The sequence below is a fragment of the Ahaetulla prasina genome, chromosome 7 (assembly GCF_028640845.1).
Source record: "Ahaetulla prasina isolate Xishuangbanna chromosome 7, ASM2864084v1, whole genome shotgun sequence".
Taxonomy (NCBI): domain Eukaryota; kingdom Metazoa; phylum Chordata; class Lepidosauria; order Squamata; family Colubridae; genus Ahaetulla; species Ahaetulla prasina.
The window spans coordinates 101,784,254-101,926,177 of record NC_080545.1 but is presented as its reverse complement, the minus strand read 5'-3'; the positions used below and the strand labels follow the sequence as shown (position 1 = coordinate 101,926,177).

The 141,924-nt window shown below is 46.0% G+C and overlaps 9 protein-coding genes across 13 annotated transcripts; 5 read left to right on the top strand and 4 right to left on the bottom strand.

Annotated features, from left to right (window-relative positions):
• Positions 1-331: 331 nt before the first annotated feature.
• Positions 332-1,267, bottom strand: LOC131202616 (olfactory receptor 5V1-like). The gene has a single exon (XM_058191720.1). It carries the CDS (start codon positions 1,265-1,267, stop codon positions 332-334), a length of 936 nt encoding a protein of 311 aa, XP_058047703.1.
• A 5,511-nt stretch (positions 1,268-6,778) lies between these two features.
• LOC131202615 (olfactory receptor 1G1-like) lies at positions 6,779-7,720 on the bottom strand. Its single transcript, XM_058191719.1, has one exon. The coding sequence runs from the start codon at positions 7,718-7,720 to the stop codon at positions 6,779-6,781; it is 942 nt and encodes a 313-aa protein (XP_058047702.1).
• A 5,799-nt stretch (positions 7,721-13,519) lies between these two features.
• Positions 13,520-14,479, bottom strand: LOC131202614 (olfactory receptor 5V1-like). Its single transcript, XM_058191717.1, has one exon. It carries the CDS (start codon positions 14,474-14,476, stop codon positions 13,520-13,522), a length of 957 nt encoding a protein of 318 aa, XP_058047700.1. The 5' UTR covers positions 14,477-14,479.
• Positions 14,480-29,744: 15,265 nt separating this feature from the next.
• Positions 29,745-30,680, top strand: LOC131202613 (olfactory receptor 5V1-like). Its single transcript, XM_058191716.1, has one exon. It carries the CDS (start codon positions 29,745-29,747, stop codon positions 30,678-30,680), a length of 936 nt encoding a protein of 311 aa, XP_058047699.1.
• Positions 30,681-41,792: 11,112 nt separating this feature from the next.
• On the top strand, positions 41,793-42,728 carry LOC131202612 (olfactory receptor 5V1-like). Its single transcript, XM_058191715.1, has one exon. The coding sequence runs from the start codon at positions 41,793-41,795 to the stop codon at positions 42,726-42,728; it is 936 nt and encodes a 311-aa protein (XP_058047698.1).
• Positions 42,729-51,013: 8,285 nt separating this feature from the next.
• LOC131202381 (olfactory receptor 5V1-like) lies at positions 51,014-52,066 on the top strand. Its single transcript, XM_058191314.1, has one exon. The coding sequence runs from the start codon at positions 51,014-51,016 to the stop codon at positions 51,971-51,973; it is 960 nt and encodes a 319-aa protein (XP_058047297.1). The 3' UTR covers positions 51,974-52,066.
• Positions 52,067-60,029: 7,963 nt separating this feature from the next.
• Positions 60,030-61,225, top strand: LOC131202610 (olfactory receptor 5V1-like). Its single transcript, XM_058191714.1, has one exon. The coding sequence runs from the start codon at positions 60,290-60,292 to the stop codon at positions 61,223-61,225; it is 936 nt and encodes a 311-aa protein (XP_058047697.1). The 5' UTR covers positions 60,030-60,289.
• Positions 61,226-62,077: 852 nt separating this feature from the next.
• On the top strand, positions 62,078-69,895 carry LOC131202380 (olfactory receptor 5V1-like). The gene has a single exon (XM_058191313.1). The coding sequence runs from the start codon at positions 68,005-68,007 to the stop codon at positions 69,007-69,009; it is 1,005 nt and encodes a 334-aa protein (XP_058047296.1). The 5' UTR covers positions 62,078-68,004; the 3' UTR covers positions 69,010-69,895.
• Positions 69,896-70,084: 189 nt separating this feature from the next.
• GOLGB1 (golgin B1) lies at positions 70,085-137,763 on the bottom strand. 5 transcript variants are annotated; one of them, XM_058191309.1, is made up of 34 exons: positions 137,657-137,763; positions 133,469-133,747; positions 130,268-130,420; positions 128,736-128,891; positions 127,368-127,508; positions 126,474-126,596; positions 125,247-125,360; positions 123,943-124,345; positions 121,945-122,030; positions 116,616-121,474; positions 111,476-113,414; positions 108,972-109,153; positions 108,701-108,779; positions 105,132-105,269; positions 103,734-103,892; positions 103,291-103,376; positions 102,233-102,367; positions 101,610-101,715; positions 90,701-90,784; positions 88,571-88,644; positions 86,418-86,547; positions 86,128-86,238; positions 85,235-85,289; positions 84,524-84,634; positions 84,329-84,439; positions 83,049-83,159; positions 82,854-82,964; positions 81,472-81,527; positions 79,676-79,745; positions 79,207-79,346; positions 77,564-77,662; positions 76,697-77,024; positions 75,119-75,190; positions 70,085-71,894 (listed from the first exon to the last, which is right to left on the bottom strand). In XM_058191309.1, exons 2-34 carry the CDS (start codon positions 133,556-133,558, stop codon positions 71,758-71,760), a joined length of 10,749 nt encoding a protein of 3,582 aa, XP_058047292.1. In that variant the 5' UTR covers positions 133,559-133,747; positions 137,657-137,763; the 3' UTR covers positions 70,085-71,757. The 5 variants fall into 5 exon arrangements, with proteins under 5 accessions (XP_058047292.1, XP_058047290.1, XP_058047293.1 ...); XM_058191307.1 differs by having other exon boundaries at positions 137,446-137,705; XM_058191310.1 differs by lacking the exon at positions 84,524-84,634 and having other exon boundaries at positions 137,446-137,705.
• Positions 137,764-141,924: the final 4,161 nt, after the last annotated feature.

Here is a 141,924-nt window from a genome sequence, read left to right as displayed (position 1 = left end):
GGTAACAGTCCCTGGCTGTGGAGCTAGATGGTGTTGCATTCCATAGTATGGCCTTGGAACGGCCGGTGGGTCTCATGGGATACTATGAAGAGTAGTTTTGAACCGCTTATCCCAGCCACCCCTTTACCACCCTGTAGCTCCCGCCCACCCCCCAAATTGGATAGGGCAGACTGGCATTTGGCGAAGCAGAGCTAATGTGGCAGAATGACAGTCCTGACAGTGTCTTTCATGTATCTTTTCTGCTCTGGGTATAGTCAAGAAAAACAAGACTTGGCCTCTTGATGCTCCAGGAAGGGCTTCACAGTTGTCTTTAGAACTTCCGAGAAGAATCCTACATTCTCCTGTGTCTTTCCAGGACCTTCCTCAGGGCCCCCTTCACCTCCTTGTTGCGTAGGCTGTAGATCAGGGGGTTCACCATGGGGGTGACAATGCAATACATGGTAGAAATTAGGGTGTCGGTCTCCAGGGAGTAGCCAGCACTGGGCTGGTTGTAATTAATGGAACCATTCCCAAAATAAAGAAGGACCACCATCACATGAGAAATACAAGTGGAAAAAGCTTTGTGCCTCCCTGCGTTGGAACGGATACGCAGGATGGATGCAAGGATGTAGACATAGGAGATGACCACAAAAAGGAAGGGACCCAATCCCACAAACACGGTGGCTACGTGGATTGTTATCTCACTGACAAATTTGTCACCACAGGCGATTTTCAACAGAGGGGGTAGATCGCAGAAGATGTGGTAGATCTGATTATGTCCACAGAAATGGAAGTTGGAAGCCAAAGCTGTGTGAACTGCTGCATCCAGAAAGCCCCAGATCCAGGCAATAATGGCTGCCATCAGGCAAACACGTGGACTCAAGAGGTATGAGTAGCGCAAAGGTTGACAGATGGCAGCATAGCGGTCGTAAGCCATGATGGCCAGCAACCAGCATTCTGAGCCTGTGAAGCCTATCAAGAAGAACATCTGAGCAAAGCAAAGGTTGTAGGATATGGTGTGTCTTTGGAGAAGGAGATTTGAAAGGATCCTGGGGACGGTGACCGTTGAGTAGCAGACATCCAAGCAGGATAAGTGGCTGAGGAAGAAATACATGGGACTGTGAAGGTGGGAATCCACCAAGATGAGAGTGATGATCATGAAGTTACCCAGAATGGTGACCAAATAGATGGTGAGGAACAGCAAGATGAGATGGACCCGGCCGTATGTGATGTTGGAGAAACCCAGAAAAACAAACTCACTAACAAGAGTGTGGTTGCTGAAATCCATGGGAATTTAAAGATCCTGGGTAGTGAAGATGCTGAAGGAGAGCAAAAAAATAACTCAATGAGTGGTGTTTTTTTTTAACCTCCAATTTTACAAAGAAAATATTTTTGACTTGTCTGCTGAGATTTTATAATGGATTAAACTGTCTACAAAATATAAATCATGCACTTAATCGAAGTTGACAGAGATGCTAAGTTATTATTTTTTGCCCCTATCGATTGAAATCTTTCAAAGAAACTATTGTTTCCCTGGCTCAGAATGGACATTTGTTTTAAGTTCCAACTTTTCACAATTTTGGACTGGACTTATCCTTCTGAATAATAAAAAAAAAAAGTCACAACAATGAAAAGTGAAAGTACTATCCTCAAATAGGAAGGAAGGAAGGAAACACAACCACATTAATGTCAGTGTTTAGGAAAGCATCTCACAAGCCTTCAGGAAAGATCAAACCCTACCCATCTTTGCTGCTGGATTATCCATTGTCAACTCTACAAGGGCCATCAAACACTTAACAGAATAACAGAATTGGAAGAGGCCTTGGAGTCCAACCCCCTCCTCAAGCAGGAGACTCTATACCATTCTGGAGAACAGGCTTCTCCAATCTCTCCGTAAAACCTCCAGTATTGGAGCACCCACAACCTCTGGAGGCAAGCCATTCTCCCAACCCTTTAAATCTCAAAGACTTTTCTTGGGTGTAGAGAACGTCTGATAATTCCACATTCAAGACTTGGTTGATGAAGAGTAAACGAAGCACCTTTCAGGTCTCCCATAATGACGACTAGTCATAACTATGGAACTGAAGAGGCTACAAACATGGCTTTCCAAGCAGGAGGACTCAGGAATCTGCTTCAGTTGTCTTGCAGTGTCACTTGAAGAGGTTCCCTACTCTAGAGCTGAGCCTGAACCCTTAATGCATCATGTTCGCATTACTCTAGTTTACGGGATTGCTTACATTTCAGGGTGTCATGTTGTACTTCCAACGATTTTTTTGTTCATCTTAGGGGCTTCTTTTCAACATGTTCATTCAAAGTCTTCAGTGGAGGTTTTTGTCTTCCTGAAAGCACCATCTTCATCCAGGAGATAAAGGAGAACCTCTTTCTGATAAGGAGAAAAATGAAGACTCTTAGCCATGGTTTCTATCTGCAGTCGGGGACTGGCTGACTTGACTCTTAAGAGGGTAAATTTCAAATGACCTTGGACAATTTCAGCATGTATGGCTAGATTAGCATGGAGCAACCTTGGAAATTCCAAAGAAAGTCAAGGAAGATCTCAGCAGAAGGCTAAGGCAGAACAATATACCAGAGAACTCTTGGTAGAGAGATTGATCTGGGAAACAAGTTCCATGTTAGGACATTTTAGATCAAGACTTGAGAACACCTTCCTCAAAATTTCTTCCCCTCCTAACACCCACAGACTGTCCTAGAACTATGGAAGGTGAATATGAAACCACCAAGCAACTGGGCACAACCACGCAACTGTCAAGACCAATCATGGCCCATAGGGAAATTGTTAAGTAGACTGTACACCAGGTAGGAAGATCAAAGGACAATCTAATAAAAGGGGGATTCTATGACCTACTTTACACCTATTTTATCTGCTCAGGGCTGAATGTTAGGTCCAGAATTTGTAGGTGCTTCTGATGCAAATAAAGAAAAGGGCATTGTGGGAAGAAGAGTAAAGCTATGGATGCTAATGTCTTTCTAGAAAGCTATGATAGATCCATGCTCAGAATGACATGCTGGTCTCCACATTTAAAACATGGTGTCTCAGAACTGGAAAAAGAACATAAAGAGGGCAAGTAAAATTATAAATGAACTCAAATCCCAGCTTTGGAAAGAGATTTAGATGACACCAAATGTCTATGGAGATTCTCAGTCCTCCAGGCCACGGTTCGATTGACAAGCTCAGCATCCTAGCCACTGAGCCACCATGTCCCGTCTAACCATGCAATCCTTTCCTACAAATCAGGGTGAGGAAATGGAACTTGGATACCTTGGGAAGAGGGTTGCATGAACTCACAACGGACACATGATTCCTGGGCTGCCCAGACCAGATGCAGCTGGCTGAAGAAATGTTTGTCTTTTACCTGGAAGTAAACATAAAGGAATAATTAGTGGTCTGCCTTTTCTGCTTGGAAGCGTAGTAAGGGCCTCCCTTTAAAGCTTGGGAGGTAAAATACTACCTGAAGGAGGGTGAGGGGACATGCCTAACGTGAATGTTGGGGGGGAGGCATTCTGTGAAGCTACTGACCTGGGGGTGGGTGGGCTTGCTCCAGATGTGGTGATGAAGCTCACCTCTGCATTGCTCTCGGTCCACTTTTTTTTGTGAGGAGGGTTTAAGTATTGGCTTCATTTGGGTCTTCTCAGCATCCCTTGCACACAAGACCAATGAAGGGAAGGTGTTTGGTCTCCAATGTCTTTAAGGCATCACCCAACCTCCTTGGCCCAAGAGTGGAATTCTTTATGGAAAGAGCCAGACTGCGGGGGGAGAAGATTGCGGTTGTGCATGAGGGAGACAAAAGTAACTGGGGACAATTAGTCCAGAGGGAACGTGCAATCCTTAAACCCACAAGCATAAAGTAATGATGTTGTGTTCAGATACCGTGTTCTATCCCACTAAGGAGACCATGCGAAGACCCAAGTTGACAGATGGAGCCTAATTTGCTTTCCATGGTAGCCTGGTCCACAATATGCCCAATTTAGCCAAGGTTGGCATGTCCCCCAAACCCACTCCTGTTTCTCCTCTTCTCAGTTGACCTCAACAAGGAGCCTCAAAGACCACAAAACTGGTTCCTGGCCAATGTCACAACAAGGGCCGGTTTAGCGCAGGCTGGTAAAGCCTGTTATTAAGCCTGTTATTAAGAACACAAAGCCTGCAATTACTGCAGGTTCGAGCCCGGCCCAAGGTTGACTCAGCCTTCCATCCTTTATAAGGTAGGTAAAATGAGGACCCAGATTGTTGGGGGGGCAATAAGTTGACTTTGTAAAAATATATACAAATAGAATGAGACTATTGCCCTATACACTGTAAGCCGCCCTGAGTCTTCGGAGAAGGGCGGGGTATAAATGTAAACAAAAAAAAAAAAAAAAAGAAGCCAGAGGGGCCTCAGTCAGAAGGACTCGCTCTGGGATTTTACAAAGAATGCAGAGAAGAGCAACCAAGATGATTAGGGAACTGGAGGCTAAAACATATGAAGAACCATTGCAGGAAGTGGGTATGTCTAAAACAAGGACTAAGAGGTGACATGATAGCATCTTCGATATCTCAGGGGTTGCCACAAAGAAGAGGAGGTCAAGCTATTCTCCAAAGCACCTGAAGGCAGAATAAGAAGTAATTGATGGCAACTAATCAAAGAGAGAAGCAACCTAGAACTAAGGAGAAATATGCTAACAGAAAACAATTAATCTATGGAATGACTTGCCTTCAGAAGTTTTTTGAAGATAGATAGATAGATAGATAGATAGATAGATAGATAGATAGATAGATAGATAGATAGATAGATAGATAGACAGATAGATGAAAGAAAGAAAGAAAGAAAGAAAGAAAGATGATAGATAGATAGATAGATAGATAGATAGATAGATAGATAGATTGATAAAATGATAGATGATAGATAGATTGATAGATGATAGAAAGATAGATAGATAGATAGATAGATTGATAGAATGATTGATGATAGATAGATAGACACAGATACATAGATAAATGATAGACAGACAGATAAATAGATGAATAAATCTGCTTTGACCCTTTTCATCAAGGTTGTCTGGTTTATGGAGTTCTGGAATGTGTTCTAGATTGCAAAGCCAACACTGCAGAGATCAAGAAAAAACTAAGTAGATTTCACCCCTCATCAGACGTGGCTGAATGCTTAAAAACAACAAGACGCAAGCAGCTTTTCAGTCCAATGGTTTGTATCTCAGTGAGACTAGAAAACGTTCAACAACTTCAAGGGACGATCGGTCTTTGTGCCCCCATAGGGACTCCAGATCAATTCCATGTTTGACTCCTTCCACCGCCTTGGCCAGTCTCTCTCCTGCAGCTATGACACTTCCTTAAGATGACATTTAATGATGGCCAGCTGGACTTTGTGATAATAAGACTCCATGGCTACTTACGCAGCACCCAAGTATGAGGCTAGTTTTGTGAAATGCATCACTTGGGAAAAATATTCTTCTACCCTGCCTGAGGGTAGAGAACTTGTGAAGGTGCCTGGAAGGAATTTGGAGTGAACAGAGATTGTGAAGGGAATACAGGAAAAAGTCACACAGGGATTTTAACTTCCAGAAGACTTACTGGTACATTGTTTGTGGTCTTTATTTTTTATTTATTCATTTGAAACATGCATATAGCCACCCATCTTCTAACCAACTCTGGAAGGCCCTCAGTTAAACTTAAAATAATGTGTGAAACCATATGAAAACTAGAAAACTGAACTCATTAAAACATTGACAACAGCAAAGACCTGGCGCCAAGTCAACTGATTTACGTTCAATTATCCAACTTTATCTCAGCACTTGGGGGAAAAGGTCTTCAAAGCTTTAGGGATGGTTAAGGGGGTAGAAACCTGCTGAGAGTCAGAGGAAAGAGGGTTCTGTAGGGCGTGAAAAACATACACTTCCTTCCTTCCAGTAGATGACAATATTTGGGAGAAGGGACTAGGACCATGCTCACCCTAATTTGTAGGACAGGTTGATGACCTTAGGAAAAGGGGATTGTGTGACAACTTGGTCCAAGTAGGGTCTTAGTAGAGCTAAGACCAGCATCTTGAACTGCACCCAGAAGAAACTAAAAGTTGGTGCAAGAAGCTCAGGCAACCAACGAGTGACATGGACAACCCAGGGGCAGATATTGCTGTCCATGCTGCTGCATTCTGGAGCTCTTCAAGGGCAGCACCGGGTAGAATGTATTGCAGTCATCCAAACAGGAAAGGGACCAATATGTCAGAGCAAGGATCATTATGTAACATGCAGAGAACCAATAGGAAAGAGACAAAGAAGGCATTAAAGGCTGGAAATTAGACAAACAGAAGCATCTAATTCAATCCAAAATATACTTTTGTCATTCATAATTAAGTTTTCCATTATTTTTTTAAGATTGCAGTCATCCTGGGCTTCTACCACGTCCGTAATTTGTTTCCTACACCAGGGCTTCTCCCCTGAATATTCAGCTGTCGTTCCCACTCCGCATTTGAATCCTGAATCTTACTATGAGCTGCGTCTTTGCTTTGGGGCGGTGGAGTCTAGGATAGGAGAAAAATGCTGGACTTGCTTGCAGGTTCCTTAACAAACTAAATTGGCCAGGTGGAACACCAAATGCTGGAACCATTGAGTTTTCATTAGGGTTCAAGGTCCAGTTTCTCATGTCCTCAAAACAACTGTGTGAGGGTTTTTTCTCATGGAAATAACTTAATAGGTGCCTTGAGAAAGTACTTCTACCCCAGTTCACTTTTGTCCTGGTTAAAGGCTCAAACACATGAAGTTCAGCATCCCCACCCACCCCCACCCAAAAAAATCAATACCATGCTGTCTTCCGGCAGCTGAGAACCTTCCTCAGGGCCCCCTTCACCTCCTTGTTGCGGAGGCTGTAGATCAAGGGGTTCAGCATGGGGGTGACGATGCAAAACGATGTGGAGATTAGTGTGTCGGTCTCTATGGAGTAGCCAGCACTGGGCTGGTTGTAGTTCAAGTATCCATTTCCAACGCAGAGAGTTACCACAGCAATGTGTGATGCACAAGTAGAGAAGGCTTTGCGCCTGCCGGTGTTAGAACGAATCTTCAAAATAGAGCTCAAAATTAAAAAATAGGACAGGATGATGAAGAGGAAGGGACCAAGGCCCACAAAGAAGCTGGTGATGTGATTGGTCAATTCATTGACCCAGGTATCACTGCAGGCAATTTTCATTAATGGGGGAACATCACAAAAGATGTGAGGAATCTGGTGGTTTTCACAAAACTTCAACCTGGAGGCCAGAGCAACATGGATAGCTGAGTCCAGGAAGCCCCAGAGCCAAATGGCCACGGACATCTGGATGCAGAACTCGCCCCTCATCAGGTGGGCATAGTGCAAAGGCTGGCAGATGGCAGCATAGCGGTCATACGCCATGACGGCCAGCAGTGCCGGCTCACATCCGGCAAAGCTCATCAGGAAGAAGGCTTGTGCCAGACACTGGTTGTAGGAGATGGTGTGATGCTGGCGTAGGAGGTTCACCAGGATCTTTGGAACCACCACAGAAGAAAGACAGATATCCAAGCAGGAGAGCTGGCTGAGGAAGAAGTACATGGGGGTGTGGAGACGGGAATCCAAGAGAATTAAGATTATGATCATGAAGTTGCCCAGCAGGGTGACCAAATAGGCAGCCAGGAACACCGAGAAAAGTTCGATCTCTTGGCTCAGAAGCTTGAAGAATGGCAGGAAGATAAATTCTGTCTTCTGTGTTTGGTTGAATGAATCCATGAGGATCCTTATCTAACAAAATAAAAATCAGTGGTGAAAAAAGCCAGATTCTAAATTTTTTGCAAGAAAAACAAATGCAGAGGTATAGTATATATGGTACCTTGCTCAATGGTAGTAACTGTGAGAGGGATCTTGGAGTCCTAGTGGACAACCATTTAGATATGAGCCAATACCTAGGAATCTGGCTAACGGCAAGAGGCTCCTCAATTAAAGAAGATAATTATGACAAAAGTAAAACAGATTACAAAAGACTTGGATAATTGGACAAATTTACAGATATCATTATTGGATAGGATTGCCACCATTAAAATGAATATTTTGCCAAAGTTGCTATTCTTATTTCAGGCTATACCAATAAAATTGGGGAAAAATTCTTTGAAACACTAAACAAAATAACAGCCAAATTTATTTGGCAGGGAAAACAAGCAAGAATAAGACTTAAATTCTTACAGGACACAAAGGACACATTTTTATTAGTATATTCACGAGAACATATCCCAAAGAAATAAAATATCTGATTCTACACTTTATAACAGCTGCACGAACAACATACCCACAAAATTGGAAACAGGAAAGGACACCAACAGAGGAAGAAGTGATAGGAAAAGTTCTGAGATGGACAAGTTAACAAAAAAATTAAAGAAAAAGAAGAGACAGATTATTCTATAATTTGGAACAGATGATATGAATGGCTTGAGACTAGAAATAAAGAACAAAATATAAAGGGGAGAAATGATAAATGTAAAATATGTATATAATAAATATATAGAATTGTATAAAAGTAAAGCTATTCGTGGTAGAAAATACAAGGTAAATAAAGAAAAAGGGACAATGAAGAAAATAAAACAGTAAATGAGATACGGGGGGAAAGGTATAAAAAGGAAAGAAGACCACTAAGAAACGTTGTTTAAAAAAATAGGATATATTTACATGTTGTATGTTATGTGTTTGTCAGATTGTGTGTTATAATAAAATAATAAAAATTTAAAATAAATAAATAAATATGAGCCAGCCATGTGCAGCAGCTGCCAAAAAAGCCAACACAGTTCTAGGCTGCATAAACAGAGGGAAAGTATCAAGATTCAGTGAAGTGTTAATACCACTTTATAATCCCTTAGTAAGACCACACTTGGAATACTGCATCCTATTCTGGTGACTACATTATAGAAAAGATGCTGAGACTCTGGAAAGAGTGCAGAGAAGAGCAACCAAGAGGATTATAGGACTGGAGGCTAAAACATATGAAGAACGGTTGCAGGAATTGGGTACGTCTAGTCTAGTGAAAAGGAGGACTGGGGGTGATGTGATATTTGAGGGTCTGCACGAAAAAGGGGAGGTCAGTCTGTTCTCCAAAGCACCTGAAGGCAGGACAAGAAGCGATGGATGGAAACTCATCAAGCAGAGAAGCAACCTGGGAGCAGGGAGAAACTTCCTAGCAGTGAGGACAATCAACCAGTGGAACAACTTGCCTTCAGAAGTTGTGGGTGCACCAACACTGGAGGTTTTTAAGAAGAGACTGGACAGCCACTTTCTGGAATGGTATAAGGTCTCCTGCTTGAATATGGAAGTTGGACTCCCTTCCAACTTCCTCTTATTCTATCCTTGCCCTTTGCCCTTCAGTAAGGACCTTCAATTCTCTCACTAATTCAGGGTTCAACGCAACCCAAATTATGCCTTTGAATATCCTCTGAATCTTCTCCTGCAAAATGCTTGTATTACTCTTAGCTTCAATGCAGAAGAAGGCTGCCATCTCTTGTTCTTGACAGACCTAAAGGTATTGGGAGAACACTTACCTACCTCCTCTAAATGAAGGTCTATTTAAATTCTGAACCATGGCAAGAGATGATATTTGCAGAGATTATCAAAGGAATTGATCTCGCTAGGAACAGATTTAGTAATAGAACACTTTTCACTTGTCTTGCTGGACTCCAGAAAACGATTAATATGTGGGAAATGGACCAAGAGCCTTCGAAATCAGAAAGACACTGTGGGGCTTTGTTTTGTAGAAGTGCTTCAGGAGATGATGCTTTCCATGTAGATGGAAAGCATTTTGGGGTAAAGGCTCCCCTTTGAAGACACCGCTTCCAACCTCAAAAGCAACCCCTTCCTCTTCAGGTTGCATTGATATACATTACCTCTGAACTTTGAGGTTCCACCTTGCTACGATGACTAATAATTAGGTGACTTAGATTGCATGCAGGTGGTGTGAATTGATTATCTTGAACCTGGAACCCCCCAGTTTCCTTGTCTGCCCATAACAAAAGAAGATGGAATGCCTACCTGTACGTGTCCAGCTCCTAACTTTCAACCAAGGAGCTGTTTGGTCAAATCAAAGTCCCTGTTTGGAGCAGCAGATAAAGCTAAGAAGGAGGGCAGATGCTGGACTGGTGTTGATTACAACTTGCGGTCTATTGTGAGTCTCAAGCAGAAGGGCTTGGCCACCTCTGAGATTCCCTAAATGGAGATTGCTGGGTTGAATCTTCCTGATCCCTCCTTCCTAAAACCCAAAATCTCCTCATAAAACCACCTCGACATGAATGGAAGGAGAATCCTTGATGAACCACAAAGCAGCTCACCTTTGCTGGTTATCCCACCTGCAGAAGACCAGCTGTGGATGAAGCAGAACCATCTTCTCTTCTGCAGTTGGACTCCAATTCAATGAAGGGAGAGCCAACACTCTGCCAAGAGAGCAGGAAGGGAGGTGTTTGGACGTTCATCCTTAGAACAGAACATGTCTCGTAGTTGCTTGTATTATCCATGGCAGGTGGTACTCATGGGGGAAATTATGCCTTGGCATGAGGGCCTGGCAGTATTCCTGCCTGGGGTCCTCCAGGGAGTAGAGCTGGGAGGGGAGACAGCAGAGATCCTTGCGGGCAAAGTTGACTTCTCTTAGCAGGCCCAGGAGACCTTTCTTGCATCACGTTCAGGGGATGGGGAGAAATGGAGAAGGGCAAAGCAGAAGAATCATTTCCAGATCTGAATCTGAAATCAGTTGTCTCATTTCCTTTTAGCTGGTGATCTAGAAATAAATCCAAGAGCCATGGTGGCGCAGTGGTTAGAATGCAGCATTGCAGGCTGACTCTGCCCACAGCCAGGAGTTCGATCCTGACCGGCTCAAGGTTGAGTCAGCCTTCCATCCTGCTGAGGTCAGTCAGATGAGGACCCAGATTGTTAGGGGCAAGGGGCTGACTCTGTAAATTGCTTAGAGAGGGCTGGAAAGCGGTATAGAAGTCTAAGGGCTATTGCTGCTTACTGTCTCCCTCCCTCGTCTGGGAGGTTAACTTCCTGTTAAAATGATGAGTTCAGTGACCCTTTGAAATGATGATGGTGTTGGGATTTACAACCAGTTCCTGAAGTCGCAGCCATGGTAGTTGCCCCACAGTCCACAGGGCCATAATTCAGGCCTTTGGCCAAGTGAATGTGATGGCTACACTGGATAACCAATGTTTGGAAAGAAAACAGACCAAGCTTCCAATTCTTAATTTATTATATTCCGAAAAGAATAAATCCCATAGACAAAAAAATATATAAAAGCTGCAATTTAAATGACAAAATTACAAACAAAACATTGGGAGGGGAATGGATATAGGAAAATCCCCCAAAGTGTTCCAGATAAATTTGCTAAATAACCTAGCAATGTGAGGAAAATACATATAGCAAATGAATATTTCCTTCAGAGTTCTAGCCATCATACATGGGAAAAAAAGAGGTTGCACACCATTACCCAACTTCTCCATGACAATATTTTGTTAAACCACCAGCACTCCAGGCTCACCTAATATAAGGACATCAATCAACCAACCAATCCATCCATCCAACAGATAGCGTCTGTCAGCCATCCCAACCTGGTCAATTAGGAAAGAAAGACTCTTGAATCCATTATTAACAAAAGTACAATTTAGTAAAGCCAAGCGATTGCAAAGCCAGATCTGAATTTTCATGTTGAAAGCATCCAGTTAATTTTTCTCCTTTCCCCGCTTCCCCCTTGGTTATCTTTTATTGTCCAGTGGCATTTGGATAAATTATTGTGGTAACAGACCCTGGCTGTGGAGCTAGATGGTGTTGCATCCATAGTATGGCCTTGGAACGGCCGGTGGGTCTCATGGGATACTATGAAGAGTAGTTTTGAACCGCTTATCCCAACCACCCCTTTACCACCCTGTAGCTCCCGCTCACCCCCCAAATTGGATAGGGCAGACTGGCATTTGGCGAAGCAGAGATGATGTGGCAGAATGACAGTCCCGACAGCGTCTTTCATGTATCTTTCCTGCCCTGAGTATAGTCAGGAAAAACAAGACTTGGTCTCTTGATGTTCCAGGAAGGGCTTCACAGTTGTCTTTAGAACTTCCGAGAAGAATCCTACATTCTCCTGTGTCTTTCCAGGACCTTCCTCAGGGCCCCCTTCACCTCCTTGTTGCGTAGGCTGTAGATCAGGGGGTTCACCATGGGGGTGACAATGCAATACATGGTAGAAATTAGGGTGTCGGTCTCCAGGGAGTAGCCAGCACTGGGCTGGTTGTAATTTATTAATCCATTCCCAAAATAAAGGACGACCACCAGCAAGTGAGAAGAGCAAGTGGAAAATGCTTTCTGTCTACCTGAGTTAGAACGGATACGCAGGATGGATGCAAGGATGTAGAAGTAGGAGATGACCACCAAAAGGAAAGGAGTCATTCCTGCAAATATGGTGGCTATGTGTAAGGTCATCTGGCTTTTGTGTACATCACCGCAGGCAATCTTCTTTAAGATTTGTGGACTTCAACTCCCAGAGTTCCTCAGCCAGCTTTGCTCTGGGAGTTGAAGTCCACAAGTCTTAAAGGGACCAAGGTTGGAGACCCCTGCTCCAGACTACATTCCAGCACAACTAGTTTTTTTTTACCAGGCTCAGCTCTGAACATTTTTTCTCTGAGCTTCTTTCTGAACATAAATTCCTAAACTCAACATCTAGGAGATTCTCAATCATCCAGTGTCATGGTTGTCCCAAAAGTGGCTTTCCAAAAGACAAGTGGACTTTCTTGGCTTTCTTGAAAACTTTTCTCTTCTCATTCCGTTCTAAACTGTTTCATACTCCTACTCTCATAAACTGTTGAAACATAAACTGTTTCAACTCCTACCCTCAAAACGACGCTATAGAGCACTGCACACCAGAACAACTAGACACAAGAACAGTTTTTCCCCAAATGCCATCATCTGCTAAACAAATAATTCCCTCAACACTGTCAAACTATTTACTGAATCTGCACTACTATTAATCGTCTCATAGTTCCCATCACCAATCTCTTTCCACTTATGACTGTATGACTATAACTTGTTGCTGGCAATCCTTATGATTTATATTGATATATTGACCATCAATTGTGTTGTAAATGTTGTACCTTGATGAACATATCTTTTCTTTTATGTACACTGAGAGCATATGCACAAGACAAATTCCTTGTGTCTCCAATCACACTTGGCCAATAAAAATTCTATTCTATTCTATTCTATTCTATTCTATTCTATTCTATTCTATTCTATTCTAAAGAACTGCAGTGTAGAAATCTCTTGGATGAGATGAGAAAGGAAACATTTTCAAGGAAAAACCCCAGAAAGTCAAGTTGTCTTTTGGAAAGACCACCTCTGAGAATTCATGAACTCATTTGTCAAAAGATGGAACACAAGTTGGCCTCTCTTGATGTTGTTGGAGAACCAGTTGGGAAAGCTCCAACTGAGTAGATTTTCTGGAAGTTCCTCTGGGCTTCGGCATTTTCCACTTGGCAAGGACAGGAGTCAGAGAAGCTGCCCTATCAAATTCACTAGTCATTTTGAAGGGTTAGAGGTGTAATCGGTCTTCAGGCCACTCAGAAGCTTCTGCAGGGCTTCCTTAACCTCCTTGTTACGGAGGCTGTAGATTAAGGGGTTCAACATAGGGGTGAGGATACAATAGAGGGTGGAGATTAAGGTATCCACCCCTAAGGAGTAGCCCACACTGGGACGATTGTAGTTCACATTGGCCATGCCAAAGTAGATAGTGACCACAACCAAGTGGGCAGTGCAGGTGGAGAAGGCTTTGCTCCTGCCGGTATTAGAATGGATTTTCAGGATGGCAGAGATGATATACATGTAAGAAAAGAGAATAAAGAGGAAAGGGCTCAAGCCCATGAAGATGCTGGCCAAGTGGAGACTGAGCTCATTGATGTAGGTGTCGCTGCAGGCGATTTTCAGGAGGGGTGGAACGTCACAGAAGATGTGGTCGATGTGGTTGGCCCCACAGAAGTCCAAATTGGTGGCCAGGGTTGTGTGGAGGGATGAATCAAGGAAGCCCCAGATCCAACAAGCAACAGCCAGAGGAACACGCACCTGGCTGCTCATCAGTGTATTGTAATGCAACGGCTGACAAATGGCAGCGTAGCGGTCAAAAGCCATAATGGCCAAAAGGGCGCATTCGGATCCTGCGAATGTCATCAAGAAGAACATTTGAGCCATGCACTGGTTGTACGAAATGGTGTTTCTCTGGTGTGAGAAATTGATCAGGATCTTAGGGACCGTGACAGATAAGTAACAAACATCTAAGCAGGACAAATGGCTGAGGAAAAAGTACATGGGGCTGTGAAGACGTGGGTCCACCTGGATCAGGGTAAAGATGGTGGCATTGCCAATTAGGGTCACCAGGTAAATGGCTAGGAACACCACGAAGAGGTAGATCTGGCCACGTGGAACACCTGAGAAACCAAGAAAGATGAATTCGGCCACCTGGGTATGATTGCTGGCCTCCATGGGAACCACAGTGTTGATCTGCACAGGGAAGAACAAAAGGTAAGGGTGTTTAAGAACTTTGCAAGTTGGAGAGGGTGAGGTCCTTGTGCTCTCTGAACATGGTGGTTTTCTTGGAAATGTTTCATGACCCAACTAGGTAACATTATCAATACTATCAATTGCTACCAACGTGCCTTCCATTGAGGACCTGTATACTGCACGAATCAAGAAGAGGGCCATGAAAAAATTTACAGACCCCTTGCATCCTGGACATAAACTGTTTCAACTCCTACCCTCAAAACGACGCTATAGAGCACTGCACACCAGAACAACTAGACACAAGAACAGTTTTTTCCCGAAGGCCATCACTCTGCTAAACAAATAATTCCATCAACACTGTCAGACTATTTACTGAATCTGCACTACTATTAATCTTCTCATCGTTCCCATCACCCATCTCTTTCCATTTATGACTGTATGACTATAACTTGTTGCTGGCAATCCTTATGATTTATATTGATATATTGACCATCAATTGTGTTGTAAATGTTGTATCTTGATGAAGGTATCTTTTCTTTTATGTACACTGAGAGCCTATGCACCAAGACAAATTCCTTGTGTGTCCAATCACACTTGGCCAATAAAAATTCTATTCTATTCTATTCTATTCTATTCTATTCTATTCTATTCTATTCTATTCTATTCTATTCTATTCTATTCTACTAGAAGAGAATGAGGTTTGCTCTCTGTTTATATACAAGTAGCTTGCCCTGTATACTTCCATATGGGCTTACCTAGGTGGGTAATGAAAGCAACCATATTCTGAGAGCACCAAGAGCCTTACGTTCTCCTCCTCCTTCTCCACTCTGCAGAACCCACTCCCTTCTAGCGCTGATGCTGTTAGCTAGCTGGGTCACAGGACGTCTGCAGGAAAACAAGCAAGCTCAGAGAGCACCAAGGATTCCACAGTGCTCCTCCTCCTCCTCTCTGTAAACCCCACTCCCTTTTAGCACTGATGATGTTCCTACTTGAGTCATGAAACGTCTGCAAGACAACAACCAAGCTCAGAGAGCACCAAGGACCCCACAGTCGTTGGCCTCCTCCTCCTTCTCTCTGTGAACATTAAATATAACCTTAACTAACTAGTTTATCTGGCTTGCATTGTCCATCTTGGAATAGAATAGAATAGAATAGAATAGAATAGAATAGAATAGAATAGAATAGAATAGAATAGAATAGAATAGAATAGAATAGAATAACAAGAGCTGGAAGTGACTTTGGAGGTCTTCTACTCCAAGCCCCTGGTCTGGCAGGAGACCCTATATACCATTTCAGGCAAATGATTGTCCAATCTTAGCTTCAGATTGCAAACATCTAGCCCAGTAGTTGGTCTTTTTTTTAATGAAAACCCTGATGGAAGGAAGCTTGAGCCATTTAGCTGTTCCTCATAACCAATAAAGGAGAATATTTGCAGCTCAGAATTAAAATTAGGAGATCCTTGGTGCTCTCTGAGCTTGGTTGTTTTCTTGCAGATGTTTCATTACCCAAACTAGGTATCATGAGCAGTGATAGCCTTACTAAAGCTGTTAAAGATCTGGATTTTAGGACATCGATCTGGGTTGTCTGAATGCTGCATGGTGGGCATAAGGCTGGTTACACCTCACAAGAACTGGTCAAATATATATTTGGTTCCCTGGTTCGGCAGTTGCGCCCCTTTCTTGATCGGGATGCCTTGTGCACAGTCACTCATGCGCTCGTTAGCTCTCGCTTGTATTATTGTAATGCTCTCTACATGGGGCTCCCCTTGAGGTGCACTTGGAGGCTTCAGTTAGTCCAGAATGCAGCTGCGCAGGTGATAGACGGAGCTTCGCGTAACTCCCACGTAACACCGCTCCTGCGCAGACTGCACTGGCTACCTGTGGCCTTTCGAGTGCACTTTAAAGTGTTGGTTATGACCTTTAAAGCGCTCCATGGCTTAGGGCCTGAGTACTTATGGGACTGCCTGCTGTTACCACATGCCTCCCACCGACCCGTACGCTCTCACAGGGAGGGACTTCTCAGGGTGCCGTCCGCCAAACAATGTCGGCTGGCGGCCCCCAGGGGAAGGGCCTTCTCTGTGGGGGCTCCCACACTCTGGAACGAGCTTCCCCCGGGTTTACGCCAAATACCTGACCTTCGGACTTTCCGTCGCAAACTGAAGACACATCTTTTCATTCACGCGGGGCTGGCTTGAATTGAATTTTATTAATTTTAAATTTTAAATTTTTATTAATTAATTTTAAATGGGGTTTTTTAGTCTAGTATATTTTAACCTATCAGGCTAATTTTAAAATAAGTTTTTTAATCTGCTTTTTAAATTGTATATTGTATTATCTGTTTTATTTTTGCCTGTACACCGCCCTGAGTCCTTCGGGAGAAGGGCGGTATAAAAATCAAATACATAATAATAATAATAAGTGTGGGGTGATTAGGATTGCTTTAAATTCTTACAAAAATCTGAAGTAAGACTTGAGTACAGTGGGAAGAAATGGGAGTATTTATTTATTTATTTATTTATTTATTTATATGCCACCTGTCTCACTAGCCGACATAGATGCTTCAATGAGAACCATCCAACTACTCCACAAATGATCAGGAAGAACATGGACTCATAAAGTCCATGGCTCTCATTGTCCACATGCAACTCAACTTGAGCTCTCAGCCTGTGAGCAGGTAGAACCTGTTGCGATCATTCCCATGTTTTACTATCTCAGCTCAAGGATGGGTTTTTTCCAAAGAAATGAGAACAATCGGAAGAGGGGGGGGGGTCTCCCTGTATGCACTGTATATATTCAGTGAGTGACTTTGAGGTAGCATAGACCAGAGATCTCCAACCGTGGCAAGTTTAAGACCTGTGGACTTTAACTCCAGGGGACTCAAGAATAAAACATGATGAACGGTTGCAGGAACTGGATATACCTAGTTTAATGAAAAGAAGGACCAGGGGAGACATGATAGCAGTGTTCCAATATCTCAGGGGCTGCCACAAAGAAGAGGGAGTCAAGCTATTCTCCAAAGCACCTGAGGGTAGAACAAGAAGCAATGGGTGGACACTCATCAAGGAGAGAAGCAACTTAGAACTAAGGAGAAATTTCCTGACAGTGAGAACAATTAACCAGTGGAAGAACTTGCCTCCAGAAGTTGTGAATGCTCCAACACTGAAGGTTTTTAAGAAGCTATTCAATAACCATTTGTCTGGTAGGGTTTCCTGCCTAAGCAGGGGGTTGGACTAGAAGACTTCTAAGGTCCCTTCCAACTCTGTTATTCTAAATTCTACTTCTGGCTGAGGAACACTGGGAGTTGAAGTTCACAAGTCTTAAAGTTGGCAAGGTTGGAGACTCCTGGCATAGAGAGCATTTGGTTAAAATAGACAAAGAAATATGGCAGTGATGGTAATGATAGAATATAGAACATAGAATCATAGAGTTGGAAGGGACCTTGGAGGTCTTCTAATCACCCCCTGCTCAAGCAGGAGATCGTATATCACCCCAGACAAATGGTTGTCCAATGTCTTTTTGAAGACCTCCAGAGATGGAGCCCCCACAACTTCTGGAGGGAAGCCATTCCACTGATTAATTGTCCTCACCATCAGGAAATTTCTCCTTAGTTCTAGCTTGAATTTCTCTTTAATGACCTTCCACCTATTATTTCTTGTCCTGCCTTCAGATGCTTTAGAGAATAGGTTGGCTCCCCTCTTCTTTGTGTCAGTACTCAACCTCTACTACCACACAACCAAAAAAATGTTTTAAAGAGGCATGAAACTGCAGCAATGGAGGACATCTGTCCATAATCTGTCAGGAGACAAACTCACCCAAGCAGCATGCCTTAAAGAAAACCTCTAGCTGGTCTTCCTGGTACTTCTCTGACCATTGCAGACAAATAGAGCCAGGAAGTCTGAAATAATCAGAGGTTGGCAAAGAAAGCTACAGGAAGAATAACAAAAAGAGAGAGAGAGAGAGAGAGAGAGAGGATTTCTTGTGACATTTTTGAAATAGAAGGAAATAAAAAGAATATTGTATCAGTTTCCTGATTAATCTTCTCATCGTTTTCATCACCCATCTCTTTCCACTTAAGACTGTATGACTGTAACTTTTTGTTGCTATCATTAAGGGCTAAATTGCAATCTATGACCATCATTTGTGTTGTAAATGTTGTACCTTGGATGAAGGTATTTTTTTTCTTTTTCTTTTATGTACACTGAGAGCATATGCACCAAAGCAAATTCCTTGTGTGTCCAATCACACTTGGCCAATAAAATTCTATTCTATTCTATTCTATTCTGATCAAAATGACCCAGGACTGACAGAAAAGAAAGAAGAGGGTTTGTTATACAGCTTATTTCCTGTGTCCCCCAAAGTCCCACTTCCTGCACTGGGAAGGGAAGGTGATGGAGCCAGCCCTTCAAGCCCCCTTAACTACCACCACAGTCATGGCAGTTTTAATGAAGATGTGCAAGTTACATTTCAGCTTCCACACTGCACCATCAAAGGAACGAAGTATGTAGAACATAGAACATCATCAGGGAGGTCTTCTAGTCCATTCCCTTGCTCAATTTACCATTCCAGACAAATGGCTGCCCAGTCTCTTTCTAAAAACCTCCAGGAATGGAGCACCCACAACTTCTGGAGACAAGCTGTTCCACTGACTAATTGTTCTCACTGCCAGGAAATTCTTCCTTAGTTCTAAGTTGCTTCTCTCCTTGATGAGTTTCCATCCATTTGTTCTTGTTTTGCCTTCAGGTGCTTTGCAAAATAGCTTGACTCCCCTCATCTTTGTAGGAGCCCCTCAAATATTGGAAGGCTGCTATAATAAACAAAAATTTAAAAAAATTAAAATTAAAAAAAATACTGTCACCCCCTGGTCCTTCTTTTCATTAAACTCGACCTACCCAATTCCAGCAACCATTCTTCATATGTTTTAGCCTCCAGTCTCCTCATCATCTCTGTGGCTCTTTCTAGGACTGAACATCTTTCTTGAAACAAAAACTGGATACAGAAATGGATCATATGGGAGGACGATAAATTAAATCTCAATACAGTCAAGAAGAGAAACTTCCCATCCAGAAACAAAGACGGAGATTCTGTTCATGATCTAGGAGGCAGCTTTGAATCTGGATAGTCAGATGGAGAAGGATGAGGACCAGGGCAGGCATACCTGGTTGTTTCCAGCCAGATTTCTCTTCTCTTTGCAACTACAGAGTTTCCCCTGGTTGCACAGAGAGCTCAAGATCTTTGGCATGGACCAGCCAACAGGTCTTGGGCAACTATCACTCATTGTAGCCTCTCGCTTCACAAAAGAAGGCCACAAGGCCATGTTTTTCCAGCCCTTTGAACACCAAACCCTCCCACTAATGAATGTCGACTCTCCTCCTTTGTTGACCCAGTCTTACCTGCGGAGTACCTGGCTCTTGCACCCCCAACATAATGAACACTGCGAACACTGTGAGAGAAGACATTTAACGCTCAACTTGCCTGGCCCTGAGGGACTCATTGCTAACAAGGAGGGAGAAACCTCAGCATGAGAGGAAGAGGTTTTCTAGAAAATTCCTTCTTTTCATTTGAAAAGTGAGGTTTTACACTTGGGTAAGAAAAACCAAATGCCCAGGTAGGGAATAGGTGGTACCTGGTTCAATAGCAGTAATTATGAGAGGGATTTTAGAGTCCTAGTGGACGATCCCTTAAATAGGAGCCAGCTGTGTGCAGCAGCAGCCAAAAAAGCCAACACAATCCTAGGCTGCATTAACAGAGGGAAGGGTTAATACCACTTTATAAGGCCTTGGTAAGGCCACACTTGGAATATTTCCATCCAGTTTTGTTTGCCATGATATAAAGCAGGGGTCTCCAACCTTGGTCCCTTTAAGATTTGTGGACTTCAACTCCCAGAGTTCCTCAGCCAGCTTTGCTTTGCTGGCTGAGGGACTCTGGGAGCTGAAGTCCACAAGTCTTAAAGGGACCAAGGTTGGAGACCCCTGATATGAAGTGAAGTGTTAGTACCACTTTATACACATAATCTTCAACTTACAACCATTTGTTTAGTGACCATGTGAAGTTACAACAGCACTGAAAAAGTGACTTTTGACCGTTTTTCACACTAACGACCATCGCAGCATGTCCTTGGATACGCGATCAAAATTTCGAAGCTTGGAAACTGGCATGTACTTATGACGGTTGCAGTGTCCCGGGGTCACATGATCCCCTTTTGCGACCTTCTGACCTTCTGAAAGTCAATGGGGGAAGCCAGATTCACTTAACAACCGGGTGACTAACTTAACAACTGTAATGATTCAATTATCAACTGTGGAAAGTAAAGTTCTAAAATGGGATAAAATTCACTTAATAACTGTCCTGCTTAACAACAGAAATGTTGGGCTCAATTGTGGTCGTAGGTCAAGGATTATCTGTAATGCATTGCTAAGGCCACACTTGAAATCCTGCATCCAGTTTTGGCCACCACAATATAAAAAAGAGGTCGAGACTCTGGAAAGGATGCAGGGAAGAGCAACAAAGATGATTAAAGGCTTGGAGGCTAAACTACATAAAGAACGGTTGCAGGAATTGGGTATGTCTAAAAGAAGGACTAGGGGGCACATGATAGCAGTCTTCCAATATTTGAAGGGCTGCCACAAAGAAGACTGGGGGGGTGTCAACCAGTTCTCCAAAGCACCTGAAGGCTGGAGAAGAAGCAACAGATGAGAACCAATCAAGGAGAGAAGCAACCGAGTCCTCTCCTAATGGTCTCTTTCAGTGACCATTCCACGTTATGACTGCTGAAAAAGTACCTTTATGACTGGTCCTCAAACTGACAGCCATTACAGCATCCTATGGTCATGTGATCATCATTTGCAACTTTTACAGCAAGTGTCTGACGAGCAAAGACCCTGGGGAAGCCAACAGGAAATAGCAAGTCTTTGTCATTTGATGTTGCACTTAATGACCCTGGGGATTCACATAATGACCCCAATAATAACACCATAAGTCTGGCATGGTTAAGTTATTGGCTTAGCGATGGAGTTGTTGGACTCTACTGCAGTCAGTAAATGAGGACTAAAGAAAAGCTTTTCTCCTGTCCAGTTGTATCCAGCTTTAAGGGGCAGTGCTCATCTCCAATTCACAGCCAAAGAGTAAGTATTGTGTGAAGAAATTTCATGGTCATCTGGCCAGCATGACTATTAGCCAAGACATGTCAAATGCTGTTACCTTCCCACCGAAGTGGTACCTATTTATCTACTCGCATTTACATGGTTTCAAACTGCTAGGTGGCCAGGAGCTGGAGCAAGGAACAGGAGCTCACCCTGCCATGAGGTGCCTGGGTCTCAAACTGTCAACTTTTCATTTGACAAGACTAGCATCTTAACCACTCAGCCACTGTGTCCCTTCTAAAGTGAGGACTGCCTGTTTATAAATACAAAATCCATTAAAAAACTATTAGAATGGACCTCTCAACTGACCCCAATACATGGGGAAAGAGCCAGGTCTTAACAGCTTAACAAAGATAAGCCATTCTGGCCCCTGTTAGGGATTATCTATCTATCTATCTATCATCTATCTATCTATCTATCTATCATCTATCTATATCTATCTATCTATCTATCTATCTATCTATCTATCTATCTATCTATCTATCTCATCATCTAGCTATCTATCTAGATGGATGGATCGATGGGTGAATGGATGATTAGATAGATAGATAATCTATCTCATCATCTATCCACCCACCCACCCACCCACCCATCCATCCATCCATCCATCTATTTGGGAAATTTATTAGCTGCCCATTTTACTACACAGTAACACTGGGCAACTTACAAGATTACAACCTATTCGCCAAAGCTCCTGAAGGCAGGACAAGAAGCAATGGATGGAATCTAACCAAAGAGAGACTCAACCTATGGTAGAACAAAGGGAAGAATTAACCTGTGGAACAACTTGCCTCCAGAAGTTGTGGATGCTCCCTCACTGGAGATTTTTAAGAAGAGATTGGAAAACCATTTGCCTGAAATGGTATAGGGTTTCCTGCTTGAGCAGGGGGTTGGACTAGAGGACCTCCAAGGTCCCTTTCAACACTGATATGCTGTTATTCACTTTGCAACAGAGTGCAACTTTCAACTCTGAAAACAGAGTCAAAAGTTTTACTGCTCTGGGGCTCAGCTCTGTGCCTGAGAGTGGAGGCTGATCTCCCTGGACCAGCTCACAGGAGAAAGTGCTGCTGGTGGGAATAACCAGCATTGATGAGAGAGAGTTAGTTACCGTAATTGGTCCGTCTTTCTGGAATGATGAAAATGAGAGTTAAGGGACCTCATTACAAGTTTGTGTTCCCAAACAAGCACACCACGGAGGGTGCAATCCAATTTTTTGTCATCGCAATCCATTTATAACAAACACAAGAAATTTCATCATCTTTGCTTTGCAATGAAACAGCAGTCAATTAATGACCCTCAAGACTCCAGAATACCCCGAGGGATTCGTTACGTTGAATTCACTTTCCCACCTGCACAGGTGGAAATTTTCTTCCTTGATACATTTTCTCTTAAACATCCGCTTTGAAAAATGTATTTTCAACCTTATTTAAGTATTGAGGTCAGCGCCTTTCGGGCTAACCCAGACAAGAAGCACAAACTGTGGGTAATATTGGCCTCCCCAGGTAAACCAGACAGGAAACACGACTAGATGACCTAAATCCACTTTATAGGAAGGCAGCATTAATGGAATCTTCCAAGTACAAACTTCCTCCCCTCCTTTGTAACTGACTGAACGGTTAGACCGAGGCCTTTCTAAGCTTCTTCCTCTAACCCAGGGGTCTCAACCTTGGTCCCTTTAAGACTTGTGGACTTCAACTCAGAGCAAAGCTGGCTGAGGAACTCTGGGAGTTGAAGTCCACAAGTCTTAAAAGGACCAAGGTTGGAGACCCCTGCTCTAACCACTATGCAACGAAGGGCTTATCTGATGGTTTCCTAGTCAGCATCTCCCCTCTCCTTTCCACAAGGTGACCCATCCTTTCCATTACATCTCCTCCTGCTATTTCTGAATCCAAGAGTCAAGGATGGGGCTGTTCCTGCACTTGGAGATGTAGAATTACAACCATGGTGGGGGGAACCCTTCATTCGTGTCTCCCCAACCATCAGATTCTGGTCCTTCATCACTGCTTCCTCTCGTCAGCCTCTGCCCAGAGATTTATTAGCCATCTTTACCCCCCTCCTTGGGGGTTTCCTTGTAGAGATGGTAGAGGGGAGCTCCTTTCCGTAGGACACAGAACAGGTCATCTGTGACTAGGTGAGTTAGAGGCTAGTAGTGCCTCCTTAGACTCCTGGAGCTTCAAGGGGGGACATGTATTAGGATCCTCTTCCATTCCCCACATCAGGCCTTCCAGTTTGGGTGTGAGTGGGACTAAGGTCAACTTTAGGCTGAATAGCTCAGTCTAGGGCGCCAAAGCTTGGGGGAAACCAACATCGCCCCTCCTCCAAATCATTCTAAACATACTGATATTTACCTCATTGGTGGAAGGTGGCACCATCCGTCAAGGGCCTAAGGGTGCCATATATACCGAGTTGAGCTGGTTTGGGCTGGGGCTCAGTTGACTAGCCCAACATATTCAAGAGAAACAGGAAATTGGCACCAATTCTATGTTTCAGATTCTAGGAAAAGAAGGGAGCCTTGTGGAGTTCAGGGAAAGTTGCATAAGCCACTCTTGCCACCACATTCCGGACCAAAAATGACCCTGAACCAATGGATAACCTTACCCAATGGGTTCAGGTAGACCAGGAGTGTCCAACCTTGGATACTTTAAGACCTATTTAAGAATTCTGAGTAACTATGGAGCATATTATCATCTCTGGTGGACCTGCCCAGTGGCAAAACAATTCTGGGCCAAAATCAAAAAGTGGTTAGAAGAGATAATACAGGAATCAATACAGGGAGAGCCAGAACAATTCTTATTAGGGATTCCAACAGAAAACTATACAAATGATACACAATACTTAATACTACACATATTAACAGCAGCACGTATAGCTTACGCACAAAACTGGAAGAAGAACCCACCAACAGAAGAGGATTTAATTAAGAAAATCCTAGAATGTCCGGGGATGGATAAACTCACAAAAGAAATCAAAGAAAAAGAGGATACAGAATATTATACGGTCTGGTGTAGATGGTATGAATGGTTAGAAAATAGGAAAGATAATGAAAATTGAACAACAGGGTAAAATATGTATGTAGATGAAATAAAGAAAATGTAGATGAATGTAGATGAAATGTAGATGAAATAAAGGAAGATAGATAATATAAAAGTAGAATAAGATAGAATTAAAATATGTATAAATAGTTAAGAAAGGACCACTTTGAACAACTGATAAGAAACAGTGATATGTATATAAATGTTGTATGTTTGTCTTGTGATTTAATGTGTTCAAAATAAAAAACTTTTTATTAAAAAAAAAAGATTGGGAGTTGAGGTCCACAGGTCCTAAAGTGGCCAAGATTGGACACCCCTGATGTTGACTTTCAAGCAAGCTCAATGCCAATCATCCACTACCAATAACTAGAACCAATCATGGAAAAATAAGGAAAACCATGCAACATATGCTGTCCCCATTTCTAGTTTTCATCAGAAATTCAGAAGGATACCATGAGCTACTGATAGATCCAAGAGGACCAGGATGGTTGAACTACCTTCATCCTGGCCCCACCAGAGATAACCAACAAACATTGTCTCTACATGAAACCCAACTGAAGTGGGTCTAGCTAATCTGTTGGCTTCAGAACCCTTTGAAGTCATAGCCTTCACCTTATCAAAAATCTCCAGAAGATCCAGGATGCAGTGAAATGGATCCTTAGTGGTCATCCATAGCACTGCCATATTATGCCTCTCTTCTCACTGGTGGCTGATAGGTTTTGGAGTGCAATTCAAGGTGCTGGTAACCCTAATAAAGCCCGATGGTCAGGCCCAAAACCAAGAATGACAGCGATGAATCTTTCAAACTGAGTTCTTTATTGTTTCATGCTTATAGACAGAATCTTGCCAGACTGAGAACTCCATTCCCACATCTACCATCTGTTTCTTTTGTGGGTTTTTAAAATTGTTTGATTTTTTTTAAAAAAAGAACTGTTTTCATTGTTTTATAATTTTTTAGAATTGTAAACCACCCAGAGTCACTTGGTTGAATTGGGTGGCTACAAAAATCAAATGAGTGAGTGAGTGACTGAGTGAATGAATGAATGAATGAATGAATGAATGAATGAATGAATGAATGAATGCCTAAAGTTTAGCTAGATCTGGTTGGTAAGTTCTACATGAGATAATTTTGTCCCAGAGGGTCCCTGCTGTTTCTCCTTCTAGCTCTACTCCCTGTAGAATCCCAGGCAGGAATACTCCCATGATACACACACCAGGGCCTCTGTGGCTCAGACTGGTAAGACAGTCTGTTATTAACAGCAGCTGCTTGCAATTACTGCAGGTTCAAGCCCCACCAGGCCCAAGGTTGACTCAGCCTTCCATCCTTTATAAGGTAGGTAAAATGAGGACCCAGATTGTTGGGGGCAATAAGTTGACTTTGTATATAATATACAAATGGATGAAGACTATTGCTTGACATAGTGTAAGCCGCCCTGAGTCTTCGGAGAAGGGCGGGATATAAATGCAAATAAATTTAAAAAGGCACATTCTTCCATGACCACCACCTGCCTTGCACAATGCAGGAACCAGGAGTGCTGCTTCTGTTGTGAGAATGCGCTTCTAGTCATCTCCCTCCCTGCTCTGTGGTCAGAGGTTGGACTAAGTCACATCACATCTCATTGTGTGAGACTGCAACTGCAGGAGAACATGGAGAGACAGTGATTCTCCTTCAGCCACAGCTGGTCTTCTGCAGCAAAGGTGAGTCACTTTATGGTCCATCCAGCATCCTTTTGAGGTTCTTTCCAGAATAACAGAGTTGGAAGGGACCTTGGAGGTCTTCTAGTCCAACTCTCTGCTCAGGCAGGAAACTTTATACCATTTCAGACAAATGGTTTTAAAAACCTCCAGTGAGTTTTTTCCTTGAAAGCATTTCACTTTTGTGCAGAGAAGAGCAACAAAGTTGATTAAGGGACTGGAGGCTAAAACATACGAAAAACAGTTACAGAAATTGGGTATGTTTAGTCTCATGAGAAGAAGGACCTTCCAGTATTTGAAAGGCTCCTACAAAGACGAGAGGGTCAAATTATTTTCCAAAACACCAAAAAGCAAGATGAGAAGCTTGCTAAGCTAATCAACCTAGAATTAAAGAGAAATTTCCTAACGATGAGAGCAATCAACCAGCAGAACATCTTGCCATCAGAAGTTGTGGTTGCTCCATTGTTGGAGGTTTTCCAAAAAAGACTGGACAGCCATTAATCTGAAATGGTATATGGTCTTCTGTTCAAGCAGGGGTGCGACTAGAAGACTTCCAAGGTCCCTTCCAACTCTTAATGTTCTAGGTCCTCATCCAAGAAGTGTCTTCAGTTCTGAAATGAAACCTGGGAAGGAGAGAGAGGCATTAGGAAAGAGAAGAAAGTGAGCGGACCAGGAATGCAAGATTCAACCCAGCAATCTCTGTTTAGTTTTAGTTGCATGAAGTTCTTTTTTTTTTTAACACAATCCACTTGATGCATCACTGTCCATATGGCTGCAGTTGGCAATCAAAGTAGCTTGTCTTTCTCAACCATAATATTTACACATACTTTGGTGGCAGAAAGGCCTTCCTTGCCCAAGGAACAAGGAACCCTTAAACAAGGGTTAAGGCGGGGGTCTCCAACCTTCCTGGGGAATTCTAGGAGTTGTAGTCCGCCAGGCTTAAAGTTGCCAAGGTTGGAGACCCCTGGTTTAAGGAGGTAGTTTTAAGCGAGGATCAGAATAGTCTGCCCCCTTCTGGTCCACCTGGTTTATGATATTGGAGCATCCAGGAAATCTTAGATAGTTAGGATAGAATAGAATAGAATTTTTTATTGGCCAAGTGTGATTGGACACACAAGGAATTTGTCTTGGTGCATATGCTCTCAGTGTACATAAAAGAAAAGATACATTCATCAAGGTACAACATTTACAACACAAATGATGGTCAATATATCAATATAAATCATAAGGATTGCCAGCAACAAGTTATAGTCATACAGTCATAAGTGGAAAGAGATTGGTGATGAGAACGATGAGAAGATTAATAGTAGTGCAGATTTAATAAATAGCTTGACTGTGTTGAGGGAATAATTAATAATAAATTAATTAATAATTAATTAAATAATTAAGTAATAATTAATTATTAGTTATTTATCTAGTTGTGTGTATTTTTTCCACACCCCAAGCAATTATACGAAATCTGTATCAATCTAATTGGCTCACAGTCTCAGAATGTTCTCCAACCTCAAAATATCACAATATCTCAAAGGCTCAAAATACATTTTAATCTCAAAAGAAAAGTTTCCAAAAGGAGACCTCCAATTCGTAGCCTGTATGCCATGATCTTCTGTCCAGTGAGACCTCTACTGGTGACTGACCGCACTGACCACCCATCCAAGAAACCACTTTTTTTTTTCATTCTTATGATACGTGAATGTATCATAATGTACATACTTAAATGTAGGCTTCTTAGAAGTCCCTGCAACCCATAAGGAGTTGTGGGGGGGGACACCCCAGCAGTCAAACATAGCAGAGAATAGGGATTGCAATTTTAATACAGTGAATTTTGAAAATGGAGATAAAGATGAAACCAATATTTTTTTTTCCTTTTGGGCTTAACAGAAAAAGACCTGGAGAAAAAATTTGGAACTTTGTTACTATACAGTTGTGGCCAAAATTGTGGAAACCATTTGGGAAAAGTATATTTTTGTGGTTGGATGGCTAATAACACCATTTTTTTTGTTGGAGTTTTTTGGAGCCAACTAAAGAGACTGGTTAGTTAGACGCAACCCAGCAATTAAACCCAGTTAATGGAAACAATCCTTCAATCTTGGTTTCACATTAGAACAGCTGCAGAACTCAAAGACTCGGTTCACTCCATGGGAAGACATTGTAAGGCCATAATTCATGCTAAAGGTTACCCAACTAAGGATTAATTGACATGGTGATAATTTTTGTTTATCTCGGTTTTTCTACCTGTTTCCCTTTTCTTCTTTCTACTGCAACTGCTATTCTAATAGCAAATCCTTCATAAAAGTTATTGCATTACATTCTTGATTAAATTATCTTTCCATGGATATATCATTGTATGGTACTACTGCCCCCCCCCAAAAAAAATAGTTGTGTTATTAGCTAGTTTTAGAACATACACTTTTCCCAAAAAGTTTCCACAATTTTGGCCACTACTGTATATGTTGACAGCAGCAAGACTATTGTAGGCACAAAAATAGAAGGACCCATTGATTCCTACCATGGGCGAATGGTTGCAGAAGCTGATGGAGTTTGGCTGAAACAGCAAAAAATACTATTTTGATTAAAGAAAAGAATAGAAGTACTTCTGTTTCCACATGGAGACCTCTTCTTCTGTGGAACATTGTGCTTGAACTGGAAAAGGACGAAACTTCGATTTTGGGTTTTACTGATTAGATTGATAGTTCTTTCCAGAAAAGGTTTGCTTATATTATTATGAAAAAACCAAAAGTTGTGATTTGATGTTAATGTATTATTTAAGGGCAACAGAGAGAGTCAGAAATCAAGGTTTCTTTGTCTGTTTTTCCTCCTCTTCCTCACTTCTCTTCCCTCTTCTCTTTCCCCTCCCCCAATTTTCCTATTTGTATTTTGTATCTTATTTTATCTTATAACTCAATAAAAATGTTAAACGGAGAATAGGGATTACAACAATGAAATTCGCCATTGTTTCTTCATCCTTAATGTGGTCATGAGGTAGATCTTAACATGGTTGTTAATCAATGATTATTACGTTGTTTTAATATTCACCCATCCATTTCTTTCTCCTGCTAGGTCACACTGCTTCTACTCACAGGCTTTTTTCAAAAGAAGGATCATTTCCAAAGCTGCAGGAAAGACAATAATGTCTCTGATTTTGGCATGAGCTGGATTCTGAACCATCTCAGCAGGTTCTCTGAAAGGAAAAATCCTTCAACTGAGAGAAGCAAAAGTAATAAAGTTGGACTTTTCAGCATTTCTACCCTCTCTTTCCTGCACTACAAAACCTGGAGATTCCAGATCTAATATTGGGCAAGAGGTATTTATGTAGAAATAAGAGGAAAAAAATTCATTTGCTGTTCTTCTTAAGATCTTTGTGATACATAATCCCTGAATTCCCATGGATTTCAGCAACCACACTCTAGTTACTGAGTTTGTTTTGCTGGGTTTCTCCAACATCACACGTGGCCAGGTCTATCTCATCTTGCTGTTCCTCACCATCTATTTGGTCACCATTCTGGGTAACTTCATGATCATCACTCTCATCCTGGTGGACACTCACCTTCACAGTCCCATGTATTTCTTCCTCAGCCACTTATCCTGCTTGGATGTCTGCTACTCAACGGTCACCGTCCCCAGGATCCTTTCAAATCTCTTTCTCCAAAGACACACCATATCCTACAACCTTTGCTTGACCCAGATGTTCTTCCTGATGGCCTTCTCTGGCTCAGAATGCTGGTTGCTGGCCATCATGGCTTACGACCGCTATGCTGCCATCTGTCAACCTTTGCACTACTCTTGCATCATGAGTTCACATGTTTGCATGCAAACAGCTGTGATCATCTGGATCTGGGGATTCTTGGATTCAGCAGTTCACACAGCCTTGGCTTCCAAGTTACGCTTCTGTGGAGATAATCAGATCCATCACATCTTCTGTGACCTCCCACCGCTGCTGAAGATTGCCTGCGGTGATGTACACATGAGCCAGTTGACCTTACACATAGCCACCATATTTGCAGGAATGACTCCTTTCTTTTTGGTGGTCATCTCCTACTTCTACATCCTTGCATCCATCCTGCGTATCCGTTCTAACTCAGGTAGACAGAAAGCATTTTCCACTTGCTCTTCTCACTTGCTGGTGGTCGTCCTTTATTTTGGGAATGGATTAATAAATTACAACCAGCCCAGTGCTGGCTACTCCCTGGAGACTGACACCCTAATTTCTACCATGTATTGCATTGTCACCCCCATGGTGAACCCCCTGATCTATAGCCTACGCAACAAGGAGGTGAAGGGGGCCCTGAGGAAGGTCCTGGCAAGACACAGGAGAATGTAGGATTCTTCTCGGAAGTTCTAAAGACAACTGTGAAGCCCTTCCTGGAACATCAAGAGACCAAGTCTTGTTTTTTCCTGACTATACCCAGAGCAGAAAAGATACATGAAGGTGTATGGTAGATTTTCACAATCGGTGGCATTCAGACTCACTCCCTTCCTCAAGGTTTACTACAAACGGAAATGATGGCTGCATTGGTACCTCCTAATGTTATCAACATGGAAAATATTGTAAGATATAAGGATATAGTGAATGATAAAGGGGAGCTAAAAACAAAGCATGAACTTAGTAGCCGTGGGATAGCCATTGCATGGTGGCCTCATATGCAGATGCAATCTTGTTATGAGAAAGATGCCAAAATGTATGGTTTTAACAAAGAGTTAACAGGACTATTTATTTATTTATTTATTTATTTATTTATTTATTTATTTATTTATTTATTTATTTAAATTTTTATACCGTCCTTCTCCCGAAGGACTCAGGGTGGTGTACAGCCAAGGTTAAAACAGTTAAATATACAAAATTAAAATATCAATTAAAATACATATTCAATAATGGCCAAATTAAAACCGTCAAATTGACCCAGCCTAAACTACCCCATATAAAATTACTAAAAATTAAAAATTTGAAAAAATTTAAAAATCAAGCCAGTCCCGCTTGGATAAATAAATAAGTTTTTAATTCCCGGCAAAAGGTCCGAAGGTCAGATAGTTGGCGCAAACCAACTGATTAGATCAGATATTGAGTGGAACAGATGATAAACTGATAGAGAAACTATATTGTTAGTTATTAAGTATTAAACTTGAAAGTGAGCAGGTAAAGGAGACAATGATTGCCTGGGCTAAAAATTTTGGATATGCTATAGAATAAGACAAATGGCAGAAATTGTGGGATGGAAACATTAAATTGACATTGTCGACTGCCTATAAGGAACACGTGTATAAAATGTTTTATAGATGGCATTTTGCACTGGCAAGATTGGCAAAAATGTATAAAGACAGATCTGCTAAATGTTGGAAGTGTCATCACTCGTCTGGTTCATATGTGGTGGACACACCCAAAAGCAAGAAAATACTGAACGAAAATGCACACAGGGCTGGAAAAAAACGACAAAAGAACATATAGATTTGAGATCAGAGATATTTTTGTTGGACATTCGACCAGAAAAATATAATAAAAAGACTACATATTTGAGCCTGCATATAGGAACTGCAACTAGAATTGCATTTGCACAACAATGGAAATAATGATGAGACCCCCGTCCGAGGGGAATATAATTAAGAAAATATTAGAATGTGCAGAAATGGATAGATCAACACTTAATATTAAGGATAAAGAAGAAACTGAATATTTTTTTTATATATGGGACATATTCTATCAATGGCTAGGCAACAGAAACAGAAGTTAGAAAAGAGGAGATATAAGGGGAAATGGTAATGTGGAGAATTGTTAAAGAAGATGATGTTATGTGTTAAGTATTAATGTTATTATGTTGCTATGTTATTCTATCATGATGGCGATGAATTATTACAACAAAGATGCGTAATGTGACTGTCTAAACATAACTGTACCCAGAACACACACTGTTTGATGAAAATTGAATGTTATATAAATGAAACAAATAAAACGTTAAAAAAGGGAAATGATTTGTCCTCTCCAACATCTTAACCAGTTAAAAGCTAGCAGAAACATTGACAGAAGTAGTGAAGTTAGTTAGTGCTTACCTCATTTTGTTTGTTTGTTTGTTTGTTTACTGAGTTTAGTGTACTTTGTGAACTCATTCCTAGAGGAGATCAACCCTGACTGCTCTTTAGAAGGCCAGATCCTGAAGATGAAACTGAAATACTTTGGCCACCTAATGAGAAGGAAGGACTCACTGGAGAAGAGCCTAATGCTGGGAAAGATTGAGGGCAAAAGAAGAAAGGGACGACAGAGAATGAGGTGGCTGGATGGAGTCACTGAAGCAGGAGGCATGAGTTTAAATGGACTCCAGAGGATGGTAGAGGACAGGAAGGCCTGGAGGAACGTGGTCCATGGGGTCGCGATGGGTCGGACACGACTTCACAACTAACAACAACAAAGGGTTGTGAATCCAATTATATTGATTGTTCAGCATCTCATGTACTCCTGACCTTAAGGAGCTTAACAGTTAACTATTGGTCAGGTAAAAAGTTTTATAACTACATGTGAGAAAACAGCTTCAAATTTTAAAGCTGAAACTACCTTATTATATCTCGGCTCACACCATGCATAGACTAATGATGGTTTGTTTGGTTTCAACGAGGATAAAAAATGTTATAATAGTACGACATTTGAAAAACACCCTAGAAAAGTTTTTTTAAAAAAATATGTGTTTTTGAAGAAAATTATAATTTTAATATTGGTGGTCTAATTAATAGATACAGAAATCAAAAGTAGTTTCGAAAGATTATTATTTTAGGAGGGGTTGTTTTCAGAGATGGAAAAGAAATTCCTGAAAACTCAATCAATCTCCTAGTAGGTTCATAACTGCCTCAGGCACCACTGAGTTTTTATCTCAAACCTAAGACAAAATCCTGTTTTCTAAATTAAAAAGATTTGTTTGGTGATATGTAAGTTCCCATTGGCTCAAAATCTGCTGGGGACAGGCATCACCCCACAGATTCCAGATTTTTCTCTCGTTTGGAACCAAAGAAATAAACAGCTGGACTTAGCAGAAGAGACAAAGAGTTTGTCAGGGTTCCAAGTCATTCACCCATAGCAAGCAAAACTCCGAGGCAGATAGATTCCTCAAAGAATAACTTTATTGGATATGTCATATTGGCAGAGATCTGGTGAAAACCGACTCTGAGGGTTCCTGCAGTTTTCACCTAATCAAAAGTTTTCCATTTCTCAAAACAATCAGTCACATGGTGCAATCATGGCTCCGTCTGGTTGCCTGGTGACATCCTTCCTCCTTCCTCTGACCAGGTGTGAGAATGTCCTTGGTTCCCAAAAGAAAGTATTTTATTTTGGCTACGAAGTCCCAGCTGTCTCAATTCCACCCTCCCCATCCATCAGCTCCAGTGTGGCAACAATGAAGCTCCAAGAGGGCTTCAGTCAGGTCAGCTTTACGGTTGAAACAGATCTGATGGTTTTCCGTTTTCACTGGCTTCATTGCAATATTGATCAAGCGAAAAGAACGTGAAAGTAAGAGCCTCTTACCCAATTGCACACCTCTACAAGTCTGCTGTTGTGACTCCACCTCCCGAGCCTGTCCTCATGGACGAGAGTGACTTGGAAAGTAAGGGAGAGGAGCCAGCAAGGCCTCCCTCGCCAGGACCCTCCTTGCTGGCACTGCCCCAAGTTCCAGCTGCATGCCAGGAGGAGGAGCTGACAAGGCCTCCCTCTCCCACACCCTCCTCCTTCCTGGCAACGCCTCAAGTCCCAGCTGCTGTCTATCAATCCGGGATTGATCCGAGGCAGCGACGAAAAGATAAGCGTGTGCAGCAGAGGAAAAGGTGTGGCAGGCTCAGAGATTGCTGAGTCACTGAGCCACACCCCACAGGGTATAAAAGTGGGTGGAGCTGCCATGTGGTCCTTGTGACGGACTAAAAAGCTACCAAGGGTGCACTGCAGCTCGGTTGTTGGAGGGTTAAAGGACTTTGTCAGTGAGTTTTGGCAACAGATCTTGGACACGAGATGACGGACTCAGAACTTGGCAGGCCTTGGCACAGTCACTTCCAAGTATTTCCTCAACTGAAGAAAATCAGGTCTGTAGCAAATAAAAAGACTGAGAGACACGCATCTTTGCATTTGCTCTGTGAAGTGGGGAGGGGAACATAACATCTGCAGAACCTAAGAAGAACCCAACTCCATCCTTAACAAGCAATGGAAACCTCAACCTTCACTCAACCCTTTGGGGCTGCAGGAGAAAGAAAAGCAGAACATTGGTGAAGGACCTGCTCAGGCAGAATGGGACAATGCATCACGGCCAACTCACTGCTGCCAATTTATCATTGCCAGCTCACCACCTCACTGCAGCCAGCTTGGTGTGGGACAACTCACTGTGGGACAAGTCAACGATATTATTTAATTATTTAAAATAAATAAACAATTGTTTTAATTTTTGTTCACTTCATTTTGTCCCTCCTTTTGCGTCCTTTATTTAATGATTCTATTCCACCATTTCTTCACTATTATGTAACTTTTGGCCCATGATGAGTTCACTGTGGAGAGATGGCCATGGCAAGTTGGCCAATGCGAGTTGGCCATGGTGAATTGGCTGTGGTGAGTTGGCCATGGCAAGTTGGCTGCGGTGAGTTGTCCTAGACCCCCCCTCTGCTCAGGGTGGGACACCAAATATTCAAGAAGTGCCTGGCAGGTCCCGTTCACCTGCCCTTCAGATCTGTTGGGTGCAGATATCGTTGGCCAGGATGGATGTAGAGGGCATAGGGAACGAAAGAAGGACCAAGGGAAGAGCCTCTACCAAGGTGTTGTGCCTTGTCCTCCCTCCTCTCCTCAGCCGGGCCCCTCCTGTCGCCTCCCGGGCCTGCTGTCAGATTCAGAGTCTGATAATAAAGAGGAACGGCCTGGCATGCCTCCAGCCCCCAGCCCTGGCCCCATGCCTGGAAAGAATGTCAGGAATGAACAAACAAACCTCACTCCTACAGCGTGTGAGCAGGGAGCCAGCCACGTGCTGGAATTACCGGCAGCAGATCCAGAGGAAGAGAATTCAGGGTGGACGGATCCCCGCTTCCGGAGATCTGAGAGGCGACATCAGCAGAGGGAAGGGAGGGGCAGGCCTGGATAAGTGCTGAGTCATGGAGCCACACCCCACAGCCTATATAAAGGATCAGCTTGAGTCAAGCAACTTTGAGTCAAGCAAAGTCTCCTTTAGTTTGCTGAAGTCACAACTTGGATTCCTGCCTGCCCTGAGAAATCTGAAAGGAATTTGGCAAAGCTGCAGAGGCTTCGTGGCCATGCTTGATATAAACTTCCTAGACCCATTCATTGGAGGGGGAGGGGGACACGACACAAGGCAACAATCAGATAAGCAGGGCTTCAGCCAAGACTAAGGAAGAGGAGAAAACATCTCAAATAAGCCCCTCCCTAGTTCACCAAAAGAGAATGTGAGGGAGAAGGAAGTATCTTCAGACCTACCAGATTCTTCCCCTAGATCTGTCACAATAATAGTAGTCCTGACTATATGGCATTAGCTTTCTAGCCTGATCTACCTTGAAGGATTGACATCGATGGGAATTGAATTCCTGTTGTCTTAGATTTTATGTTTTATTATATATTCACTAATCTAACATATGTAGCTGGATATCTCACCAAAGGCAATTTAGGGTGATGGTGCACCAGAGGGAGTAATGGAACCACTGGGAGAAATGGTCCCTCAGATAGCCTAATACCATGCCATGAAAGGCTCTCTAGGTCAAAACCAGCACGTTGAATGCACTCAGTACTCAGGCCTTCCTCCCCTTCTCCTCCTCATCCACTTCCATTCTGCAAAACCCACTTCTTCTAGCACTGATGATGTTATCTAGTTGGGTCATGAATGTCTGGAAAAAAACCAATCAAGCTCAGAAAACACCAAGGATCTCCTCGTCCTCCTCCTCTTCCTCCGCCTCTTCTTCTTCCTCCTCCTCCTCTTCCTCCTCTCCACAAACTCCACTCTCTTCTAACACTGGTGATGTTATTTATTTATTTTTATTTATTTATCAAATTTTTATACCGCCCTTCTCCCGAAGGACTCAGGGCGGTGTACAGCCTAAATAAGACACAATATATATACAATTAAAATCAAAATTTAAAATAAAGCATATTACAAAAAGGCCAATGTATAAAAATTTAAATTTAAAATTTAAAAAATTTAAAACCCCACAACAATAAAACCCAATTTAAAATGTTAAAAAACCATTATGCCAGTCCAACTTGAATAAATAAGTATGTTTTTAGCTCACGGCGAAAGGTCCAAAGATCAGGCACTTGGCGTAGGCCAGGGGGAAGTTCATTCCAGAGCGTCGCTGCTCCAACAGAGAAGGCCCTACTCCTGTGGGCCGCCAGCTGACATTGTTTGGTGGACGGCACCCTGAGGAGACCTTCTCTGTGAGAGCGTACCGGTCGGTGGGAGGCATAAGGTAACAGCAAGCGGTCTCGTAAGTACCCGGGTCCTAAGCCATGAAGCGCTTTAAAGGTGGTAACCAAAATCTTGAAGCGCACCCGAAAGACCACAGGAAGCCAGTGCAGACTGCGGAGCAGTGATGTTACATGGGAGCCACGAGCGGCTCCCGTTACTACTCGCGCAGCCGCATTCTGGACTAACTGTAGCCTCCGGGTGCACCTCAAGGGCAGCCCCATGTAGAGAGCATTGCAATAATCCAACCGAGACGTAACCAGAGCGTGAGTGACTGTGCATAAGGCATCCCGGTCAAGGAAGGGACGCAACTGGCGAACCAAGCGAACTTGGTAAAAGGCCCTCCTGGAGACGGCCGCCAGATGTTCATCAAAGGACAGCCGTCCATCCAAGAGGATGCCCAAGTTGCGAACCACCTCCTTTGGGGCCACTAACTCGCCCCCAACAGTCAGCTGCGGGTGCAGCTGACTGTACCGGGGTGCCGGCATCCACAGCCACTCCGTCTTGGAGGGATTGAGCTTGAGTCTGTTTCTCCCCATCCAGACCCGTACGGCTTCCACGCACCAGGACAGCACTTCAACCGCTTCGTTGGGGTGGTCCGGGGTGGAAAAGTACAGCTCAGTATCGTCAGCGTACAGATGATAACTCACCCCGAAACCACTGATGACCTCGCCCAGTGGCTTCATATAGATGTTGAACAGGGTAGGCGAGAGAATCGACCCCTGAGGCACCCCATAAGTGAGGCATCTCACGGATGACCTCTGCCCCCCTGTCAACACCGTCTGCGACCAGTCAGAGAGATAGGAGGAGAACCACCGATAAACGGTGCCTCCCACTCCCAATCCCTCCAACCGGCGCAGCAGGATACCATGGTCGATGGTATCAAAAGCCGCTGAGAGATCTAATAGGACCAAGGCAGAGGAACAACCCCTGTCCCTGGCCCTCCAGAGGTCATCCACCAACGCGACCAAAGCTGTCTCCATGCTATAACCAGGTCAGAAGCCAGACTGGAACGGGTCTAGATAGACAGCTTCAACCAGGTGCCGAGGGAGCTGCCATGCAACCACACTCTCTACAACCTTCGCCACAAAGCGAAGGTTGGAGACTGGCCGGTAATTCCCCAAAATAGCTGGGTCCAGGGAAGGCTTCTTAAGGAGGGGTCTCACCACCGCCTCTTTCAAGGCGGCGGGGAAAACCCCTTCCAACAAAGAAGCATTTATAATCCCCTGGAGCCAGCCTCGTGTCACTTCCTGAGCAGCCAGTACTAACCAGGAAGGGCACGGATCCAGTAAACATGTAGTTGCATGTAACCTCCCCAGCAACCTGTCCACGTCCTCGGGAGCCACAGAATCAAACTCATCCCAAATAACCTCAACAAGACGCATCTCCGTCATCTCGGCTGGATCATCGCAATCTTGGTCCAAACTATCCCGAAGCTGAACGATTTTATCATATAGATAACCGTTAAACTCCTCAGCACGTCCTTGCAAAGGTCATCCCGAACCTCTTGATGAAGGAGGGAACAGGTCACCCGAAACAGGGTGGCCGGGCGGTTATCTGCCGATGCAATGAGGGTGGAAACGTAGGAACGCTTCGCCTCCCTCATTGCCACTAGGTAGGTCTTAGTAAAAGACCTCACTAGTGTCCGATCAGCCTCGGAACGGCTAGACCTCCAAGTGCTCCCTAGGCGTCTTCTCCGGCGTTTCATCTCTCTCAGCTCCTCGGAAAACCAGGGAGCCAATTGAGATCTACGCCGGGTCAGAGGCCGCAAAGGCACGACACGGTCCAAAGCCCCAGCCGCGGCCCGTTCCCAGGCCGCAACTAGTTCTTCAGTCGTGCCGTGGGCCAGATCCTCAGGAAATGGCCCAAGCTCCGTCCGGAACCTCTCCGGGTCCATCAGGTGCCTGGGACGGAACCAACGCATTGGCTCCGTCTCCCTGAGGTAGTGAGCGGCGGTCCTAGTTACCTAGTTGGGTCATGAAATGTCTGGGAAAAACAATCAAGCTCAGAAAACACCAAGGATCTCCTCCTCCTCCTCCTCTTCCTCCGCCTCTTCTTCTTCCTCCTCCTCCTCTTCCTCCTCCTCCTCTCCACAAACCCCACTCTCTTCTAGCACTGGTGATGTTCCCTAGTTAGGTCATGAATCTCTGCAAGAAATACAACCGAGCTCAGAGAGAACCACAGTTATTTATTTGATTTCTGAGTACTGAAATGGAGTCCTGTTGGCTGATTTTTTAAAAAAAAGAAGAAGAAAAAAGAATCAGTCAGACCTTGTAGTACCTTTCATGGGTGAACATGGGTGCAACCAGGGTGGGTGCAACCAGGCCATTCGAGGCTACAGACAGGAGAATAAATTTAGGGCACAAAGGAGGTAACTGAACTCAAATATTTGCTCTTCATTGGTTATGCTTCAAATCTGAAAAATTACTGTGCTTTGCTCCCTCGCTCAACACAGTTCCCTGTCTGGCTTCACTTGTCTCCAAGCAAGCCCTAGATGAAAGAGTTTGGCCCCAGAGGGCCTCCTTCTAGTTCTATTCCCTACAGGATCCAGGGAAGGAATATTCCGAGGGCCCACACCCCAAGGGACCTTTTCCCCCAAGCCCATCATCTACCATGGTTCATGCAGACAACCGAGTGACTTGCTTCTCTTGTCAGAAACAAGCTTCTGAAGATCTCCTTTCCATCTCCGTTGGCAGACTTTCGTCTCATTGCATCCAACTGTGGGAGAAGATGGTGAGAACATGACTCTTCTTCAGCCCCAGCTGGTCTTTTACAGCTGGGATAACCAGCAAAGGTGAGCTGCCTCATTGGGGGCGGGTAGGGAGACATGGCAAGGAGAGATTGACATTGAGAGCGAGAGAATCCAAGTCCTCCTCAGAATTTCTGTTTGGGGGAGCTCAGAAATGGCAAATATTTTCACTTGCTGAGAGAGGCAGCTGTAACCACTGACAGCCCAGTCTTATGTGTCTTCCTAGGACTATGACTTGCTCCAAATGAAGGCTTTGACCCAAAAAATATAGAATAGAATAGAATAGAATTTTTTATTGGCCAAGTGTGATTGGATGCGCAAGGAATTTGTCTTGGTGAATACGCTCTCGGTGTACATAAAAGAAAAGATATGTTCATAAAGAATCATAAGGTACAACGCTTAATGATAGTCATAGGGTGCAAATAAGCAATCAGGAAACAATATCAGTATAAATCGTAAGGGTACAAGCAGCAAAGTTACAGTCATAAGTGGAAGGAGATGGGTGGTGGGAACGATGAGAAGATTAATAGTAGTGCAGATTTAGTAAATAGTTTGATAGTGTTGAGGGAATTATTTGTTTAGCAGAGTGATGGCCTTCGGGAAAAACCTGTTCTTGTGTCTAGTTGTTCTGGTGTGCAGTGCTCTATAGCGTCGTTTTGAGGGCAGGAGTTGAAACAGTTTATGTCCAGGATATGAGGGGTCCGTAGATATTTTCACAGCCCTCTTTTTGACTCGTGCAGTATACAGGTCCTCAATGGAAGGCAGGTTGGTAGCCATTGTTTTTTCTGCCATTCTAATTATCCTCTGAAGTCTGTGTCTTTCTTGTTGGGTTGCAGAACCAAACCAGACAGTTATAAAAAAAAAGGACTGTCCAACTTTTTCTGGAAAACTTATAAATGTAGTCTCCACAACCCCAAGAGACAGCTGTTCCACTGCTTCATAGCTCTCATAGTCAGAAAATTCCTCTTTATTTTGAGTTTCGATCTCTCTCTTTTAGGTTTCTACCTGTTATGTAACACTGTGACACTTAATGAAATTAAAATGATTTTTAAATTATCTTTTTTTAAAAAAAACACGTTTAAAATAGCTGAAATCTTCAGAGACATCAAGATATTACAAGATATCAATGTTCTCATTCAAAGTTTATAAGACCTTACAGAAATATAGTACAGGTAGTCTTCTGTTTAGAACGACAATTGAGCCCAAAATTTCTAAGTTGTTAAGTGAATTTTACCCCATTTTACAAGCTTTCTTGGCCCAAGGTCACCTAGCTATCTTTCACGGCTAAAGCGGGACTAGAACTCACAGTCTCCTGGTGATTGGCTCAAGGCCACTCAGCTTGCTTTCATGCCAAAAGAGTGATTAGAACTCACAATCTCCCATTTTCTAGCCTAGTGCCTTAACCACTACCACAAAAATGGCTCGATTAATTAGATGAAAATGAGGAAATGTCAATTGTTCTCTCTGTCAGAAAATTTCTCCTTAGTTCCAGGTTGCTTCTCTCCTTGATATGTTTCCACCCACTGCTTCTTGTCCTGCCTTCAGGTGCTTTGGAGAATAGTTTGACTGCCTCTTCTTTGGGGCAACCCCTCAATTATTAGAATACTGCTATCATGTCAACTCTAGTCCTTCTCACCAAGTTACCACAACTGTTCATTATACATCAGTCTCCTAATCATCTTTGTTGATCTTTTCTGTACTCTTTCTAGAGTCTCAACATCTTTTATATAGATAGATAGATAAAGATCATGACAACCAAAACTAGATACACACATCATGAACTTGGAGCTTCTTCACAATCTTCTCCATGAATATTTGGTGCTCTTTGGAAGAGGTTTCCAAGGAAAGGAATAGGACCCACTGGAAAATAAAGATGTCCCACTCTCATGTCTATCCTCTCATGTCTATCTGTAGGCTGGTGACTTTCTGAGGGATTAAAATAAAAATGTTTTGGTCAAATTTAAAGAGGCTTAATGTCACCTTCAGGAGAAAAGGGTTGGAGAAGGCAGGATTGAAAGACTGCTACTTCCTCCTCAGACCACCTATATTCCATACTGTGTCATCTTCCCACGCGAATTCACTTGTCACCTTTATGGAATGCGGTTCTGATGCAGAACTTGGAAGGAATGTTCTGCAGAGCTTCTCAGTAGGAGAAGAATTAGGTTCTTCTCCCCCAGCTCAGCAATCTAACTCAACTCACCCTATAGTTAATTCTAATTTCTTTACATGACCATTTCTCTCTTGCCAGGTGTCTATTTTCTTCCTGATGGATTCCCACAACCAAACACAAGAGGCAAAGTTTGTCTTCCTGGCATTCTCCATATTCCAGAGACACCACATCCATTTTTTCTTGGTGTTCCTGGCTGCCTATTTGGTCACCCTGCTGGGCAACTTCATGATCATAATTCTGGTTCTCCTGGATTCCCGTCTCCACACCCCCATGTACTTCTTCCTCAGCCAGCTCTCCTGCCTGGATATCTGCCTTTCTTCTGTGGTGGTTCCAAAGATCCTGGTGAACCTCCTACGCCAGCAGCACACCATCTCCTACAACCAGTGTCTGGCACAAGCCTTCTTCCTGATTGGCTTTGCAGGATGTGAGCCAGCACTGCTGGCCGTCATGGCCTATGACCGCTATGCTGCCATCTGCCAACCTTTGCACTATGCCCACCTGATGAGGAGCAACTTGTGTGTCCAGCTGTCTGTGGCCATCTGGCTCTGGGGCTTCCTGGACTCAGCCATCCATGCTGCTCTGGCTTCCAGGTTGACGTTTTGTGAAAACCACCAGATTCCTCACATCTTTTGTGATGTTCCCCCATTAATGAAAATTGCCTGCAGTGATACCTGGGTCAACGAATTGACTAATCACATCACCAGCATCTTTGTGGGCCTTGTCCCTGTTCTCTTCATCATCCTGTCCTATTTCTATATTTTGGGCTGCATTTTGCGGATTCGTTCTAACACCGGTAGGCGCAAAGCCTTCTCCACCTGTGCCTCACACCTTGCTGTTGTGATTGTCTGCCTTGGAAATGCCTTTGTGAACTACAACCAGCCCAGTGCTGGCTACTCTCTAGAGATGGACACCTTTATCTCCACCATGTTTTGTATCATCAACCCCTTGCTGAACCCCTTGATCTACAGCCTCCGCAACAAGGAGGTGATGGGGGCCATGAAGAAGGTTCTCGGCTGTCAGAAGGTCATCTAGCCCTCATCTAGGGCTGAGTGTTTTGTTGAATTTCGTGTGTTTCTGCTCCCTAAGAAATGTGTATACATGAAGGGCATTCTTAAGATTCCTGCAGAACCACTCTCAGGAGAAAACAAATGGAGACTGCTGTTATGAGTAGGTGGGACATTGAATCTGAATGAAAACTCATTCAAAACCTAGCAATAGGTTAACACGCCAACCTAACAGAGAACAGATTTTAGAGAATACAGATTAACAGAGTTGGAAGGGAATGTCTAGTCCCTTTTTGTTATTTTTATCTTGTTCAGTACCCAGAGTTCCCTGGACAGAAGAAAGACTGTATAAATTGGATTAATAAAGTAAATAAAACAGATTCCCCAAACTTCTGGGTTTTATTCCTCTTTGTCCCGAAGTCCAGATGAAAAGGAACAATTGGGAGAGTGGGGAGAATTTCCACGTGTAGAAATGGGGATCCCTGAGATGTGGGGGATGGGGGTTGCAGATGTTATATGAGCTAAGATGGGTATATTATTAATACTAGGAGGGGGAGGGGGAGGAGGAGGAGGAGGAGGAGGACTGTGAGGTCCTTGGTGCCCTCTGAGCTTGGTTGTTTTCTTTTCTTTCTTTTTTTCTTTTTTACCATCACTCCTTTTAATCATCTGATCCATTAATGGAAGTCCTTCCTACATTTCTTCCTCTGTTAGGCATCTCAGAGAGCACCAAGGACCTCAAAGTTCAATCTGTACATATTCTCTTCTTTCAATTTCCATATCATATCGTGAGCATCCCAGAAGTAGCTGGTCAGCCACTGTGAGAACTCAAATACTGATCTAAACTGGATCCTGGACTAATCCATAGACCTGGACACAACTAGATGAGTAATAATAATAATAATAATAATAATAATAATAATAATAATAATAATAATAATAATAATAATAATAATAATAATAATAATAATAATAATAATATAATAACAACAACAACAACAGAGTTGGAAGGGACCTTGGAGGTCTTCTAGTCCAACTCGCTGCCCAGGCAGGAAACCCTACACCATTTCAGACAAATGGTTATCCAACATTTTCTTTAAAATGTCCAGTGTTGGAGTATTTACAACTTCTGCAGGCAAGTTGTTCCACTGATTAATTGTTCTAACTGTCAGGAAATTTCTCCTTAGTTCTAAGTTGCTTCTCTCCTTGATTAGTTTCCACCCATTGCTTCTTGTTCTACCCTCAGGTGCTTTGGAGAACAGCCCGACTCCCTCTTCTTTGTGGCAACCCCTGAGATATTGGAACACAGCTACCATGTCTCCCCTAGTCCTTCTTTTCATTAAACTAGACATACCCAGTTCCTGCAACCGTTCTTCATATGTTTTAGCCTCCAGTCCCCTAATCCTCTTTGTTGCTCTTCTCTGCACTCTTTCTAGAGTCTCAGCATCTTTTTTACATCGTGGCGACCAAAACTGGTTGCAATATTCCAAGTGTGGTCTTACCAAGGCATTATAAAGTGGTCTTAACACTTCACATGATCTTGATTCTATCCCTCTGTTTATGCAGCCCAGAACTGTGTTGGCTTTTTTGGCAGCTGCTGCACACTGCTAATTTACTATAACAGGGGTCTTGGCCACTTTAAGACTTGTAGACTTCAATTCCCAGAATTCTTCAGCCGGCTGGATTGGAGAAACCTGTACTACAAGGCTACAATAACACGATCTTGCAAGTCTCAACATAGAAATTTACTATCGCTCCTTTTTCCTGGGAACTCTTGCCTCTCTTTCTGATGGTTTCCTAGGTAGCATCTCTTCCCCTCCTTCCTTCCCAAAGATCATTCACACAACCTATTATTCCACTGCTCTGACAGGAAAGCCAAATCAGGTATGTGACCACCATCCCAAAGCCTGGATGACCTAAGATAGACCAATGGTTGTCATGGTAGCCATGATGTCCTGAGCCACACCTGACCCCAGAGAGGGCCGATGGATATTCTCCAAGGCCATCAATCTGGGGTATTCAACTTCTAATCCAGAAATGGCAACAAGAGACTCAGGCAGGGAGGTTACTACGCAGCAGAGAGGCTAGTACAACACCAACTGTCCCAACTCATCTCTAGAGTCCAATTTAATGAAGAGGATCTCACATCAGGCAACTTGTGTAATAGTGTTCCCTGACAACCTTAAGAAACTTCCAGGTGACCATTGGCACACTTCCACCTGTCAAGAGCAAGAAACCAGGAGCTGGAATAGAGTTCAAAAGTACTACAAGTTTATTTCATGCTACTCATGCATAAGAAATAGTATCCTTGCCTCAACTCCTGCCCACCTAACTGTTCAAAAGCATGAAAGTAGATAAATACTTTTATCGGTGTGAGGTACCAGCTGTACGCTGATGACACCCAGCTGTACTTTTCCACACCGGGCCACCCCAATGAAGCCATCGAAGTGCTGTCCCGGTGTTTGGAAGCCGTACGGGTCTGGATGGGGAGGAACAGGCTCAAGCTCAATCCCTCCAAGACGGAGTGGCTGTGGATGCCGGCATCCCGGTACAGTCAGCTGAGTCCGCGGTTGACTGTCGGGAGCGAGTCATTGGCCCCGATGGAGAGGGTGCGCAATTTGGGCGTTCTCCTGGATGAACGGCTGTCTTTTGAAGACCATTTGACGGCCGTCTCCAGGAGAGCTTTCCACCAGGTCCGCCTGGTGCGCCAATTGCGCCCCTTTCTAGACCGGGATGCCTTGTGCACAGTCACTCACGCCCTTGTGACGTCTCGTCTGGATTACTGCAATGCTCTCTACATGGGGCTCCCCTTGAGGGGCATCCGGAGGCTACAGTTAGTTCAGAATGCAGCTGCGCGGGTGATAGAGGGAGCCCCTCGTGGCTCCCGAGTGACACCTATCCTGCGCCGGCTGCACTGGCTACCTGTGGCCTTCCGGGTGCGCTTCAAGGTGTTGGTGAATGTCTTTAAAGCGCTCCATGGCATAGGGCCGGGGTACCTACGGGACCGCCTGCTGCTACCGAATACCTCTCACCGACCCGTGCGCTCTCACAGAGAGGGGCTCCTCAGGGTGCCATCGGCGCGACAGTGTCGTCTGGCGACACCCAGGGGAAGGGCCTTCTCTGTGGGGGCCCCCGCCCTCTGGAACGAACTCCCCCCAGGACTTCGTCAACTTCCGGACCTCCGAACCTTTCGCCGCGAGCTTAAAACCTACTTATTCATCTGCGCTGGACTGGGTTAGTGTTTTAATGGGTTTTAATGGGTTTTAGTTTTAAATTTTAATTCTGGCCAATTTTAATAAGTTTTTTAACTGTATTTTAATTTGTATTTATAGTATTGTATTTTTACTTGGCTGTGAACCGCCCTGAGTCCTTCGGGAGAAGGGCGGTATACAAATTTAAATAATAAATAAATAAATAAATAATAAAATAGGTACCACTGTGTTGGGAAAGTAACAGCATTCCATGCACTTTTGGTGTATAGCCATGCTGGCCACATGACCACAAAAATGTCTTCGGACAATGCTGGCTCCCTCAGATAATAAACAGAGATGAGCACTGCCCCCTAGAGTTGGAAACAACTGGACATGAGAAACCTTTACCTTTACACACAAAAATCTGATCTATTAATGGTCAAGGCACCAGCTAAGAGTCAATGGAATCCACAGAGGGCTGGGCTTTGGTCTCTTATAGAAGTGTAGCAACTCCAAATTGACAGTGCATTGGACCCCACCCTTGGGCTCTGCCTGACCATCTCCTACACCAACCCTGCTACAGACCCTTGGCTGATGCCACACCTGATTCCAGCTAGTGAAGGAGAAGAGCCTTTTCTGCTGAGGCCCCTGTCTTGTGGAACATTCTGCCACCAGAGGTAAGTGCTGCTCCCATCCTTTTGGTTCTCCAGAAGGATATCAAAACCTGGTTCTGCTGGTGGGCTTGGAGCCCAAAGGAGGGACACTCAACCCTGGGGATGGTTGATGGAATATGACGAAGATCTCGTCCCCATGCCCTCCATCTTTTTGGTTCTAATTTTTTATATAGCTTTTTAAAAAGCAATTGTTTTATATTTGTCTTTTTAATGTTTAGAAGAGTCACCTGCTCAAGGAGATGGGCAGCCTATAAATTTAACAAATGAATATATAAACCCCACGGGACACTTTTCCATGTTGTCCTGACCTCAAGTTCAGACCTTTTGCCATTTGTCCCAATGTTTTCAGCAACAATCTCTGAAGCGAGAAGCTTGAATTGCTGATGCTTCATTCTTCGGCTTTGTGATGTAAGTCATCTCCAGGGACATGTCAGGTGCCATAAAAATTGACTCTCTCTCTCTCTCTCTCTCTTTGCAAGCATTGGCTCTGTGTGCGAGACAGGTTGGACGCAGGGCAGATATGGGACCTCCAATGTCTAAAGGAGGCTGAGAACAAGAAACTAAGACCCTCCTCGGGACAGAAAGGACTACTGGGGAGTTTTCAAGCAGTAGGAAAAGGAGAGGAGGAAGAGGAAGAAGAAACATACCTTCTACCTTCATCCAGGAGACTCTGATCAGGTGAGGAGCATGAGGGGCAAAGAAATATCAGATCAATTTGGAGAAAAGGGGTGCGGGGAGGTGATTAATGCAGGCACCAACCATTTCAGATGCACCTCAAGGCCAGCCCTTGTCTGGAGGATGCATAAATTGTATGTTGTTAGTGAGACAAAGCTCACTTCTTTTTCATGCCTGGTAGAGCAAAGCTTTCTCTCCTCTTCCTGTCCCCCTCCCCTCAAAAAGAGAATAGGTGTTTCTATTGAACAAGCGACACACGTTGAGAAGAAGCTGGGAAAGGTTTTTATCTCGATGGTACAAAAAGGAAGCCTTGCAGGAGAGGAGAGAGTCCAGAGGGTGACCTGATGAATGTCCGGACTAGGAGGTCCCAAAAAGACAACTGGACATTCTTGGGGTTTTTTTTTCCTTTGAAAATGTTTCGCTTCTCATCCAAGAAGCTTCTTCAGTTCTTCTTCAGAACTGAAGGAGCTTCTTGGATGAGATGCAAAATGTTTTCAAGGAAAAAAACTAACAAAGTCCAATTGCATTTTGAAAAGCACCTTTGGCCTGGATGATTGAGTCTCTCTGAAGATATCTGGATTTGGAGAGAAGCTCAAAAGAGACAGTCCGAGGATCAGAAGAAGGAGGTGATTCATTAGGATAGGATAGAATAGGATAGGATAGGATAGAAATAGAACAGAAAATAGGAATAGAATAGAATAGAATAGAATAGAATAGAATAGAATAGAATAGAATAGAATAGAATAGAATAGAATAGAATAGAATAGAATAGAATAGAATAGAGTTCTTTATTGGCCAAGTGTGATTGGACACACAAGGAATTTGTCTTGGTGCATATGCTCTCAGTGTGCATAAAAGAAAAGATACATTCATCAAGAATCATAAGGTAACACTTCATGATAGTCATAGGGTTAGCAAACAATATAAAATTACTCTCTCAAAATGAGGATCAGAGCTAATGGGAGTAGCGTTCATGGTTTATATTGCAGCATAAATTTCTCTGCAAACTTCACTGCCCAATGCTCCCGAGAAGTCACAGGCATGGGTTTCCAAACCGCTAGCAATGGCTAAGGAGAAATCGTTCCCTTCACGGTCATCTCCAGCCACCATCTCCAGGGCATTTCTGGACATTCCTCCTCCTTGAAATGGTCTTATCCCCCACCTCCAATTTCCATCCCAGTCACATTGGATGGATGACTCTCCCACTCCTCCCCACCCCCAAAGTCCTCCTTGAGAGGGAGGGAGAATCCTTCCCTCTTTTCTGGGTTCCTAGCAGACCGAGTGGCTGCATCTCCTCTGTATGCAATGATGGGCATTGTGGATTTTGGACCTTGTGCTGCTGGGTGGACCATTGGTGAGATGGTGATTTCAAGCACTTTCCACACCCAGAAATGGAATTAACCTGGTAGCCTGCCTTAAGTGTCTTGTACAAACAAAGGCTTGTGAGTGATCAGAGGCAGCTTGTAGCTCCATAATTACTAAAATTTATAATTCTTTTTTTTTTTATTCAAAAAGTTTTACAAAGAAAATTTTTCCCCCTTTCCCCCCAACCCCTCTCCCTTCACAAACCCCCTCCCCCTCCCCCCCTGGCTTCCCGGAACAAACACAAGGTATAGTTAAAAATAAAACAAACATATGCTAAAAAAAATTTTTCCCAAAACTATTATACCAATTCTCCCTCTCTAGCTCTGACTTCCTCCTTACATAACCAAATCCTTCAAAAAATTAACAATAAACAGTAATAAAATATATAAATCAGTAGAACAAATTAATCCTAAAATATTTAAAACCAGCTAAAGCATAAAAATCCAATCCAGTTCAGAGAATATCTCCCTTATAGCTTCTATAACCATATAACCATATAATTTCCCCCCCAAGTCTTTCTTACATAAGATCTTTCAAGAATATTCTATTTAAAATTCAATACAACAGATTATAAAATTTATAAAATTTCAATAGAAAAAAATTACAATATTATTTAATTAATTACAATATCTATTCAACTTTAGTCCTTCCTCATCAAAATCCAGTATATCCAAATATCTAGTCTCTTATAATCACAAATTGCCTTTCAGGGACACTAATATTTTTGTCTATTAATATTTAAAAACCTTGTTTCAAAATAATACTTTTGTCTCTTGCCATTTTTTTGGTGCATTAATCTCTGTCTTTCCTTCGTTGCTCCTTTTAAAAGTCAATCACAATATTTCCTAGTAATTCCTTATGTCCAGAAATCCAAAAATTACTGCCGTATATTCCATCAGTCCAAAAGAGAACTCTTGGGAAACATTAAGCTTGTGAGTCTTTTCCATTTGAGGACAATCTCCTGTAGCACAAATTCAGGCAGCTCATCCAAACTATTTAAAGAAAACTTCTTTAGATCACCTTGTTTCTTCACGATCAAATCTTCATATTTATCCACTTTTATTTGTATGTCCTCCATTCCATTTTCCGAATAATTGCACTGGTTAATTTGCTCCAAACTCTCATCCAAAACGTCTCCATTTTTATCAATTCGTATTTTTGAATAATTAAATACATACTTTCTGTGTAGTCCTGTATAAAGTCACGAATCCATTCTTCTGAAAGAACCTCCATAACAAAATTCCTGCTGAGAATCCCCTTATAAAGTACTTAAACAGCGTAATATAATCCAACAGTCCACAGTCAAACACAATAAGATAAAATCTCCATTCAGTTTCGATTCAACAGCAAAGCTCCCTTTGATGTATCGCTCTGCTTTTCAGTTTCTCTAAACGAAACTGAAGGGGGCGGAAGTCAGAAAATCAAAAATACTTGCAAACCAATAATTGTTCCTCACACTCGTTCCGCCTGCTTTTCGTATCCACAAAAAGAAATCAATTGCTAGCAGAAGTGGACACCTTCCTCTTTTCCTGCTTTTTCAGGAGCGCAGAGAATACTGGAGGTGGGGGAGGGGTAAATAAGGGGATTCGACCGTTCAGGACTTTGTATTACAAAAACAAAGCCCCTAGGAGAATCTACCCAACTCCTCCCCCTTGCTCTGTCTCTCTCTTTCAACCAGAGAGAGAAATGAAGCCGGGATCAGTTGTTAAATCCGGCTTTTACCATATTCAATGCGGAGTGCCATAAATTAGCACCCAACGAGAAAGGTGGCACCACCCAGAAGCCTAAAATTTATAATTCTTGACATATTTATTCTTTGCTCAAACTCCCCCAAATGCTGGGACCAGAAATCTCCTTTTATGACTGCAGAGAAATGTGCACAACTATTAGGATCCCCTCCTAATAATCTCCAAGGTAGTGGATCTGATCTATCTGTTAATACTTAATTAGTATCACTCCTAGTAAATCCTAGGTAGTAAATGTGGCTTACTACCTCATGCCACCCCCTCTATTTAGTTAAATTTTTTTGGATGAATTATTAATGTAACCCACAAAAACAGGTGAAGTGTCTTAGAGGAACACAGCCCATGGAAGGAATTCTGTTGTTCATTTCCAGCTGTGTCCAACGATCCTCATTCTGCATCTTTGCACAAAGGTGCAAATTGGAGAATGCAAAGTTTGAGAGGAACACCTGTAACAAACTTCTACCTGACTGAAAGGAACCCAGAATCATTTCTCCTACCTGATGATTATTTTATTCATGCAAATCATTGTTTAATTGTTCCAGAAGGTCTTGGGGAAGTCCAGTGGTTACCTCATGCTTCTGAAACTTCATGCTGTGATTTGAAAGGAGCAGCTACTCCTAAATTCTGCTGTGTTCCAACCTTGTCCACCAGAGCTTCATGGACCTCATGGAAGGTGGCAACCAAACCCTGCAGGTGACTGAGTTCTTGTTCCTGGGTTTCTCTGGCATGCCCAGAGGTCAACCTTTCTTCTTTCTGCTCTTTCTGGCCATCTACCTCATCACTTTGGTGGGCAACTCAATGATATTCATTTTAATCCAGCTGGATTCACGCCTCCACAGTCCCATGTACTATTTCCTCAGCCATTTGTCCTGCTTAGACATTTGCTATTCCTCGGTCACGGTCCCAAAGATCCTTGTGAACCTTCTGCGCCGGCAGCCCACCATCTCCTACAATGAGTGCATGGCCCAGATGTTCTTCCTCATGACATGTGCTGGATCTGAATGTGCGATGCTGGCTGTGATGGCCTACGACCGCTATGCAGCCATCTGTGAACCTTTGCACTATTCTCAACTGATGAGTAAGGAGGTGCGAGTCCATCTGGCTACAGCTTCGTGGATCTGGGGCCTTCTCGATTCAGCCATTCACACTGCCCTGGCCACCGATTTGGTCTTCTGTGGAGCCAACCAGATCCATCACATTTTCTGTGACGTTCCCCCACTCTTGAAAATTGCTTGCAGCGACACTTATATCAACGAGATGGCTCTTCACACAGCAAGTGTGTTTGTGGGTCTGAGCCCTTTCCTGCTTGTTGTCATTTCCTACATCTACATCCTATCTACAATTTTGAAGATCCGTTCTAGCACCGGACGGAGAAAGAGCTTCTCCACCTGTGCTGCCCACTTGGTTACCGTCATCATCTACTTTGGGATGGCCAACTTGAATTACAACCGTCCCAGTGCGGGATACTCCTTGGAGGGGGACACCCTGGTCTCCACCCTGTATTGTATCATCACCCCCATGCTGAACCCCCTCATCTACAGCCTCCGAAACAAGGAGGTCAAAGGGGCCCTACAAAAACTCCTGAGCATTCAGGAGAAAGAAGATGCTTCTCCTGGAAAGCAGTGAAGGAAAAATTGGATCACTTTCCTGCCCTCTCTGCATATTCTTGTTTGTAAAATAGCAACAGTTGGAGGGGAAGGAAGGGTTGGAGATTCTAGAGAGTAGCTACCTCTTCATCTCCAGGCTCTGCTGTGCCTTGTCTAGCTCCCCTCTGGAGCTCCATCACTGGAGGCTTTTAAGAAGGGACTGGACAGTCACCTGTCTAGAATGGTATAAGGTTTCTTGCTTGAGCAAAAGGTTGGACTGGAAGACCTTCCAGGTCCCTTCCATCTCTGTCATTCTGTTATTCTGAATGGCTGTCCTAACTCTCTTCTTCTTCATCTCCGGACTGTGCTGCCTCTTGTCTCTCTCTCCTCCTTGGGAACCTGCCACTTCACTATAATCCATCACACCAGCGCTCACTCAGTAGGCACCATCTGTCACACAATGGGAAAGAATGTGGTGAAAAGGCTGGAATTCACTTTATCTACAATATAAGGGAAATTTAAATTTAAAGGAAATGATGCACCATGATGTTACAATCCTTGCTGGGAAGAATAGCAGCTATAAAAATGAATGTTTTGCCCAGGTTTCTATTTTTGTTTCAAATGATACCGCTACTTAAGAACGATATCAAATTACAGGAATGGCAAAAGGGGGTTAATAATTTTGTATGGATGGGCAAAAAACCAAGAATAAAATTAAAAATAATGCAGGACACAAGGGAAAGGGGGGGTCTTAAAATGCCTAATTTAAAATTGTATTATGAAGCAGTTGTCTTATCATTAATTACTGATTGGATTAATTTAACTGAGGAAAGAGTTTTGAATATAGAAGGTTATGGTTTGTTATATGGGTGGCATGCCTATTTATTATATGATAAGAAAGTAGATAATATATTTAAAAATAATATAATTAGAAATGCATTATTGAGGGTCTGGAGGAAATATCAATATAAATTAGATGGAAAGATTCCAATATGGGCATCCCGAGACACATGATAGAAAATATAAATATATATCAAAAGATGGAGGTAGTTACTTATAAAGAACTCCTTTGTATGGAAAAGGGGGAATTACAATTAAAATCCAGAGAAAAGATGGGGGAAGAAGGGAAAAATTATACATGGTTTCAATATGGACAATTACAAGCTAGATGGAAATTAGATCAAAAAATAGGTATTAAGCAAACTGAGGATAATTTGTTAAAACAAATGAGAGATCAAGGTCAACAGCATATTAAGAGGTTGTATAATGTATTAGTAGAAATAGACTCAGAGACTGAATTGGTTAAGGATTGTATGATTAAGTGGGCACAAAATTTTCAGCAACCAATAATGTTGGAAACTTGGGAAAGAATTTGGGTGAGGAATGTTAAATTTACACAAGCGCAAAATATGAGAGAAAATTTTTATAAGATGTTTTATAGATGGCATTTAGACCCCAAAAAGTTGTCATGTATGTATCCTAATGTACAGGCTAAATGTTGGAGATGTGATTGTGAAGATGCCACTTATTACCATATATGGTGGACTTGTAAAAAAGTTAAAGCATTTTGGATTAAAGTATGGTGGATTATGCAGAACATTCTGAAAAAGAAGATTAAGTTTACTCCACAGTTCTTTCTACTAGGAATAATTATGGATTGTACAGCTATAGAGACTAAATTGATTTTGAACTTAATAACAGCCACAAGACTTTTGATTGCTCAATATTGGAAGAAAGAAGAATTACCTACAATTGAAGAATGGACACTCAAAGTATCAAATCTGGCAGAAATGGCAAAAATTTCTGCTTATTTGAAAGACTATACACAAGAAAAATATATTTTAGAATGGAAAATGTGGATTGATTATATTCAAAATAAGTATCAGATAAAAAAAATATCGAATAGCATATGGGTAAATTTAGGAAATATTTTGTATTAGATATATTTTTGAAGGAGAGTGTGATCATGTGTGGAGTGACTAGAGATTATAATTTAGGATTTATTTTGGATTATGATTGTTAGTTTTGATACCCTGCATTTTGTTCTGGGAAGTCGGGGTGGGTGGGGGGTAAGGGGGAGGGGAACTGGGGGGGGTTGAGGGTAGAGGATGGAGTGATGGTTAATGTACAGGGATTATTGAAGATGTATAAATATAATGAATGTAGGGTCGGGTCTGCCCAGCTACCATTTTAGAATGGTGGGGAGGGAGAAAGGAGGAGAGAGTAGGAGGGAGAAAAGAGGAGAAGAGGGGTAGACGAGGGAGAAGAGGAAGGAGGAGGGGTAGAAGAGGGAGAAGGAAGGTGTAGGGTGGCGGGAGGAGAGGATGTAGATAAGAGAAAGGGAGGAAGGTCTGGAAAGTAGAAGAAGGTAGAAGAGGGAAGAGAGTTAAAAGGATGGGGTGGTGACTGGGAAAGCCCGACTAATTGTATATGACTGTACATTGGATGAGTTGTTGGATATGAATGTAAAAATAAAACTTTTTTATAAAAAAAAATATTGTAAATCATGTTATTTTTTTCTATTTCATGCAAAATTCCATAAGGGTTTCCAGTTAGTAATAAACGTAGATCTTGTCTTTAATTTGATGAAAGAAGTGAATTTAGCCACATCAGCAACTTCCATCATTTTCACTTTTATCATTTGTAAACAATCCTGTTTCAAACTTAGTTTTACAGTATTCAAAACTGTAGATTATTTTGTCTCGTTTAAATCTTTCTAATAATTTTAAATAAAAAAAAACATTGATAACTATATTCATCTACCACCAGTTCTTCTCTTGGTTTTATTTGACATTCCCCTTGACAAAATTGTCGTATCTCATGATAAGTTAGCCATTTCTGTTTGCCCATTATTTCTCCTCTACAAACTATTCCCCTAAATGAAATAAAATATTTACAATTCTTTGTACCACTGGCTTTATTTGAGCCCCAAATCCTTCCATCGAATTGTCATCCAGACATTCCTGCAATGTGACCTACGCTAACCCGAACTCTGCGGTCACACAACCCAGATGGGCAGCAGTATGATTGTGTTGAATATCATTGGGGAGAGAAGAGCTTGTAATTGTTGACATTCCCATAATGGAAAAACAAATCATTCCTCACCCCTGGGCACATCTGGATTAGGTAGAACATAGAATCAAAGGACAGGAAGGGACCTCAGAGGTCTTCTAGTCCAACCTTTGCTCAAGGCAAGAGACCTTATACCATTCTGAACAAATGGGTGCCCAATCTTTTTTTAAACCCACTAATGATGGAGCCATCACAACTCCAGGAGGAAGGCTCATCTCTCTCTCTCTCTCTCTCTCTCTCTCTCTCTCTCTCTCCCTTCCCATCCATCCGTCCATCCATCCATCCATCCATCCATCCATCCATCCATCTCTGTCTATCTATCTATCTATCTATCTATCTATCTATCTATCTATCTATCTATCTATCTATCATCTAGCTAGCTGGGAATCTCTCTCTCTCTCTCTCTCTCTCTCTCTCTCTCTCTCTCTCTCTCTCCTCCCTCCCTCCCTTCCCATCCATCCATCCATCCAATCATCCATCCATCCATCCATCTCTGTCTGTCTGTCTATCTATCTATCTATCTATCTATCTATCTATCTATCTATCTATCTATCATCTAGCTAGCTGGGAATCTCTCTCTCTCTCTCTCTCTCTCTCTCTCTCTCTCTCTCTCCCTCCCCATCCATCATCCATCCATCTCTGTCTGTCTGTCTATCTATCTATCTATCTATCTATCTATCTATCTATCTATCTATCTATCTATCTATCATCTATCTATCTATCTATCTCTCTCTCTCTCTCTCTCTCTCTCTCCTCCCTCCCTCCCTTCCCATCCATCCATCCATCCAATCATCCATCCATCCATCCATCCATCTCTGTCTGTCTGTCTATCTATCTATCTATCTATCTATCTATCTATCTATCTATCTATCTATCTATCTATCATCTAGCTAGCTGGGAATCTCTCTCTCTCTCTCTCTCTCTCTCTCTCTCTCCCTCCCCATCCATCATCCATCCATCTCTGTCTGTCTGTCTGTCTATCTATCTATCTATCTATCTATCTATCTATCTATCTATCTATCTATCATCTATCTAATCATTCTGATCTAATATAATTATAGGGCTGGAAAGGATCTTAGAGGTCTTCTAGTCCAACCCCTGCTCAAGGCAGGAGATCCTATAACATCCCAGTCAAATGGTAACTGTAGCCAATCAATTCCCAGCACAATAGTAACGGAAGCAGGAAAAGAAGCTCCCTTTGAGTAATGTTGTCAATAACAAAAGGAATCCTTTCATTAATGTTTCTGGTTCTTGTTGAAATAACAACAAGAATGTGAAATTCTGATAAGGACCGGTTCAAACTGGCCTAAAACAAGAATTTCCCAAAGAGATGAACTTTAATAACCTGAAAACTCATTATAATGTAAAAACCACAGAATGCGGTTGACTCAAGAAACCTTCTGGCCACATCCCTCGGCTGCAGAAGCTCCAGCTGTACAGTGGCACAAATCATAGAGCAGAGACGCCCAACTGCTGAGCTCCACTGCTCCATGTAGACCAAAAGCTTTGGCTGCTAAGTCTCTTCAGCAAATTAATCATATTTAACAGATTAACAGAGTTGGAAGGGACCTTGTAGGCCTTCTAGTCCAACCCCTCACCCAAGCAGGAGACCCTACAGCATTTCTGACAAATGGCAGTCCGGTCTTTTCTTGAAAGCTTCCTGTGATGAAATTCCCACAACTTCTGAAGGCAACTTCTGTTCCATTGGGTTGGGGTGAGATACCAACTGTACGCTGATGACACGCAGCTGTACTTTTCCACCCCGGGCCACCCCAGCGAAGCTATCGAAGTGCTGTCCCGGTGTCTGGAAGCCGTACGGGTCTGGATGAGGAGGAACAGGCTCAAACTTAATCCTTCCAAAATGGAGTGGCTGTGGATGCCGGCACCCCGGTACAGTCAGCTGCAGCCGCAGCTGTCTGGTGGGGGCGAGTCATTGGCCCCGATGGAGAGGGTACGCAACTTGGGCGTGCTCCTGGATGGGCGGTTGTCTTTCGAAGACCATTTGACAGCCGTCTCCAGGAGAGCTTTTTATCAGGTTCGCCTGATCCGCCAGTTGCGCCCCTTCCTGGACCGGGATGCTCTATGCACGGTCACTCATGCTCTTGTTACCTCTCGTCTGGACTATTGCAATGCTCTCTACATGGGGCTCCCCTTGAAGAGCACCCGGAGACTCCAGTTAGTCCAGAATGCGGCTGCGCGGGTTATTGAGGGAGCGGTTCGGAGCTCCCATGTAACACCTATCCTGCGCAGACTGCACTGGCTGCCTGTTGTCTTCCGGGTGCGCTTCAAGGTGTTAGTTACTACTTTTAAAGCGCTTCATGGCTTAGGACCGGGATACCTACGGGACCGTCTACTGCCAACGTCTATCTCCCAATGACCGGTGCGCTCTCACAGAGAGGGGCTCCTCAGGGTGTCGTCAGCCAAGCAATCAGCTGGTGGCCCCCAGGGGGAGGGCCTTCTCTGTGGGGGCTCCTACCCTATGGAACAAGCTTCCCCCCGGGCTTCGACAACTACTGACCTTAGGACCTTCCGCCGCGAACTTAAAACCTACTTATTTCGTCTTGCTGGACTCGCTTAAATTTTAAATTATCAAATTGATTTTATGGGTTTTAAATTTTTTGTAAATTTTAGAGGGTGATATTTTATCTATAAGTAGCCATATCAAATAGGTTTTTTAAGGGTTGTTTTTAGTTTTGTATTGTTGTTTTCTTTCTGTATTTTATTCTTGGCTGTACACCGCCCTGAGTCCTTCGGGAGAAGGGCGGACTATAAATAAAAATATTCTATTCTATTCTATTCTATTAATCTTTGGCCTTCTATATCTCAGAGCCTGCCACAAGATTTCAACTCCTCTCTTTCCCAGCAGCAGAGATGGATGAAGTATGAGAACTGAAGGCAAATACATCTTGAAGGCACCAGGCATTGAAGGTTATGTCCCGAATTTATTCCCATAAATCCAGAGGACATTCATTCCATCCTTTTCCCTGCAGTTGTTGGTCAAAGTTCTCTCCTTCCAGACTTCATTCCAAAGTTCCAAAGCTTTCAGAAGCAACTCCCAAGTGGGAACCACGTAGTTGCTTTGGTTTTTCTCCTTTGTGATGCAAGTCATCATCTCCAGGGACACGTCAGGCGCCATAAAAATTGTGTCGCTTCTTTCACCAGCATTTGTGTAACCCGGGAGGAACGCAGGGCAGATATGGCATCTCCAATGCCTGAAAGAGGTTGAAAGCAAGTAACCGAGACCCTCCTTAAAACAGAAAGGTCTGCGGAGGAGTTGGGAAGGAAGAAGAAGCTACACCTTCTAGCTTCATCCAGGTGAGGAACTCAAGGGGCAAAGGGGCTGCAGAGCCACCGCGAGAGAGTGTCTGAGGGAGGGAGATTAACGCGCTGACCATTTCTGATGCGCCTCAACACCAACCATAGTCTGGAAGGTGCACAAATTGCACGTTTTTAGTGAGAAGAAGCTCACCTCTTTTTTTCTTTCATGCCTACTGGAGCTAAGCTTTCTTTCCCACTCCTCTCCTACTCCCCTGCTATTTTGCTGAGCAAGCTACACAACTGCAGAAGTTGTGAATGCTCCAAGTTGTGAAATTTTTTAAAAAATGTTGGATAACCATTTGTCTGAAATGGTGTAGGGTTTCCTGCCTGGGCAGGGGGTTGGACTAGAAGACCTCCAAGGTCCCTTCCAACTCTCTTGTTGTTGTTGCTGTTGTTGTTGTTGTTGTTGCTGTTGTTGTTGTTGTTGTTGTTGTTGTTGTTGTTATTATAAATTGGGGGGAAAATGGAAAGTTTTTCATCTTAAAGGCTAAAACATACGATGAACGGTTGCAGGAACTGGGAATGCCTGGTCTAGTGAAGAGAAGGACCAGGGGAGACATGACAGCAGCCTTCCAATATTTGAGGGACTGCCACAGAGAGGAGGGGGTCAAGTTATTTTCTAAAGCACCCGAAGGCCAGACAAGGAATAATGGATGGAAACTTCATCCTCACCTGGATGAAGCTAGAAGGAGAGATTCAACCTAGAAATAAGGAGAAATTTCCTCACAGTGAGAACCATCAACCAATGGAACAGAAGTTGCCTTCGGAAGTTGTGGGAGCTTTCACGAAGAGACTGGACTACCATTTGTCAAAAACGGTGTAGGGTCTCCTGCTTGGGTGGGGGGGGGTTGGACTAGATGACCTACAAGGTCCCTTGCAACTCTGTTTTTCTGTTATTCTGTGTAGTAGGGAAGACACAGAAAGGAGGAGAAAGTCCAGAGAGCTGATGAAGGTGTGGAGAAGGAGAAGAGGACAGAAGCGAGGCAAAAAGACAGCCTCTTCCTTTGCATCCCCCACACACACACCTTTTCATCCCAGCAACATTGGGAGGAAAACACCCCTGAAGTCTTCCTCAGAAGACAGATCGAATCCTTTCCACCTTTCTGTCTCCCTAGAAGGCTCTGAGTAGCTGCACCTCCTCTTCATGTAACACTGGCTTCATTTCCATCTTGGTTTTAGGACCTTGTGCTGCTGCGTTGACTCAGGCCAGTGGTGTGATTGTGGCTCCCGGGACACAGAAATTGAGCTAAATTGACAATCTAAGTGGGCTACACGAACAAAGACTTGCGTGTGACCAGCTGCGGCTCGTAGCTCCACACCATGCAAAGGTATAGTTCCTGACTCATTTTATTCTTTGCTCAAATTCTCCCAAATGCTGGGACCAGGGAAATTTGCACCTTAATTAAGAACCTCTCCTAATGATCCCTAAGGTTGTATCTGCCCCACTGATCGATATTTCATTACTATCACTCCTCATAGATTCTACGTGGCTTATTACCTTGAGCCACTCCCCTCTATTGGATGAGTTTATGGATGAGTCCCTTCAATGAGCCCCCAAAACAGGTGAAGGGTTTTGGGAAGATCCAGTCCGTGGATTCATTCCCAGCTGCGTCCATCATCTACAATTCCCATACTACATCTTTGCAAAGGGTTGCAAATGGGGAAACAACTCATCATGCATAGCATGTGTGTCAAATGGCTTTGGGGCAGAAATAACTGCAGGGGTTCAGTTTGTATTTGCAAACTTACTTAATTCATTCCATAAACACCCCCCCCGAATCATCTCTCTCCTACCTGATGGTTTTGATATTCATGCAACACATTTAATTATTCCAGATGGCCTTTGGAGAAGTCTAGAGTTCACTCATGCCTCTGAAGCGGCTTCTTCATGCTGTGATTTGAAAGGAGCAGCTACTCCTGAATTCTGCTGCATTTGAACCTTGTCCACCACAGCTTGAGGGACCTCATGGAAGGTGGCAATCAGACCCTGACGGAGTTCTTGTTCCTGGGTTTCTCTGGCATGCCCAGAGGTCAACCTTTCTTCTTTCTGCTGTTTCTGGCCATCTACCTCATCACCTTGGTGGCCAATTCAGTCATTCTCATTTTGATCCAGTTGGATTCACGCCTCCACAGTCCCATGTACTATTTCCTCAGCCATTTGGCCTGCTTAGACATTTGCTATTCCTCGGTCACCCTTCCCACCATCCTGGTGAACCTCCTGCGCCAACAGCCCACCATCTCCTACAACGAGTGCATGGCCCAGATGTTCTTTCTGATGACCTTTGCAGGAACTGAATGCGCCCTGCTGGCTGTGATGGCCTACGACCGCTATGCGGCCATCTGCGAACCTTTGCACTATTCTCAACTGATGAGTAAGTGGGTGCGAGTCCCTCTGGCTACGGCTTCGTGGATCTGGGGCATGGTTGACTCTGCCACTCACACTGCCCTGGCCACTGATTTGGCCTTCTGTAGAAACAACCAGATCCATCACATCTTCTGTGACGTTCCCCCACTCTTGAAAATTGCTTGCAGTGACACCTATGTCAATGAGATGACTCTTCACATAACAACAGTCTTTGTAGGAGTCTCTCCTTTCCTCCTTGTTGTCATTTCCTACGTCTACATCTTATCTACAATTCTGAAGATCCGTTCTAGCACTGGAAGGAAAAAGACCTTCTCCACCTGTGGTGCCCACTTGATTACAGTCATTGTCTACTTTGGGATGGCCAACTTAAATTACAACCATCCCAGGGTGGGTTACTCCTTGGGAGTAGACACTCTGGTCTCCATCCTATATTGCGTTGCCACCCCCATGCTGAACCCCCTAATCTACAGCCTCAGAAACAAGGAAGTCAAAGGGGCCCTACAAAAACTTCTGGGCAGTCAGGAGAAGGAAAGATAAGTTTCCTGGAAGACAATGAAGGAAAAACTGGATCGCCTTCATTCAAAGATCCTGGAGCACAGGGGAACTGCCAGAAGACTGGAAAAGAGCTGATGTAGTTCACATCTTCAAAAAAGGGGGAAAAAAACCAGATCCAGGACCACAGACTTATCAGCCTGATCTCAATACCAGGGAAGATTCTGGAAAAGATAATCAAGCAATGAATCATTGAACACCTAGAAGCAAACAAAGTAATAATTAAAAGCCAACATGGGTTTGTCAAAAACAGATCATGCTAGACTAATCTCATTGCATTCTGTGACAAAATGACAAAATTAGTGGACCAGAGTAATACTGTCGATATAATTTACTTGGATTTCAGTAAAGCATTTGATAAAGTAGACCATAACCTACTACTAGATAAAGTAGAAAAATGTGGGTTAGACAGCACCACCACCAGATGGATTCGTAACTGGCTAACCAACTGCACTCAACATGTAGTCCTCAATGGAACTACATCTACATGGAGGGAAGTATGCAGTGGAGTACCCCAAGGCTCTGTTTTAGGCCCAGTACTCTTCAACATCTTCATCAATGACTTGGACGAGGGGATAGATGGGGAACTCATCAAATTTGCAGATGACACCAAGCTGGCAGGAACAGCCAACACTCCAGAAGATAGGCTCAAGATACAGAAGGATTCTGACAGACTTGAACATTGGGCGCTATCTAACAAAATGAAATTCCACAGTGAAAAAAGTAAGGTTCTACATTTAGGCAAAAAAAAAACCACACAAAATGCACAGGTACTGTATATGTGGTACCTTGCTCAATAGTAGTACCTGTGAGAGGGATCTTGGAGTCCTATTATTTTATTTATTTATTATTTAGATTTTTATACCGCCCTTCTCCCGAAGGACTCAGGGCGGTGTACAGCCAGAATAAAACAGTACAATATACAAATTAAGACAAAAGTTAAAATAACATATTCAATAAATGGCCGAAAATTTAAAACCGTCAAATTTGACCCATAAAATTCATAAAAGTACCCCAATTAAAATTATTAAAATTCAAAAAGTTTAAAAATTAAGCCAGTCCCGCTTGGATAAACAAGTGTGTTTTCAATTCACGGCGAAAGGTCCGAAGGTCAGGTAATTGATGCAAACCAGGGGGAAGTTCGTTCCAGAGGGTAGGTGCTCCAACAGAGAAGGCCCTTCCCCTGGGGGCCGCCAGCCGACATTGCTTGGCAGACGGCACCCTGAGGAGACCCTCTTTTTTTTTTGTTTTTTTTGTTTACATTTATACCCCGCCCTTCTCCGAAGACTCAGGGCGGCTTACAATGTATAGGGCAATAGTCTCATTCTATTTGTATATATTTACAAAGTCAACTTATTGCCCCCCCAACAATCTGGGTCCTCATTTTACCTACCTTATAAAGGATGGAAGGCTGAGTCAACCTTGGGCCGGGCTCGAACCTGCAGTAATTGCAGGCTTTGTGTTCTTAATAACAGGCCTTACCAGGCAGAGCTAAACCGGCCCCTCTGTGTGAGCGTACGGGTCGGTGGGAGGCATAAGGTAACAGCAGGCGGTCCCGTAAGTACCCGGGCCCTAAGCCATGGAGCGCTTTAAAGGTGGTAACCAATACCTTGAAGCGCACCCGAAAGACCACAGGAAGCCAGTGCAGACTGCGCAGGAGCGGTGTTACACGGGAGCAACGTGTGGCTCCCTCAATCACCCGCGCAGCTGCATTCTGAACTAACTGAAGCCTCCGAGTGCACTTCAGGGGTAGCCCCATGTAGAGAGCATTGCAATAATCCAGACAAGAAGTGACAAGAGCATGAGTGACTGTGCATAAGGCATCCCAGTCAAGGAAGGGGCGCAACTGGCGAACCAGGCGGACCTGGTAAAAAGCTCTCCTGGAGACGGCCGCCAAATGGTCTTCAAACGACAGCCGTTCCTCCAGGAGAACGCCCAAGTTGCGCACCCCTTCTGTTGGGGCCAATGACTCGTCCCCAACAGTCAACTGCGGCTGCAGCTGACTGTACCGGGGTGCCGGCATCCACAGCCACTCCATCTTGGAAGGATTAAGTTTGAGCCTGTTTCTCCCCATCCAGACCCGTACGGTTTCCAGGCACCAGGATAGCACTTCGACAGCTTCGTTGGGGTGGCCCAGGGTGGAAAAGTACAGCTGCGTATCGTCAGCATACAGCTGGTAACTCACCCCAAAGCCACTGATGACCTTTGCCCAACGGCTTCATATAGATGTTGAACAGGAGAGGAGAGAGAATCGACCCCTGAGGCACCCCACAAGGCGCCTCGCGGTCGATCTCTGCCCTCCTGTCAACACCATCTGCGACCGGTCAGAGAGATAGGAGGAGAACCACCGATAAACGGTGCCTCCCACTCCCAGTGGACAACCATTTAGATATGAGCCAGCAGTGTGCAGCAGCTGCCAACAAAAAAGCCAACACAGTTCTAGGCTGCATAAACAGAAGGATAGAATCAAGATCACGTGAAGTGTTAATACCACTTTATAATGCCTTGGTAAGGCCACATATTCATTCAGTTTTGGTCGCCACGATGTAAAAAAGATGTTGAGACTCTAGAAAGAGTGCAGAGAAGAGCAACAAAGATGATTAGGGGACTGGAGGCTAAAACATATGAAAAACGGTTGCAGGAACTGGGTATGTCTAGTTTAATAAAAAGAAGGACTAGGGGAGACATGATAGCAGTCTTCCAATATCTCAGGGGTTGCCACAAAGAAGAGGGAGTCAAACTATTCTCCAAAGCACCTGAGGGTAGAACAAGAAGCAATGGGTGGAAACTAATCAAGGAGAGAAGCAACTTAGAACTAAGGAGAAATTTCCTGACAGAACAATCAATAAGTGGAACGACTTGCCTGCAGAAGTTGTGAATGCTCCAACACTGGAAATTTTTAAGAAAATGTTGGATAACCATCTGTCTGAGATGGTGTAGGGTTTCCTCCCTGGGCAGGGGGTTGGACTAGAAGGCCTCCAAGGTCCCTTCCAACTCTGTTATTATGTTATGTTATGCCTTCCTATCTTCTCTGCTTATTCTTGTCTATGGACCGACAACTTTGTTCTTCCAAACGAGGGGTTGTGTAACTGCAAACTTCAATATGGCTCATTTGCTCAGTGTCTCTGGGATTCTCCCGGCCATATCCTTCTTTCCTATGTCCCCATTTTGGTTTAACCATTTAAGGTGGGAATGGAAAAACAACACAAATCTAGAGAACTTTCTCCCACCTATTTCCAAAACATTTTTCAAAGTATTTTCCACGAGGCAAGGATGTCCTTTGACTGCACAGTTGTTTATATTAAAGCTGGGAATTCTAAATAGCCAATGTGACCAAAAAAAAAAATGGTGTAAAAATAAAAAAAATAAAATTTGTTAACTGAGAACTCTTTGTCAGAACTGCCATCTCCACCTTCAGCATCGCTCTGCTAGATCCCAGCTTGCCATAAACCAATGTGGGAGGGAATTGCTTAAATTGCAGGAAAGAGGGGCGGGAAACAGAAACTATTCATCATACCATCCTGAGACATCGGTTCAACGCCCCCAAGACCAGAGGCCTGGGAGGGAAAGCACAACAGCTCACCATCTAGTCCAGGGGTCTCCAACCTTGGCAACTTGAAGCCTGGCAGACTTCAACTCCCAGAATTCCCCAGCCAGCAAAGCTTTGGCTGAAGAGGTTGTAGAAAAAATGCTTTTAAAAGTTTTTTTTTAAAAAAAGTTGGCCACGCCCACCCAGTCACATTACCCCCCCAAGCCACGCCCACAGAACTGGTAGTAACAAATTTTACATTTCACCCCTGAGGAGAACCTATACTATTTCAGATAAGTAGCTGTCCAGTCTCTTCTTAAGAACTTCCAGTGATGGAGGACCTGCAATTTCTGGAGACAACTTCTGTTCCACTGATCAATTGTCCTCACTGTCAGGAAATTCCTCCTTAGTTCTAGGTTGCTTCTCTCCTTGATTAGTTTCCATCAGTTGCTTCTTCTCCTGCCTTCTGGTCCTCTGGAGAATAGGCTGACTGTACTGAAGATTATCTACTCTGCCTTCAAGAGTCTTTGGAAGTGCTAGAGAATGCAGAGGACCACAAAAAAATCATCTAACCACATCTCCATGATACAGAAGAACTGAAGTGGCAAAGAAATAACGGTGGAGATGTCTACCTCTATGGTTCCATTGCAGATCTAAAGTTCTCTCCTACAAGGCTTTACCTATCTGGGACCCTCCAAAGTTGGTGTTGAATACCAATAATGCCCAGCCACGCAGACTGAGACGTTATGGGAACTAAACTCCAATACATGTAGAAGATGCTAACCTAAGAAAATTGATGTTCTGGGTTTAGGAAAAACAGAAGATACTCAGTTCTCTCTTGAGAGTCTTTCCTTCTGGGAATGGAGGTTGTCCTAAGCTTTGGCTCCCACTCTTTGCCCTTCACTCCAACCTTCGCAGGGAGGAATCCCTCATGTGCAACTACTTCACATTTCTCCTTGTGGTGCATGTTGATCTCGAGGGACATTCAGATGCTGTACAAATCATCTCTCTTCTTCAACCAGATGACACAGGATTGGGGCATCTGATACCACAAAGAGGCTCAGAGGAGGAAGGAGAGACCTCCTCAAGTCAGAAGAGGAGACCAGGGAGAGCGTGCAAATCCCTCCCTCTCTTTGTCTCCCACTCCCCTTCTCGGTAGCACCAGTGGACCCCATAGACAGTCACTGGGAAAGATTCAGCAGCAGAAGGAGGAAGAGCAGCAGGACATGCCAGCTTCATTCTGGAGGCTGTTACAAGGTGAGGAAGCCACAAAGAAAGGACCTAGCAAAGGACCTCAGACCTGGGTCCTTCTGCAGCAGGGTACCTTGGTGAGTGGGATGCTGAAGGAGAGATTTATCGTGCACCCTTTTTAAATCAATCTTTTTGTCACTCTCTAAGGTTCATAAATGGCATCTGATTCAGATTTTTCAATAAAGTCTCGTTCTTTTCTGATGTCAGAGAGAGGGGGAAAAAATCTAAAATAAAGTATTGGTGGTGAGGAGGCAGCCAAGGACCTGGACCTTCTCCCTGGAGACCTCCTGACCATAAAGATGAGAATGATGAATATTCACTTCTTGGTGTCAAGTCAAATATTTTGGGATGGGACTCTTCGGGTCATTTATTGAGTACCAAACTCCCCATGCCTCTTAAACTCTCTTTACACACACACACCAGTGAAAACCCCTTTCTACATGGGTTTGAGAAAGAAGTTGCATGTGAAGGAAAGGAATTTGGGAAGAGCCTAGCAGTGGAGGGGAAGCAACGGAGTTTTGGGGGGTGAGGAGAGGAAGAGAAATTCCAGAGGAGGGTTTGCTGGCCAGGAGAAGAAGCTCAGACTGGTCCTGGATTTCTCCTGAGGACCAACATGGGTGATCATTGATCAAAGCAAGAAATGAGCATCTCACTGGTCCATCTAAAGGAGGGTTGGGGTCACCTGGATGAGTTTGAAGTGTGGTTGCAGGGAGAGACAGAAGAAATTCCAGGAGGACCACCTCTTGATGGTTGCTACTTCACACAACCCACTTACCAAGAGAGGGGGAGACTTGTTGGGATGTCAATTCACATTTAACGTATGTGTCAAAATGCTTTTGGGGAGAGTTAACTGGAGGGACATGGCTGTCATGAACTGCCCCCCACTCACTGAAAGGACCATGAACATCCCCGGGAGCATCTCCCTCCCCCTCCATGAAGGCTAACCATGCAAAGCAACGTTCGGTCACTCCAGAGGGTCTTGGAGAAACTTGTGAAGGTTCTTCTCAAGGCTGTGATTTTAAATCTTCCCCCAAAAACTAACAAATTCTTAGAGGAAAGGATGTGTGGGAGCCAAAGAGAAACACAGAAAGAACGTGGGTAACTTGGGGCAATCGTGAAGTCCTCATTTCTCAGAAAACTTCCCATTCTCAGTCAGCTCTATCAATCCTTCTATGGAAATGTAACAGATATTTTTATTTGTTACTAGGACAATATTTTTTTTCTTGATGATAGTAACAGCAGAAGAGTATAGAATGAACTTGAGGTTTGATTATTGTCACTGTCTAAATTCACATCACCTATTCTTTATGCATCTGTATGACTGTATCACTTTTTCCTCCTTTCCCAAAATGTATAAAAAGGAATGGAATCCCTCCCTCCTACTATAGTCTGGAGAGAATGCCTCCGGTCCACACGGTTACGCAAATACTGCAGTGAGGCTGGGTTATGGGTTTTGGGGTCCTGAGTTTGATTCCAGACTATCCCACCCAGTTGCTTGTCCTTGGTCTCCCATGAGACTCCACCAGCAATGAAACCACCCAGAGATGGGTGACACTCTTGACGCTCAACAGTTGGAGATGCTGCTTTCTTCTGAGTAACCAGAAAGAGCAATTTCACTCTCTCACCTCCAAACTCCAGAGGCCGTGAAGAGAGGACCCCAAGTAAGTGAATGGATCCCTCTGCAGTTGCTTTGGAAAAAGGAATTGTGCTGCTATTCCCCTGATCTCAACCTTTGAACCAGGAAATAGTCAATTTCATAGTCAGCCTAAATATCAGTCAAAGAGTCAATTTTCAGGCAAATTTCCTGCTCCTATTGAAGTCAATGGATCAGGAAATCCATTTCTGCTTTTTTTCCCCAAAGCAGAACCAGCTCAGCTTGTCTCTTTTAAGAGGAATTAATGACTGCAGTCTTTTTTAATTTAATTAATGGGAAGGTGATAGCGAATGATGATGTTTTTATTGTGTGTCACAGTTATTACAAGGAATGTGCACATTTCCATTGCTCCCTCCTAAATTCTGCTGTTTTCCCATCTGTTCCTTGCAGCTAACTTTGATGGACCTCATGGAAGGTGTCAATCAGACCCTGCAGGTGACTGAGTTCTTGTTCCTGGGTTTCTCTGGCATGCCCAGAGGTCAACCTTTCTTCTTTCTGCTCTTTCTGGCCATCTACCTCATCACCTTGATGGCCAACTCAATGATATTCATTTTGATCCAGCTGGATTCACGCCTCCACAGTCCCATGTACTATTTCCTCAGCCATTTGTCCTGCTTAGACATTTGCTATTCCTCGGTCACCCTCCCCACCATCCTGGTGAACCTCCTGCGCCAACAGCCCACCATCTCCTACAACGAGTGCATGGCCCAGATGTTCTTTCTGATGACCTTTGCAGGAACTGAGTGCGCCCTGCTGGCTGTGATGGGCTATGACCGCTATGCGGCCATCTGCAAACCTTTGCACTATTCTCAACTGATGAGTAAGTGGGTGCGAGTCCCTCTGGCTACGGCTTCGTGGATCTGGGGCATGGTTAACTCTACCATTCACATTGCCCTGGCCACTGATTTGGCCTTCTGTGGAAACAACCAGATCCATCACATCTTCTGTGACGTTCCCCCACTCTTGAAAATTGCTTGCAGTGACACCTATGTCAATGAAGTAGCTCTTCATATAACAACAGTCTTTGTAGGAGTCTCTCCTTTCCTCCTTGTTGTCATTTCCTATGTCTACATCTTATCTACAATTCTGAGGATCCGTTCTAGCACTGGAAGGAGAAAGACCTTCTCCACCTGTGCTGCCCACTTGATTACGATCCTCATCTACTTTGGGATGGCCATCTTGAATTACAACCGTCCCAATGCGGGCTACTCCTTGGGAGTGGATACTCTGGTCTCCATCCTATATTGTGTCGTCACCCCCATGCTGAACCCCCTAATCTACAGCCTCAGAAACAAGGAGGTCAAAGGGGCCCTACAAAAACTTCTGAATGGTTAGGACAGTGTTTTTACCAAACTTGGCAGTTTGAAGATATGTGGACTTCTATTCCCAGAATTCTCCAGCCAGCATGACAACCTCTGAACCAGAAGCTCCTTAACCTTGGCAACTTGAAGATATGTGGACTTTCACTCCCAGAATTCCCCACCCATCCCAGATAGTTCTACTTATTTCTTTTTAGTGGGACTTTATTAAGGTTCAGCATCTCCAGTTTGTCTTGTTGTGTTCAATATGGAGCGCCAAGACCTCTTCCTTCAGAAAGATCTCAGGGAAGTTTCAGTTCAATCAGAACCCTACACAATTGAAGCATCAACATGGGTTTCATTTCCATTGTGCAACACCATGAGATGCCCAGAGTCACTTTAGAATATGGGCGACTATAGAATATGAATGAATGAATGAATGAATGAATGAATGAATGAATGAATGAATGAATGAACGCTGTGGGAAGACTGTTCCACTTGCAACCTCCAAGGTTATAAAATTTAAGAACCTCCAATGTGTGAGAAGCCCCTACCCCTCCTAGAAGAATGAAATATTTGGGGGGGGTATTAAAAAGGCAGAATATTGTATTTCCCTAAAGGACAAATGGAGAAAGATGCTCTTAAAGACAGAAAGCAGACTCCAGTCTTTCTTAATAGCCCCCAGCAGATATTTTGTGCCCATTAAGAAAGATTGGGCCAGCCTATTCACAAAACTTTCACCTCCAGTGATGGGATTAAAAATTTACATTCTCCTCCACCCAAATGGGCCTCTGGTGGCTCAACAGACTAAGTCTGTCTGTTATTAACAGCAGCTGCTTGCAATTACTGCAAGTTCAAGTCTCACCAGGCCCAAGGTTGACTCAGCCTTCCATCCTTTATAAGGTAGGTAAAATGAGGACCCAGCAATTAAGTTGACTTTGTATATAATATACAAATGGATGAAGACTATTGCTTAACACATTGTAAGCCGCCCTGAGTCTTCGGAGAAGGGCGGGATAGAAATTCAAATTTTTAAAAAAATTCTAAGAACAGAACCTGACCATTCAGGGCATAATAAGATAAACCCACTACCACTAGAAGACACAGAGCTCACTACATTGCACAATTTGCTAAGGGAATTTCAGACATTGCACAACACACATACACACACACACACACACCAAGCAGCATTTCAGGACCCGTATAAAAATCCTGGCACTCATCTAGCTAATTGTTCAGCTGACCCAGAACTGTCTCTCTGTGTGGTTCTGTTCACCAATAAACTTCCTTTCCAATGAGTCTCCACGTTGTTTCCAGCGTCTTTCTCCCAGCTTGGGACAAAACCAGATGGATTTTCCTTCCAACAAATGAGAATTGAGCTAACCAGTAAGATCACCAGATGCCGTTGCATTTTGTAGCTATCAATTTGCAGATTGGATGTTATCTCATACATTGACATGTAACTGGGAAATTAAACACCTTTGGATTTAAATAATTTTGATGTCGCTTATGGTTTAATATGGCGCTTCCTCTGTTTGCCACAGGCAGGGCGAGTAGTCCTTAATGGGTCCAAGTCTACATGGAGAGAAGTAAGCAGTGGGTCCCGTCTTAGGCCCGGGACTCTTCAATATCTTCATAAATGACTTAGATGAGGGAATAGAAGGGGAACTCTAAAATTTGCAGATGATACTAAGCTGGCAGGAATAGCTAGAAGATAGGCTCAAGATACAGATGGATCTTGACAGACTTGAACACTAGGGCCTATCTTAACAAAATGAAATTCAATGTAGAGAAAAATAAAGTCTTACACTTAGGTAAGAAAAACCAAAAGCATACATATAAACTGGGGGAAACCAGGTGGCAATTAAGAAGTAAGAAAGAAAATTGGGGGTGTTCCTTGGAACCCTGACACCAGGCTTAATAGCAGTGACTGTGAGAGGGATCTCGGAGTCTTAGTGGACAATCTGCTAAATATGAGCCAGCAGTGGGCAGTGGCAGCCAAAAAAGCCAATGCAATCCTAAATTACATTAACAGAGGGATACAATCAGGATCAAGTGAGGTCCTAATACCACTCTATAAAGCCCTAGTAAGACTGCACCTAGAGTACTGCATCCAGTTTTGGTCACCAGACTATAAAAAAGATGTTGAGACTCTAGAAAAAGTGCAGAGAACCAGGATGATGAGGGGACTGGAAAATAAAACATATGAAGAACGGTTGCAGGAACTGGGCCTGGCTAGTCTAGTGAAGAGAAGGACCAGGGGAGACATGAGAGCATCTTCCAATATTTGAGGGGCTGCCACAGAGAGGAGGGGGTCAAGCTATTTTCCAAGGCACCCAAAGGCCAGACAAGGAATAATGGATGGAAACTGATAAGGAGAGAAGCAATCTGAAAATAAGGAGGAATTTCCTGACAGTGAGAGGAATCCACAAGTGGAACAGAAGTTGTCTCCGGAAGTTGTGGGAGCTTCATCACGTGAGACTTCCAATAAAAGATTGGACTGACATTTGTCAGAAATGGTGCAGGGTCTCCTGATTGACGGGGGGGAGTTGGTCTAGATGACCTATAAGGTCCCTTCCAACTTTGTTAATCTGTTATATTATGAGGACAGATCCTGGTGATGTACAATTGCTGTAGGAAGGGGAAGCATCTGATTGTTCCATGCAAGAGGAGACAGGTCATCTCCACTTCCCCTATCTCGGGGCAGGGTTGTGGTCTGTTGTGTCACACAGCAAGTAAGGGTACTGGAGAAGCGAGGGGTGGGTGCCCACCGTAGGGCAGAACTTCAAGGAAGGAGCTTCACATAGTTAGCGGGGAATAGGCCAACTCTGCCATGGCAAGATCCACGCCACCAGCCTTCATCCACCCGCTCGATGGATGTGATGGTATCTCCAGGGTCAAAGGAAATCTCATCATCCCCCTCTGGGAAAAAAAATGGAGAAGGTCTTAACACTTGTTCAGACCAGGAGTAAGTAGCTTCCTGACAGTTAGAACAGTTAATCAGTGAAAAAACTTTCCTCCAGAAGTTGTGGGTGCTCCATCGCTGCAGGGTTTCAAGAAGAAATTGGACCACCATTTGTCTGGAACGGTATAGGGCAGAGGTCTTCAAACTTGGCAGCTTTAAGACTTGGGGACTTCAACTCCCAGAATTCTCCAGCCAGCATAGCTTTATCAGCACCGAAGCATACCGGCAGCCTTGGATTGCTCTTCTTGAAAACATAGCTGCCTGGAGAATTCTTGGAGTTGAAGTCCACAGGTCAATCCATGTTTGTTTGTTATCGACTGCAGCTCGGGAGTTCCAGGCTTCCATGACGGCCTTGGACCTGATTCGAGTAAATGATGGCCCTACACACATGGGGGGAGGCACGCTGGATCTGATTTATATCTCTGGACAGTGGCTAAATGATCTGGAGTTAGGTGATTTAGTGACAGAACCTATGTCATGGTCTGATCATTTTCTCCTTCGCCTAGACTTCCGGACCGCCACTCACCACCGCAGGGAGACGGAGCCTATATGTTGGTTCCGTCCCAGGCGCCTGATGGACCCTGAGAGGTTCCTGACGGAGCTTGGGCCATTCCCTGAGGATCTGGCCCGCGGCACGACCGAGGAACTAGTCGCGGCCTGGGAACAGGCCGCGGCTGGGGCCCTGGACCGTGTCGCCTTTGCGGCCTCTGACCCGGCGCAGATCTCGTCCGGCCCCTTGGTTTTCTGAGGGGCTGAGGGAGATGAAACGCCGGAGAAGATGCCTAGAGAGCACCTGGAGGTCCAGTCGTTCCGAAGCTGATCGGACACTAGTTAGGTCCTATTCTAGGACCTACCTGGTGGCAATGAGGAGGCGAGGCGCCCACGCCCACCCTCATTGCGCCGGCAGATAACCGCCCGGCCGCCCTGTTTGGTGACCGCTCCTCCTTCATCAGGAGGTGCGGGATGACCCTTGCAGGACGTGCCGAGGAGTTTAGTGGTTATCTATACGATAAAATCGCTCAGCTCCGGGACGGTCTGGACCGAAATTGGGATGATCCAAGCGAGAGAGGAGACACGCCTTGTTGAACCGGTTTGGGATGAGTTTGACCCTGTGGCTCCGAGGACGTGGACAGGTTGTTGGGGAGGCTTCACGCCACGACATGTTTACTGGACCCGTGTCCTTCCTGGCTGGTACTGGCCACTCAGGAGGTGACACGAGGCTGGCTCCAGAGGATTATCAACGCTTCTTTGTTGGAAGGGGTTTTCCCTGCCGCCTTGAAAGAGGCGGTGGTGAGACCCCTCCTCAAGAAGCCCTCCCTGGACCCAGCTATTTTGGGTAACTATCGTCCAGTCTCCAACCTTCGCTTTGTTGCGAAGGTTGTAGAGAGTGCTGTGGCGCGACAGCTACCCCAATACCTGGATGAAACTGTCTATCTAGACCCGTTCCAGTCCGGCTTCGACCCGGATACAGCACGGAAACAGCTTTGGTCGCATTGGTAGATGATCTCTGGCGGGCCAGGGACAGGGGTACCTCTGCCCTGGTCCTATTAGATCTCTCAGCGGCTTTTGATACCATCGACCATGGTATCCTGCTGCGCCGGTTGGGGGATTGGGAGTGGGAGGCACCGTATCGGTGGTTCTCCTCCTATCTCTCCGACCGTCGCAGACGGTGTTGACAGGGGGCAGAGGTCGGCCGCGAGGTGCCTCACTTGTGGGGTCCCGCAGGGTCGATTCTCTCGCCTGCTGTTCAACATCTATATGAAGCCGCTGGGTGAGATCATCAGTGGCTTCGGGTGAGATACCAACAGTACGCTGATGACACCCAGCTGTATTTTTCCACCCCGGCCACCCCAATGAAGTTGTTGAAGTGCTGTCCCGGTGTTTGGAAGCCGACGGGTCTGGATGGGGAGAAACAGGCTCAAGCTTAATCCTCCAAGACGGAGTGGCTGTGGATGCCGGCACCCCGATTCAGTCAGCTGCAGCCGCGGCTGACTGTTGGAGGGGAGTTATTGGCCCCAAAGGATAGGGTGCGCAACTTAGGTGTCCCCCTGGATGACCGGCTGTCGTTTGAAGATCATTTGACAGCCGTCTCCAGGAGGGCCTTCCACCAGGTTCGCCTGGTTCGCAGTTGCGCCTTCCTTGATCGGGATGCCTTGTGCACAGTCACTCACGCTCGTTACCTCTCGCTTGGATTATTGTAATGCTCTCACATGGGGCTCCTTGAAGTGCACTCGGAGGCTTCAGTTAGTCCAGAATGCAGCTGCGCTGGTGATAGAGGGAGCTTCGAGCTCCCACGTAACACCGCCTCCCGCGCAGACTGCACTGGCTACCTGTGGCCTCCGGAGTGCACTTTAAGGTGTTGGTTACGACCTTTAAAGCGCCCCATGGCTTAGGGCCTGGGTACTTACGGGACCGCCTGCTGTTACCACATGCCTCCCACCGACCCGTACGCTCTCACAGAGAGGGACTTCTCAGGGTGCCGTCCGCCAAGCAATGTCGGCTGGCGGCCCCCAGAGGAAGGGCCTTCTCTGTGGGGGCTCCCACACCTCGGTACCAGCTTCCCCGGTTTACGCCAAATACCTGACCTTCGACTTCCGCTTAACTGAAGACATATCTTTTCATTCGCGCGGGGCTGGCCTAAATTTTAAATTTTATATTTTAAATTTTAAATTTTAAATTACATAAATTTTATCGATTTTAAATTCTCTATTAATTTTAAATGGGGTTTGGTTTTATAAATTTTAAGGTTTTAGGCTAATTATAATAAGTTTTTTAATTCGTATTTTAAATGGTATATTGTGGTGTTCTGTATTTTATTGTTGCCTGTACACCGCCCTGAGTCCTTCGGGAGAAGGGCGGTATAAAAATCAAATAAATAAATAAAAAAAATGTTTGAAGACCTCTGGTATAGGGTCTCCTTCTTGAGCAGCAGTTGGACTAGAACAGGGGTCTCCAACCTTGGTCCCTTTAAGACTTGTGGACTTCAACTCCCAGAGTCCCTCAGCCAGCAAAGCTGGCTGAGGAACTCTGGGAGTTGAAGTCCACAAGTCTCAAAGGGACCAAGGTTGGAGACCCCTGGACTAGAATGCCTCCAAGGTACCTTCCAATTCTGTTATTCCTCACCCATCATAGTCCCCTCCATGTGGTTCCCACTCCCCATTATCCAGAACAATTGACTTACCTCCTTGATAGTCATAGAGGGCCAGAGCAGAGAGGCTTCCTTCACTCACATCATATATGTGCTCTTCAACACCTGAAAAAGAAAAGAGTGGAGATGAGGTATCTTATTATGACCACTGTCTGAACGATCCTGCCTCTTAACTTGAAAACAGAGTTGAAGCTCAACTGCTCCCACACTCAATGGTGCAAGAATTTAAATCAAGGCACATCAATCACAGAGGGATATATTCCAAGAGGGATCTTGGAGTCCTAGTGGACAATCACTTTAGATATGAGCCAGAAGAGTCATACAGCTGTGAAAAAAAGACAATGCAGTTCTAGGCTACATTAACAGAGGGGTAGAATCGAGGTCACGTGAAGGGTTAATGCCACTTTATAAGGCCTTGGTAAGGCCACACTTGGAATACGGCATTCAGTTTTGGTCACCACGATGTAAAAAATGATGTTGAGGCTCTAGAAAGAGTGCAGAGAAGAGCAACAAAAATGATTAGGGGACTGGAGGCTAAAACATATGAAGAACGGTTGCAGGAACTGGGTATGTCTAGTTTAATGAAAAGAAGGACTAGGGGAGACATGATAGCTGTGTTCCAATATCTCAGGGGTTGCCACAAAGAAGAGGGAGTCTAACTATTCTCCAAAGCACCTGAGGGTAGAACAAGAAGCAATGGGTGGAAACTAATCAAGGAGAGAAGCAACTTAGAACTAACGAGGAATTTCCTGACAGAACAATTAACCAGTGGAACAGCTACCTTCCAGAAATTGTGAACACTCCAACACTGGAAGTTTTAAAGAAGAGATTAGACAACCATTTGTCTGAAGTGGTGTAGGGTTTCCAGCCTAAGCCGGGGGGGGGTGGACTAGAAGACCTCCAAGGTCCCTTCCAACACTGTAACTCTCTTAATCTGCTACCAACAATGCTTCAGACTGTTGAATAATTTACCCCTTCCCTTCCTGCTCTTACCCTTGCAAAACTTTTTTGTGATGTTCAAAGGGAATTTGTCTTCCTGTGGTTTAATTATTCTGTGTCCTGCATTCTGAGGGAACTGGGAAACTCTTAAAAGGGGACCTGGCTGGGGAACTGGGATCATTCTTCCAAAGGCAGTCTCGTCCTCAAATCCAACCTATTTATTTATTAAGTTTTATATATCTGCCCAACACATAGGAACTGTAGATGCCTTACAGAAATAAAACCCCAAATATAAACCCTCATCCACAGGTGACAGCAATCAAACCAGCCACTTGATGGGCTCCATATCATTCTTTGGGGTTCCCTGGACCGCTGGCAAAACCAGGGTTTCGGGGCATTTGGAAAGACTAGTGGGACCAGTTTTATCTCCGCAGGGATGATGTTCCACAAGAAAGGAGCCACCACAGAGAAGGCCCTGCTTTTTGATCCCACCAGCTGGACCTCCTTAAGAGAGGAAAGTCGTAACATGCTCTTATGTTCTGAAGTGACTTTCTCTAGCCGAGCTTTTATTAAGCAACGATCAGCACGTACTACACATTTACGTCAAGACTTGAGTCTCCAGCATGAAGGTAAAGTTCAACCTACTCAACCAACTTGCTCTGCTTCTCTCACCTGAAGAAGTCATTCCTCCAGGCTGGCCGCTGCAGAGTTCCTCATAGTCCTGGTCCACCTCAGCACCATCATCTTTGGAGGTGTGCTTGTGGTCCGGCATTTCTTCATAATCCCCCCCTTTGTCGTCAACTAAGGGAGGAGGTTCCTCGTAGTCCACATTTTCAACCACCTCCTCATAATTATCTCCATCCTCAATGCTTTCCGTATAGATGGGCTGCTCCTGTTCCTGGTGGCCAGAAGGTGGGAGAGGAGGAGGCTCTCTGGGGTCACCTTGTAAGTCCAGGCTCCGTGGAGGAAGAACAGGGGGCTCCTCCTCTTCCTCTTCTTCCTGGGAAAAGAAGAACCACGTCCCTCGACAAACTTGCTTCCCATCAAGTCTACTTTTTTCTGGAGGAACCAGAATTTGACTTGATGGAACACCCACCTAGGACAACAGTTCATGCATAAATTCAGACAGCAATAGTCCACACTATATGATGCCGGTAATCCTCGACTTATGACCATAATTGAGGAGGAGGAGGAGGAGGAGGAGGAGGAGGAGGAGGAAGAGGAGGAGGAGGAAAAGGAGGAAGAGGAGGAAGAGGAAGAGGAGGATTGTGGGGTCCTGGATGGTCTCTGATCTTGGATATTGTCTTGCAAATATTTCATATTTCATGACCCAACTAAGTCACTGGTGCCATGATGATGTTAGCTAGTTGGGTCACGAAATGTCTGCAAGAAAACAGCCAAGCTCAGAGAGCAGCAGGGGACCCTCAGAGGCACAGAAGCTGTCTGGAAACCAAGGGCTCTGTAAGCCTGTTCCCCTTGATGGTAGCAACATCGCACCCTTGGATTCCCATTCAGACGTTACTCATTCGGTCTCCCTACCTGGTGTTGGGGAGGCAGAGGGGGCAGGCTGCCCCTTTGGGGTGTCTGTCCAGGCACCGATGGAGGGCTCCAATCTCGCTCGTCATTCTTCTTCATTCCCTTAAAGGAGGAAAACATCCAGCAATTTTTTTTTTATTTGCATTTATACCCCGCCCTTCTCCGAAGACTCAGGGCGGCTTACACTGTGTTAAGCAATAGTCTTCATCCATTTGTATATTATATACAAAGTCAACTTTTATTGCCCCCAACAATCTGGGTCCTCATTTTACCTACCTTATAAAGGATGGAAGGCTGAGTCAACCTTGGGCCTGGTGGGACTTGAACTTGCAGTAATTGCAAGCAGCTGTGTTAATAACAGACAGTCTGCTGAGCCACCAGAGGCCCTTTTTTTTTCTGCCGGCCAACCTTTCTTGGATTTTCCTCCATTGCAGAAGAAATAGCTAACACAAAGAGTACTAAGTGTCCCTGTGTTTCCCAAGGAAACATGTCCATCTGCATGAAGAGGGGGATGAGACTCTGATGAGGTCCTTCAGGGTAGAGATCACCTGGTCTTCTGAATTTCTTGGCCCCTCAGATGGCTTAGTATCCCAGTATTTGAGGGGCTGCCACAAAGAGGAGGGGGTCAACTTATATTCCAAAGCCCCTCAGGGTATAGGACCAAAAACAACGGACGGAAACTCATCAAGGAGAGAAGCAACCAGGAATTAAGGAGAACCTTCCTAACAGCGAGGACAATTAATCAGTGGAACAACTTGCCACCAGAAGTTGCCAACACCTCACTGGAGGTTTTTAAATGGTTTAGGGTCTAGGGTCTCCTGCTTGAACAGGTGGCTGGACTAGAACAGGGGTCTCCAACCTTGATCCTTTTAAGACTTGTGGACTTCAACTCCTAGAATTCCCCAGCCAGCAAAGATCCTGAGAGTTGAAGTCCACAAGTCTTAAAGTGGCTAAAGTTGGAGACCCCTGGACTAGAAGACCTCCAAGGTCCCTTCTAGCTCTATTCTGATTGGTTGAAGAGAATGGGTAGCCTTCAAGTTGCAACAATTCATTTAGTGACCGTTTGAAGATACAGTAGCACTGGGACAAAATGACTTGTGATTATTTTTCACACTTACAACCGTTGCAATCACATGAATGTTACATGATCAAAATGTAATCCTAAACCAAGAAGGACTTAACCCTAGAGACCGAGGTCAACTCACAAAACATCCCTGGTCTCTGCTCTCAAGTTGCCATAGGCAAGGGGGATGGGAAAACAGCAAAGCAGCATGGCAGCCAAAAATAAAAGCACATTCCAGACATATCTCTCTCAAGGCTATCTCCCAGGGTTACCTACAGCGGCTGGAGGGGAGTGATCTCTACAACCCACGAAATTGCTCCATTGGAGAATGTGATTGATGACACACCCTGGTGGAAGGGAGGAAAAAGGGTCAAGTCTGGGCCGTAAATTACGTGGGGTCAGAGTTGACTTCACTTGGAATGTGCTGACTTGAAGCTCTTAATAAATAACTGGATTTCTTTTGAAGTTTGGCTCGAGGCTCATGATTTAATTAGGGCATCCATCGGAACCCTGACAATTGACCCTAAACCTGGGTTAAGTTGAATGATGGAGAACCTACCTAGTCAAGACTCAAGATCCTCACCTTTGACTTCTCTTGCGTTTCCTGAAGTTCCCGGGCCTGGCGACGGGTTCGTTCCTCTTCTGCCTTCTTCTTGTTCTCTTCCTCTGCAGTCTTGGCCATGTTTTCAAAACGTTGTCTCAAGTTACCCATCCCAGCAGAAGCTGTTTCCAACAAGAAGGTCAATTGAGGGATTTCAGAATTGTGAGAAGGAGCTTCCTCCATCTCCAATCAAAAGGAGACACGGAATTGTCCCTGGTGGGATTGTATAAGTCCTCTGATTGACTGATCTTCAGAAAAGTGCTATGAAACTTCCAGTCTCTCCTTAAACCAGAGGTGTCCAACCGTGGCCACTTTAAGACCTTGGACTTCAACTCCCAGAATTGATTCCATATTCCACATCCCTGTACGTCTTGCCAGGGATGAGAAAAGGGCATTTTTTGCTCTCTGTGAGATCTTCCCCTTCTTCCCAGGTGTCCATGGATGAACTTACCAGCTTCTACAGGTTTTGTCTTCTGATATGAAGAAATGGGAGCTTCCATTTCACCAAAACCAGCAGCACTCTGCAAGAGAAGTCAAGGGAAACCAAAAAAAGACAATGTTTGTAGCCCAGGGTTTGGTGCTCTCTGAGCTTGGTGGTTTTCTTGCAGACATTTCATGATCCAACTAGGTAACATCATCAATGCTGGAGGGGAGGGGAGTTTGCAAAGTAGAGGGACAGAAAGAGGAGGAGGAGCAAGAGGACCATGGGGTCCTTGGTGCTCTCTCAGCTTGGTGGCTTTCTTGCAGATGTTTCATGACCCAACTAGGTTACATCATCCATGCTAGAAGGGAGGAGGAGAAGGAGGACAACAACGACTGTGGAGTCTTCTGTGCTTTCTGAGCTTTGTAGTTTTCTTGCAGATGTTTCATTACCAAACTAGGTAATGTCATTAGTGCTTGAAGAGAATGGGGTTGGAGGAAGAGGGGGAGGGGGAGGGGGGAGGACTGTGAGGCCCTTGATGCTCTCTGAGCTTGGTTGTTGTCTTGCAGACATTTCCTGGCCCATCTATGGAATATCATCAGTTGTTTCTCCACTAGCACTGAAGTTGAAGTCCACATATCTTCAAGTTGCTCCAGTTGGCAAACTAATCTAGATTTATTACACTCATTCCTGATTTATCCTCTCCCTGAAAAACCTGAAGATTTTTTTCCCTTTTAGGTCAGGTTGGAAATGGCTACAATGCAGCTTAATGGCACCAATTTAAGAATGGAAGAACCATGTTAGTTGCAGAGGGTCCAGAAAGCCAATATGGAGCTCAATCGCAGACCCACAGATTCTCCCACTTTCATTTTACATGGACCCCAGGCAAGACAGACATACAACAAGCAGTGGGGCTTTCATCATGCAGGAGTGGATGACATCTCGACATTCTTTTACTTCCCTGTGTATCCCCGAAGTAGCCTAAATCCACCACCAAAGGATAGAAGGAAGTTATGGACACCCTGGCTCTAACGAATGGGAGTTGTAATCCAACATATCTTCAGGGGAAAAGATTGGAGAAGCTTCTCCTGAAGTCTTGATATCAGGAGAATGAAATCAAGAGGGGCCTAGAATCAGAAGCATTCGTGGTAGAGAATTTGAGTGGGTTTGTCGTGTCCCACTCCTCCTCTGATGGCCGGGTCGGGGAAGTCCGTATCAAGCGTGCCTCTGCAGCTCTGCCAAAGTCCTATCAGAGTCCTCAGGACAGGCAGGAATCCAAGGTGTGACTTCAGCAATCCAGATTAGACTTTGCCTGACTCAAGGAATGCCAGAAAGCAGATCCTTTATATAGGCCATGGGGTGTGGCTCCATGACTCAGCACTTATCCAGGCCTGCCCCTCCCTTCCTTTTGCTGACGTCGCCTCTCCATTCTCCGGAAGCGTGGATCTCTCCAGCCTCCAGCTGTTGGTAATTCCAGCCCAGCTGTTGGTAATTCCAGCTCGTGACTGGCTTCATATTCCTCAGGCTCACATGCTGTGGGGGAGGGGCCCAGCTGCTCCGTTTGTCCGGGCATGGTGCCAGGACTGGGGGCTGGAGGCATGTCAGGCCATTCGTCTTGCTCAGACTGTCCGGGCATGGTGCCAGGACTGGGGGCTGGAGGCATGCCAGGACATTCTTCTGTACTATCAATGTCTGGCAGGAGATGAGAGGGGCCCGGCTGTGGCAAGGGGGGCGAGCGAGGCACAACAGGGTTGATGTGCTCCTCAGCATTTTCTTACAACCATCAAGACCCAGCTAAGCCCACCCCAGGTTCAACCTCCATTTACCTTGTCCACTCTGTCTTTCTGCACCCCATAACGGCCTCCAAAGCCTTGAGAATGATCTGCAATAGAGAAAACAGCCAACTTTTTATGGAAGGTAGAAGCATAAGTTGATCTCAGAAATCCAAGCTTAAGATCCTTTCTTCTTTAGTTCTCTGCGTAGCTCTCCTAAGGGGCTTGACGCTGCAATGAAAGAGTTGTTTTCCAAAAGGCAACTGGACTTCCTTGGGGTTTTTTACTTGAAAATGTTTCGCTTTTCATCTAAGAAACGTCTTTGGTTCTTCAGAATGAAGGAGAATTGAAGAGGCTGCTTGGGTGAGAAGGGAAACATTTTCAATGAAAAAACCAAGGAAGTCCAGTTGCCTTCTGGAAAAAGCCTCTTTGGGGCAACCATGACCAAGATGATTGAGAACCTTGAAAGAGCTGACCCTGGGTCCTCTGATGAAGCTGATGGTTTAAACACTAGTAACCACCTAAGAAATATAACTCTGTTGTGCATGTTGACACACCAGGACCACTTCGCACAATTAACAGTTGACTGGAGATTTCATAATACATCCCATCTCCTTCTCTAATCCCACCTAGGACTCATGGGCTTGAACTTCTCCTTAGGTATCCAACTCAGGTTGAGTGTGATTGAGTCTTTCTCTACCACCACTGTCCTGCCTAAACTAGCTGTACAGATACAGCAGATTTCAGAAAGGCAGAGGCGCAACTAAGGTGGCTAGAATTGGTGTTCTGGTGGAGATCTGCATTGGTGTTCTGGTGGAGATCTTTGTAGTACATGCAAATAGCAGAATAATAGAGTTGGAAAGAACCTTGGAAGTCTAGTCCAACCCTCTGCTCAAGCAGGAAACCCTATACTATCCTGGTCAAATGATGGTCCAATCTATTTTTGGAAACCTCCAGTGATGGAGCACCCACAACTTCTGGAGGCCAGCTGTTCCACTAGTTAGTTGTTCTCACTGTCAGGAATTTTCTCCATATTTCTAGGTTGCTTCTCTCCTTGATTATTTTTATCTGTTGCTTCTTGTTCTGCCCTCAACTGCTTTGGAGAATAGGTTGGCCCCCTGTTCTTTGTGGCAGCCCCTCAAATATACACAACTATACACAGCTGAGAAATGAGGATAACAACAGGACCTTTGAAAATAATAAAGAAGGGTGCCAAACATCTACTACTCTTGGTTGCCCCCTGTATGGCAGAAATACCACCATCTCCTTCATGTTTTAGAGCCTTCAAAGGTCTGGAGAAGAAACTGGAAGACTGAACTTGCAAAAGAGGAACTGGATCTTGTGATCCTTTAGATAAAAGATTTCAGAACATGGTCTCTATGTTGTACATTTATGCTCTTCTAAGAGACTGCCCAGCCCCATCTCCTTCCACAGACCTGTCTGGGATTCATGGGGCTTCACCTCCTCCTTATGGGCCCATCCCAAGGCAGACTTGTCTTGGCGGTCCTTCTGCACACCATATTTCCCACCAAATCCAACAGCGTGGTCTGCAATAGAAGAACATGAGGTTCTTCAGAAAGCCATGAGAGGTTTAATTGAGATGAACCAAGGTTGACTTGCAGCTTCCAGACCTGTCTGGGATTCATGGGGCTTGACTTCTTCCTTGTGGGACCAACCCAGGGCAGACTTGTCTTGACGGTCCTTCTGCACGCCATACTTCCCACCAAATCCAATGGCATGATCTGGAATGAGAAGACACATTTTTTTCAGAAAGACAAAGAGATATGAGAGATTGTTTGAGAGGGAAGAAATGGACTTGCAGCTCCCAGGGAGAGAACACAAAACAAATCAGACGTTTTCTGAGTGTGATGGATAGATAGAATCACAAAGCCAACAGATTCCCTGGCTTGGTACAACCTAATAAGCCACTCACAAATGCAAACCCTAACCTGTGTGAGTGCAGCCACTAAATCTTCAATTGGCCTGGCTGTGTGACCATAGGCAGTATGTTGTGAGGTCCATGGTGCTCTCTGAGCTTGGTTGCATTCTTGCAAATCTTTCATGACCCAACTGGTTAACATCATCAATGCTAGAAGGGACTGAGTTTGCAGAGAGAAAGGGGGGAGGAAGAGCAGGAGGAGGAAGAGCAGGAGGAGGAGAAGGAGGAGGAGAAGGAGGAGGAGGACTGTGTGGTCCATAGTGCTCTCTGAATCTGTTTGCATTCTTGCAGCTATCAGTTTTAGAAGGGAAGGGGTTTGAGGAGGGCAGGAGGAGGATGAGAAGGAGAAGAGGAAAAGGAAGAAGGAAGAAAGAAGGAAGAGGAATAAAGGAGAGGAGGAGGAGATCTTAAGCTTGGTTATTTTGCTTGCAGATGTTTCATGACCAAACTACATAACATTATCAAGATAATGAAGAGGATAGCACTGATGATGTTACCTAGTTGGGTCATGAAACTTCTGCAAGGAACCCACCAAGCTCAGAGAGCACCAAGGACTCCACAGTTCAACCCTGAAGTACAAATATTCTCTTCTCTTGAGCCAATATATTGCAAGGTGAGTAGGTTCTAAAGTTTTCTAAGTCTTTCTTTGTGACTTGGGCTGATCATTAGCTCTCAACCAAAGCTATCTCCCTGTTTTGATAGGGGAAAAACAGACTTGCGGCTCCCAATTCCAGATCCAAAGACAGATGGACCTCCTTCTCTGGGAGCTTTCAAGTAGAGGTTAGACAGCCGTCTTTCTGTTCCTGTCCTGAGCCAATTCTAGAGTTCATGTTCATGATCTGAGAAGCTTCTCATGTAGCAGACTAACGGGGAAGAAAAGCAATTCCTTGTACATATTGGCCCCAAGCAAGACATGGGTCAGCCAAACTAAGCTTCAGGCCCAGCTTCAACCCATCTGTCTTTTCTACAGACCTGTCTGGGATTCATGGGGCTTCACCTCCTCCTTGTGGGCCCATCCCAAGGCAGACTTGTCTTGGCGGTCCTTCTGCACACCATACTTCCCACCAAATCCAACAGCATGGTCTGGAATGAGAGAACATGAGGTTCTTCAGAAAGCCATGAGAGGTTTAATTGAGATGAACCAAGGTTGACTTGCAACTTCCAGACCTGTTTGAGATTCATGGGGCTTGACTTCTTCCTTGTGGGACCAACCCAGGGCGGACTTGTCTTGACGGTCCTTCTGCACGCCATACTTCCCGCCAAACCCAACAGCATAGTCTGAAGCGGGAGAACACAACATTCTTCAGAAGGTCGGTCCCATGGATGGTCTGAAAGCCTATGGAGATGCTCAGTCATCCGGGTCATGGGTTGTCCCAAAGGTGCTTTTTTTCAAGAGGCAACTGGACCTCCTTGTTTTTCTTTGAAGTTGTTTCACTAAGAATCCAAGAAGTTTCTTCACTTCCGACTGAATGGTGATGGTAGTATGAGGGAATGGAAGGAGTATTCTCAGAGAGAGTACTATTGACCAGATGACTGCAAGGAATATAAATCCTTCCATTCCCCACCATTCAGTCAGAACAGAAGAAGCTTCTTGGATGAGAAGCAACACCTCTTTAAGGAAAAATCAGGAAGTCCAGTTGACCTTTGAAAAAGCACCTTTGGGGTGGCCTGAAAAGTTGGCATTCCAAACCCACTCATTTCATTCTCATGGTCCAAGGAGACTGAGCACCAGAATAAGAATCTGGGGTGCATCACCCCTGGGAAGAGATCGATGCATCAGTAAGAGGGAATTGGTATCCTTGGGGCCCCTCTTACTGGGGGATGTGCTGTGGGAACTGGAGAAAGCATCTGGGGGTGGGGGTTTGTCTCAAAACTTACCTTTTTGGGAGGTGTGTATTTCTACCTCTCCCTTGTAGTCAAACCCAAGCGCAGACTGCAGGGAAAGGAAAGTGAGAGACATTATACAAACACACACACACACACACCCTCAGAATAAGTATAGCCAATTGTACTGGTCACTCGACAATAACTCGATGGCTCAAAATAATCAACCAAACAATAGCCGGCACTCAATGTATTTGTTCCTTTTATTAATTGTAAACCAGCCAGAGTCTCTTAGTGAGATGGGCAGGGTATAAATTTGATTAATAAATAAATAATGTTCAGTGGGAAGAGAATAAAATGGGGAGGGAGGAAGGGTAGGAAGGAGGCTGGAAAAGAAAGTTACATTCAATTATTTGGGCTGTTGGGATGTCAGGAGGAGGAGGGGGAAGAGGAAGAGGAAGAGGAGGATGAGGAGGACTGTAGGGTTTTCTTTGTGGTTTTCTTCCAGACATTTCATGACCCAACTAAAAATATCATCAGTGCTGGAAGGAAATATCATCAGTGTTTGCAAGGAGGAGGAAGAAGAGGGGGAAGAGGAGGAAGAGGAAGCTGAGCCCACAGAAGGAATGGAAGAGACCTTCCCTAGTATCTTCCACCATAAAGGAGAGGGGGAAAGATGTATACTGCTTTCAGACTTGCAAGATTCTGTTACTATAAGTTTACAATAGTGTTAGCACCCATGGTGGTCCTTCTTGCTTGAGCTACATTAAAGGGCTGACCTCTAACTTCCAAAGAAATTTGTGACTGCAACACCAAAGAACGTTCAAAATTCCATTGAGTCAAATGCATTTAAAAAGTTAACCATCCAACCTCGTCGCTTCCCTTTCATGCTACAATAAGGATTATAACCAAAATAGTAGGGAGACCAGTAATCAGACAGCTCCAACCTTATCTGCTCGGTCCTTCTGAATGCCGTACTTTCCACCAAAGCCCTTGGCTGCGTCCGTCTGGGAAGAGTGCATGCCGACCTCGGCAACATACTCGTGGCCCAGGGCACTCTGGAGAACCAAGAAAAACCAGGGTTATCTCCTGGCACGCTTGTTATTTGGACAAGTTCTCCAGAAGGTCAAGCTGCCTTGCAGAAGAGCAGCTGTGCGAAAGACCAACTGGAGATCAGATGAGAACTTCAAAAAAGAAGGGGGGTGGGAAAGAACAGAGCCCCACATCAAATTTGTACCTTGTCCATACGGTCCTTCTCGGTTCCGAACTTGCCCCCGTAGCCATAGGAAGCTTTGGGTGCTGTCTCCAGCTCCTTCTTCTTGAGAACTTCATGTTCCTCAGATACCTTGCTTCTGAGCTGGTGGATGCTAAAAGGAGATATCAAATACATAGCAAATTTGGAGAGGAGGAGGAGGGGGAGGAGGAGGAGGACAATGATGACTGTGGGGTCTTTGGTGCTCATAGATGGTTCATGATGCAATTAGGTAACATCATCAGTCCAAGGGGGTTTATTGAATGGATGAGAAGGAGCTGAGGATTGTGGGGTTCTTGATGCTCTTTGAGCTTGGTTGTCTTCTTGCAGACATTTCATGACCCAACTATGGAACATCATCAGTGCCAAGGAGTGTGGGGTCTGCCACTCAGACTGATGGTGTTCCCTAATGTTCCCTCACATCCTGGACATAAACTGTTTCAACTCCTACCCTCAAAACGACGCTATAGAGCACTGCACACCAGAACAACTAGACACAAGAACAGTTTTTTCCCGAAGGCCATCACTCTGCTAAACAAATAATTCCCTCAACACTGTCAGACTATTTACTGAATCTGCACTACTATTAATCTTCTCATAGTTCCCATCACCAATCTCTTTCCACTTATGACTGTATGACTATAACTTGTTGCTGGCAATCCTTACGATTTATATTGATATATTGACCATCATTTGTGTTGTAAATGTTGTACCTTGATGAAGGTATCTTTTCTTTTATGTACACTGAGAGCATATGCACCAAGACCAATTCCTTGTGTGTCCAATCACACTTGGCCAATAAAAAAATCTATTCTATTCTATTCTATTCTATTCTATTCTATTCTATTCTATTCTATTCTATTCTATTCTAATTTGGGTCATGAAACAGCTGCAAGAAAACAACCAAGCTCAAGGAGCCCTGTGGTTCCTATCTTAGCTAACTTTGATTAATTTTAATGTTTAATATTTAACAGTGTTGTATATTGTCATTTTTATATGGTTGTATGCCGCCTAGAATCTCCTCTTGATAGTGAGATGGGCGGTGTATAAATTTAATCAATAAGTAAATAAAATAAGTCAGGAGAAAGCTCAGTGGAGGAATTGAAAGAAGAGAAACGGTCACCAAATGCGAGGACTTATGATGTCCTCCAGACTGAAGGAAAGCAGCACTTCTGCCTTTTTCCAAATAAATACATAAATAAGAGACAGAAAAGTTGTCTGAAAAAGAGGAAGGACATCACTTCCTCAGTTTTTGGAGGACAGAACAAGGAAGCGACATAAATTGTGGGTCACGGGATTCCATTCACGCCGAAGAACCTCACGGTCAAGTTGAAGCACAGCCTGGTCTCCCTGGAGGAAGCCCACCAGGTTGTCCAACCTAGTGCCTTCAGGGTTGGACTGCAAATTCCATGCTGTTTGGGGAAGATGGGTGTTGTTATCCAATGACTCTGGACAGGAAAGGGCAGGATGAAGTCTTGTGCAAGGATCTGAGCTGTGAGTCTTCAAATGTGTGGAACAGGATGGAGAACAAAAACTTCTGAAGTCCTTCTTTCTCCTTCTAATGTTTCTCATCCCCAAATTCAGAACTATGCCCCAAAATAACATTGCTCAAAGTCAACAAAGCCACTAGTCCTCTTAGTGTTGATGGGTGGACTTCAACTCCCAGAACTCTTCAGCCAGTATTGTGTGGACTTCAACTCCCAGAATTCCTCAGCTGGCTGGGGAATTCTGGGGGTTGAAGTCCACCCATCTTCATGCTACCAAGATTGAGAAACACTGTTCTTAGTCTCCTCAACCCCAGCTCCCACTAGTAGCTCGGTCTTTCTCTGTAGTTGGCCTTCAAAAGTCTTGGGCAATATTTGGGTGAGGACACCACTTCCTTTCCCTGAGAGAAGCAAACACTGCTATGGTAACCACCAAGAGAAGAAGTCCAACTAGAACCTCAGTCCAGCTCCCCGCCCTTCTTACAACATGTGTGAGACACTATGGCCCTCCTTTCAACGTGGCTCTGGGCTCCATTACGGTCGTAACTCAAGGACCAAGGCCTAGGGTTTGTGGGGAGGGTCATAGGTCTACTTTTGGCCCAGCAGAACTTGAGGTCTAGATGAAAGGGAAGACAGGATGAAGAAGTCACTCACTTGATGTGTTCTGCACGGCCAGAGCCTTCAATTGTCTTCGCCCCCCACCTCTGCTCCTTCTCCGAAATGTCATTCTGTCAAGAAGAGGAGATAAGAAGTTACACCTGGTGAGAATCAGGAATGGGTGCCCATCCAGGGGACATCTTCTCCCCAAGGCCAGGTTGCCTCCATCTTCACCAACCTTCCAGAAGTCCTTTAAAATGGGCTGTGCCTACATACAGATCTAAAGCCAGAAATATCTCTGTTAGGTATACTAGCAGAAAAATACGACAAAGGGGTTGTATATTTAATATTACATGTGTTGCAGAGGTGGGTTTCCCATAATTTTACCACCGGTTCGCCACAGACCGAAAATGTGAGCATGTGCGCAGCTTATTGGACAGTATTGGAAAAATGAGGAAATTCCTACAGATGAAAACATAATTTAAAAAATATTAGACTGTGCAGAAATGGAATAGGCTAACGTTAAAGATAAAGGATAAAGAAGCTACAGAATATTTTTTAACATGGGATTTGTTTCACCAATGGTCAGACAATAAAGTAATTAGAAGTTGGAGGTATACCACTATATACAAATAAATATTGTTACTCTTATTGATATTATGTATAAGTAAATTGACCCAGACCATAAAATGCTTATTAAGCATTCATTTATGTTCAAGAAAAATGTACAAAATAAAATTTATAAAACAGGCTATGCCAACAGCCTCGGGGATCTCCAAGAAGATGTAGAAGATGGCTACAATTGTACATAACAGAAAAAGGTTCTTTCCTAGTCTTTTAAATTTATATTGTTTATTGTTATGATTTGTAATGTTTGCATTTTGTGGTACACCGCCCAGACTTATGTGAGATGAATGGCTTTATAAAAGTGATACAGGTAATCCTTGATTTACGACCACAGTTGCTAAGTGAGACAGCTGTTCAGTGAGTTTTGCTCCACCTTACGACTTTTCTTGCCAGAGACATTAAGTGAATCACTGCCCTTGTTAAATTAGGAACATGGACGTTAAATGAATCTGGCTTCCCCATTGACTTCGATTGTCAGACGGTCGCAAGAGGCGATCCTATGACCCCGGGACACTTCAACCGTCGTAAATGTGAGTCAGTTGCCACAGTGGTTAAGTAAACTACTGCAGTTGTTGTGAATTTGGTTTCCCCACCGACTTTCCTTATCAGAAGGTCGTAAAAGGGGATCATGTGACCCGTGGACACTGCGACTCTCATAAGTACCTGCTAGTGGCCAAATGTCTAAATTTTGATCACGTGACCGCAGGGAGGCTGCAATGGTCATAAGTGTGAAAAACGGAGACAAGTCACTTTTTTCAGGGCTGTTGTAACTTCAAATGGTCACTAAACGAATGGTTGTAAGTCAAGGACTACCTGTGATAAATAAATGAATGAATGAATAAGCAACTTTTCTAAAGTTCCTCCTCGTTTCTCTCTTTTTTTGGATCCCTTGTCTCTATTGGGGAAGGGGGGATGAGGGGGGATGTTTCAGGGGTCTCCACAGGGTCAAGCGCCTTGATAAATGTATCTTTTCTTTTATGTACACCGAGAGCCTATACACCTAAGACAAAGTCTTTGTGTGTCCAATCACACTTGGCCAATAAAGAAGTAAATCTATCTAACTATCTATCTATCTATCTATCTAGATTTATCTCTTATATCTTTTATGTACACCGAGAGCCTATACACCTAAGACAAATTCCTTGTGTGTCCAATCACACTTGGCCAATAAAGAAGTAAATCTATCTATCTATCTATCTATCTATCTATCTATCTATCTATCTATCTATCTATCTATCTATCTATCTATCTACCTATCTATCTAGATTTATCTCTTATATCTTTTATGTACACTAACAGCTTATGCACCTAAGACAAATTCCTTGTGTGTCCAATCACACTTGTCAATAAAAAATTCTATTCTATTCTATTCTAGTCTAGTCTAGTCTAAAAACTAAGAGATTTCAATTAACATCTTGGCTTCCTTGAAGGGCACCCCTAAGGCCAGCCTTTCTGCCTCCTCAGATGCAGCTGTGCCCATCCCCGTGGGAGTCAGGCAGTGCCCTATGGGTCTGGAGATCCTGGAGAACCACGAAAGGCCTGGGAACAAAGAGGACTTACCACAAAATCTGGGTCGGTGTCCCAGTCATCTCCTTCGGTCTCCACCTTTGCAGCCACATTGTGGCCCACCACGGCTTTCCACATCTGAGAGAAGAGAGAAAAGAAAAAAGGAAGGAAGGAAGGAAGGAAAGAGAGAGAGAGAAAAGGAGAAGGAAGATGAAGGAAGGAAGGAAAGAGAAAGAGAAAGAAAGAAAGAAAGAAAGAAAGAAAGAAAGAAAGAAAGAAAGAAAGAAAGAAAAGAGAGAGAGAGAGAGAAAGAAGACTCCAAATCAAACACAAGATTTTTCAAAATGGCTGCATTACACATTCATAAAAATGGCTGATGACCAGAACAAGGAGTCCTCGACTTATAACTGTTGGTTTAGTGACCATTCAAACTTACAACAGCACTGAAAAAAGGGACTTAAAACCATTTTTCACACCTACGACCATTGCAGCCTTCCCACGGTCACATGATCGAAATTCAGACACTTGCCATTGAACTCGTATTTATGACAGTCGCAGTGTCCCGGGGGGGGGGTGGAGGGGTCTTCTGATGGACAAAGTCCATGGGGGAGCCAGATTCGCTTAACAACTGTGTCAAGAAAGGTCGCAAAGTGGGGCAAAACTCGCTTAATGACTGTCTCACCTAACAATGGAAATTTGGGGCTCAATTTTGGTTGTAAATCGAGGACTCCCCGCATAGCTGAAGCCGGTGCACATCATATTCCCAAAACACCAGAAGGCCCCTCCTTGGACAGAATTCTCTTCCTTCCCGGATGATTTAAAAATTGCTCAGGAACAGAGAGCGTGGAATGATCTGCGGTGCACGAGAGCAAATCCTCGACTTACGGCCGGTTGCTTGGCAACCATTCAAACTTATGACAGCCCCACAAAAGCTACTTATGACCCCGATTTGAAATCCCAACATTTACCCCCCCTCTGCATTCGCGGGCCCAGGTTTTATGGCCCTTTGCAACCGGCCTTGCGCTTATGACCTTGATGAACGTATCTTTTCTTTTATGTACACTGAGAGCATCTGCACCAAGACAAATTCCTTGTGTGTCCAATCACACTTGGCCAATAAAATTCTATTCTATTCTATTCTATTCTATTCTATTCTATTCTATTCTATTCTATTCTATTCTATTCTATGACTGTTTGCAACGTCCTTCTGTGAAAACGAGAGTTGACCAACTCTCAAACTACTTTGTATATTCTATGTTTTTAATATGGCTGTAAACCGCCCTGAGTCCTTCGGGAAAAGGGCGGTATAGAAATTAAATTATAAATAAAATAAATAAACGTGTTTGCCGGAAAAAAGGCATTGATTCCCAGCGTCTGGCAAAAAAAAAAGTGCCCCAGGAGAAGCTTAACGATCGCGAGGTTTGCATTAAGGACCACCACCCAAAAAATAGAAGCAAGATGGCACAATCGGGCACGGTCATGTGGTCCCCGGCTTTGCCATCGTCACAAATTACGGATTGGATTACGGTCGTAAGAAGAGGACTTCAATGCATCAATCAATCAGAATAGAGCGGGAAGGGACCTCGGAGGTCTTCTAGTCCAGCCCCCCACTCAAGCAGGAGGCCCTAGATCATTTCAGACAAACGGCTGTCCAGTCTCTTCTTTAAAAGCCTCCAGAGATGGATGGAGCACCCACAACTTCTGGTGGCAAGTCGTTCCAATGATTAATTGTTCTCACAGTTAGAAAGGGTCTCTTTAATTCCAGGTCTCATTCTTGGGTTAAGCACCTAGTTGGTTGTGTTTTTTTGTTTTTTGTTTTTTGGCTGCTGAAAAGCGGCCCCCTCCCAACCTGTCCTTGGAGAGGCGGGGGCGGGGGGGGTGTATTGGACACCGGTTTCCACTTCTTGTGGCCGTGACCACAGAAAAAAGCTGAATTGGCACATGAACCCACAGAGATCTCAGCCAAAGAGCCAAAGAGCCGCAAAGGATCGTTTCCTTTTGACTTGCATCCGGCTGACTGTAGGATGGTTAGCTGAGTTTCCATCTCTCAGCTGCACCACAGTTGCAGAGTGAACAACCATTTAAGGAAAGGGTTCAGAGGTGGGTTTTAGCAGGTTCTGACCAGTTCTGGACAACTGGTAGCGGAGATTTTGAGTAGTTCAGAGAACCCGTAAATAACACCTCTGATGTGGCCCCGGCCCCATCTATTCTCTGCCTCCTGAGTCCCAGCTGATTGGGAAGGAATGGGGATTTTGCAGTAACCGTCCCCTAGAGTGGGGTGAGAATGGAGATTTTATAGTATCCTTCCCCTGGAGTAGGGAGGGAATGGAGATATTGCAGTATCCTTCCCCTGGAGTGGGGAGGGAATGGGGATTTTGCAGTATCCTTCCATTGGAGTAGGGAGGGAATGGAGATTTTGCAGTATCCTTCCCCTGGAGTGGGGTGGGAATGGGGATTTTGCAGTAACCTTCCCCTGGAGTAGGGAGGGAATGGAGATTTTGCAGTATCCTTCCCCTGGAGTAGGGTGGGAATGGGGATTTTGCAGTATCCTTCCCCTGGAGTGGGGAGGGAAGGGGGATTTTGCAGTATCCTTCCCCTAGAGTGGGGTGGGAATGGAGATTTTATAGTATCCTTCCCCTGAAGTAGAGAGGGAATGGAAATTTTATAGTAACCTTCCCGTGAAGTAGGGAGGGAATGGAGATTTTACAGTAACCTTCCCCTGGAGTGGGGTGGGAATGGGGATTTTGCAGTATCCTTCCCCTAGAGTGGAGTGGGAATGGAGATTTTATAGTATTCTTCCCCTGGAGTAGGGAGGGAATGGAGATTTTCTAGCAACCTTCCCCCGGAGTGAGGTGGGAATGGGGATTTTGCAGTATCTTTCCCCTGGAGTAGGGAGGGAATGGGGATTTTGCAGTATCCCTCCCAATCAAAAATCAAAACAACTTATAAAACCATATTAAAACTATCAAACTAAACACATTAAAAACAACCACTTGGTGCCAAATCGGTTCTAATGTGTGGTTACCTAATCTTGTGCTCAATGCATGGGGGAAAGCCAGGTCTTCAAAGCCCCATGGAAGGCAAGGAGGGTGGGGCCTGCTGAATTTTAGGGGGTGGTCCATCGGGCAGGGGCTGCCCCTAAAAAGACCCCCCCTCCTCCTAGCTCCTATCAGGGGCAGCATGGTTGCTGGGCTTGTTGGCTGGGAAGTCATCAGCCGGGTTCAAGACCTGAGCTCCACATGACAGGAGAAGCTCCCATCCTCACCTCAGCTCCTGCCAATCTAGCAGCTTGAAAATGCAAGTAGATAAGCAGGTACCACTTAGGTGGGAAGGTAACAGATGGATGGAAACTAATCAAGGAGAGAAGCAATCTGGAACTAAGCAGAAACTTCCTAGCAGTGAGGACAATTAACCCTAACCTTGCCTCTCTACCTGTTAACTCTTTATCCTGAATAGAATCTTCGGTGAATCCCCTTAAGGTAATCCTCGACTTATGACAGTTCACTGAGTGGCCATCTGAAGTTACCATGCACGGCACTGAAAAAAGAGACTTACGACCGTTTCACATACTTATGACCGTTGCAGCATCCCCATGAGCAAAATTCAGCATCACTGGAAGCTTTTAAGAAGAGACCAGACAGCCGCCTATCTGAAACGGTATAGGGTCTCCTGCTTGAGCAGGGGGTTGGACTAGAAGACCTCCAAGGTCCCTTCCAACTCCATTATCCAGATGTCTACTTGGCCCTCACCTCTACACCAATAGCACCACCACAGACACCAACAAACACACCTGCAAGACGCCTTCAGATGGTCTTTCTGCCATCATCTTCCATCAAGGGCACTCTGGATTCTACTTAAGCCCACCCACTCAGATTTTGGTTGAAAAGAATCAACGGATACACCTCGGGACCCATAATGAGCTGCAACCTCAGAGAGCCTGGTGCTTCTAGCGACCCAGACCCAAGGCTAGAATATGGGAGACCCATGAGTTCAAGTCTCAGCCCGGCCCACCTCACAGAATTGTTGTTACGGGGGTGGGGAGCAACAGAAGAAGAGGAAGGCGCATTGGATCTCTTTGCCACGCCTGGTGTTATTTTGTAAAAATAACTGAAAAAGTGGGATACAAATAAATAAATAAACAAATAAATAAAATAAACTGCCCACAAGACCAGCCTCACAGCTCTGCAAGAAACTTCCTGCAGCTTTTAAAGAATTTGAAAGCATCTGCAAATGCAAATGCAAAACGCAGCCAGGAAATGCTGGTGAAAAAAATATCAGAGGCCCGACTTCCGCCAGGCGTCCTTCCCTGCCCTCCCTCACCCTTTACGGTGGTCCCTTTTCTGGGACACGCACAGACACACACACACACCGGCCTGGCCATCTCAAAGGGGTCCTTTGTTCCTCCACTTTGCTTCAGATGCTGCCCTGTGGAAGCCCAGAAGACCATCGATGGGCACAAGGCAATGTGGGCAGCAATGCAGCTGTTGGGTCTCTACCTTTGCAGCCACACCATGGCTTTCCACATCTGGGGGAAGGGAGGGAGGGAGGGAGGGAGGGAGGGAGGGAGGAAGGAAGGAAAGAAAGAAAGAAAGAAAGAAAGAAAGAAAGAAAGAAAGAAAGAAAGAAAGAAAGAAAGAAGCGGAAGGCAAGGCAAGGTAGGCAGGCAGGCAGGCAGGAAGCTCTGGAGGTCAGAAGCCCAACAGCCAAGGGAGGGGGGGCCCTCTCAGTACCTTTGGCCCCATGCGCTCAATCAACCCAGGGACCAGAAGTTGCCTTCAGAAGTTGTGGGAGCTTCATCCCTGGAAGCTTTCGAGAAGAGACTGCGCTGCCACCTGTCAGAAATGGTGTAGGGTCTCCTGCTTGGGTGGGGGGGGTTGGATTAGATGACCTCCAAGGTCCCTTCCATTAGCTCGTGTTAATCTGGTCCCCCATAGCTGCCTCTTCCCACTGCTCCAGAGGGCTCAAATTGCTGCACCCTCTTGCCAGGTCGAAGCAACCCTCCCCGGATCCCACCAGCTCCAGAGATGGATGGGACCACACAGCGCCTTGGAGCAAGCAAGGTTGACCTTCCATCCCCACCCACAGCTCACCCGTGAGCACCCAGCAGCCCCCCATGCGCTGCACATTCAAGCCTCCCTACCTTGCCCGCAGCCTCAGTTCTACCTCTGGCGGCGTCTCCGCTCGGCTTCCTCTCCCCTCCACCCCCCTGGTTTCACTTGCAAACCTAAGTTCCTGTTTGAAGTTCACCAAATCAGGAAGGTTTTGCTTCTTCCTGGGCCTGTCACAGCAGAAGAAGACCAATGGCCTGTCTTTGGCGAGGGGTGGGGGGGGGCTCAGCTTTCCTCTGCCCAACCGGCACATGGGTCTACATCTGAGCCCACTTGAGACGTCTGGGGAGCCGTGGAAATCCCTGCACGTTCCCAAAGAGGAACGTCATGGAAGATCTGAAGGGCTGCCGCAAAGAAGCCCAATATTCAGAATAACACAATTGGAAGGGACCTTGTAGGTCATCTAGTCCAACCCCCTGCCCAAGCGGGAAACCCTACATCGTTTCTGACAGATGGGGAGTCCAGTCCCAGAATTGGAAACATGGTCTTGAGGGTCTTCTAGTCCAACCCCCTATTCAGGTAGGAGACCCTGTAGCATTTCAGAGAAATGAGTGGGGTCAAATTCTCCAAAGCACCAGAAGGAACAGATGGAAACTAATCAAGGAGAGAAGCAACCTGGAATTAAGGAGAAATTTCCCGATAATGACAACAATAAATCAGGGGAACAGCTTGCTTTCAGAAGTTTTGGGTGCTCCATCCCCAGATTTTCAAGAAGAAATTGGACAGCCATTTATCTGAAATGGTCTAGGGTTTCCTGCTTGAGCAAGGGGTTGGACTAGAAGACCTCCAGGGTCCCTTCCGTTATTCTGTTATTCCTCTGCCATTACAGCAAGAGATCTTGCTGCACACGGATCTCAAGTTGTGGGGCAAATGGTTTTGCTTTCCATGTAGGAAGATCAGTTGCTTGGCAGCAGGAAATGTTCACTTTTGATGGTGTTGGATGGTGTTCCTGTGTCTTGTATGTAGGAATGAAGCAGAGAAAGATTGTGTGCCAGATGCACAGGACAACTAATTGTGTGATTGTCTACTTTTTCCTACTGAACCGAAGACGACTGCTTGCCGAAGCAAATGGTATAGGATCTCTCGTTTGATCAGGGGTTGGACTAGAAGGCCTCCAGGGTCCCTTCCGACTCTTGCTATTCTGTGAATGGCTCAAGATGGGCACAGCCAGGGCATCTCCTTGCAACGTTTGAAAAGGTTGTCTGAGCACACGCAGAGGGCATCCTTCAGGGCTAGAGGCCTTTCGAGCCAATGGCATCCGATAGGAAAAAGATGGCATCGTAAACCAACCAGAGTCGCTCAATGATGATCATATGCATTTAATGAATAAATAGGAAGTGCACTCTGCACATGTTCAGAAGCAAACAAAAGAGGCAATGAATGGTTCAACGAAGCACGATGCAAAATAAAATAAAATTAGGAAGCCACCTCAAGGAATGTAGAAGCATCTTCCCCTTACAATGGGCTTCTTCACAGCCAATGTGCTTACCTGTATAGGGCTTGCCTGCAGGTGCTACCTGTCCCCCAGGTGAGAAAGTTGCCCCCCCCATCCACCCAAGCAAAGCCAGCTCTTTCCCAACATTGCTTCAGGCCATCCAAAATCTTTTTTAAAAAGATTTACCTTTAGTTCAGAGGTGCCTGTGCTTGGCCGCTTTAAGACCTGTGGACTTCAACTCTGTGGGCCTCTGTGGCTCAGACTGGTAAGACAGTCTGTTATTAACAGCAGCTGCTTGCAATTACTGCAAGTTCTAGTCCCACCAGGCCCAAGGTTGACTCAGCCTTCCATCCTTTATAAGGTAGGTAAAATGAGGACCCAGATTGTTGGGGGCAATAAGTTGACTTCGTATGTAAATATACAAATAGGATGAAGACTATTGCTTGACACAGTGTAAGCCACCCTGAGTCTTCGGAGAAGGGCGGGATATAAATGCAAATTAAAAAAATCTCCAGGGAATTCTGGGAGTTGAACTCCACAGGTCTTAAAGCGGCCAAGCTTGGACACCCAACCCAGCTTGTATTTTTTTCAATGCTTTTGCCCAGCGAATCAAAGTTTGAAGAAACATGGCGCAGACGCCTTCCCAATTAATTAAGAATACCACGTTGGGTTTTGCAGCGGTTCAAGAGAGACCTTGTTATGTCCCTATAATTGCGTAGGGCAAGACTTCCAAGCAACCTCATGAATGAATTCTGCTCGATCTAGAGATGCCCCAGAGCAGGGGTCTCCAACCTTGGTCCCTTTAAGACTGCTGGACTTCAACTCCCAGAGTTCCTCAGCCAGTGAGGGACTCTGGGAGTTGAAGTCCACCAGTCTTAAAGGGACCAAGGTTGGAGACCCCTGCCCTGGAGGAGGTGGTGGTATTCTGAGGCCCAAGGACTAGCCTGCGTCAAAGGATCTGGGGATTTGCCCTAGCAGTGCTTCTCCAACTCAGCAACTTGGAAGATGGTTGGACTTCAACTCCCAGAATCCCCCAGCCGGCGTTGACTAGTCCGGGGATCTGCAACCTTAAGCACTCAAAGAGTCATTTGGATCCATTTCCCACAGAAAAGAAAAGCCACAAAACCTGGCTGGGCATGGCCAACTCAACATCACTCCCATCCAGTCACACCTTCCCAGGTTTTGTGGCTCCCAATGTTTTCTGTGGGAAATGGGTCTTTCTCTCTCCCCCCCCTCACCCATTTCTTTTTCCTCTCCCTCCCTCCCTTTTTTTCCCTTTCTTTCTCTCTCCCCTTCTCATTTGTTTCCCTTTTCCCTCTTTCATTCTCTCCCTCCAGCTCTCATTTCTCTCTCCCTCATCTCCTTCTGGTTTTTCCCCCCTCCTCTGGCTCATTCTCTCCCTCCATCATTTTCTCATTTCTCTTTTTCTCCCCTTTTCTCTCTCTCTCACACGCGCACATGCGAGGATACCCTCTCTCGCGCACACGGGGATACCCTCCGCAGGCAGCCGGACTCGGCCAAAGCACAATGAAGGCACACCGAGAAGGCGGGTTTATTTTTTATTTTATTTTATTTTATCATCCAATTTCTATACCGCCCTTCTCCCGAAGGACTCAGGGCGGTTTACAGCCAAGGGTTGACCTTGACGGGCGAGCCTCTTTGGCAAGGGTGCTCCGGCTTTCTCCGAGCCTGATCCGCAGGGTGGGTGTGCGAGGTTCAGCGGGGCCAGCCCCCTTTTCCCGCTGTGCTCAGCATCTTTACTCGGAGGAGGCTGGCCCCGCCGAACCTCACGCAGCCACCCCGGGGATCAGGCTGCGCTTTGGCTGAGCCCGGCCGCTCGCTTGAGGATGGTATCTCCGCTCATGTGCGTCCTCCTGGCCCTGTAACAGCCGGCCAGGGGGGTCACGTGAGGAGGGGGAAGCTGCCAACTGCTGCTCGTACTTGCTCAGCTGCAGGCCTGTCCCCCCCTTTCTGTTGTCCCCTCCTCCTGGATCCCATTCCCACCCCATCAGCCCTCATGTTAGCCGTGGCTGTGTTGGGCCAGTGTCTCGGTGCGGAGAGCAGGTTGTGTGACCAGGTTGGCAGGGAGCCATAGGAAAGGGGTCAAAGAGCCACATGCGGAGCTCTGGAGCTGCAGGTTACCAACACCCGTACTAGTAGTAGTCCTCGAGTGGTGCGGTGGCCTAGATGTAGAGCTCGCGCCTCACGATCAGGAGGCTGTGAGTTCGATCCTAGGTAGAAGCAGTTATTTCTCTCTCTGGGCACAAATGAGAATAGATCTGTTGAATAAAACTCCGCATTGGCGACAGGAAGGGCATCCGGCCATTAAAACACTCAGCTCCATTCAGTTACCCAGACTCCACCCCGCAAGGGATGATGGGGTCGTTAAAAGGAGATGATTTACTAGTCGTAATCCTCGATCTACGGAAGTCGTTAAGGGAGTCACGGCCAATTGATGACCTTCTTGCAAGCAGACACCTCCCCCATCAACTCCGGAGCTCCCGATTACCTTCAAACAAAACGCCACTCGCACTCAAGACGCTCAGAAAAATAAACATCTTTATTGCACAACAAAGGGGTGGCAGAGAACCAGAAGGCCGGATGGAGGGGATAAAGGGCACTTCCATTAAGCGCCAATCGAGGTCCGAAGAGCAGATCCCAGGCCAGACCAGAAGAGGTATTTTCTTCTTCTCGAGGGGCCAGAAAGGGAACCCCCTGGCCCATAACCCACAACCCTTCCCCTTCAAGCCGAGGAAGCGGCTTCCTGCTCTGGGATCTGCTGGACAACCTTCCATTAACTGACCACCGGAGGTCCGGAGATTGGACGGTCAGGGCCTGTCCATCTGCAGGGGACTTTAGACCCTTCCTCCTTTCTTGACTCTCTGGAACAGGACAGGGCAGGGGTCCCCAACCCTCAGGCTGCAGCCCACTACCGGACCTTGAACCCTTCGAAACCGGGCAGCGGAAGTGGCGGGCAAGCCTCTGCATGCACATCCATATTCCCCACTTGTGTCGGCAGCGAGCACGAGCGCGCAAGGCTCCGTTTGTGCGAGCAGCGAGCAAGCACGGGTGCAGGCTCACCCGCCGCTCGCACAAATGGAGGTGGGTAGAAAACACGTGCGCTTGCCCACCACTTGCCTGGGACCCTCCCCTCTCCCCTCTCCCCTGGGCCGGTCCATAAATGCAGCAAGATTGGGGAAATCTCGTCTTTGGGGCAATATTTCCAGCCCCAGGGGCTAAAACGGCACCCCCACCCCCACCCAAACGGTGCAGAAAGAGAGAAATGATGTTTAACGTGAGTTAGAAGTGAGTCGAGTCTACCTGGCCCCTGTCCCAAAAAAGCAAAAATCTGGTCTTCTGCGGAAGTCCCACCTTAGCTGATTAGGATTAGTGCCACCAAAAGGATGGGAGGCGGGCATCTTCGTGGCTCCGCCCTTCCCGCCCCCCCCCAACCAACGGTGATGCCAACCCCGATTCGGCCCGCATTCGAGGCCTGGAAAGCCCTGGTGCTTCCCTGAAAGGAGCCGCACAAACCCTGCATCGCCAATGGCCAAAAAAAGGCCGTCGCTTGCTTGAACTAGCCAGGATTGCGCTCGACTTCTGGCAGCCTGGACCAGGCCCCGGGTTAGCCAGGAGCCCCTCGTGCCCAGAGCAGCAGAGCCTCCCAGGGGTCAGTTCAGCCAAGTTCCTGTGCCCCGTCTTCTCACAGGCGGCCCACGGCGTGGAGGAAAAGCAACACGTGGATCCCGAAGAGGTAGACGGTGGCCAGCAGGGAGAAGAGCCTCCGGGGGCAGAAGACGGAGCGCAGGACACGCTGCAGCCCCCTGGCCCCTCGAGCCTGGGGGGGGGGGAAGAGAGAGAGACAGGAGGGGAGGAGGGATTAGGGGAGGCAGGCATTTCGACCCCAGAGCCAAGAGAAGTGGAAAGGGACGGTGATGGACGCTGTCTGACGGGAGGGACAGTCCACGCCAGAAAGGGGAAGCTGGACTTTCCACTCTGTTTATGAGTGAAAGAAAAAGGAAAGTTCATGATAAACCCTTATTTCTGGGATCTCTCGGCTGGGGGAGGGAGGGAGGGAAGAAGGAAGGAAGGAAAGAAAAACAGACAAAGAGAGAAAGAGAGAGAGAAAGAAAGAAAGAAAGAAAGAAAGAAAGAAAGAAAGAAAGAAAGAAAGAAAGAAGGAAGGAAGGAAGGAAGGAAGGAAGGAAGGAAGGAAGGAAGGAAGGAAGGAAGGAAGGAAGGAAGGAAGGAAGGAAGGAAGGAAGGAAGGAAGGAGGGAGATGGGAATAAGAGGGAGGGAGGGAGGAAAGAGTGTAGGGGAGGAAAGGAAAGGAGAGGAGAGGAAAGGAAGAACTGCCTTCTCAAAAGGCATCACAGGGACCCTCAACAGTGGGCTGAGGGGTCCCAGTGACCCCCTTACCTTGCTGAAAGAGCTCTCTGCAGACCCCAGCAGCAGGGCGTGTTCAGGGCTGGGAGACATGGCAATGCTGGTCTCCAGAGACTGCGCATACTCCTCGGACTCCAACCTGGGTGGCCAGAGGCCGAGAGATCAGAATCCTTTTCCCTTAGCCACCCATGGCCCCTGGCCTCCCCTACCTGCTGCTCCCCAGAGACCTGAATACCCCTCCCCTGGAATACCCATCCCCACAGACCCAAAGTACCCCTTTCCTTGAGCTGCAGCCCGACATTCCCTGACCTCTGAGGAGGACCCAGGAGACATCTCTGAAGGCCTCTGAAGGCCCAGTGAATCAGGCTGCCTCCTTCCTCCCGGGGGTCCCCCTCCTCCCTCTCATTGATCAGCCTCGGAAACGCCTCCCTCGGGCCAAGACCACCAGGGCGCCGAGACAGAAGACCCTCCCAGGGGCCTGCAGGGCTGGGAAAGGGACCAGGACAAGATAGGTCCGTCCACCGATCGAGTCTACAGATTTAACCCACCAGCTTGGGCGAGGGTTGCCAGAGCAGAGGGGGGAGCCCCTCAGATGGATTCCCTGGAATAGCCAGGAGGGAGGGAGGGAGGGAAGGGCAGCCCCCCCAATACAGCACCTGCGCATCTGCTCCTGGGCTGCAGAGCAAGCCTCCTCGGCGGCCAGGCGCCTCTCCTGCTCCTCCTGCAGCAGCTGCTGAAGCTGGGTCAGGTCCTGCCTAGCCAGGCTTTGCTGGTGCTTGGCCTCCGAGAGCCTGGAAATGGAAGGAGAGGCCCCGTGAGACAGTCAGTCGGGGGGGGGGGGCGAGCAGCAGCTCCCAGAATGGACCCTGACTCTTCAAAGAGAGGCAGACCGGGCCCCGACATCTCTGGGATCAGCTCAGGCAGCAGAGGCAGAAAGGAAGAGACCCTCCTGTTGGGGAACTGCCAGCCAGGCTGGAAGGAGGAGTCAAGCAGGGAAGTAGCTTTGAATCCTTGAGTAGCTGCAAGAGGCAGAAGTCTCAAGCCAGCCCCAACCTATCGCCCATGAAGCTGTATTTAGGGGTTCCCAGGGGAAGGCAAGAAGTCCGGGGAGATTCTTCTAAATACAGGCAGTCCTTGTCTTATGCCCACAACTGGGCCCAACAGGTCTATCGTTAAGTGAGGCACGCGTTAAGTGAATTCTGCCCCATTTTTACAACCTTTCTCGCCACATTTGTTAAGGGAATCACACGTCATTTGTTAATTAAGTCACAGGGTTGTTCAGCTGGATCCGGCTTCCCCCATTGACTTCGCTGGTCAGAAAGTTGCGAAAGAGGATGGTGGGAACCCCGAGGATCCTACGACTGTCATAAATGTGAGACAGTTGCCAAACCTCTGAATTTTGATCGCAGGACCCTGGGGATGCTACTAGAGGGGCGTGAAAAACGGCCGTCTCTTTTTTCAATGCCGTCGTCACTTTCGAACGGTCGCTAAAAGAACTGTCGTAAGTCGAGAACCGCCTGGATAGGCTGAGGCCAATAAAGCTGCCTGCTTCGGCTGTTAGTGGGCAGCCCCGATTCCTTACCCCCAAACCTCCATTGGGATCCCGCCTGGGAGGACTGGAGCAGAGACTCCCGAGGTCAGTGGAAAACTGGGGCGAAGGGGATCTGGTGGCTCAGGAACCCCTCGAGTTATTTCGCTCGCCCGCCACACTCACTGCGTCTGAAGTTCCTGCAGCTCCCGTGCGTTGGTCGCGTCTTTTTCCTGGGGGGCCCCAGGGGCAGCATCGGTCAGGAGGGGTCCCTAGGGTAGAAACCTGGCATGAAGATGGAGCTCCCACTGTGCCCCGCATTCTGCTCCCTCTGCCTTTGCCGTCCCACCGTATTGAGCACGAACTCGACTGATGGAGGCCCCGGCTTACGCCAGGCAATCTGTGCCGCACGGAAACCAGATGCGCTCACTGCACGGGCAGAAAAAGAGGATGACCTCTTCCCCATGCGCAAAGCAGCTGGTCTCTCTCTCGCTCTTGGAGGGACAGGAGTGACAGGAGCAGAGGCCTGGATCCTGGAGGCTTCCTCCCCACTCTGCCCCTCCTGACCTGGGTGGAAAAACGGTTGGGCCATGAGATGGGGGACCCCAGACCCTCTTCCCTGGCCTTACCACGGTCTTCGCCGGACCCTGCCATTCCTGCAGCTGCTTTTCGAGAGCTGCACAACGGGACAGAGCCTCGTTGTGTTGCTGGTGGCTCTCGCGGAGGCTGCGGCTGCTTCCCCGGAGTTGGAGGGTGAGCGCGTTCTTCTCCTCAAAGACCTGTGAGAGCTGGAGAGAAGAGCCAGAGGATGAGGCTGGGGGAGGGGGGGGTCTTCTCAGAGTCCCCCCACCCACCCAGTGGGAAGGCAGCATAACAACCCAATGGAGGCCTGAAGGTAGCTAGCTGGATTCACAGATGTTCCTGATGATATTGGCTGCGTTGGGTTTGGATCTAGTGCGACCCCCAACCAATGGAGGCCCTCAACAAACCATGGCTAAAAGAAGCCAGGACTTAAGAGGAGGAGTCTCAAAGTTGGCAACTTGAAGACTTGTGGACTTCCAACTCCCAGAATTCATACCTGGCTGGGGAACTCTGGGAGTTGGAAGTCCAGAAGTTGTGATGACCCGGGGCACAGCACAGAGGCAACAAAGGCAGGTGACAGTTCAAACCGCCCCTTTATTGCTCCAAATTGCCCCAAACGCTCCCACACTTCTGGCAAGTCTCAGAGCAAAGTGGTCACACATACACACACACACACTCCTCCAGCAACCTCTAGCTGCAAGCAGTCCAGCCCAATGCTGTGAGCACAACGGCTGCAAAGCAAGAAATCCAGCAGGGCAAGTCTAGGAGTCCAGGAAGCAAAGTAAGAAGGCAATTAATCCAGAAATCCAGAAAGAATGCAAGGAATCCAGGAAAGTTCAAATGTCCCAGGAATTCGGTGTTTGCTTCCACCAAATGCCCCTCCCCACAGCATCTCCTTAGGTCTCAGTCCCCAGGTGTGCCTTGTGAAGAGGGGCACTCTCCTCCTGAGTACTTGGGTCAGCCTGCGCTGTTCCCGCCTTCTCTCCACTCTCCGTGCTCAAGGATCAGGAGGGGGCGGTCGCTGCTCATCGCCTGAGCTCTGTCTCTCATGTTCACTGCTCAGCCTCTCTTGGTCATCCTTCCCCTCCCACTCCTCCCTGCCTACAAGCTGTCCCAATCCTGAGAGGCCCTGGTCTGACTGGCCCTGCTCCTCCCCATTTTCCTCCCAAGCCAACTTGATCTCCGTTGGCTCCAGTTCTGGCTCATCTTCCTCCGCAGATTCAGGCTCCAACGGGGGCATAACACAAGTCTTCAGGGTGCCAAGTTTGGAGACCCTTGACTCAAGAGCACAATGCAAGCCCAACACCCAGAAGATGCTTGAACAACCACGAGAGTTGTTGGACTGGAGATAGCCAGCTTCCCAGGAAGGATACCCTCTCCCCACGGTTAACCCCCTTCAAAAGACCTCCCTGCCCCAGAGAGGACACCCCAGATCCCTGCCCCACCTTGCTGTTCAGCTGCTGGATGCGTAGCTCCTTCTGATGAAGGTGCTTCAAGCTGTTCCCAAGCTGGACTTGGAGGTCCTCCATGGATGCCATCTGGCCAGATGTGTCTCTGCCGGAGTTGGTCGTCCCCGAAGACCCCTGTGGAAAGGCCCAGTCAGCTGCTGCCCACATTTTGCCCAACAAAATCCTCCCACCATCCATTCTGGCCTGGGACGGTTCACAGGTGGCTTCCAAGCCTTCTCAGGACACACAGAATGATGGGAGTTGTGGTCCGGAGGCCAAACATGAGACAGACGCCAAGAGCATGTATAAAAATGGTGCGGCTGGTGGGGTGTTTTTTGAGGAAGGGCCGTAAGAGTCTGCTAAAGCCATTTGCTGGTTTGGGTTTTATGTGAACATGTGTTGGACACGACAACATGTAAGCCCAGCCTCTGTGGTGTGATGTTCAGCAAAATATGGTTAAAAAATCTAAACTTTAGCATCCGAGATAAATACAATTATTATAATCTTGCAAAATGTGTTCTTAAGATAAAGCGGGGTGGGAGGGGGCGAGAGATGAACTCAAATTTATTTATTTATTTATTTATTTATTTCGATTTTTATACCGCCTTTCTCCCGAAGGACTCAGGGCGGTGTACAGCCAAGTAAAAATACTATATAAACATTAAAAGAAATTAAAAAAACATATTATAATGTGGCCGAAATATTAAAACAATTTAAAATCTTAAAATATAAATAACCCCAATAAAATTTCAATCCAGTCCCGCTTGAATAAATAGGTGCGTTTAATTTAATGTAAGGTCAATTGTTACTGATAATATTCTACACTAACTAGCAGCAGGGTCTGGGGAAGGAAATATCAGAAACCTGTCCAATGCTACAGGATAAAACTATAAGGAACCCATGAGGGAGATCTTGCAGGTAGAATTACCTGGACTGACCAGTTAACCACCTCACGGCCACCGGAGGGCCAGGCCAGCTTAAAGAGAGGAGAGCAGAACCATCAAAAGCTCAGCCATTGAACCAGCTCATGGGCACCTCGCCACTCACATCGGGCAGAAGCAGCAGCTTCCGTCTAGCTTAGCACCAGTTAATTTAATGTTTTAATGCATGCATTTTTTAATGTTTCCTATTTTTCCTTTTTTAGCCTGTTGTAAGCTGCCTCGAGTCACTGAAGGAGAGATGGGCGGCATGTAAATTTATAAAATAAAATAAACAATAATGTACAATGAAATAAAAATCAGTAAAAAATAAAATAAAAAATAAATGAAAATAAAATTATATAAAATGATACAATGAAATGAAATAAAATAAATGAAATGAAATGAAATAAATAAAATAATTAAAAAGGAAGTGATACAATAAAATGAAATAATGAAATATGATATATTAAAAAATAGAATGGAATGGAAAGGATTTGGTAAAGGACTATCTGATAAAATGGGCACAGAATATTCAGGAACCAATAATGTTGGAAACATGGGAGAAAATCTGGGTTAGAAATGTTAAGTTTACACAAGCACAGAATTTAAGGGAAAATTTTTATAATATGTTTTATAGATGGCACTTAATCCCAAAAAATTATCATGTATGTATCCTGATATCCAAGCGAAATGTTGGAGGTGTGACTATGATGATGCTACATATTTTCATATTTGGTGGACTTGCAAGAAAATTAAGGCCTTTTGGATAAGAATTTGGTGGATTATTCAAAATGTACTGAAGAAGAAGATAAAGTTCCTGCCACAATTTTTCCTTTTGGGAATTATAACGGATTGTACAGGGATTGAGACTAAACTGATTCTGAATTTAATAACAGCAGCAAGACTGTTGATTGGACAATACTGGAAGAAAGAAGAGTTACCTACAATAGAAGAATGGATACTGAAAGTCATTAATTTGGCTGAGATGGCTAAAATCTCAGCCTTTTTGAAAGACAACATGCAGGAAAGATATTTAATTGAATGGAAAAAATGGATTGATTATTTACAAAACAGATATCAGATTAAGAAATATCAGATTGCCTTTGAATAATTAGGAAGTATTATTTTATGTAATGGGGGGGTTGGGAAATGAAAAGATTTGGATGAGGTTAATTGGATTAGAAGGGAAAATTTTACTCTATGTTTGGTTTATGTATAACAATACCTTGTGATTGACCCGGGAAGGCGGGGTGTGTGTGTGTGGTGTGTGTGAAGGGAGGGGGGCAGGGGGTTTTGTGGGGGGGAGGGGGGGGAAAGGGGGAAAATGTTTTTGCTTGTTAAAACTTTTTAATTAAAAAAAAATAGAATGGAGACTTCCGGTTTGGCACCGTAGGTGATGGCGGTGATCTTTATGATCACCAACCTCTGGATTATGTGGAATCGCTAGGACAGCTTAAATCTGCTGTCCAGCGGTTCGGAAAACCCCCTCTTCGGGAGAAGAAGAGATGGTGAGCTGAGGGCAGAGGTTGAATTTCCCTAAAGCCCCTGAGAAAAAAGGGGTTTGAAGGGTTAAGTTCCCTCCAGTAACCCGAAGTGCTCCAGATCCAAGGATTCTTCTGCTTTGGTGGAACCAATCACCATGACCAAACGCCGAGATTTATTTTGGACAATAAAGGATTATACCGGACAGAACGAAAGTGGGAGAACTTTAAGCAAGTAGCCAAGCCGATTCCCCGATACTTTGTAACAAGCTTGAAAACAGCAAGAAAATGGAGGCGAATTGTTAACAAGTTAACGAGTGGAAAGGGAAAGTGATACTTTCAGCGTGTGCCTCTGCAGTTGGTAATTTGCATGTTACTTGCTGCTTTAACTCTTTAACTCTTTGCTGCCTGCTGATAGAATCTAGGGAGATTTTTAAATACTGCTTTAAAAGACTGTGTTTTTCAGAAGTTAAGAAGATTTAAAGTGAATATTAAGTTGGAAATAAATAAATAAATAATTTTATAGAAGATGGCAGCCAAACAATTAAAGTCTACTGTAACAAAGAGCTCTGGAACTTTATCAGCTGGTGCCTCTCCAGCTCATACAGCAGAGACTAGAACATTGAATTTAGAGGCGTTACAAGAGAACTTAAAAGGCTTTATAGAAGAAAAATTTAAAGTTATAATTGATGAGATGTCTGAAATGAAAGAGCAGATATCAGAAATTCAAGTGGGAAATAAAGAAGTTAAAGAAGGATTTGTAATGGCAGTACAAAGTTTGGCAACGAATGTGATTTTATTGGAAGAGGAGGTTGAAGTAATTAAGCAACATAATTCAAAATTAGAAAATAAAATGGATGAATTTCAAAGTAAAATGGAAAAGACAGAGGATGAAATAGTTTTGATACAATACAGAAATATGGAATTTGCTCTTAGAATTCGAGGTTTGAAAGAAAATAAGGAAGAGAATTTAAGGAAATTTTTCTGAAGTATTTGCTGAGATATTAGCAGCTCGTCCAGCAGATGTGGCTTATCAAATTGATAAAATATATCGTGTGAATTCTTGGATAGAAAACAAAACGAAATGAAATGAAAATAAAAAATAAAATAAAATAAAAACATGCCCCCTGCATGACCCTCCTGCCCTCCGGACGGCCTCACTCACCTCCTTTCTCTGCTTCTCTGCCACCTGGGTGCTGGGTGAACTCGGCCGCCTGCCCTGCTCCCAGCCTGCCTTTTCTTCCCTGAAAAAACCAAGCCCCAAAAGTGAAAGTCAATGGGAGGGAAACTTGATTCACTGAACAACTGCAATGATTTGTTTAACAACCGGAGCAAAACAGATTGCAAGGCCAGGAATGTCTCTGAGCCTTGCTTAGAAAGAAGAAATCCCTATCCCCAGGGAGGTCGTAAATCCAGGACTGCCTGCATGGCCCCACCTGAGTTGCTGGAGCTCCAGCTCCACGGAGGTCCTCTCCTGCTTCAGCTTCTCCTGGAAAAGCTCCCGCTGCTGTTCCATCTCCTGCTGCTTCTGCTGGAGCTGGGCCTTCAAGCGGGTGATCTCGGCCGTGTCCACCCCAACCTGGAGGTACTGCTGCTGCAGGTTCTTCAGCTCCACCAGCTGGAGGACAAGGGGAGGAGAAGCTGCTCGTCAAGGCTCCCAACGAGATCTGCTGCTTCTCCAAAACAGGTTAAGGGACCAAGGACCCCTCACAAAAGATTCTGACATCAACGGGAGAGAATATCTGTAGCAGCTCAGGGTTGACCTAAGCTTGGAGGTTTTCTCGCAGGCATTTCATGACCCACCTAGGTAGCATCATCAGAGCTGGCCCTGAAGGTGGTACCTAGTGGACCATCAAGGACCTCACAAAAGATCTCCACAAAAGGTTGCAGGAATTGGATACATCTACTCTGATGAAGAGAAGGATTAGGGGTGACATATAACACCGAACAACAATAGCTCTGATAGCAGCGCTATCATAACAATGATACACATATCATAACAATATCATAACATCACATATCTTAACAATGATAACAACGATAGCAGTGTTCCAGTATTTGAGGATCTGCCACAAAGAAGAGAGGGCTCAACCTATTCTCCGGAGCAGGGGTCTCCAACCTTGGTTCCTTTAAGACTTGTGGACTTCAACTCCCAGAGTCCCTGAGGGACTGGCTGAGGGACTCTGGGAGTTGAAGTCCACAAGTCTTAAAGGGACCAAGGTTGGAGACCCCTGCTCCAGAGCACCTGAAGGCAGGACAAGAAGCAATGGATGGAAACTAATCAAGGAGAGAAGCAACCTAGAACTAAGCAGAAATTTCCTGACTGTGAGAACAACTAACCAATGGAACAACTTGCCTCCAGAAGTTGTGAACGTCCATCACTGGAAGTTTTTACGTAGAGATTACATAACCAGTTATCTGCAATGGTTGGACTAGCAGACCTCCAAGGTCCCTTCCAACTCTGTTATTCTACTCTGAACATCCTCAGACCTTTGATCTGCACCCAGCATGATTTTTACGGTGCTGTTAGGGTGAGCATTCACCCCATTCTGGATCCTGATCAGTTTGGGCTTCCTCACTGGAGCTCCCTCCTCCTGCAACCTATTCTTGCAAGATGGTTTTGGACAGAAATATGCAGCCCCAACATTTCCAGAGGAAGAAGTCGCCTTCCTTCAGAACACAGGAGGGGAACATCCACAGCACAAATGTATTTCTTGCTGGCATTTATAATATAATATAACAACAGAGTTGGAAGGGACCTTGGAGGCCTTCTAGTCCAACCCCCTGCCCAGGCAGGAAATCCTACATCATTTCAGTCAGATGGCTATCCAACATTTTCTTAAAAACTTCCAGTGTTGGAGCATTTACAACTTCTGCAGGTAAGTTGTTCCACTTATTAATTGTTCTAACTGTCAGGAAATTTCTCCTTAGTTCTAAGTAGCTTCTCTCCTTGATTAGTTTCCACCCATTGCTTCTTGTTCTACCCTCAGGTGCTTTGGAGAACAGCCTGACTCCCTCTTCTTTGTGGCAACCCCTGAGATATTGGAACACAGCTATCATGTCTCCCCTGGTCCTTCTTTTCATTAAACTAGACATACCCAGTTCCTGCAACCGTTCTTCATATGTTTTAGCCTCCAGTCCCCTAATCATCTTTATTGCTCTTCTCTTTCCAGAGTCTCAACATCTTTTTTACACCGTGGCGACCAAAACTGGATGCAAAATTATGAATTGGTTTTTCTTTACACTGAAGAAGATTTATGCTTAGCTTTCAAGCCAAAGAGCGGAAGAGCCCAGAAACCAGGAGAGGCTGACATTTCACCCTCCACCTATTCTCAAAAACATCTAAAGGCAGGAGAAGCAGCAACGGATGGAAACTGAACAAGGAGAGAAGCAACCTGGAACGAAGGAGAAATTAATTCCTCCCAACAGTGAGGACAATTAACCAGTGGAACAGAAGTTGCCTCCAGAAGTTGTGGATGCTCCATCACTGGAAGTTTCAAGGAGAGATTGGGGAAGAGCCGCTTGTCTGAAACGGTGCAGGTTCTCCTGCTAGTGGAGCAGAGGTGGCCTTCAGCAGGTTCTGACCAGTTCTGGAGAACCGGTAGCAAAAATTTTGAGTAGTTTGGAGAACCGGTAGTAAACCTTCTGACTGGCCCTGCCTCATCTATTCTCTGCCTCCCGAGTCCCAGCTGATTGGGAGGAAATGGGGATTTTGCAGTAATCTTCCCCTGCCACGCCCACCAAGCCATGCCACGCCCACCAAGCCACACCCACAGAACCAGTTGTAAAAAAATTTGAAACCCACCACTGTTTAAGTGGAGGATTACATGCCAGCATCTTCTGGATGAACTAGCCGGGGGTTGAACTCGAAGACCTCTGAGGTCCCTTTCGACTCTGTTATTCTGTTACCTTGCCCACCCAGCGGAGATTCAAGACTTACCAACCGGTCTCGGTCGTTCTGCAGGGACGAAAGCGCCTTCTTGAGGCTCGACGTTTCGGCAAGGCTGGAAGACGCGTTGGCGGCCGACTGTAGCTTCACTTCCTCCGTCTTGCAGGTTTTGTCCAGCTCGCTCAGCAGACGGTCTCGCTCAGCCTGCAGGCTGCCCATGGCCTGGGAGAAGGCCTTCACTTGGCCAGAGGCCTTTTCCAGCTCCGACGAGAGGCGAGCAAGCTGCGAGTCCTTGGATTGGAGCTGCTGGTTGAGTTTCTCCAGCTTCTCCGAGAAGCCCTTCTCTTCCGCTGAGTCTCGGAGAGCGGCGAGTTCGGAGGTCAGGCTGTCCCTCTGCTTCTCCAGGGTTGCTTGCGTCTCCTGAGCATGGAGCTTCTCCTGATGGAGGCTTTGGAACAGCTGCTTCTGCTCTTCCAGCTCTGTAGCATATTTCTTCTCCAGGGCCCGCCGTTCTTCGTGAGACTGATCCCAACTGTCTTGGAGAGAACTCATGGCTTTCTTAAACGACTGGATTTGGGCCTTCAAATCCTGGTTCTCCTCCGTGACCACAAGGAGGTTCTGCTCCATCTGCAGGAGGTCCTTGGCCAGCTCCGCCACCCGTTCCTCGGCTGTCTCGGTCTCATTCCGCAGGAGTCCAGTGTCGTGATGGAAGCTCTTGAGCTCTTTCTTCATCTTGGCTTCTGCGTCCTGCAACCTCTGATGAAGGCGAGCCAGCTCCTCTTCAAGGCCCGCCACCTGCTGATTCGCCAGCGACAGCTGCCCGCCCAAACTCTGGATTTCATCCACCTTCTCTTGCAGCTGCAACTGCAGCTCCAGCATGGCACCCCCTTCCCGCAGAACCACCATCTCATCCTGCAACTGGGAGAGGGAAGACTTGAGAGCCTTGACCTCCTGGTCCAGATTCTGCTTCTCCAGATGCAGGGCCTCCACGCTTCGTTGTAGGTTGGCCAAACTAAGTTCAGACTCTCGCAGTTGGCCTTCCACACTCACCTTCTCCTTCTCCAGAGCCTGGATCCGGTCAATCTGGGTTTTCAGCAGCTGCTTCTGCTGAGTGTCCTTGATGGAGATGACTTGATTCAGGTCTTCGCGATACCGTACCAGTTCGGCATCCAACTTGGCGTTCTCTGCGTGCAAGTCGTCTACCTGAGCATGGAGGCTCCGAAGTTGCTCCTTCAAGGAATTGTTCTCCGAGGCCGCTTCCTGGATGAGCTGATCCTTCTCTAAGATGGCGGCCAGGTGACGTTGTTCCAGCTGCCGATAGTCTTCCAGGACTCTATCCCGGTCATCTTGCAGGGAAGACATGGATTTGGTGAAGGAATCTAGCTGAGCTTTGTGCTGCTTGCTCTCTTCGTAGATGTTTTTCAACTTCTCCATGAGACCGTTCACTTTCTCCTGAGCTTTTGCCTTATCAGCCTCCAAGGCCACCTTCTGAGCTTCAGCCTTGGCCATCTGGTTCTCCAACTCCTTCAGGTCTTCCTTGTGCTGCTCTTGGATTTCTAAGAGGGCTTCGGCTACGGCCTCTTCCTTGGCAGCCACAAGGCCAACGATCTTCTGCTCCTTGTCGCTCACCTCGTTGTGGAGTCTCTCCGTCAGCTCCTTGGAAGCCCGCAGATCAGCCTCCAGCTGCTCCAGACTCAACCTGCAATCCCGAAGGCTGGCCTCGTGGCTCTTCACCGTCTCTGACCTCTCAAGACGTCCCCGGTCGCAGTCTTCGAAGGAGGCCTGCAGATCGGCAAGGTGCTGTCTCAGAGAGCCAAGTTCTCCTCCTTGCTGGAGAACCTGGCTCTGGGAGTGGCTCAGTAACCGCTGGACCTCTTCCAGTTGAAGTCCAAGTCTATGCTTCTCCTCCTGGAGCAACCCGACCTCTTCTCGATGATGCTGGAGCTCCTCCTGGGCATGAATCTCTTGGGCCGACTGGCTGCGTTCCAAGCTGCAAACAGAAATGGCAGAACCTGTTAAGAGCCCCTATACCAGGGGTGTCAAAGTCAATTTCATTGAGGGCCGCATCGGGGTTGTGTTTGACCTCAGTGGGGTCAGAGTGGGCGTGGCCAGCTCGACATCACTCGTGTCGGGTGGCCTGAGCGCTCTGCCAGCGAAAACGGTCTCCTGCAACCCTCTGCTGGAAACAACGGCCTCCATTTTCCCTGGCAGAGGCACCGCAGGTCAATGGCAGGGTGGCTTCCAGGGTGGCCCTGCAGGCCAGATCTAAACACCCCATAGGCTGGATCTGGCCCGTGGGCCTTGAGTTTGACGCCCCTGCCATATACATTCCTTTCACTTTTCTTCACTGCCCTCCTTCCAAACCAGCCACCCGAAGCGCTGACCGAGTTCTCCGCTACTAGCAGAGCCATAAATAAAAGGGCTCTGGAAAATATTCCCATGAAGGAGGCTGGGCCATATTTAACTGCAGGGCGTGAGGGAATCCAGAGGACTGAACCAATGGACAGTCAGAAAAGCACAGGAAATGGTGGACTTGTAAGAAAAGTAAGTCTTTCTGGATAAGAATTTGGTGGATGATGCAGAATGTTCTGAAGAAGAAGATAAAGTTCCTACCGCAATTTTTCCTTTTGGGAATAACAACGGACTGTACAGTGATTGAGACTAAATTGATTTTGAACTTAATAACAGCAGCAAGACTGTTGATTGGACAATATTGGAAGAAAAAAGAATTACCCACAATAGAAGAATGGATATTGAAAGTTTCCAATTTGGCTGAGATGGCTAAAATCTCAGCCTTCTTGAAAGACAGTACTCAAGAAAAATATCTAAATGAATGGAAGAATTGGATTGATTATATTCAAAATAGATATCAGATTAAGAAATTTCAGATTGCCTTTGAATGAAGGACGTTGTTTTTGATTTTAATGGAAGAAGTCAGGTTATGTGAGAGAGAAGGATTATAATTGTGTTAGATTTTAAAAATTTAATGTATGACTGTTTGTTTATTGAACTATACCTTGTGTTTGCTCCGGGAAGTCGGGGGTGGGGAGGAAGGTTTTGGAGGGAGGAGGGAAGGAGGGGGAGGGGAGGGGAAAAATTTAATTGTTGTTGTAAAACTTTTTCAATTAAAAAGAAAAAGAAAAAAAAAAGCACAGGAAATAAAGAAGCTACTAGATCTGTTGACTTCCCTTCACAAAAAGCTTCTGAAACCAAACCGACAGGGAGGAAATGCCTCAGGCCAAGGGTGGCATGAAATCCCCTGGACAGTTTCAAAGAATGGGTTGGACCATTGCCAGCTCAGAACGCTTTAAGGTGAAGGAGGACCATCTCCAATATAGAGAGGTGGAGATTTGATGACCCAGTGACTTTTTTGCCAAGTTTCTACCTACCTACCAGAGCCTCTACCTCTGCCAAGTCTCTACCTAGAAGAGAACAGTGGTAGCTCAGGGTTGAATTGTGGGGTCCTTGGTGCTCTCTGAAGGGGGACGCGGTGGCTGAGGGGCTAGGACGCTGAGCTTGTCGATCGAAAGGTCGGCAGCTCAGCGGTTCGAATCCCTAGTGCTGCCGTGTAATGGGATGAGCTCCCGTGACTTGTCCCAGCTTCTGCCAACCTAGCAGTTTCGAAAGCATGTAAAAATGCAAGTAGAAAAAAATAGGGACCACCTTTGGTGGGAAGATAACAGCGTTCCGTGTGCCTTTGGCATTGAGTCATGCCGACCACATGACCACGGAGACGTCTTTGGACAGCGCTGGCTCTTCAGCTTTGAAACGGTTTGCCACCCCCTAGAGTCGGCAACGACTAGCACGTATGTGCAAGGGGAACCTTTACCTTTACCTGGTGCTCTCTGAGCTTGGTTATTTTCTTGCAGGCATCTCATGATCAAACTAGAGAACATCGTCAGTGTTAGAAGGAAGTGGCGTTTGCGGAGAGGAGGAAGAGGATTATGGGGTCCTTGGTGTTCTCTGAAGCTTTGTGGTTTTCTTGCAGACATTTCATGACCCAACATAACACCACCAGTGCTAGAAGCTTGTAGAGGCACCAAGGACCCCAAACACTCTATCTACTCCTCAATTCTTATCTCTCCAGAGTAAGTTAGCCCAAGGAGAAACTGGACACCCCTTCTCTGCAAAGGGCTTCTCTACATCTCCAAGCCTTGACCCACAACCTGAGCCACCCGGTGGCTTCAGCATCGAAGACGACTGTTGTGCCTCGCCCACCCTCCTCTCCACAGCCGGGCCCCTCCCATCTCCTGCTATCTGAGTCAGAGTCTGAAAATGAAGAGGAATGGCCTGGCATGCCTCCAGCCCCCAGCCCTGGCATGCCCGGACAGAATGTCAGGAATGAGCAAACAAACCTCCCTTCTACAGCGTGTGAGCACGAAGCCAGCCACGTGCTAGAATTGCCGGCAGCAGATCAGGAGGACGGAAAGTCACAGTGGACGGATCCCCGCTTCCGGAGAATGGAGAGGCGACGTCAGCAAAAGGAAGGGAGGGGCAGGCCTGGATAAGTGCTGAGTCATGGAGCCACACCCCATGGCCTATATAAAAGACCAGCTTGAGTCAAGCAATTTGAATCAAGCAAAGTCTCATCTGGGTTGCTGAAGTCACACCTTGGATTCCTGCCCTGAGAACTCTGACAGGAATTTGGCAAAGCTGCAGAGGCTTCGTGGCCACACTTGACACAGACTTCCCAGACCCGGCCATCGGAGGGGGAGGGGGACACGACAACGGCATCAGGTGGGCAAAATAACATCATGGTGAGCTGTGGTACAGGAAAGGCCCAGCACAAAACCTACTTCCACAGATTCTAGTAGCTTTGCAAGAGGACAGACTCAAATCCAATCTCTGTGACGCTTATCTCCCACACGAAAATGAGCACAGAAGAAATTGGGGGTAAGGAGATCTGCATCCTTCCCCTTGGCTCACGTACTCTAGTTCAGGGGTCTCCAACCTTGGTCTCTTTAAGACTTGTGGACTTCAACTCCCAGAGTTCCTCAGCCAGCAAATTCCTCAGAATTCCCAGAATTCCTCAGCCAGCAAAGCAAAACTGGCTGAGGAACTCTGGGAGTCGAAGTCCACAAGTCTTAAAGGGACCAAGGTTGGAGACCCCTGCTCTAGTTCTCTTTCTACTGGTTATGAAAAAGTTCAAGAGCCCCAGAGGAACCCTGGAAGGGCTCAACCCCTGTCTTACCTGGCCACGAGGCCTTGGAGGTCTTCCACCTGGAGAGCCATCTTCTTGGCCTGGTCTTGCAAGGCAGCGCAGGCCTCTTCTCGGGCAGAGAGTTCCTGCTCCTTCTTCTCAATGGCCTCACTGAACTTCTTCTCCCACTGCCTGGACTCGTCTATCACCCGGTCCCTGTCGTCCTGCAGGGAGGACATGCTTCTGGTGAAGGCTGCCAGCTGAGCTAAGGTGTGGTTCAGGCTGCCCTGAAGCTGTTTGGCTTCTTGGTCCTTTTGGCGCAGGGACACCTGGAGGTCTCGTGCCGACTCCTCCGCAAACACCTGCTTTTTCCGCAAGGCCTCCAACCTCTCGTCCATGTTTCTGATCTCCTTCAGGTGCTTGGCCTTCTCCTGTTCCATGTGTCTCTCCAGCTCCTTCTCTTTTTGACTCAGCTGACTTCTGACCTTAGCCTGGGTGGCCTGAAGCTCCTCTTTCACCTTCAGGCTCTCCGCCACGACTCGGGCAGCTTCGCTCTGAGTATCGTCCAGCAAGACCCTGCAGGAAGCCAACTCAGCCTGGACTTTCTTGGTCTTCTCCTCTGCCTCCACCATGCCCTTCTTGGCGGTCTCCAGCTCTTTCTTGGACTCACTCTGGACGAACTCCAGGGCCTTGATAGTTCTCTCCAAGCCACTGATCTTCTCCTGGCTTTTAATGCAATCTCTCTGCAGCTGCCTCACTTCTTGCTGTTTCTCTTTCAACAATTCCTGAAGTTCTCTAGTCTGAGCCCGGCCGTTGTCTTCCTTCCAGGCGCTCTTGACTTTTTCCACGTTCTCTTTCTTCTCGGCTTCCACATCAAGCTTCTCCCTCAACAGATGCCGCTTCTCGTCTTCCAGGCGGCTCAGGGCCCCCTGAAGATCTTCCACCTCACTGAAGAGCTGCTGGTTCTTGCTCTCCAGGTTGGCCATGTCCTGCTGGTAGTTCCCAATGCTCCCGTTCAACTCGGCCAACTGGTTCATCAGCCTCTCTTCAAGGTCATCCTTCTCGGTTTCCAAAGCTTCTTTCAACGTCAGTGCCTCAGCCAGCTGTTCCTTGGTTTGCCCACAAGCTTCCTCCATCTTGATGACCTTTTCTTGGAGAGCTTCCAATTCCTGGCCTTTCACAGCCAGTAAGTCCTCCAGGTGGCTCTTCTCTTCCTTCAGGACCTCCAAATCCCCATGGGTCTTATTCATTTCCTCTACCGCCATCTTCCTCTTATCTTCTAGTGCCGCTATTTGTTCCTGGAGCTCTGCTACTTGTTGACTATCCCCAACTCTTTCATCACACAAGGAGCCAGCTGTGCTAAGCTCTTCCTTCTTGTCCTGAAGGCTTGGAGTGACGGTGGTGAGAACTTCAGAACCCGTGTCTGGATCTCCTCCTTCCTCAGCCACCTCCTCTGAAGATGACATCATGGTGGAACTGGCTACCTTGCTTCTGGCCACCATCTCCTCTTGGGTGCCGCTCTGATCTTCCTTGTTTTGCATAGTCTGCCTCAAGTCTTGGATTTCCTGCTTCAAGAGGTCCTTTTCGGCGACCAGCGCTTTCATCTCGTCAGAAAGAGCCTGGCAATGCTTCTTGGAGGTCTCCAGCTCTTCTCGAAGAGCAGAACTGGTCCCACCCTGTCTACCATCCCCGGGATGGATTTCCAATCTCAGCTGCTCGTTCTCTTCCTCCAGTTCCATGATCTTCTGTTGCTTGGACTTGGCAAACTTCCTCATCTTCTCCCTCATGCCTTCCATCTCCTGTTCGGCTCCCTGCAGGCGATCTTCCCCTTCCTTCTTCTCGGCTTCCACCTCTTTTAGTCTGAGGAAGAGGTCCTGCTTCTCCTGCCGGACGCTCTCCATCACCCGCTGGATCCGCTCGGCCTCATCACTGATGTTCTCATACGACTGCAGGAGCGTCTCGTACTCCTTCTGCAGCTCCTCGTGTTTCCTCCGCCACTCAGAGAGCTCCTGGGCCTGACTCTCCTTCAGCGAGTCCATTTCCTCCTCCAGTCTTGTCTTCTCCCGAGTCACCCCTTCCAGCGCCAACTTCAGACTCTCGCAGGAACCAGTCACGTTCTGGTTTTCCACCAAGGCGTTGTCCACCGCGGAAATGAGTTTGTCCCGTTCCTCCTTGAGGGTCGCCAGTCTCTCCAACAGGACCCCCTTCTCCTTGTTCAGCTCAGACGCCTGAAGCTCTACCTCTTGGAGATGGAGAGCGGTGCTTTCCAGAGCGGCCTTGGTGCCGGACAACTCGTCCTTCAGCCTCTTGCTCTCTTTCAGGGCTTCCTTCCTGGAGATGAGGGCTGCCTGCAGCTTTCTCTGGAGCTGGGCTATGGATTGGGTCTCTGCCGATTTCACCTGCAGCTCGGCCTGCAGCTGCTGGGCTTGGTCCAACTGTCCCTGCAAAGCTTGGATCCTGTTCTCCTTCTCTTGCAACTCTGCTTGGAGGCCACCCAGGGACTCGTTTTTATCTGCTAACTGGGAGTGAAGGCCTTGGATTTCTTCTCTGCTGTGGAGTTCTTTCTCCTCTTGGTGGCATCTCAGCTTCTCCTGCCTGGCGATTTCTTCCTGGCTCTCCTGCAACTCCAGCTTCAGGCTTTCCATGCTGGCTTCTGCCTGACTGCAGGCAGCTTTGGCCATCTCCACTTCGGCAAGAAGTTGCTCAACCTTTTCCTGGAGGAGTTGAGCCTTCTCAGACTTGACGTCCAGTTCACCTTCCAGACGCGTGAGGTGGGCTTCCAGTTCTCTCTTCTCCGCCTGAAGCTTCTCAAAGTCGGCCTTCAGCTGGCCCACAACTGAGTCTTCGGTTGCCAAGGAAGCGCGTCCTTCAATGACCTCCTGGCCAAACTCCTGTACAAGCCCTAATGCTGGACCTTCAGAAGAAACATCTCCAGCAGATTTCTGAGGAGGGGAGCTCTCCAGGGCCTTGGAGAACGTCTGGAGCTGGTCCTGCAGATTCTCCTTCTCCCTGCTTTCCTGCTCAAACTGCTCTTGTAGCAACTTGTAGTCATCCTTCTGCTGCTTTAGCAGCTCGCGATAATGACGTTCCTTCTCCTTGGCTTTCTTGATGGTCTCCTTCCGCGAGACCAAAGCTTCCTGCAGCTTCTTCTGGAGCTCTTCTTTCTCCTGGACCAGCGCCGAGAACTCTTCTTGGAAGGTCTTATTTCCTCCTTCCGGGCCAAAGTCAGCGTTGCTGCTTGACCCTCCCGCCCCAGAGTCTTCTGAGCTGGACCCCTCCAAATTCTGATCCGCCGGACTCCGTTTCTCGGGGGACAACTTGCAGTCTTTGAGCTCAGCCTGCAGGGCGTTGATCTGAAGGTCCTTCTCCTGTAGGCTTTGCTGTAACTCTGCAATCACGGTCCGTGGCCATGTGCATTCTTCTTCCTCAGGGGTGACCTGCGACGTGGCTTCCTTTGCAGAGGGCAGCTGGTTCAGGGAGGCAGCCCTGCCCCGCCTTACGGGATGTCCTTGGCCGCTATGGCTCTCAGAGGGATGCCCAACTCCTTCGTTCTCCTGAGCCACCCGCTCCTGGCTCTCAGCTGGAAGCTCTTCCCCTCCTTTTCCTTCCTGCTCCAGCTGGCGAACCCTGCCGAGCAGCTCCTTCCTGCTGAGAAGAGCAGCCTGCAGCTTCTTCCTCATGAGTTCGTTCTCCTTCCTTAGAACTTCTGCTACTTCACCAGTGGGCAACTCCTCCGTCAGCGGCCGGCTGTCCTCCGTCTCCACCGCCTGCTCTCTGGTCTCCTTCCCTTGCTGCAAGACGCTCAGCTGCTCCATCGCGCTCTTCAGCTCTTTCCCCAGCACGAACTTCTCCTCGTTGAGTTGCACCATCCGGTCGGACATGCCCACGCTGACTTCGGCCATCCTCCGTTCTCGCTCCAACACTTCCTGCTGGAGCCTCTCCACCTCCAGGGAGTTTTCCGAGAGGAGCGCCGCCAGCTTGGTGGCTTCCAGCTCCTTCAAGGCCAGGGCCTGGGATTGCTCTTCGGCCTCCATGGAAACCTCCTGGACCTGTACAGCCAGGGCTTGGGCGTTCTGCTGCTCCTTCTGGAGCTGGCTGAGAAGGTTCCTCCCCACCATCTCTTGCTCCGAGATTTGACGCTGGGCTTCATCCAGGTCATTCTGCAGAGCGACGATTTTCACGTCCTTGGATTGGGCCTCGTTCCTCAGGCTCTGAATCTGTTCCTTCAACAAACCCAGGTGAGAGATTCCAGTTTCGTAGTTGGGAAGCTGCGGCTGCAGCTCTGGATGAGCAGGGCTGCTTTCTGGCTGAGCTTTCAGCTCTGCGAGGAAGCAGAGTTCCTTCAGGCGGGACAAGAGCTGGTCCTGCTCTGCGTCCAGGGTCTCCGCAGCCCTGGCTGTGCCCTCCACTTGTTCTTGAAGCTGGGCAATTTCTGTGCTTTTCTTCTCCAAGATTCTCTGGTGGGTTTCCACGGCTTCCTGCTGCTTTCTTTGCAGTTCAGCGACTTCCAGCTCCAATCTGGCTATCTTCTGCAACTGCAGCTCAGAGTCTGGAGATGGTCCCTGAGTTGTTTCATTCTCCTCTGGTCCCAAAAGCAGCCCCAGGACAGAAGGAGAGTCCTGGATGTCTACAGTGACCAGGGAGCTGCTGCTCGAGTCACTCTGGATGGCCACGGCCCCTTCTCCCTCTCTCTCGCCGTCGCTCCCCTGGGGACATCCTGCTTCGGCCTCCAGGCTGCTGGAGAGGGGAAGCTGCCCCTTGAGGAAAGCGATCTCTTCCTGGGCCTCCTGTAGCTCCAGAAGCAGGATGGACAGATCGCGCTGCTTCCCCTCAGCAAACGATTCCTGCAGATCAGGCTGTCCGTCCGGTTGGGCCGGCAGGGGCTCCTCCAGGGTCCGGCCTGCGCTGGACTGAAAGAAGGAAATGAAGGAGTCATTCCTCTACAAGAAGCAGATATTTCATTTTGTTTCATATTTTATTTCATATTTTATTTATGTTACCTTACCTTATCCCAAAGGGTTGCTTTTTTTTTTCCAAGAGGCAACTGGACTTTCTGGTTTTATTTTGAAAAGGTTTCACTTCTCACCCAAGAAGCTTCTTCAGCTCTGACTGGATGGTGGGGAAGGGAAGGATTCCATCCAGTCAGAGCTGAAGAAGCTTCTTGGGTGAAAAGCGAAACCTCTTCAAAGGAAAACCAGAAAGTCCAGTTGCCTCTTGAAAAAAAGCACCTTCGGGACAACCAGGACCTGATGGATGACTGAGAATCTCCATAGACCTTACCTTACTTTCCTTTATTTTACTACGTGCTTTCCCTGTGGTCACTTCCCAGGAAACCTGCCCTTCCCACCTCTTCTGCCAAGGTATTTTCAGAGAGGATTACCTGGTTCAGGGGAGGAGACGGGACAGCAGCTGTTTCCACTTCTGGCTGAGACAAGCCGAGCTCCAGGGGTCTTTCGGGGGTCTCGCCTGGGGCAGAAAACACAATGTGAGCTTTCCCCCCAAAAAATGGAATCAAAGCCACACACACACCGAGATAAGCAGAAAACGGCCACCAAGTGAAGCCCACTCCTTAAATCTTAAATCTGCTCCTGGTTCAGGGGCAGCCAGACTGCGAAGCTATTTTCATTTGGCAAAAACTGAAAGGACTTAAAATCCTGGAGGCTGCCATGGGCACAACCGACATGCTGGGCTGTTCCTGAGCAGGCGATATTGACATGGTGTCCGAGCATAGTAGTATGTGCATAGTAGCATCGTAACACATAGCAACAGAGGACCTGACTTAGAGGAGGGGATAGAAAGGGAACAAATTTGCAGATGACACTAAGCTGGCAAGAACAGCCAACATCCCAGAAGACAAGCTCAGGATCCAAAAAGATCTTGACAGATTTTGAACAATGGGCCCTATCCAACAACATGAAATTTAATGTGGAGAAAAGCAAGGATTTACACCTGGGCAGGGGAAAAAAAACCCCCAAAGGCACAAGTACAGATTAGGTGAAACCTGGCACAAAAACTATGAGAGGGACCTTGGAGTTCCAGTGGACGATCCCTTAAACATGAGCCAGCTGTGTGCAGCAGCAGCCAAAAAAGATAATATAATCCTTGGTTGTATAAACAGAGGCAGAGAATAAAAAACACATGAAGTATTAGAACCGCTTTATAAAGCCTTAGTAAGGCCACACCTGGAATACTTGCATCCAGTTTTGGTCATCATATTACAAAAAAGATGTTGAGACTTTGGAAAAAGTGCAGAGAAGAGCAACTAAGAGGATCAAAGGCCCGGAGACTAAAACCTATGAAGAACGGTTGCAGGAAATGGGTTTGGCCAGGCTAGAAAAAAAAGGACTGGGCGGGACATGATAGCACTATTCCAGTATTTGAGGGGCTGCCACGAAGAGGAGGGGGTCACCCTATTCTCCAAAGCACCTGAAGGCAGGACAAGAAGCAATGGATGAAAACTAAGCAAGGAGAGAAGCAACCTGGAATTAAGGAGAAAGATCCTAACAATGAGGACAATTAACCAGTGGAACTCCTTGCCTCCAGAAGCTGTGGGTGCTTCATCACTGGAGGTTTTCAAGAAGAGACTGGACAGCCATTATAGGGTTCCTGCTTGAGAAGGGGGTTGGACTAGAAGACCTCCAAGGTCCCTGCTAGCTCTATTCCGATTGAATGATATTTTACAATCAAAATGTAGGGATGAGTGTGCTAACAGCCTTTCCAGATAAAAGCAGCAGCTGTTGGAGAATCTGTCCAGGTATCTTGGGAATAGAATGAGGATCCCTGGAAACAGACCTACTTTCATTACTGGATTTGCTCTCTGTTTTATATACTCTTAGCTTGCCCTGTCAAGTGTTCCTGGGACTGCCCTTGGTTCCTTGATTAGACTGTTGTTTATTGTTAGCTTATTTGTCTGAATTGGTAAACTCCTTGAATCCAGCAGTAAACAATAACCGCAATTAGGAATCGCCAACTCAGACAAACAATCCAACAGTAAACAGTAGCCTGATCAAGGAACCATGAAGAACCCTGCCACTAGTATGTAAACAGAGACCAAACCTTCCTTCTAGCACTGATGATGTTCCCTAGTTGGATTATTTATTTATTTATTTATTTATTTATTTATTTATTTGATTTCTATACCGCCCTTCTCCCGAAGGACTCAGGGCGGTGTACAGGCAAGAAGAAAACAGACGGTACAATATACAAATTTAAAATGCAGTTAAAAAACTTATTATAAAACGTCTGCAAGAAAACCACCAAGCTCAGAGACCACAAAGGACCCCTCATTTCAATCCTGATCTACAAATATTCTCTTCTGTTACTGTCATTCCTTCAGGAGGGGAACTCTGCTTCCTTACAGGAGGTTTTTTTCCCTGACCTTGCATGGCAGAAGCGTCGTCAGGCGGGCTCTCCGGTGGCACATCCGCTTTCTGCCGCAGCCGGGCGTTCTCCTCTTGGACAGCCTCGTAACTGGCATGGAGGTCCTGCTCTGCTTTCTGGAGCTCGACCATCTCCTGGTTCTTCTCGGCCACCTCCAGGGCGTGCCTGGCCTCCTCGGCCTGCCTCTCCTGCTCTCGCTTAGCCTGGGCCGCTGCCGCCCGGGCCAGCTCTTGGCTCAGCTCTTGGACCTCCTCCTGGCTCCGCTGGAAAGCCGTCTTCTGCTCGGCCAGCTCCAGCTCCAGCCTCTTGACCAGGTTTCGGGATTCTTCCTGGGCAGAAGTCAGAGTGCTTCTAGAGGTGTCCAGCTCTGACTCTGTTTTTCGCAACTTCTCCAGGAGTTTCTAGGGAAGAGAAAGACAGAAGCATGGAGCTCACCCAGAGACAAAGGACACCATCTTCATTGAGGAGAAGACAACGGAAAATGGACAGCAATTTTTTTTTGGGGGGGGGGGAGGGAATCAGTCATTTCCCACTCTTGTTCTCAGGAGCCCAGGTGGGGTATCTGGGGGTACGTGCATAGAAGTTGCAAAAGCCAGATTGCTGGCTGGATGGTGGTTTATTGCACATCCTGACATGGCCAGAATGCAACCAAAACGGCCCAGGGAGGAAATATCAAATCCAGAAAACTGGGCCTCTAATACAGGAGTGTCCAAACTTGGTAACTTTAAGACTTGTGGACTTCAACTCCCAGAATGTCTCAGCCAGCTTTGCTGGGAGTTGAAGTCCACAAGTCTTAAAGTTGACAATTTTGGACACCCCTGCTCTAATGTAAAGAGTTTTCTTAAAAAGATATTTTACGACACATTATTATTATTATTATTTTAATGAAAAGAATACTAATATAAAAATCAGGAAGGGGATTTTTTTTTTAAAAAAAAAAAAGGAAGAAAAGATAGAACGTTGGCTCTTCCTTGCATCAAGGAATTGCCACCTCTTTCCTGTCTCACCCTTTCTGATCCTTAAATCCTTAAATCACCAGTTCCGTCTTGTGTTCTTTCAGCAAAAAGTCCACCTGAGGTTTCCGTTTTTTAAAAACAAAGTCTTAAATGGTTGTTTGTTTGTTTTTTCCCTGACCGCATGTTAATGTTAAAAACTTGATTTGCTTTATTTAAAAGTCAGGAGCAAATTTTGACCCCGGATGTGTGCATTTTTTTGCAAACCAAGAGCGACTCCGGGGCAGCTTTAGCATGCAATAAAATTGCAATAAAAGGCGATTCATGCTGGGATACCCAGGGGCGATACCTGCTTTTCTTCCTGAGAGCTGTTCAGTTCCTGCTGCAGCAATTCGATCACTTGTGTCCGGCCCAGCAAAGCCTCCTCCTGTTCCTCCACCTTTCGCTGCAGCTGCCTCAGATTCTGTGGGGGGAGAGAGATAGAGAGACCCCAAAAGGCCCGGGTTCAAAAGCCACAAGACCAAAATACAAATTTCTCACTGCCGGCTTTGTCTCTGGCCAGATATAAGGAGTACTCAACTTATGACCACAACTGAGCCCAAAATTTCTGTGGTTAAGTGAGATTATTCAGAAACTGGCAGAGACATGGTAACAAGGTCAGCCAATGAATAGGCATAGCAACTAAGTCAGCCAATCGGGAGCTGAGACAAACGGGAGCCAGGGCGCGTCTTAGTCTGCAGCTTCTGAGTCTGTGCAGAGAAACTGAAACTAGTCTGCTGCTGGAACTGAAAGCAATCTCTCCTCTGCCTGTGAATCTGCTGTCGGCATTGTAAATTTACTTCATGTATTATTGTGTATATAAAGAAGTTAATGAATCCTGCTGCATCAATCTGCCTGTGTGTGCTTTCTGGATTTAATTTCTGCAAGAAACTCTTGACAAGTGTTGCCCCGTTTTACAATCTTTCTTGCCACAGTGGTTACGTGAATCGTTGCAGCTGATAACTCGATCATTAAGCGAATGTGCCTTTCCTGTGGACTCTGTCAGACGGTTGCAAAAAGGGATCACGCGTCACACACACACACACACCCGAGGACGCTGCGACCGTCATAAATAGGAGCCGGTTGCTGAGCGTTTGAATTTTGATTCTTTGCTAAGCACCCAGATTTTGATCATGTGACCATGTCATGGTCGTAAGTGCGAGGATTACTCATAACTCCCCTTTTCGGGGCCACTGAAATTTCAAACCGTCGCCAAACAAAATGCTTAGAAGTCAAAGTAGCCCCTGACTTACGACAGTTCATTTAGTAACCGTTCAAAGCTGCAGCTGTTTTGGTTAGTAATACTGGCTTCCTTCCCCCCACCCTTGGACTTTGCTCGTCAGAATGTTGCAAACGGGGATCACATGAGCTCCGGGGACATTGCAACCGTCATAACTTTGAGTCGGTTGCCAAGCCTCTGAATTTTCAACCCCCTGGGGATGCTGCAACGGTCGTAAGTGTGAAACACCGTCGTAAGTCACTTTTTTCAGTGCCGTTGTAACTCCGAGTGGTCCCTACTTTCCCAAAGCCAACCCACCTGCTGCATTTCTGCTTCGCGGGCCGACCAGGCCTCCACCTGGTGGATTTCTGCCTGATGCTGGAGAGCCTGTTCTTCGCGGAGTGACTCTTTCTCCAGCACTTCCCTTTGAAGGGAGCTGATCTGCCGAGAGAAGAATGAAATAACATGAGGATTAAAATGGGGGAAGCCTTAGGACTGAGTCGCTGGAGCCTCCAAGCAGAAAAGAGAGAATGCTAAAATAATCCCCTTCCATCTGCAGCCTGGAAGTTGAGAAAATGCCTTTGGTTCAAATGTCCCAGGGGCACCTGGAGGCGAAACTCTCCCATGCAGGTTCTCTCTCATTCGCCAGGTGCCTCGTGAGAGGCTGCGGCTCTTCTTCTATGCATTATTATATTCGCATCCCACCTTTATTCTTTCTACAGGTAAGGCGGGGAAGATGTCCAATGCACCTTCCTCCTTCTTCTGTTGTCCCAACAACAACCCTGTGAGGTGGGTTGACAGAGAGAGGGAGAGAGGGTGATTGACCTAAAGGCACCCAGGTGGCTTTCACGCCTAAGACGGGACTAGAACTCACCGTCTCCTGGTGATTGGCCGAAAGTCACCCAGACGGCTTTCATGCCTAAGGCAGGACTAGAATTCACATTTTTCTGCTTTCTAGCCTGGCGCCTTAACCACGAGAACAAAACTGGCAACACGCTTTAGCAAGTAACTTTGGACCACAATTTCAAACTGTGCACGGAAACACCAAAGCATTGCTGGACAAGTTATAGGAATTTCATAGGAGAAAACACCGAGAAATCTTTAATGCACAGTTGTTGGTTTTAAGGTCCCTTGCCAATATGAGCCTGAGAAGTTCCCAAGAGGTCAGAAAAAAAACCCAAAAAGCCCAGATGGAGATCGTGGATTCCCCACCTGGGCCTGGGCATCTCCGAGTTTTCCCGTCGCTTCCTCCAGCTGCCCTCGGAGTTCCGTCACCGTTTCTTCCTGCTCCTGAAGCTGCCTCCTGAGTACGCCCGTCTCGTCCACCGTCCTGTTGCTTCGGCCATGGTCACCCTGATGGCACAGAAGAGAGGCAGGCGTTTTGGGAGAAGATTTAGGCTGCCCTGGACTTTTCAAAAGTTGTCACTTTTTTAACAGATCAACGGAGTTGGAAGGGACCTTACAGGCTAACCTTTTTGCTATCACATGCCAAAAGCAGGAAGAACACAGGGAGGTAATGCGTGTGCGTGCCCACACCAATTCAATGCACCCCTGCGCCCCACCCACCCCGCACATGCTCACACACACACACCTCCGCATTCCCCCCGCTTTTGGCACGGGATGGCACAGTGGGCCCAGTAGGCCTGTTTTCCTAGAAAGCCTTTGGAGCCTGGGGAGGGCGAAAACAGCCTTTCCCACACACCCCCAGAGGCCTTCCGGAGGCCGGAAACAGCCCATTTCCTGACTTCTGGTGGGCCCAGAAGGTCCGAAAATCAGCTGGAGCTGAGCTAGGGCAACACTCGCGTGCCCACAGATATGGCTTCGCGTGTCACCTGTGGCACGCGTACCATAGGTTCGCCATCACAGTTATAGGTCATCTGGTCCAACCCCTCCCTGCCCAAGCAGGAGACCCTCCACCGTTTTTGACAGATGGCAGCCCAGGCTCTTCTTCAAAGCCTCCAGGGATGAAGCTCCCACAACTTCCGAAGGCAGCTTCGGTTCCATGGGTTGATTGTCCTCACTGTCAGAAAATTTCTCCTTAATTCCAGGTTGCTTCTCTCCTTGGTCAGTTTCCATCCATTATTCCTTGTCTGGCCTTCAGGTGCTTTGGGAAATAGCTTGACCCCCTCCTCTCTATGGCAGCCCCTCAAATATTGGAAGACTGGTCCTCCTCTTCACTAGACTAGCCAGGCCCAGTTCCTGCAACCGTTCTTTCTTCGTATGTTTTAGCCTCAAGTCCCCTCATCATCCTGGTTGCTCTTCTCTACACTTTTTCTAGAGTCTCAACGTCTTTTTTAGAGCGTGGTGACCAAAACTGGATGCAGGATTCTAGGTGTGGTTTTAGGCAAAGCGCTCCTGAATCCATGTGTTTATTGGAAGGGATAAGTTTGCCAGTGGAAGTGGGCAGAGGGTTTCTGGACAAGAAGGGGCCACATGGCTGAACGGGACCCTCTCAGCCAGGAAAGACATTAGCAGAGACATCTGATCTGCAGGAAAGACACTCCTTTGTCCCACATGGGATGTTCTGGCCGCCCGGCTTGGAGATGGTGACTTGGACCCTGCGGAGGGGAGTGGGCTCACCTGGACAGGAGGCGGGGGCCCTTCCGTATGTCCTTCGGTAGGCGCTGCCCCTCCCTGGGCCGTCAGCTCCTCGATGCGCTTGTTCAGGTTGGCCACCTTCACTTTTGCCTGCAGCTTCAGCTTCAGCAGTTTCGCATCAGCCGCCTGCCTCTCCTCCTGCAGGGGAACCACGATGTTACATACAGCGCCAGAGCGGGGGGGGGATGTGAGGGGCAGATGTGACCCTTGCAGGAGGATGTCCAGAGGACCTGACCTGAGCAGAGGGGTTTGGAGAGAGAGGGCTGTCCTCTGCATCAGGTGATCAAAAGATCCAGGGAAGCCCTTTCGGCCCAGAAGGAAAAGCTCATTGCTTGGGTGTGCTTGGGGGTGACTCCTGCAGGGCCCCGGGGCCAGGTTACTTCCCCTCTCTAGTGTATTTATTGATGGATTTATATCCCACCTTTATTACTTTTACAAATGACTCAAGGTGAGAACATACCCAGCGCACCTCCCTCTGATCTTCCCTCCCGTAAGGTGGGTTCAGCTGAGAGGGAAGGACTGGCCCCAAATCACCCTGCTGGCTTTCCTGCCTAAAGCAGGACTAGAACTCACCGTCTCCTAGTGATTGGCCCAGAGTCAGCCAGCCAGCTCTCATGTCTAAAGTAGGACTAGGATTCACCGTCTCCTAGTGATTGACTCAAGTTACCCAACCGGCTTTATGACCATTTTTTTTACTAAAAGCAGAACGTTTTTCTGCAAGAACACCTCATAGCAAACCAAGGAACTACTTAAACAATCATGGCATTCATTTTGTGCCACACAAAAGGCCATCAAATCAGGTCTGGTCACTTGATGACCTGCTCTATGATCGTCACAACTAACAGTCAGACTAGGCAGGCTCCATTACGGTCCTGAGTCAAGGACCACCTGCAGCTGAATTTAAAATGTAACAATTTTACAGTTGCCAAGGACTCCACCTGAAAAATATCTAGCCCATGTTTTTTTTTTCTTAATTTCCTTCTAGGGAATTGCTTTTTGACTTTTAAATACAGCAAGCCCACCCATGCTAATTTTCCTATGTCCCCCCTCCCTTCCCCAAAATGCAGCAGGAAATAGTGGAGCAACCTTGTCCAAGTGTAGCAGCACAATCGGGGGCCAGACGCAGCCCACTGCTGATGGCTGCTAAAACTCCCAACCCATTAACTGGTTTAATTTATTCAATATAGGGTATTTGTTGCTGAAAACCAGAAGTAAACGCTCGTTGTCATAAATATAGCCAGCTGAGTGAATTTGAGCCAATCGGCAGGAGATTGGGAGTTCTAGTCCCGCCTTAGGCATGAAAGCCAACAGGTGACTTTGGGCCAATCCCCAGGAGACGTTGGATTCTAGCTCCGCCTTAGGCATGAAAGCCAATTGGGTGACTTTGGGCCAATCACCAGGAGGATGTGAGTTCCAGTCCCACCTTAACACACACACACACACACACACACACACATACACACCTCCATGGAAGCGGCTGTCCAGGAGAAAGAGGGCATCCGCTTTCCACCCACCTGAAGCATAGCCTCCTTCTGATGGAGCTGAGTGTCCTTCTCCCGCACCAGGGTCTTCAGCTGCGCCACCAGCTTCTCCATCTGGGCCAGCCGCTCCAGCACGTCTTCTGGGGTCTCCTCCCCGTTCTGCTGGCTGGATTCAAACTCCGGTCCCTGCGGAGAGAAAAACAGATAAAGAGGAGGCAGAAGCCCCTAAGTCACCCCGTAGCTTTCCCCAAACGAGGGCTGGTGTCACATGAACGTGCGAGAAGGGACTCGTCCTTCATTTAGTGCTGCCGGGGGGGGGTGAGACACAAAGGAGGCCGGACGCATATAAAGAGATTGTATAATGTGTTGCTTGAAATAGATTCGGAAAAGGATCTGATAAAGGACTGTATAATAAAATGGGCACAGAATATTCAGGAACCAATGTTGGCAACATGGGAGAAAATCTGGGCTAGAAATGTTAAGTTTACACAAGCACAGAATTTAAGGGAAAATTTTTATAAGATGTTTTATAGATGGCATTTAGATCCCAAGAAATTATCACGTATGTATCCTGATATCCAAGCGAAATGTTGGAGGTGTGATTGTGATGACGCTACATATTTTCATATTTGGTGGACTTGCAAGAAAATTAAGGCCTTTTGGATAAGAATTTGGTGGATTATTCAAAATGTCCTGAAGAAGAAGATAAAGTTCCTGCCACAATTTTTCCTTTTGGGAATTATAACGGATTGTACAGTGACTGAGACTAAATTGATCCTGAACTTAATAACAGCAGCAAGACTGTTGATTGGACAATACTGGAAGAAAAAAGAAATACCTACAATAGAAGAATGGATATTGAGATGGCTAAAATCTCAGCTTTTTTAAAAGACAATACGCAGGAAAGATATTTAATTGAATGGAAAAAATGGATTGATTATTTACAAAATAGATATCAGATTAAGAGTAATCAGACTGCCTTTGAATGATTAGGATGTATTATTTTAGAATGTTATGGGGAGGTTAGGAAATGAAAAGACTCGGATGAGGCTAATTGGATTAGAAGGGAAAATCTTAGTCTACGTTTGGTTTATGTGTAATAATACCTTGTGATTGACCCGGGGAAGGGTGAAGGAGGGGAGGGGTTTTGAGTGGGGGAGGAGGGGAAAAAGGGGGGAAAATGTTTGTTTTTTAAAACTTTTTCAATAAAAAAAAAAAAGGAGGCCGGACACAATACCCAGGTCAACCTCTATATTCTGCCACACATGAGTGACTCTCAAAGATTTAAAAAACCTCTGAAACGGAGGGCTAAGATGACGAAATTAAACTAAAAATTAAAATCAATTAAATGTAAATGTGGAATAGATTATTAAGTGGTGCTGGCTGCTGCTTTATTTATTTATCATCATCTTTTAACGACCCCATAATCCCTCGCGGGGTGAAGTCAGGGCAACTGGATGGAGCCAGCGGAGTGTTTACTGGCCGGATGCCCTTCCTGTCACCCATGTTTTGTTCAGCATTGTGCCCAGAGAGAAAAATATCTGCCTCTACCTAGAATTGAAGTCACAGCCTCCTGATTGCGAGGCGAGAGCTCCATCACCAGGCCACTGCACCAATGCTTTATTTATCATGCTTATATATGTTGCCCTTTATTTATACTCCTATATGTTGCCCATCTCACTGGTAAGGTGACTCTGAGCAGCTCCAGTTGACTCAAGATCATTTTAGGTAAAGGTGTTGTGTCTTGCCCGCCCTCAGAGCAGCCGGGGCCTTCTTACCTGCTCCCGAACACTGAGGAATGTATGCCTCCCGGCCCCAGTCCTGGCTCCATGCCCACACAAACTGCAGAAGAAGGAGCATCTCCCTGCCCCAGCCCTGACTCCATGCCCAGGCAAACGGAGCAGCTAGACCCCTCCCCCTCCTCCACAGCAGGTGAGCCTGAGGAGGGTTTATTCCCAACAGCTGATTGGAGTGACCCTCGCATCAGAAGATTGGAGAGGCGGAGGCAACAGAAGGAAGGGAGGGGCAGGCCTTAATGAGTGCTGAGTCATGGAGCCACACCCCATGGCCTATATAAAGGACCTGCTTTCTGGCAGTCTCTGAGTCAGGCAAAGTCGAACTTATCTTGCTGAAGTCACTTTCTGGTCTCCTGCCTGCTCTGAGGACTTTGCTAGGACTTTGGGCAGAGCTGCAGAGGCAAGCCTGATTCGGATTTCCCTGACCCGGCCGTCAGCGGAGGAGTGGGACACGACAAAAGGTAAAAGTTTCTCTCGCACATATCTCCCGACTCTAGGGGGCGATGCTCATCTCCGTTTCAAAGCTGAAGAGCCATCACTGTCCGAAGACGTCTCCGTGATCATGTGGCCGGCATGACTCAACACCAGAGGCCCTCGGAACGCTGTTCCCTTCCTACCAAAGATGGTCCCTATTTTTCTACTTGCATTTTTTACGTACTTTCGAACTGCTAGGTTGGCAGAAGCTGGGACAAGTAGCAGGAACTCACCCCGTTACACGGCGCTAGGGATTCGAACCGCTGAACTGCCGACCTTTCAGTCAACAAGCTCAGCATCTTAGACTATGAGCCACTGCGTCCCTTCAAGATCATTTTATCTTTAGTTAATTAATTTAAATAGTTTACACAGCCACTCAATTTTATAGCAGTTGATTTGTCAATGTTCCATCATCCAAGTGACTCAAGAACAATTAAGAATGCTGGCTTTGAATAAAAGGAGGCCTGTAATTGCAGGTTGACTTGCATCAAAGCAAGGAGAGATCCAGCCTAGGAAACTTCTTTGAAGTGGGAGCAATTAATCAGTGGAACTGCTTGCCTCCAGAAGACTGCCAGAAAGAGGAGGGAGGGGATCAACCTATTCTCCAAAGCACCAGAAGGCAGGACAAGAAACAATGGATGGAAACTAAAAAAGGAGAAGCAACCTGGATTTAAGCATAAAATTCCTGACAGTGAGGACAATTAACCAGTGGAACAGCTTGCCACTAGAAGTTGCGGGTGCTCCATCACTGGAGGTTTTTAAAAAGAGACAGCCACTTGTCTCAAATTGTACAGGGTTTCCTGCTTGAGCAGGGGGTTGGACTAGAAGACCTCCAAGGTCCCTTCCAGCTCTATTCTGATTGAAGCTGTGGCTGCTCCATTACTGGAAGCTTCTAAGAAGAGATTGGGTTGGATTGGACAACTTTCTCTTGCCAAACTGGTCCGGCACAGAACAGGCGACTTACGGCGGCTGACGGTGCCGTCCCGGCATCTTCCCCTTCCCCTGAGAGTTCGTGCAGGACAGTGCTGGCCAGCCCCGACAAACGGCTGAGCATCTTCACCCTCCAGGCAACCAGCGGCACAGGGGGAAAAAGAGGCGGTCGGCTGGAGCATAAAAGGAGCACAGAAGGTCCAGAGAAAAAAGGAGTCACGGCTTGCAAGCCGCCGGGGTCTCCGATAGGCTGCTGAGGTGCCCGTTGGTTTCTTCCTTGGTGGGCACTCAGCTGCTTTGGCCGTTAGTGTTTCTGCAACAACAATCATAATTTAACCCAAAGTAAAAGTTAACACACTACACAGCTCTGTGTTTATGTTCCAGAGTGAACCTCCTGAGAAAACAGGGAAGGCCTGCAGCTCAGCCTCTGTTTGGATAATTTATTCAATTTTGGTTTCTACAGCCACCCCAACTCAGCCAAAGTTGGGGGCGAAATATGCCCATTGCCCAGGGGGGAAAAAAGACCAAGGTCCTGGAAAAACATTCTGCCAAATCAATGTGTAGCCAACAGTTTGGGAAGCCATGCAATTAATGCACAACCCTTGGCAGCCATTTCGTGACAGCGCCCGCAAGGCACTCCCCGAAATGCCATCCATTCTGTGCACTCACGCTGCCAAGGCTAAATAAAAGAGCCATAACCGGGAACGGATGTTCTAACACAGCTAAACCTCCAGAATCCAGGAGCGCCACAGTACGTTCTGGTGGAAGCAGAGGAAGTTCCAAGCAAGGCATTAGTCCTCATGAGATCTGAGTCATTTAATCTCACAGAGGGGACCCCCTTCAAAGCAAAGAACAGAGTCAGCTTTTAAGTCGGTGCTAAAGCCAGGATTCAAACTAGCTGCTTATACCAAGTCGCATCATTCAAATGAGGTATAAACGGCACAGGAGTATCGTTTGGTCACAAATTGATGACTGATCATGCCTTCCTTTTCTATCGATTGATAAAAATTATTCTGGCCCTCAAGTTAATAAACTAGTCCTAGTCCCAATCTAAATATGGCCCTAAAGGAACAGATGTGCAAGAGGGCACTTATGTTCGTGTCATTTATTTGAGTATATGCTCATACACAAATTGGGACTAGGGCTAGATCATTACCTTGAGGGCCAGAATGCTTTCTATAAATTGATAGAAAAGGAAGGTATGATGAGTAATCTGTCTGTCTGTCTACATCCATTCATCTATCTATCTATCTATCTATCTATATATATATATATATATATATCATCTATATCTATCCATCTATCCACACACACATATATGAAAGAGAGGGAGGAAGAGGAGAGGGAGGTGGAAGGGGAGGGAGATGTGCAAAGTGAACAATCACCTATTTATAATATTACAATTATCTATCATCTATCTCTGTCTGTCTTTCTTTCTATCTATCTAACCTATCATCCATCTCTCTGTATCTGTCTGTCTATATCTACCAACCAACCAACTATCTATCTATGAGCCGTGGTGACACGGTGGTTAGAGTGCAGCATTGCAGGCTGATTCTGCCCACTACCAGCAGTTCGATCCTGACCGGCTCAGGGTTGACTCAGCTTTCCATCCTTCCGAGGTCTGTAAAATGAGGACCCAAATTGTCGGGGGTGATAGGCTGATTCTGTAAGCTGATCAGAGACGGCTGCAAAAGCACTGTGAAGCGGTATATAAGTCTGAGGGCTATTGTTATTGTCCTTCCATCCTTCCTTCCCTCCCTCCCTGACTCAGCCTTCCATCCTTCCGAGGAGGGTAAAACGAGGACCCAGATTGTTGGGGGCAAGAGAGGCTGACCCTGTAAACCGCTTAGAGGGGGCTGGAAAGAACTGTGAAAGGGTATATAAATCTAAGGGCTATTGCTATTGTCCTTCCATCCTTCTTTCCTTCCCTCCCTCCCTTTCTTCAGGTTGACTCAGCCTTCCATCCTTCTGAGGTTGGTAAAATGAGGACCCAGATTGTTGGGGGCAAGAGGCTGACTCTGTAAACCGCTTAGAGGGGGCTGGAAAGCACCACAAAGTGGTATATAAATCTAAGGGCTAGTGCTTTGTATCTATCTATATCTAATCTATATATACACACACACACACATATACATACATACATACATATGTAGGTCTTTGGTTATTCGGGTTTTCTCCCGCGTAAAATTGGAAGTGTCTTGGCGACGTTTCGACGAAGTCTCATTCGTCATCTTCAGGCTTCAGCTTCGTGCTTCTGGGAGCAATGTGTGATTGCAGCTGTTTCTTCCTTTTTAACTGCTAGTGGGGGTTTGAACTGATTGGGTGGGAGCTTGGCTGTGCTCTGATTGGATGGGGGGGGGTTTGTGCTCTGATTGGCTGGGGGGGTGTCCTGTTTGGGTGGGGGCTTGGTTGTGCTCAGATTAATCTGAGTTGCAGGGGGATTTGAGCTGGTGAGTTGCATTGCTGTTGTTTGGCTTCGTGTTTGTGGTCGTGCTACATCTTCATAGTGGGTGTCTGTCTGCTGTATGTATGGATTGGAGGGGTTTGAAATGGCTAATGTTGCAGCTGCGGTCTGGCTTCTGGTCCTTGGTCGTGCTTCCTGATCAGTGTGGGTTTGGGTCTGCTTTCTGGGTGGATGTGTGGTGGTGACATCCTGTGTGGACCTCGTGAGTGTGGGTCTGGTGTCATTCCTCGTGTTAGGGACTCGTTTGTCAATAAGGGCGGGTTTCCAAATGGCTGGTAGGCGGGAGGTATCATCTCGTTTGTTCATGCTGTGTGGGCGTTTTTCTATCTCGATGGCTTCTCTGATTATTCTGTTGTTAAAGTGTTCAGTTTTGGCGATAGTTCTAGTCTTTTAAAGTCAATATCGTGTCCTGTGGCTTTAAGGTGTTGGACCAGGGAAGAAGTTGGTTCCTCTTTTTTGACTGAGTTCTTGTGTTCTTCAATGCGTGCACTTATTCTTCTGTTGGTTTGTCCGATGTATGTGGTGGGGCAGGCGGTGCATGGGATTTCATATACTCCTTGATTTTCTAACTCAATTTTGTCTTTGGGGTTTCTTAGGATGGTGGATATTTTTTGGTTTGTGCAGAATGCTGTCTTGATGTTATGTTTGTGGAGGATCTTGCTGATTCTGTCTGTGGTGCCTTTTATATATGGGAGGAGGGCTGTGCCGTTTTCTTGTTCTCTGTCTTGGGTTTTAGTGGGGGGTTCTTTTTGGATTAGTTTGGTAATCTTATTTCTCTGGAATCCATTGGATGTTAGTACGTTTGTGAGAGTGTGTAGTTCGGTTTTTAGGTGTTGTTCGTCAGCTAAGCGTTTTGTTCTAGAGATGAGTGTCTTGGCTACGGAGTTGATCTGTGCTGGGTGGTGGTGTGAGAGTGCGTGCAGATAGCGGTTTGTGTGTGTTTTCTTCTGGTAGATGGTGTGTCCTAGGGAGCCATTGGGTTTCTTGTAGACTAAGACATCTAGGAAGGGAAGTTGGTTGTTTCCAACTTCTTCCAACTTCTTCCCTGGTCCAACACCTTAAAAAACAGCTGCAATCACACATTGCTCCCAGAAGCACGAAGCTGAAGCCTGAAGATGACGAATGAGACTTCGTCGAAACGTCGCCAAGACACTTCCAATTTTACGCGGGAGAAAACCCGAATAACCAAAGACCTACATACAAACACCCGCGAAAACCTCAGAAAACATGCATACATATACATATATATACACACACACACACAAAAATACACACATACATAGGAAGACCGGGGGTCAGGGCCGAGCCGGGGGGGGTGTCCTGGGAGAGCCTGTTTTTTTCCTTGCAGACGTTTCACGACCCAACTAGGTCACCTCACCCGTGCTGGAAAGGGGTGGGGGAGGGGTGGTCGAAGGCTGCTGTTTGGGCAGCAGGAGGCGCACGTCTCATGGGGGGCACCCCGAGGTCCGCAAGCCGGTCCCCGCCGAGCCCTTCCTCCTCCTTCTCCCGCCCCTCCGAGGGGCTTCCAGGGTGTTTGTACCCACCTGCAGGTCGGGAGGCCGATGCCGCACCGGTTGGGTCTCTCTCGGCCTGCAGCGCCCTCTGGGTCCCCAGGCCGGCAGGGCGCCCCGAGCTCTTCCAGGGCGAAGCAGGCCGGAGTCCAACCGGTGCGGCCCCGGCAGCTGCTCCTGAGCCCACAGCCTTGAAGGGGGAGATTTGAGGCGGAGAGAAGCGGCGACCCCGGGCGAGACTCACCGCTCCGATGCGCCGCCGGGTTCCGGCCACATCAGCACCGGAAGCGTCCCGGTCTCCGGCCTCTCGGCACTTCCGGCTGCCTCGCTTCCACTCCCCGCCTCTTTCTCGCCGATCTCTACCAATAGGAACGGGTAGTAGTTGAGACAGACAGCTTCTTTGTCCAATCGCTCGGCGCGGCTTGGCCGGTTGCTGTGGTTTCGCGGAGAAGAAGGGCAGCCCGGGTCACGCCTCTTTTTCCACCAATAAACAAACGCGGCTTAGTCGCCGCCCTGCCCGCACCAAAACAAACCAAAGGTAGCCAATGGGAAGAGACGCTCGTGTCCGCTCGGAACCAATCGGCGGCCGCGCCGCTTGGAAGAAGGGACCAATTGCAGTCGGAGGGGGCGGGGCAGAAAAAAAGTTAAACCGTCCCCATCCAATGGAGGGCATCGATTTGCATATGGTAATTTATGTTAATATTCGAGCATTCAATGAATGAAGGAAGGAAGCGGCAGAAGGCAGAAAAGCTTTTAAAAATCCTTTTTTTATGTTATTTTTTTTTAATTTTTAAATGTATTTAATTAACAATTTCCAACAGAGTCCCTTTGAAGAGTGAGATGGTAGGCATATAAATGCAGTAAATAAAAGAGGGAAAGAAGGAAGGAGAAAAGAGAGAGGGAGGGAGGGAAACAGAGAGAACAGGAAAGAAAAGGGAGAAAAAGAAAGAGAGATGAAAAAGGAAGGAAAGGGAAAGAAGGAAAAGGAAGGAGGGAGAAAAGAGAGAAAAAGATAGGAAGGAAAGGAGGGAGGGAGGGAGGGAGGAAAAGCGGGAGAAAAAGAAAGAGGGAAAAGGAAGGAAAAGGAGAAAGAAAGGAAAGGAAAAGGAAGCAAGGTGGAAGGCAGGAAGGAGAAAAGGAAAGAAAAGGGAGAAAAGAAGGAAGGAGATGAAAAGGAAGGAAAGGGAAAGAAGGAAAAGGAAGGAGGAGAAAAGAGAGAAAAGATAGGAAGGAAAGGAGGGAGGGAGGAGGGAGGAAAAGCGGGAGAAAAGAAAGAGGAAAAGGAAGGAAAAGGAGAAAGAAAGGAAAGGAAAAGGAAGCAAGGTGGAAGGCAGGAAGGGAGAAAAGGAAAGAAAAAAGGGAGAAAAAGAAAGGAAGGGAGATGAAAAAGAGAAAAAGAGAGGGAGATAGATAGGAAGGAAGGGAAAGAGAAAAGGATAGACTAGAGGGAGAAAAAGAAAGATGAAAAGAAAGGAAAGGAAAAGAAGGAAGGAAGGAAGCAAAAAAGAAAGGGAAAATGAAAAAAGAAAGAGAAATAAAGAATCATGTGCATGAAATACACCTACACCCACACCCACCCACACATTATACATAAGGAGGCATCAATCAATCTTCCATCAACAAACCAAGCATTTTCTTCCGTTACACCCTCTCCAACCTTCTGCAGGACAGTGCCAGACAGATGCCTGGGACTACAACTCCCACATCCCCAGCCAGATGGGAGTTGTAGTTCCATCCTCACTTTCCCACCCACTCCCCCAGGTGTGAACAGGAGGGGGAAGGATACAGCCAATGAAAAGAACAGCTGGACCCAGGTGGGGTGGGGGCTCTCCTCTTAAATGCAGACCCTCCTCAGTCTTGGGATGGGGATCCCCCTCAACCAGGCCAACTTTAAGCTAGGTGGGCTTCAACTCCCAGAATTCCCCTGCCTTGCTCTTCTGACTGGGGAATTCTGGGAGATGAAGTCTACAAAGTTGTCAAGGTGTCTTTTTTTAAAAAAAAAAAAACACTTGTAGTTTAAAGACTTAATATCAAAAACCAGAGAAAAGGGAAGTTTAGAATGGAGAGAAATTCAATTGGGTGGCCAGGAAGGGTCAGAGGAGCCACAGAGAAGCAAAAAGTGGGGAGTCTTTGAGGCAGGGAAACCGGTTCCATCCAGCTTGTCTGTCTGGCCAGAACTAATCCAGGCCCAAATTCTCCTTAACTTTGTCCCTTTGGCCTATCCGTCAGCTGGACTTTCACCGTAGCTGAGCCCAGAAAACGGGAAATACGGGTTACTGGTTAAAATACTGCGCTGTGTGTCATTCTCAAGGTTTTGCCTTTGCAGCAGAATTGAATTGGGAGGTGGCTGCGTGGCCCATGCACCTAAAGAGCTATAAAAGTGAAAGAAAATGGGCATGGCTAGTCTAATGAAGAGAAAGATTAGGGGTGACATAATAGCAGTCTTCCAGTATTTGAGGGGCTGCCACAAAGAGGAGGGGGTCAAGCTATTCCTTAAAGCAGCAGTCACCAACTGGTGGTCCGTGGACCACTGGTGGTCCGCAAGAAAATTTTGGTGGTCCTCAGAAAAATTATTTGTATTTTTTATATTGCACTAAATACTATTTATCTTTTTTTTAAAAAATCATATTTAGTGGTCCACGGAATTTAAAATTATGAATTTAGTGATCCCTGAGGTCCGAACGGTTGGTGACCCCTGCCTTAAAGCACCTGAAGGCAAGACAAGGAATAATGGATGGAAACCTATGCTATGCTATTTCTATCTTTTCTCTTCTCTTCTATATTCTATTCTATTTTATTCTATTCCTATTTTCTATTCTAGTCTATCCTATTTTATCCTATACTATCCCATACTATCCTATTCTTATTCTATGAGGTACTAATACCACTCTATAAAGCCCTAGTAAGGCCACACCTAGAGTGCTGCATCCAGTTTTGGTCTCCACACTATAAAAAAAGATGCTGAGATTCTAGAAAAAGTGCAGAGGAGAGCAAGCAGGATGATTAAGGGGACTGGAGGCTAAAACATACGATGAACGGTTGCAGGAACTGGGCCTGGCTAGTCTAGTGAAGAGAAGGACCAGGGGAGACATGATAGCAGTCTTCCAATATTTGAGGGGCTGCCATAGAGAGGAGGATGGGGGTCAAGTTATTCCCCAAAGCACCTTTGAGGGCCAGACATAGAATAATGGATGGAAACTGAACAAGGAGAGATTCAACCTGGAAATAAGGAGAAATTTTCTGACAGTGAGAACAATCAACCCATGGAACAGAAGTTGCCTTCAGAAGTTGTGGGAGCTTCAACACTGGAAGCTTTCAAGAAGAGACTGGACTGCCCTCTGTCAGAAATGGTGTAGGGTTTCCTGTGTGGGCCAGGGGGTTGGACTAGATGACCTGCAAGGTCCCTTCCAATTCTGTTAATCTGTATCTGTATTGTATTCTATGCTATAGGAAAAGAATCCCATTGATTAAAATAAAAAGTCTCAAACAATATTTTCAACACCAAGTCAGCCAGGAATTAATCAAGATATGTTGTTGTTGTTTTTAGTTGCGAAGTCGTGTCCAACCTATCGCGACCCCATGGACAACATTCCTCCAGGCCTTCCTGTCCTCTACCATCCTCTGGAGTCCATTTAAACTCATGCCTACTGCTTCAGTGACTCCGTCCAGCCACCTCGTTCTCTGTCATCCCTTTCTTATTTTGCCCTCAATCCTTCCCAGCATTAGGCTCTTCTCCAGTGAGTCCTTCTTTCTCATTAGGTGGCCAAAGTATTTCAGTTTCATCTTCAGGACCTGGCCTTCTAAAGAGCAGTCAGGGTTGATCTCCTCTAGGACTGACCGGTTGGATCACCTTTTAGTCCAAGGGACTAGCAGGAGTCTTCTCCAGCACCATAGTTCAAAGGCCTCAATTCTTTGGTGCTCAGCCTTTCTTATGGTCCCACCTTCACAGTCATACATTGCAATTGGGAAAACCAGAGCCTTGACTAGACGCACTTTTGTTGGCAGGGTGATGTCTCTGCTTTTTAGTATGTTGTCTAGATTTGCCATAGCTTTCCTCCCCAGGAGCAAGCGTCTTTTAATTTCTTGGCTGCAGTCCCCATCTGTGGTGATCTTGGAGCCCAGGAAAATAAAATCTGTCACTACCTCCATTTCTTCACCATCTATCTGCCAGGAATTGAGAGGGCCAGATGCCATGATTTTAGTTTTCTTAATGTTGAGTTATGTACAAGATATGTACAAGATATGTACAAAGAAGCAAAACTTAGAATCCTTCTCTCTTTGCCAGCTTCCTTGCGAAACTGACAGCCGAGACACAAACAGGCAGCCGGAAACCTTTGACAACGCCATAGGATTAGAAAGTTTTTGAAGGCCGGCTGTGAGTCATCTTCTACCAAGTAGGACAAATGCAACCTTGGCCCAAACATGACAAACAAAAATCAACCAAGTGGGAACACGAACCTTGTGCAAGAAATCCGGTAGATCTGCAGGGTGTAAATAACTCTGATTTATTCT

Coding starts and splice junctions, on each gene's coding strand:
- LOC131202616 (XM_058191720.1), bottom strand. CDS start 1,267: ATGGATTTCAGCAACCACACTCTTGTTAGTGAGTTTGTTTTTCTGGGT.
- LOC131202615 (XM_058191719.1), bottom strand. CDS start 7,720: ATGGATTCATTCAACCAAACACAGAAGACAGAATTTATCTTCCTGCCA.
- LOC131202614 (XM_058191717.1), bottom strand. CDS start 14,476: ATGGAGGCCAGCAATCATACCCAGGTGGCCGAATTCATCTTTCTTGGT.
- LOC131202613 (XM_058191716.1), top strand. CDS start 29,745: ATGGATTTCAGCAACCACACTCTAGTTACTGAGTTTGTTTTGCTGGGT.
- LOC131202612 (XM_058191715.1), top strand. CDS start 41,793: ATGGATTCCCACAACCAAACACAAGAGGCAAAGTTTGTCTTCCTGGCA.
- LOC131202381 (XM_058191314.1), top strand. CDS start 51,014: ATGGAAGGTGGCAACCAAACCCTGCAGGTGACTGAGTTCTTGTTCCTG.
- LOC131202610 (XM_058191714.1), top strand. CDS start 60,290: ATGGAAGGTGGCAATCAGACCCTGACGGAGTTCTTGTTCCTGGGTTTC.
- LOC131202380 (XM_058191313.1), top strand. CDS start 68,005: ATGTGCACATTTCCATTGCTCCCTCCTAAATTCTGCTGTTTTCCCATC.
- GOLGB1 (XM_058191309.1), bottom strand. CDS start 133,558: ATGCTCAGCCGTTTGTCGGGGCTGGCCAGCACTGTCCTGCACGAACTC. Junction 77,025..77,563: donor CTCTGCCTCCCCAACACCAG/GTAGGGAGACCG, acceptor TTCTTTTCCCAG/GAAGAAGAGGAAGAGGAGGA. Junction 71,895..75,118: donor CCTCTATGACTATCAAGGAG/GTAAGTCAATTG, acceptor TTTTTTTCCCAG/AGGGGGATGATGAGATTTCC.